The sequence below is a fragment of the Cervus elaphus genome, chromosome 26, assembly GCF_910594005.1.
Source record: "Cervus elaphus chromosome 26, mCerEla1.1, whole genome shotgun sequence".
Lineage (NCBI taxonomy): Eukaryota > Metazoa > Chordata > Mammalia > Artiodactyla > Cervidae > Cervus > Cervus elaphus.
In genome coordinates, this window is record NC_057840.1 from 49,786,181 (window position 1) to 49,929,185 (window position 143,005).

Here is a 143,005-nt window from a genome sequence, read left to right on the forward strand (position 1 = left end):
GATGTCAACAGAAGCACAGCCTGTACGTCCCACATCCGAGGCCCCAGCTCAGCCCAAGTGCCAATCCCACTCTTCTTGATGTTTCTATAGACACCCAGCTGCCCTTTAGGAAAAACACTTAACTTCCCTATAGGTTTTCTATAAAATTCATACCCTGAGAAATTGCTAAATGCATATGGCTTTGTTTGCTGGATACCAAGCAAATATCCTCATAGCACATTTGTGTCTAGGTGACCATTTATTTATATAAAAACAAAGGAATATAGTCTCCCCCCAGATAATATCTATGTTTGGCTTCATGCTGTGGTCCCAAAGTACCAGTGACAGTAGGAGTAAAACCTCTGTCATGACCAGTCCTCACAAACTCAGACACACTTCCCTCCCGTGCAGGTGAGTGTGCACACACGCGACAGCACTCGCTCAAGCTCCAGGGTGGGCCTGGAGGCAGTGGGAGCCCTGGCTGGTCCCAGGGACACACACCGTCCACAATCACTGCTCACACACCTCAGCTGCAGGCCAGCTGGAGGGCAGCGCTGGGCCAGCCCAGGTGCCTTGGCGGACAGCCCGGTTGGGTTCTCGCTGCCCACAGGCTCTGCCAGCTCGAGGGCCAAGAGGGCCCGCAAGTGGTAGGTGGCGGTGGAGGCTTGGGACTGGGCAGGGGTGGGGGGTGGTGCAGAGCCACGTCCAGCCGCCGGAGTGGCCAGAGCTGCGAGCTGAATGGACCGTGGGGAGGACAATACAAAGGGAGGCAGAAAGACCTTCAGGAGCTGGGTCACACTGAGACGACAGACCAAGGTAGGTCTGTGCAGATTATGCTAAAAGCAGCCGGAAGACATTAGCTGGTTTTAGTAGGAGCGACACTCTTGGTCTGTGCTTTGGGAGCCTCCAGAGGTGCATGGAAAGCAGGGTCCTGCAGAACTGCCCGAGGAAGAGCATCACTGTTCAGCAGTGCAGGCTGTCTCCGAGCCCAGCCAGTGAGGGCAGAGCCTGGATCCAGCCCGAAAGCCCTGAGCAAACCCGTTGCATCTCTATCTGTTGGATTCGATCGTTTGGTCTCACAAGGCTTCTTGTCAGAGACAGAAAGACTCCCTGAAGACCACTGTGTGGTGCACGCACTTCTACAAGAGACAGCGTTGCACACACACCAGTAAGCGTGTCATTGTAACGCTTCCCTTATGGTAAGTTTCTGCCCGTGCATAGGAGGAGAGGACGGTGCAGCCCCACACGCACCCCACTCCGCTCCGCTGCTGCCAGCTGCCGGGCTTCTCGTTTCACGGGCTCCCCACCCATTGCCAGCAACCTTTCTCGTTGTCTTTAAGCAAATCCCAGACACAGTATTGTTTCATTCATAATATTTCAGAGTTTTCTCTAAAAGTTAAGTACCCTTCTCTGTTCAATGTAGCAGTAATTTACAAGTGCTATTTAATATCATTAAAACGCCTTATCAGCATTTACATTCATCCAGGTGGCTTGTGAAATTTTTAAACTGTTTTTTAACCAAGTTGCTTCTAATCTGTGGGTTCCCTGGTCCTTCTCCTTTTGCCAAGTAGATCCTAGTGATGTCCTGACTGTGTCCTCAGGCCCCTGAACTCCTTTAAACTGGTAACTAGATCAAGACATCTGGTCAGATTCAAGTTCAGTTTTCTTGACAAAATACTTCCTCCATGGTGTTGAAAAAGACCTATACAAAAAAGGTCTTAATGACCCGGATAACCATGGTCACTCATCTAGAGCCAGACATCCTGGAATTCAAAGTCAAGTGGGCCTTAGGAAGCATCACTATGAACAAAGCTAGTGGAAGTGATGGAATTCCAGCTGAGCTAATTCAAATCCTAAAAGATGATGCTGTGAAAGTGTTGCACTCAATATGCCAGCAAATTTGGAAAACTCAGCAGTGGCTACAGGACTGGAAAGGTTCAGTTTTCATCCCAATCTCAAAGGAGGGCAATGCAAAGAATGTTCAAACTAGCACATAGTTGGGCTCATTTCACATGCTGGCAAAATAATGCTCAAAATCCTTCAAGCTAGGTTTCAACAGTACATGAACTAAGAACTTCCAGGTGTACAAGCTGGGTTTAGAAAAGGCAGAGGAACCAGAGATCAAATTGCCAACATCCATTTGGTTATAAATAAAGCAAGGGAATTAAAAAAAAAATCTACCACTACTTCATTGGCTACACTAAAGCCTTTGACTCTGTGGATCACAACAAAATATGGAAATTCTTAAAGCAATGGGAATACCAGACTGTCTTACCTGTCTCCTGAGAAACCTGTATGCAGGTCAAGAAGCAACAGTTAGAACCGGACATGGAATGATGGACTGATTAAAAATTGGGAAAGGAGTACGTCAAGGCTGTATATTGTCACCCTGCTTATTTAAATTTTACGCAGAGTACATCATGCAAAATGCCAGGCTAGATGAAGCACAAGCTGGAATCAAGATTTTAGGGAGAAATATCAATAACCTCAAGTATGCAGATGATGCCACCCTTATGGCAGAAAGTGAAGAAGAGCTAAAGAGCCTCTTGAGGAAGGTGAAAGAGGAGAGGGAAAAAGCTGGCTTAAAACTCAACATTCAAAAAACTTAAGATCATGACATCTGGTCCCATCATTTCATGGGAAATAGAAGGAGAAAAAGTAGAAACATGGCAGATTTTATATTCTTGGGCTCCCAAATCACTGCAGATGGTGACCACAGCCACAAAATTAAAAGACACTTGCTCCTTGGAAGAAAAGCTATGACAAACCCAGACAATGTATTAAAAAGCAGAGACATCACTTTGCCAACAAAAGTCCTTATAGTCAAAGCTATGGTTTTTCCAATGGTCACGTACAGATGTGAAAGCTGAACCATAAAGAATGCTGAGCATTGAAGAATTGATGCTTCTGAACTATGCAGCTGGAGAAGAGTTTTGAGAGTACCTTGACAGTAAGGAGATCAAACCAGTCAATCCTAAAGGAAATCAAACCTGAATATTCACTGGAAGAAAGGACTGATGCTGAAGCTGTAGCTCTAATACTTTGGTCACCTGATACAAAGAACCAACTCATTGGAGAAGATCCTGATGCTGGGAAAGATTGAGGGCAAGAGGAGAAGAAGAAGGGGGTGGCAGAGGATGAGATGGTTAGATGGCATCACCGACTCAGGGGACATGAACTTGAGCAAACTCCGGGAGATAGTGAAGGACAGGGAAGCCTGGCGTGCTGCTGTTCATGGGGTCACAAAGAATCTGACACAACTGAGTGACTGAACAACAAGGGTGTTGTTGGCTGACTGCTCAACGACATAGAGCAGGTGTGTGGGTTTTGATCTCTCCTGGGCCTGTTTGGGGTTTGAGCACAGGTCATACTGTTTACATCTCAGCCACTGACTGCTTTCAGGTTCACAAACACGCAAATGAGAAACCAGGGTTACTGAGAGGAGCTGGTTCCAGGGCCGAGCCAGGAGGGTCTGTGAGCCTGAAAGTAAGACACACCCGGGAACGTGGGTTCAGCTGAGGAGCCGGCAGGAACGGGAACCACCCCACCCTGGGCAGCAACGGCCCATGAGCCTCTGAATAAGAATAACAGCAGTTATTCTCCCTACACTGAGGATAGGAAGGGCCCACTCGTCACTGCAGAGGCCGACCAGGTAGGATGGAAGGAGGATGGATGTGACAACCATCGTCATAATGAGAACTCTCTGCACTACACTCACAACATTTCCGTAAGTCCAAAAGTATGTCCATATGAAAAGTTAAAGGAAAAGGCCTAAGGAAAAGGATGTGAGCCTCACCTTACTTACTGGTCTCACTACAGCCCCAGAAGGTGGCATGTGGAACATGGGGTTGAGGTCTGCAGGCGGGCCCCTGGGCGGGGGTCACCCACGCTCGGGTGCTCCTCAGAACTCGAGGGCCAGGTCCAGCACCAGCTTCACCCCTGCCGCAGGGACCCGCCTTTTCACCTCCTCGTCTCAGTCATCACTGCTCCTGCCTGCCTGGTTCCCAGCGGACTCCTTGGAGGACATGCCCCAAGGCTGATCATGCTGGGCGTCTCTTGTGTGGTAGATCACAGCTGGTCGATAAATACCCATGTGTTTATATGGATGTTTTTCATCAGTGTACCTAAATTTCCCATTGCAAATGACATAAACCCTGAAAGCTGAGGGACCATCTGGTTAAATGTCAAATTAAAACGTCAGTCTCAGAAGGGACCTTGGGAAGCACGTGCCCAGACAGCTGGCAATTCCAAAGCTGCATCTTTAAGTCTCCAGTTCGCTCTCAGTCAGGTTACTTGTTTGCCCAGATGAAAGATGAATTTATTCCCTGATTTTACTAGAAGGTGGGGAAGATGAAAGTGAGATTATTTTTAAGTACATGGAGGTTCTTTCATTGAATGGACTTCACAAGAATCCCAGAAAATTCCATATTCTTGAAAATAGATATGCATTTATTATCCAAGTCAGGACACTTCTGAAGGTGAGAGGAAGCTATGAATGACTCCAGGTTAACAAGAGTCAACAGGACTGAGTTTATCCCACTTTTTCACCAGATCCTGTAGACTGTTGAAAGAAACCTCACTTACTCCAGAATATGCTGCTACCCCTTAGAGGAAGCAGGGGGCAGTTCGAAGGCAGAAGAGGTTTCGAAGCCTCAGTCTTCCCTGGCCACACTCGGGCCTGATGCTGATAGCTCTCCATGGATGAAGTCACTCTGCTGGAGTCCCTCCCTGAGCAGTTATTCCACAACAGCCAGCCAGAGCGACGGGATGGATGGGGTTGTGTCTCGGAGGCAGGAGCCCCAGCCAGGGGGCTTCTGGGTACTGTCTGGCCTGATGTAGCTTCCTGGTCTCCATCCTCTATGCACACGCGGGTGGGCTTGAAGACTGACCATCCTCCACAGGAAGAGTCCAGAAATAAATTCATCATGGTCACTGGGCAAAGGCAACCTCTTTCCTCTGACCGTTCCCTCCAACCCCAGAAATAAACCACTTCACCCCAACACTAACTTGTCTTAGAGAGCTGACCATCCACACAGATCCTTCAGAACCACCAAACTGCTCCAGCGGTGGGGGTCTGTTAACTCCCATCTCATTCTCAACAAGAAGCTGCGTTTGTGACAAACAATGATGGCACTCGGATCTGGAGCCAGATGCCCAGATCTGAACCGACTTCGCCCCTGACCAGCCCCGAGTAACTCCACACCCCAAGCCTCCGTCTCCTCGGCCATACAAGGAAGCCACAACGGAGCTCTTGGGGATCCATGAGACAATTCAGGAGGAGCAGGCACCTGGCAGGTAGTGACCAACCACTCAGGAAGACAGGATTTCTGTCCTTGCTGTTTGTCCTGTGGCTGAATTCGCTACAAATAAACCCACAAACAAATGGATGGATAAGTAGTATTCTAGGACCAAAAGCTTTTGCCATGGCAACACTGAAGTGCTTCACAGATATTTAATCCAAAATGAGGCTTGTTCCAATCCTGATGAAAGTAAGGCTCAGAGGAAGGTGACCAGCTCCAGGGTTCTCGGCTCCGACCAGACAGGAGGCGCAGGGGCTCGGGCCTCGTGTTGCCCTGGAGTCCAGGGGCTGCTTAGGAGTAAGACAGTCCACAGCAAGGCACCTGCCCCTTCTTCATCCTGATGGCAACTCCCGGAGGGCTCTTTGAGGGGCAGAGGAGCAAGGGAAGTTGCTCGTCATCAATTCAATGAAACTACGCAAACAGCAGAGGCCGAGTCTGTCCTCAGGGTCTTAGGTGAGTGTACTCGGAGGAGGGGTGAGTAAGCACACCTCTGGATGTTATTCATAATATTTATTTTGGAAAAATATTTTAAAAAGGAATTTCTTCATTAACAAAACAGTAAAAAACTCAAATAACATTTGCACAATATTCCATAAATACATTTATATACAAAAAATATAGTCACATTGACCCGAAGTGCCTTTGTACATATTTACCAAAAATTTAAATTATAAAAAAATGAACATCACAAAATACTCAAGCTTTACAGATATCATGAAAAATATTTTTACAAGTCCAAAAAATAACGCACATTTTTTCCACCTAGAAAAACACATTTTAGTATCAAAAAGGACAATAAAGGCAGTGTTTGTGATTCTAATTCAAGAGAAGACTGGCTCATAAGAATCCAAAATATACACTTCAGGCAGTGCGTGCTTCTTACGTAGTGATCAAGTCCATTCATTTAAATATATATTTTATAAAAGCAACTGTCCATAGTGCAATGGAAACGTCCTAGAGGCAGAGCAGCAGCCGCAGGAGCGCCCGCCACCCTGGCAGGAAGAGGACCTGGCTTCCAGCAGCAGTCAGGAGCATGCCCGCTCCTCCCAGCAGCATCGTCGGGGCCGACACCTTGTTCTGCAGAAACGGAACTTGCCCCGTCACCTCCACGTCACACCTAGAGGGCCCAGGAGACAGGGGTGGTTAGCGCAGGCCGGAGGCTCCGTTCTGGCTCCCTGGCTGCAGGCGGGCCCCGCAAGCCCTCTCTGACCTCAGTGGCGATGACACACTCGTCCTGCTCCTCGGATATGACATACACTGACTGGTACTTTGTGTCTTTTGAAGCAGAGTACACAGAGTCCGGCCTTTTTCTTTCAGATGCTTCTCCACTAGAGGGAAAATGAAAGTCAATACACAAAAACATTTTTGAACAGGAAAATGACCAGAGCTTGAAGGAACACACCCAGCTGGCCCCCCTGCCCAGCCTATCCTGCACATTCCTTGAGTGTCGGGGTGCCCTCTTCAGCTGGCTCTCCTGCCCAGGCTTTCCTGCCCATCCCTCGGGTTTCACGGTGTCCTCCCCGGCTGGCCCCCCTGCCCAGCCTGTCCTGCACACCCCTCGGGTGTCGGGGCACCCTCTCCAGCTGGCCCCCTGCCCAGCCTGTCCTGCACACCCCTCGGGTGTCGGGGCACCCTCTCCAGCTGGCCCCCTGCCCAGCTGGCCTCCCCATGTGCCCCCTCCAGACCGAAGCACTCACCCTCTGAGTGTCGGGGTGCCCTTCTCCTCCCCCACAGAGCCCTGGGGCTGGCACTTGGCATCACGCTTGCCGTGGGGGTCCGCCGTGGCTGCAGCACCCTTGAGGCCCTGCAGCAGGTTGTAGCCCACGGCGGGGTCTCGAGCCTTGAGGCCGTTTTTCTCCGCGCCGGGCTCGGCGTGAAAGTCTGCCTTTTTGTTGGTGTTCTTGATCTGTGTGGCCCCGATGACACTAACAGAGATGTCCTTCTCCCGCTGGCGGTTGGCCAGGTTGTTCATGGTCTCTGTCTCCCCCCGGCAGGGGTCTGCGGGGGGCCGGCGCTTCTGCAGCCTCAGCCGCACGCACACCACCGTGGCGGCACAGCCCAGCAGCAGCGTGAGGACCAGCACCACACCCGCCCCGACGGCCACCCAGGGGAACGGGCCGGCCTGGCCCTCCACGTACTTCTCCGTGAGGTCCACCACCACGGGGCCCGGGGGCGGCTCGGGGAGCAGGAACTGGCAGTTGGGGCCCCCGTAGCCCCGGGCGCACTCACACAGGTAGCGGAAGGCCCGCTCGTGACAGGTGGCCCCGTTGTGGCAGGGTGCGTGCTCACACCTGCTGACGGGGGCACTGCAGTTCCTGCCCGTGTACCCGGGGGGGCAGGTGCAGGAGTACTCGTTCACGCCGTCCCGGCAGGTGCCCCCGTGGGCACACGGGGAGGAGGCACAGTCATCCACGTTGTCGTCACAGTGCCTCCCGGAGAAGCCGGCCTGGCAGCGGCAGATGTATGTGTCGCCGAGGTCCACGCACTGCGCACCTGGGACATAGACAGGGTGGCGGCTTGTCACCTGGGAAACGTCCTGGGGCAGCTGCTGCCTCTGCCACCGGGCCGCACACCAGAGCAGAGAGAGGTGGGCCAGACAGAGGCCAGCACTGAGACAACACGCGTCACATGCCAGCCCATGGCAGGGGTGGGCAGGAGGCAGGGTTCTGGCCCAAAACCGCAAATTACATAAAAAATACAGGCTGACACCTCCTGACATGCCCCAAGCAAAGCGCTTCGCCTGCACTGCTGAATTCATCTTCACAGCAAGCCAGCAGAGGACCCAGTTCACAGATGAGGAAACCGAGGCTTAAAGAGGACGATGCGCTTGCTGTGGTTTCAGTTAGTGAAGAGCAAGAATTGAAACAGAAAGAAAGAGAAAAGAAGAAAGGAAGGGAGGGGGCTAGGGATGGGTCTTTGTCCTTCCAGAGCCAAGTCTGCTAACCCTCCTTATTTTGCCTCTCTAAAGATTAAGCATCCAATGCTCTATTGGTTCAATGGCTGGAAACAAACCGGAGAAAGAGCTTGACCCCAGGGCTGCCTGTAGAGCACATGGAGAGCAAAGCAAGGTGATTCCTCTCTTGTCCACGATCATGTTCAGTGCGGAAGCACCCAAGACGGTCTGGACTGTCTGGGCCCAGCTGCCCCTGCCCGTGGGTTTCCGTGGGGCATCCCGCCCACTCGTGGAGACCACGCAGTCTCACCAGCCGGCTCTGCTTGCTGACCAAGCGGAGTTGGGCTGGCCCCTAAACATGCAGCGGCTGGGCTGTTGCGAGGGTGGACCCACCGACACTGGGGTCTCGAGCCCCTGAGGGGCCGCAGGACTGCAAGCGAGTCACTGCATCTCCGCCCGAGCCGGTCCTGCAGGGAAGGGACGCTCCTGCCTGCCTTTCTAGCTCCCTGGGCGTTTCCAGACTCAAGGATAAGACTTCTCTGAAGTTTCTCATTGTTCAGACAAAAAGGCTTCTGAGACTCAAGGCAGCTCACAGTGATGAACTCAGCTTGAAACTAAACCCACATGCTTCTCATCAATGTGGACCCCCAGACAAAGTCTCAGGTGGGTCAGGCGGCCCCCTTACCATTGGAACAAGGCAAGGAACTGCAGGAATCCATCTTCTTCTCACAATTAAAGCCGGAGAAGCCCGCAGGGCAGCGGCAGGTGTACCCTCCCTCGGGGTTGTCGGAGCACCGGCCCCCATTGAAGCAGGGGCCATCGGCACACACCATGGCACTCAGCTCGCAGACCCTGCCGTAGAAGCCGGGTGGGCAGGTGCAGGAGTAGCTGTTCTCAAGGTCCTGAGTAATGGAGAAGACAAAGAAAGCTTTCCTAGTCGCTCCCAAGGACCCACACGATCTGCCTCAAACCAGGGCTCCCGGCTCACACAGTCTGTCTCAAACCAGGGCTCCCAGCTCGACGGGAGAGCCGGCGGTGGCTGGACTCACCGTGCAGCTCCCTCCGTTCCTGCAAGGCCCGGCGCTGCACTCGTCCACCTCCGTCTCACAGTTGGCCCCCGTGTACCCAGGCCGGCAAGAGCACGTGTAGCTCCCTTGGCCCGTGTTGGTGCAGGTGGCCCCGTTCCTGCAGGGCTTGTGGTGCGTGCAGTAGTTGAGGTCTGCAAGGGTGGAGACGGGGAGAGGAGGAGAGATGCGGGAGACGTCCTCGCCTGTGACCGAGCCCAGGCAGGAAGGCTGCGGGGGCAGAAGCTTACCCTGGTTGCAGAAAAGGCCCCCCCAGCCTTCCTGGCAGTTGCATTGCCAGGGCTGCTGGCAGGTGCCGTGGAGACAGCCTGGGTACCGAATGCACTGGTCGCAGTACCGGCCTTGCCAGCCCACTCTGCACCTTAGGAGAGAGGACAGTCAGTGGACGCTGCTGCTGGGTTCACAGCAACACCTTCCCTGAGCACAAGACGTCACCTCCAACAGCACCAGCACTGCTGGTCCTCATGAGGCTTGGGTGGTCCTCAGGATCTTTAAACCCCAAGGACAGCTCAGTCCTGCCTCAGAGGGTCTGATTCGGCATGAGGGTCAACCAGGGCAGCATCTCTAGGTGATTCTAACCTACTAAACACTCTCTTTTTCTCTGCCAATTCTTTTAAAATCTCATCTGTAAGTTCCACAGCCACTGAGTAGCTTAGGTGAATGACTACCTTGATTCAACAACTGTCCAGGTATGTATTAAGTAGAAACACCAGAACAAAAAGCTCCCCCACCCCGCAAACAGCTAATCTTACCTGAGTTTTTCAAAGGATCATCTAGAAACACTTTGCTAATACACTAGGTGTAAAAGGACAAGAAGAAAAAGAAAGAAGCAACTTTTGCAAACTTACTTGCATTCCCCTGGCTTGTCACAAAACCCATGCTGCTCATCGCACCCTGGCAAACAGATGGCTGCAAGAGGAAAGGCACGGGGTCAAGCCCACCAGAGCGCTCCAGTACGAGGGAGCTGTGAGCCGTGCCCAGCGGGCCAGCGAGCCCCCGGCCCTGGCATCGGACTTTACTCAGCGAGAGGAGCATTCTTCTTAACACAGCAGCTCAAGGACAAAAGAGCGCGGAAGCCCCCACCCCCACAGGCCCCTTTTCTTCTAAGAGAGGGTCAGAAGTCCTTCCCCCTCCTCCTCCCCCACTTCCCAATTCTATGCACAAAGCTCCACCTCTTAATACCCAGAAAGTGTGTGTGTAGATAAGGGTGGACAGCTGGTATGCAGAGTACCAGGGCAAGACAGCTGCTCTATTGTCTGTTCTCTCCCAGCAGCTGCCCCAGTGCAACAATACCGGCCTCCCCCTCACACCCCAAGCCCCCACCCCTCACACACACACCCCTAGCATGTACACACACACACACACACACACACACATGCACGTGCACCCTTTCCGCCAATGGGAACAGGCGTGCGTCCCAGCCGCCTATCCCCGGAGAGATCTAATCGATGGCACGCGCGAGCTGGGGGCAGGGAGAGACTCCAGTGTTTGAATAAGAAGAAAAAAGTTTAAGTTTATGGCTACCCCACGGCGAAGGAGAGGGTGGGTAGCCAGGAGGGAGGCAGCAGGCAAGCCTGAGGTCCCGGGGGGGGGGGGGGGGGGGGGGGGGGGGGCGGGGGGAGGGGGCCGTGCTGGAGGCTGAGGCTCTGGGCTGGCTTCCTTCTCCTGGCGAGGAGACTCATTAACGAGCCGCCCCACAAGTTTTCAGGACAACAGAGCCAGCTCGGGCCAAGGCAAGCTCAAAGGAGCCGAAAGTTGAGCGGGCTGAGCAACCATGACGCTGGAGGCAGGACCAAATCAGAACTGAGAAAGTGCCCCTCCCAGTGAGGGGTTCTACCCTACAGGAGAAGGTTCCTGGGCTCTGGGCAGGAGGAGGTGCCCTGGCGTTTCTGGGGGAAGCTCCCCACCTGACTCTGGGGAGACCTGGAGTGAGGCGGGGGGCAGTGAGGCACCTGGGGTCCAGCTGAACTAGGCCCAGGAGCCACCCGGGTCCCGCAGCCTGCACCTGTGAGAACACAGAGCTGCGGGCAGGCAGGGCCAGAGTCACTCCTGTGAAGGTATTTCCTTCCCGGGTAGGGTGCTGTGAGCACCCCACAACAGGGCAAGCGAGCCCCTCCCCAGGCAGAGCTGGCAGACTCACGTCCCCCACAAGTGAAACTGTCACAAACAGTGAGATGTTTTTAAATACACTGGCTCTGCAGAGAGGCCGAGCACACCAACTCTGGAGAGAATGAAGCTCTCTTCAATGAGACGCTGTCTCGCAAAGAGAACTCCTTTGGTAAAAGCATGCCCTGCACACAGCCTCCTCTCTGTTCCTCCCTTCCTTCCTCCCTCCCTTCCCTTTGGCTTACTTCCTGACCCCTGGCCCTGTGTCCAAAATCCTCCCTGATTAAGAAAGGCAGCTTCCCATTGCGGAAGTTACAACGTCTGAGTCGACCCCAACCCGCCTCTGGCTGACTATGAGGTCTCAACTAATCTCTCTGGCTCCCTGGCCCAGTTTCCACCCCCCAGAACGTCTCCCTGGGGCTAAAATCACAGGATCCCAGCAGCCCCGAGAATATGCCCCCCTGCTCAGGAGTGCAGGCCTGGGGGAACAAGCTGAGGGCGGTGGCCTCCCTCCCTGGGACTCACGCTCTGTGCAGTACTGGCCCTTCCAGCCAGGGTTGCAGACTTTCTCCCCTCTCTCCCCGCAGGTGAAGTGGCCGAAGGCGTCATCTCTGGGGCGGCAGAAGACGGAGCAGCCTTCCCCGAAGTAGTGCTCATCACACACAAAGCGATAGGAGTACTTGAGGTCTGTGCGGCCGCTGCTGTGCAGGTCCTGAGACCACTCCTCGCCGACCGTCAGGTGCCTCTGCGTGGCCAGGCGGCTGATAAGTCTTTCTGGGTTCTCTGTAGAAAGAGGATGCCCCGTTGGTTCTGACTGAGAACCCCGAAGCTTGGGGAATTGGGGAGAAGGAAAGGATGCCAGGTAGGGAGGCTTAACCCTTCTCCTGGACCTCCCAGAAGAACTGGCAGAATGAAAGGCGTAGACACTTGTTTCCAGGAAGATTTGAAGTCAAATACATACTAACTAGGGAAGCAGTTCACATAGTTTGGGAGTTTGGGGGGGATTGTTTGTACCTGTTGCAAGGTCATCAGGAGAATCTGTGTGGAGAGCTTCAATGATCAGAGAGAAGGTTCCCTGGAGGAAGGACAGAAAGACAGAAGACAAACCAGAACTGTTTACAAAAGAATCAAAGGATCCCGGGCAACCGAGTGGCTGCAGATCCGTGCGCAGCGTGTCCTGGGGAGGGTCTGTGTACCTCTCTTGCCTGATTTCACTTTCCTTAAGGATATGGAACAACTTTCAAGAGTGGTTTCCTGACATGTTTTTTCAGCCTGTTAATACAGGATATCGCGTTTGAAAGAAAGAAAGAAGACCGCGGAGCAGGCGGGGCTGGAGGGGCTTGTGTGCAGTCTTCTGGGGAAGGAGCCAGGGAGAGGCGCTGGGGGCGGCCAGGCTGCGAGGGCGACTGACAACCGGCCGGTCCAGGAGCTGCGGAACTGGGATTCTCCCACGTGAAGGGGTCCTTTCAACTCCGCGGCTCGGCGCAGACCGGACACGGAAATGTCCCAGGACCTCGGCCTCTCCGCCTCACTCTACCCTGGCTGTCACCCCGCGCACCACCCCCTCGCCGCTGCCACCGCCTGTAAGTCACCCGGGCGTGGAGGCGGTGCCCCAGGGCCCCGCAGAGCGTGGCGCCCACCGGCCCGGGCACCCCCCCCAGCCGCGCCGCGGCCTCCCCGTCCTCCCCGCCCGCCCCGCGCCCTCAGATGCGGCGCTCACCGGCCAGGTGAAGCCAAAGGGGAAGCGGATGGGGTTGCTGAAGGCGGGGTCCGCGCCCGCGCCGTCTGGGAGGCTGAAGGAGTCGATGCCCAGCACCGGGGTGACGGCGCTGCCGTAGGTGCAGGGCGGCTCGGGGGACACGCTGGCCTGGTAGTGCTTGAGGCACACGCGGAAGAAGGTCCTGCAGGCGCAAGGCGGCGGCCCCGCGCCCCCGCGGCAGCAGTTGCGGTTCCCCAGCAGCCCCTTCTTGTTGACGAACTCCTGCAGCTTCAGCTCGAACACCCCGGAGCTCCAGACCTGCGGGCGAGCCGAACGCGTGGAGCGCCTGGCGCGGGGATCCCGCCCGGCCGCGTCCTTCCCTGGGCGCTGCCCCCGGCGCGGCCCGCTCCCCGGGGTCCCCCCCCCCCCCCGACGCCACAGGCCGCCGGGGCGCCCAGCTGACTGCCCACCCGACGGCGCGGCCCCGGGGCCCCGCGCGGCAGCTGACCTGGCACAGCAGAGCCGAGAGAACGGCGAGGGCCAGGGCGCACCGCCCGCCCATGGTGCACCGCCCGCGGCGCCGGCCCCCCTGGCGTCCCCCCGCCTTGTCTTCCGAAGTCGTCAGGGGACGCTGGAGCAGGAAGGTGTCCCCGGGAGCTCGGGCAGGAGAGCGCCGCCGCTCTGCCTCGGGCCGAGATAATCCGGACTTCTCTCCTGAAGGGTCCGGCTCCGGCTCTTTCGGAGGCCGAGGTTCCTTAGGTCCTCCTTGAGGAGGCGACAGCGGCCCCGGGGATGCGCGAGAGAAAAAGGGGAGTCTCTCCGGAAAGACAGCTCCTGGCGCGGCAACTTTCGGTTTTCCCCTCTTTCTTCCAAAGAGCGAGTAGGTAGGGGTCGTCTGCTTCCTGGTTTTGTCTCAAGCTTGTTGGCAGGGGGAAGAAAAAAAAGAAAGAAAGAGGGGAGAGAAAGCGTCCAGATATTCAGCCCGATTCCCAACGAGCTGCAGAGCTCCTCGCGAGTCCGTTTATCGAGCTGCGGTCTGGAAATCCCACGCGCGAGGCAGTAATCCGGGGCAGTGGAGCGGGAGCGGCCCGGCCGGCTCACTCGGGGGCGGCGGTCCTGGGAGCGCCCTGGACCCGAGGCTTTCCCAGGGACCCAGCCAATGCCATCCAGGTCAACGCCCGGGGTCCCGGACCGGGTCGAGGCGGAAGCTGCGCGCCTGGCTGTGCGTCCAGTGCGGCGCCGGCCGGGGTTCCGCGGGCGCGAAGGGGCTCGGGCTCTCCCGGCGCCGCCGCCTTATATCCCGCTGGCCGCCCGCATGGCTAATGAGATGCAAATGAGCAGCCCCCCAATCTGGCGAGAGCTGTCACAAAGGAGCCACTTTTCCAAACCCTCCTCTCAATGGATCGCCAAATGGTCAGTGAGCTGTAAAATGTGCAACCCTCCTCCCCGCCCCCACCCTCCCCGCCCCCGGTCCTCCCCTGCCCCCGCCCCCAGCCCCCGCCGCCCGAAACGCACTCATTTACATTCCTGCAAAACGTTCACCGCAAGAATCCCCTCTGCGCCCGAGGCGGGTGCCGCCGCCCGGGCTCCTTGGCGCTGCCCTCCGGCCGCAGGCCCGCAGAGGCCCGGGACGCGCGGGGGCGGCGCTGTGCCCTGGCCCGGCCGAGAGCCGCCGGGCGGGTGAGGCCGCGTCCGGCCTTGGGAACGCTCCGGTCGCCGCGGCGCCCGCCTCCGTCCCCTCTCTGGCCGCTGCCGGGTCCTGGGGTGTGGGGGGAGGGGGGTAAGTCGGAAGCCCAGTCCCCAGTGGGCCGCCCCTCCGCTCGGGCAGCCTCTTCCTAAGGAGGAGTCTCTGGGGCGGGGGACGGGGGCGCAGGGAGGGGAGGGTGTGAGCAGTGGGCAGACGGTGGCCAAAGGGCAGCGGCAGTTTCGGGAAGTTTGGAAAGCTCTGACACCCAGACGCCTCCCGGACAGCGACTCTGCGTCTGGAAACGCAGCGGTGAGCGCGGCGCCCTCGGGGACCCCGTTTCCTCGAGCTCGGGGTGTCCTCGCACGGGTCGGCCACCGCTGGGGGCGGGGTCCGGGTAGCGCCGGGGATCCTGACGTCTCCAACCGCCGCCCCCCCTCCGCCCCCAACACACACACACACACACCCTTCTGGGCGCGATTCGCAGCCTCCGCCACCTTTCCTGGGTCTCTCTCCTGGGTATTCCCCCCTCGGCCTCCCTCTGCTTGGTAAAAAGTGAGTTTGGTGTGTGTCGTTCGCGTGGCTGTCATTAAGGCAGTCTGTTATTGTGCGCGGCTGAATCAGTGGCTCTTTGTGCGCTCAGCTGTATGGTAATGCAGACCGCACCTGCTCCCCGCACAATGCAGAGAGAAAGAGCTCCCCTCCGCGCGCGCGGCGGCCTCTGCAACAATGTCCGGCACATGTTCTAAAGCCTCTCCAGCATGGCCCCCCCCAGCCCGCCACCTTCGCACAACCATCACCTTATTAGGTTTTTACGCGTCCATCAGACACTAGAACTTTTCTTTCTTTTTTTTTTAAGGGAAATGAGTTTATTGGGAGGGCCAAGAACGCACGTTATCTTACAATGCGCTATCTAAGTTGCTTTCAAGCTTGCGGGCACAGTGCAGAATTAAGGTGGGGCAGGGACTCCCACTCTGGCATCCAGCCTCGCGCAGGGCTCACGTTGAGGTCTCTATCGCACCCCTATCTGCTCCTCCTTCCGTCTCCCCAACCCCCAACACCCGCGCAGCGTCATCCAGGGTGAAAGGTGTGAGCGTGGAGTAAAGGTCAAGTTGATGAGCAATACTGCGCAGGGCCCCCGGTCACTACGGCCTCGCCAGAGGTGTGCTGCAGCCGGCTTATTGGTAGGGACTGCACTGTCCTGGCAAAATGTGGCTTTCATTGAGGCAGATGTTGAGATCACATAACGCCCGGGGAGAGGGAAAATCCTCAAAGACCAAGCTGAAGTCCTCCATGGTCATCCCTCCAGCTGTTAGGCAACAGGCTCCCAAATACCTATCAAGTTTCAGGACAGATTTTAGGTTTTTCACTGTTGCCAGAGAAGCAAAGAATTAATCAAAAGTAATGTAATCCAAGGCTGAGGTGAGAAAGGCAGGCTTGGACCCCACCAGAACCCCCTACAGTTTGGCTCAGAACAAATGGAGACTTCAAACCTTCTTGTGGCCCCATGATGGTGGCAACCCCAGTGTGGCCGCCCGCTGGGGATTTTTTGAGGACTCACTGCATCACCACTGGGCTGGACCAGCGCGAATCCTAATTTAATCTTGCCACCTAGTGTCAGCATCCTTTTTTCACTACATTCATGTTTCCTCTGAAAGCTAATTTCTCAGAACTCTGCTCCCTAATGCATGGAAGCTGGTGTGTTTACGCGAGAGAGAGAGGGAAAGAGAGGAGAGGGAGAGGGAGAGAGGTGGGTGGGGAGAGCTGAGAGGGTTCCAGGAGCAGGAGGGGGCCAAGGAAAGGAACATGAGATCTAAGTCCTCTGTGCTTCCAGACTGAGAGTAGATTTCAGTAAGAAATGAAATATCAGGAACCTTTTAATTAGAAAATGGAAGTGAGAAACAGGTTCATTTGAATAACTGTTTAGAAAACTGGAAATAAAAAGTTCCACGCGCAAGGGCTTAAACCTTGGGGTGGGGGGAAGACTTGCCCCAAATCTTTAACAAACCCCCCTCAGTATCAAGTATTTGTTAAATTGACATGGCACAGATTTCTCGATTACAGCGGCAAAGCGGAACTGAAAGGCATCGTAAAATCCATCAGAATCCTGCCCAAAGCGTTCATTCTTTTCCAGCTTAATTTATGCCACGCGATTCTGTATTGGGGAAATCAAGCAGAAAGCCCTTTTCTTGTCCTTTCTCTTCTTCTTGCTCTTCTTTCCTCCACTTTCTTCCTCCCGTTCTCTCTCTATCTTCTTCTCCTTCTCTCCCCCCTCCCACGTTGGTCACTCTCCCCCTCTTCCTTTCAAAGCGGAGCTAACGGGAGACTGTTTAACTTCAGTGTTTCTATAGGAGTCTGTTGTAGTTTAACTCCTGCACACCAGTAGCTGAGATGAACAAAAGAGAGACTCGAGGTCCAACTATTCACCCTTTCTTTGCTCTTTAATTTTCATTGATTAGGAAGACAAGGGGAGCCCTTAGGGATTCAGGCTGAAGGGGGATGACACGCCTTTAGACGCCATCAGCCCCCTAGCCAGCCATCTGCTCCGAACCAAATGGCGTTTTTTCACTCCCTAACTGCATGTCTGTATACTCCCGCAACTAAGTGCTCTGAACCCCCTAAATGCAGGAGGGAGCTTAAGCTTGACTATGTTAAATAGATTTGCCCCGTGTTGGCTGTAGCAGCCAGATTCCCTCCTCCCCCACACTCCATAAATCCTCACCTAGCTCATTAGGAAAAAGCAGAAAACTTTCTTTTAAATACTTTTTGATGTCTCAGCAAATTTACTGTACAAAGTGAGGCTCATTAGGGCTTAGAAGGCATCCAATATATCAGACACAGGAGTGGAGAGAGGGATTTGCCGCCTGGTGTTGGTGTTTTATTTTTGCCAGGCATGCATAGCTTGTAGCCTGAATGACCCCAGTGACCAGGGTAGGTTCAGTTGTATAATCAGAACCACGGCTACAACAACTGCAACAACTGAGTTATCTATTTGTTGGAAACCCTGATTATTTTACCCACCATTTACTAGGCCTCATGGGAATAAAAGCTTATGACCATCATTTTATCAAATTAAATATGCCACTCTCAGCAGTGTGTGAGCTGACACTGTGGTCACCCAATCCTGTTTCCATCTCCTTTGCCCAAAGAAAGGTTCTGTTCCTGCGGAACATGTGTGGTGGAGGATGTGGCTGGGGGAGGAGGGTCTGGGCAGATTGCAGTGAACAATGCCCAGAATAGGCTCCAGACTCTAAGCCAGACCCAGGTTCAGTTTTCTGTGTAAACAAGTCTGGAGACTTGAGGGGGTTTGTGTTTTCTTAGGCCAACTGAATACTGTATACCCAACAGACAAGTTCTGTTATTCCTAAGAAGAATTAGGGTCCTTGTTCAGAACAAGAAAATGAAAAACTTCCAGGCAGCAAATCTGGTGTTGATCAAACATGCCAGCTTACTTGAAAAAGAAGAAGATGATGAAGGGAACCTAAAGAAAGTTTATTAATTGGTATTAGTATCACATCTCCACCAACACGCCCTCTGCCCAGTCTCCATCAGTCACAGGTTTGGAATCGTCCAGCCCTTAGGGAACAGAGAACTGGCCTGCTTGCTGGGCGTCCAGGGAGCTCTTACAGATATCTGTGTGTAAAACCTCACCCGTGCCGGGTAGCTGTTAGGGATATTTCCTTACCTCTTAAGGACTGAACCCCAGAGGCGCATGGACATTTACAAGACACACTGACTCGAATGTAGCACGGCGTTCGCACCTGATCACTCCGTTGCGTCTGGATCACTCTACAGAAGATACACGGTAACCCGAGCCGTCCATTGGTCCACAGCGGAAAAGAGGGGCCGATCTAGTTTATACTTAGGCTCCCAGGCTTCCCTCTCGCTGAGGATAAAAATGTACACAGCACACCCAGGGAGGCCCCGCAGCTCGGCCTCCCCTGCCCTCGCAGGAGCATGTCCCTCGGAGGAGGGGCGGCCCGCAGACACCCAGGACCATGACCTGTGGTCAGCAGGTTGGCGCGGGGCAGAGGCCACGAGGACAGGAGGACAGAGCCCAGGGAAAACCCAGTGGACTTGAGGCCTCCCCACCCCCCTCCCTTCCACCCGCGGCGAGTGTGGAAGGATGGCTCGGCCACGTGGTCCGGAGCGGGGACCCCCATGCCCAGGGGCGCAGCGCGGGCCGGGGTTGCGGAGGCATGCGCTGGTTTGCATGAGAAAGGCGGTCGCGTGGCTCAGCTGGCGGCGCGGAGGCCGCTCCTCCGACCCCGGGATCATCTGCCCGGCGGTCCGCGCTCATCTCCATGACAAAGCGCTGTTTACCTGGCGCGGCTCCGGGCGCCTTTGTCCGGATCAGATGACCGCGCAGCTGCTCCGCGCTCCCGCCCGAGCGGCCCCCGACTGAACGCGCCGGGCCAGGCGCTCCGGAGGACTGCCTGGAGGGGGTGCGGCGCCGGTGGGCACTCCAGAGAGCGGCTTGGAGTGGGTGGCGGCGGCAGGGCGGGCACCCGCCGCAGGGGCACGCGCGCGGGCTGGGAGGGCGAGGTCGACGGGCCAGCCCTGGTCCCCGGGCGCGCGGCACGGGGGCGCACGCGGTCACCTGCACCGAGGCGCGGCCCCACCTTGGAGTCGCCGGCCCGAGGCCGCGACAGACAATGCGGGTGGGAAAGGAAGGGCGGCGAGAGCGACCCGGGCCCGCCCGGGGTCTCGCTCCGGGACACGCCCCGCCCGGAGGTCGCGGGCACCTGTCGCCGGTCCCGGCGCCCGTCAATCACCGGCCCGCGGGGCGGGGCGCAGGCTGGGCCGGAACCGCCCGGACTCCGCCCCGCCCGCGTGTCCCCGCCGGACCCGAGCGGCTCCGCGCGGCTGCGCCGTCCTGCCCGGCCTCCCACCTCCTTTCTGCGAGCATCTGCCCGCAAAGGAACAGATGTGGGCACCTGCGGTGACAGGCCGCATATGTTCCATCCTATTCACAGGCATTCAGACGTGGCCACAATGAGGGGCCTTTGTGCGCACAGTCACTAAATATATTAATCTGCACTCCCCAGAGCACCGGGCTGTTTAATTTTTCACTAGCAATAACATCTGATCTAATCCTTAAATCGGCTCCCAAAAGCCTGCTCTCCCGCCCTCCTTTTTCTCCTCTTTCTCCCCACCTCCTCCCGAAAAACGTGTGAAGCTATTCAACCTTCCACCTGTTGCCTGCTGAACTGGGCGTGGGTTCCTGCAACGTCTGATGTCGGTCCGGGCTGGGGGTGGCGGTGGGGGTGGGAGCTGGCGGGGGCGACTGTGCGAGACACGATGCTGGGCGACATGGGCACCGCCAGGGCACGAGTATTAGAAGGAAAATAAACACAGCGTGCGAGGGTGGCTCACGAATGTTGTGCAAACAAAGACCAATGATTATTAAACAGCCTTCAGCATATTCATCCTCTCTGTGGAAGCAACTTAAAAATGTACAAGTTCCCGTTTACCTTTTTGTTTATTAAACTCTAATGGTTATTATAAACACCGGCCAATAGGCCACATAGCCAAAAGCGAACATAAATCTCAGATGTATGACTTAGATTCCTTTTAGCAAGATTGTTGTATGACTCTTTTATTTCAGCATCTCGTATTCTGTTTTGGTTTGTTTTCGGTCACAATGATTCCCTTAGTGCCATTGTGGGTGTCACAATGCAGAGGGACATCAGGCTGTGAATGAAGACAGAGGCAGTTTAAACAAACGGAGCTCTTTCTTTCCTCTCCCGTCCATTGTACTGTGAACGGGCCTTCTGCACTCTGCTGCTAGGAAACAGCTTTGCAAAGCCCTACTCCAGTAAACGGGCTGGAGAGAAAGGGACCCCAATAAACAGCCTAAGTATTGGAGAAAAAAGGGGGACAAATTTAGGCAAATGTTCCTTCACCTTCACATCAGCACATTTCCTAATCTCCAAATGTAAGACACACTTTCAAGCTTTTCAACAGTTTCCTTCCTGCTTGTCATTTTAATCCTTGCTCCCTCCCCTCCCCCACCTCACAGGAAACACAGAGTGGGGACAGCACTGGCCCACCATCAAGAGCTGTTTTCAAAATTCTGTTTTGTGTAGGAAAATAGGGTGGGGCCCAGGGCTGTTTCTCAATTATCATCACTGTGATTGTCAACTGCTCTCCAAAGGGGTGCACGGAGGTGTTGTCAGGTACGAAGCGGTATGGTTGGTGAGTCTCAATACTTAAGGAACAATCATAAACTATAAATTGTTCTTGTGTAGTTGAAACTGTTCCTATTAACATAGGTAGGTTAATTGAAGCAAGAAATGTAGCTGTTTTCAGGTCAAATAACAGCTTGAATACGTTAGGGAATGACCCACCACCACCACCTGCATTTCTCATGGGTTTAAACAAAGTCATAGGTCACCACTGAACCAAAGACAGTCAAGGCACATGGGAAACCACGACTGGCTTATCTCAATCACCCTTCACAGCTGGGGCTACTCTCAGACCCAAAGCACATGGCAATGAGAAGGCCAATTTAGTCATTTATTCATTCACCCACTCACCGCTCAAGGGACTGGAGGTCTAAAGTGAAATCAGACCTGCTTTCTGCCACTAGATGAATGGTACAAGGAAAGAAATGTTCCCTGGTCTTTGATTTTCAGAAAGTTTGTGTAGGATTAACATCTTCAATGTTTGAATAGAATTCACCAGTTGAGACCACCAAGGTCTGGAATTTTCTTTGTTGGAATATTTTTACTTACAAATTCAACTCAATAAATATAGGGTTTAAGAGACAGAGATACAAAGTTACCCAGATTTTCTATTTGTTCTTTTGTCAGGTTTGGTAATTCGTTTGGTTCAAGGAATTTCTTCATCTCATCTAAAGGTATGCAGATAGCCTCCTTTTAACCTCTTCAGTGTTAGTAAATCTGTGATACCATCTCCCATCCTTATTATGGGTAACCCATGTCTCCTTTCTATCATGATCAATTTAGCTAAAGGTTTATCAGTTTAATCGATCTTATCAAAGACCAGTCTTCAAGAATCTTCATCCTTCACTTCCTATTGCCTAGTGTCTGAAAATAGTAATTTCATATATTTTTATCTAGTTTTCTGTTTAGAGTGGAAGGAGCAGTTCTGTCGGATTTATTCCTTCATGGACAGAGCTGGAACAGTTAACAGTACTTTGGGCTGCAGGGAAGAGAAAACTCTAATTCAATATTCTTAACTGTAAGGAAAAGACTTCATCTCATAGGATAAGGAGGTAGAGTGGTCTGCGTTAAAGTTTGGCTCAACCACATCATCAAGGCACAGAGTACCCCCGTCTGTCTGCTCCACCTTTCCTGTCTTGCTGGCTTCCAACATGGATGAGCTCTCTTTTGTGACCGCATGAAGCCTTTAGGGATCCAAGCAGTCATAAACAGACATGAGGATAGCCGGTAGTGGAAGTGACACTCTTTTTCAGCGGTAAAGCAATTCTATATTTAACATCGATCACCTATGTAGAATTGTTTTCAAGGTTGTGGCCTTTTTTCTTGCCCAAATTTTTGGAAACATTATACTCTCCCTTAACTTCTCCCTATTTTCAACCTGCAGTTTTTTCCTTCCTTTTTCTCCTGTTTTTCTGTTTTATGTAAATCCTTCATCCTCTGTTTTTAGATTCTCCCCAAACTGATAAACCTGATGTGTACAATAGGGCACAGGAAAGTGTTTATAGGTGGTATGACGCAGAAGGCGGGGAAAAGGATGCGAACAGTCACATGTAAATGTTTGTGCTCCTTTTACAACTGATTTCTATGTACAATTTTTCTTTCAATATCCCAGGAAAGAGACATGGAAATAATCTTTGGCTTCTCCTCCCCTTCACTGTAATGTATTACAGCCATAAAAAATTTTAAGAAACTTTTAGAATTTAGACAGATTTGAGTAATAATTGTGCAACTTACTATCACTGTACATGCAACTTACTTTTTAAAACAGTGTAATTTCCTTTTAATTATATATTTCCTTTTAATATGCCTATGGATTTTAAAATTCAAATAGTACTTCTAGATTTACAACAAAAACATAGGAATTTCCCACACCATGCATTCCCACTCTCAATTTTTTCCTTTCTGTTTACCTCATAGCTATTTTGTTTGAAATTTACTCATATTTCTTTAAAAGAAATTTTCTAATGCTGTATCTTTTTCAGTTGTGTACAGTCTATAAACTTCCAATTCTAGAAACTGAAGGTTTAACACTTCCACAGGATTTCCTAGACACACACAGTTATGAATCCATAGGTGATCGCCTCTCATTTTTTCAAAAAGTTACAGCACCCTTTTCATTAGGTTACCATTACTTACCTCATTAAAATTATGGAATCATTATTCACAGCTGAGGCATATGCTATGATTACATTTTCTTCTTTGTACAATTTGTCTTTACTGGAGTCAACAATTGCCTAATTTGCTTATTGACTTTTCTATGTATCTATTACATATTGTCACCAAACTCTGTAGATCTCCTCTTAAAATACTCAAACACCCCAAGCATTCTATGGACTGACTTTTCCTGGAGATGTGTGTCTAGATTTTGACCTGAGGTTTCCCACCTCTCTTCAGTTGGATTCCTTACTGTCTGGATCCTAAATATTCCTTTTTCTTGGCCTCTTAAAATTTTGGAGAGTATCCTCCAGCAGGTATCTGAGATAAAGTATTTGGTAGATAATATTTTCGAACTGTATATATGAAAAAATCTTTACCCCCACACTTATAACTAATATTCTGATTTTGAGTAGAATTCCATGTTTTATTTTCTTCAGAATTTCGAAACTTAGTGCTCCACTGAATTTCAGTTTCCTGGAATTCCGTTGAGACTTTCTATGCCATCCTGGTTTCCAATCCCTAAACGTATCCTGTTTTTCCTTATGGAAACTCTTTAAGGCCCTTTGTCCCTGGTGTCCTGACATTTAGTGATACTGTGCCATCCTGTGAATCTTCATAGGTTTGTTGTGCTGGGCATTGCTGGGTCTCCTTCTTATGTTTTCCTCTTTCTCTATCTCTTTTTCCTTTTGTTCTATTATCCAAGAGTCATCATCAAATCTATCTTCTCTTTAATCAATTTTTAACATTTAACTTATTGCTTTTTAAAAAAATTCTCAAGAGCTCTTATTTTCTGAATGCTCTTTGATATACCTTTTCTTTTTCTTTCACTGATAAATTATCTCCAAAAGCACAGATAGTAAAGTTTTTAATATTTTTTCCTCTTCCAAATTTGTTTTTTCCTTTTTCCTTCCCGTCTTTCTCAAATGTCTGTTGACCCTTGATCATCTGTATTAGGAGGGAGACAGAGGTGTTTATTTGAAGTTCTGTGGGGTAGAACCAAGTGCTGCTAAGTCGTAAGGACTGACACAGGGCAATGGGAGGGAGCTTTGGTCAGCTTGCTGCCTCGGCCTCCATAATCTGGCCCCGTGTCTGCACTATGTGTGTTTCCTGCTCCTAAAGTCTGGGATGCCTGGCTGCTCCCTCACAACACCTGAATCCCTACCTCCATCTCTTTCCTAGGTTTGCTCTTTCTGCCTCTAAGTCCTTCCTCTTCTCATCCAGCCTCAGATCCTACCCTCCCTTCCAGGTTCAATTCTCACATTGTCTCCTCCCTGCCTTCTTCATCCACATGCTATAAAACCCACTCTGTTTTGCTTGTTCTGATATTTGAAGTGTTTGTCTCCTCAGCTACACATGCACTCATGACTAGAGACCATCTCACATACTGTTTGTCTGACCCTATGGCACCCAACCGGTATAAGGTGCTGAGTACTGTTTGACTTTAGAAAAAAATATCAACAAAAATCAAAGTCTTGTAGACGGAATGGAGAGCCCTTCCTGAATTGTTTAATACATACATATGGTGTTACTTCAATTTGGTAATTTTTTTTTTTTTTTTTTTGGCCATGCCACAGCATTTGGGATCTTAGTTCCCTGACCAAGGATCCAACCTGTGCCCCCTGCAGTAGAAGCAGAGGACGAACCACTGGATCACGAAGGAAGTCCCATTAATTTGTTAATGTTTTTTGACTGCTTGATCTGCAAGAGACTCTGCAGGAACAATATCTGACCATCTTACTTTCCACAGGAAAAGTAAGCTCTCTGGGGCTTGCAGCAGCCCTCCTGAGATATGTCATGTGTAAAGATAGGTTTTGAAATGCACCTTAAAAAACTTGATATTATTAATTGAAGTTTGGCAAGTATTTAAAAATAAATTAGATTGGTTTCAAAGTTATTCTGTCATCACACTTGGCTACCAAAATGTTCTCTTGGTTGTAAATAAAAGACTGGCTTTGTGACTAGAGGAATGGGAATTGTGTATAATCTGAAGGCTGCTTATCTCCCAACCCAGGGAAGCATGTCCTTAACATGAACCTTACTGGCCTCAAAGCAGCTGCCAAAACAATGTCGAGATGGCGGCTTCTTTCCAATGAACATTCAGGGTTGATTTCCTTTAGGATTGACTGGTTTGACTTTCATGCAGTCCAAAGGATTCTCAAGAGTCTTTTCCAGCACCGCAATTCAAAAGCATCAGTTCTTCAGCACTCAGCCTTCTTTAAGGAATGATGCTGAAGCTCTAATCCTCTGGCCACTGGCTCCGGAAGAGCCATCTCATTGGGAAAGACCCTGATGCTGGAAGAGACTGCGGGCAAGAGGAGTCCCAGCTGGGGAGACAGAGGGTGAGATGGTTGGATGGCATCACTGACTCAATGGCCATGAGTTTGAGCAAACTCCCAGGACACGGTGAAGGACACGGAAGCCGGGCCTGCTGCAGTTCATGGGGTCACAAAGAGTCGGACTAAACAACATGGCTTCCAGAGCCCAAATTCCTTGACGTGAGACGCATCCTCACTTCCTCCCCTGCCCTGGCGGCCGCCCTGGGCTCTCGCCCCATTCCAGACCGCAGGTCTGCCTACGAAGAACCGTAGGCTCCAGAATAGTTCGGGGGGCAGTCGCCGTCACAGCCATGTTAGCGTGGCTCCTTGGCTCCTCTCTACCTAGGGCTTGCTGTGCTCCACCGTGTCCTTGCTCAGCCCCAGCTGGGAAGCGCCGGCCTCCTCCCAATAGGACAGATGGCAAGGCGGACAGAGCGCCAAGCCTGAAAGTCCACCCGTTCAGGACCTGCTCCTCCGGGCCCGGGGCTCAGGTCCAGCCTGCCGTCTCCCGGCAGCTCACCCCACCCTCTCAGGGCGCTCATGCAAAACTGCGGCGTAGGACCCCAACCTAGCGTACCACAGCCCCGCCGCCCACAGCACCAACGGGTACGCCTGCGGAAGCCGAGCGAGTCGTGACCCCGACCTCGGAAGCACAGCGCGGTTTCCGAGGCAACGGGCGCAGACCCGGCGCCGCCACGCGCTCTCAGGCGCCTGCGCGTGGCGCTCCCGTCGCCTCCCGGCCGCGCAGGCCCCGCCCCCGTGCGGGCGGGGCGGTCTCGCGACGGGAAACGGAAGTGCGGACCGCTGCTGAGGGCCGAGGGCTGCGCGGGCGCGTCTCCGGTGTCCTGGCGCATCTCTAGGTAGGGCTGGGCATGCGGGGCTGTCGCCTTGGCGCTGAGGGTGCACTCGCGATTCGGCGCCGTCGCGGTCCCTGAGCCGCGTCTCTCTGACCGCTCGATCCCACAGCTGTGCGCCCTGCCTGCTTCCCCCGGCGCCACCCTGGCCCGACCCCTCTCAGGAACAAGGCGTGTCGTTACGTGTCCCCGGTGACCCTGTCCGCCGTCTCTCGGGGAGGCGTCCTCTGACCTCTGCACATGCGCCTCCGAACTTGGGCGCCTCTCCCCAGTCACCCTTCAGTCCTGAGCTTGGGCTCCAGCACCCAGCAAGCACCATGCCCTCGGGGGAAGAAAGGCCGGCGGGATGACGCTTAGGTGGCTGAGAACATGGTTTATCCTAGACGGCCAATGAGGGGACAGAAGTCTCTGTACTGGAGGGGGGATTCCAGCTGAGCTTCGAATAAGTAGAAGTTGAGAGGTGCTGTGGGCAAGAAGCCATTCATTACTGCAGCAGAAACGGTGCTTACCACATGCAGGTTTGAGACTGTCGGACATAGTCTGGAAAATATTTGCTTAGAGTTGGGGCTGGCAGGAAGCTTGAAAGAACTGTGTTCACTCATCCTTGTCTGACTGCTACTTTATGGACTATGGCCTGCCAGGTTCCTCTGTCCATGGGATATTCCCGGCAGCCAGGCTCCTCTAGCCATGGGATTTCTCCCACAAGAAGACTGGAGTGGGTTGCTATTTTCTCCTCCAGTGGATCTTCCCAACCCAGGGATCAAACCCATGTCTCTTGAGTCTCCTGCGTTGCAGGCGGATTCTTTTTCACTAAGCCACCAGGGAAGCCCCTTTGGGAGAACTAGGAACAACAACAGATGTGATCAAATAAGTGATTAGATCTTGGTATTAAAAGAGTCATCTGGCAGGTGTACTGATGGTGGTCTGGGATGTCTACGGATGATAAGATGGCATTAGCAGTCATTTACGGAAGAGAAGTTTTAGGACTGAAAATTTGGAAATGGTATTGGGGAGAACTTGGAAGTGAGTTTGATGCGGGGAAAAGTGAGGTGGTATTTCAAGTGACTTCCACATTTTTGACTTGAGCACTTGAGGTAATTCAGAGAATGGGAGGCAGGTCTGCAGCATCAGGCTCCTCACCTCTCATCTCCCAAAGGTATTGCGCTCTGTGAGTCCTTGGCGTCTAGTGTGATCCTTGTGCTTTGTTGCTGTTGTTTCTGAACCATGGCCTCCCAGCATCATGTGCTGTTAGACCTGCGTGTGTTTGGACCTTGCTGTTGGGAGCTACCCCCTGCCCCACCGCAGCTCCACACAGTCTTTGTGTATTGATTTCCCCAGCATCTGCCATCTCTCCGCTCACTGGAGTGGCTTTCTCCCAACCTGGCCATTCCTCACTCAGAAATCTAGCAGAGTCTTCCTTAGTGTGTTGTGTTCGTGGAAAGCAGTGAGAACTCCTTGGTTGTGTCACACTGCTCACCTCCACACGTTCCTTCTGACCACCTTACCTCCCAGTTTCTTTGTGTAACTTCTAACCACTCAGCCTTCCAGACACAAAAATATCTAATCACTTCTGGCCGATGGATTTCTCACCTGAGAAATGAGAAGACTGAAGTAGGTGATGGCTGAGGTCACCTTCAGTTGTTATTATTCTGAGGTTCTGCCTACTCCCCAAGCCTGAATCAGTGGCATTTGTGGGGCAGATTTTACTGTAAAGCTAATAAAGTTCAGACTTCAGCATTCTCACTTTCACAGGCCCCTTCCAAGGCACTGGGAAGGGCCTCAGTGGTCTTTAGTTAATAATTGTGTGTGTGTGTGTGTGTGTGTGTGTGTGTGTGTGTGTGTGTTTTAAAGAAGGGCCTCAAATTATTAAGTTTGAGCCCCCCACAGTGCTTGGATTCCCTTAGTTACCTCCTATTGTCTTGGTTTTGTGTTCCTGTCCTTTACTTTCCCTTCCCCACCTCCCATTCCTCCTTGTGTGCTTCTTATTGAGGCTTAGAGAGAAGCCACTGGTCATAGCAAACACCCTTTTCCAGCAACACAAGAGACGACTCTACACATGGACATCACCAAATGGTCGATTACAAAATTGGATTATATTCTTTGCACCCAAATATGGAGAAACTCTATACAGTCAGCAAAAATAAGACCTGAAACTGACTGTGACTCAGATCATGAGCTCCTTATTGCAAAATTCAGGCTTAAATTGAAGAAAGTAGGGAAAACCACTAGGCTACTCAGGTATGACCTAAATCAAATCACTTGTGATTATACAGTGGAAGTGACGAATTGATTCAAGGGATTAAATCTGGTAGACAGAGTGCCTGAAGAACTATGGATGGAACATCATAATACTATACACGAAGCAGTGACCAAAACCACCCCCAGAAAAAGAAATGCAAGAAGGCAAAGCAGTTATGTGAGGAGGCCTTACAAATAGCTGAGGAAAGATGAGAAGAGAAAGGGAAAGATACACCCAACTAAATGCAGAGTTCCAGAGAATAGCCAGGAGGGATAAGAAGACTTTCTTAGATGAACAATGCAAAGAAATGGAGGAAAACAAAAGAAAATACGAAAAACTAGAGGTCTCTTCAAGAAATTTGAAGATGTCAGGGGAACGTGTTACTCAAGGATGGGCATGATAAAGGACAGGAACACTAAGGACCTAACAGAAGTAGAAGAGATTAAGAAGAGGTGGCAAGATTACACAGAAGACTGAAACAAGAAAAGTATTATGACCCGGATAGCCATGATAGTGTGGTCACTCACCTAGAGCCAGACATCCTAGAGAATGAAGTCAAGTGGACCTCAGGAAGCATTACTACAAATAAAGCTAGTGGAGGTGATTAAATTCCAGCTGAGCTCTTTACTAGTAAAATCCTGAAGGAGGGTACTGTTAAAGTGCTGCATCATTATATCAGCAAATTTGGAAAACAGCATTGGTCACAGAACTGGAAAAGGTCAGCTTTCATTCCAGTCCCAAAGAAGGGCAATGCCAAATAATGTTTCAAGTACTGTTCAGTTGCACTCATTTTGCATGCTAGTAAGGCTAGGATCACCTAGAGCCAGACATCCTGGAATGTGAAGTCAAATGGGCCTTAGAAAGCATTACTACAAACGAAGCTAGTGGATGTGATGGAATTCCAGTTGAGCTATTTCAAAACCTGAAAGATGATGCTGTGAAAGTGCTGCACTCAATATGCCAGCAAATTTGGAAAACTCAGCAGTGGCCACAGGACCAGAAAAGGTCAGTTTTCATTCCAATCCCTAAGAGAGGCAATCCCAAAGAATGCTCAAAACTACCCCACAATTGCACTCATTTCACACGCTAGTAAAGTAATACTCAAAATTCTCCAAGCCAGGCTTCAGCAATACGTGAACTGTGAACTTCCGGATGTTCAAGCTGGTTTTAGAAAAGGCAGAGGAACCAGAGATCAAATTGCCAATACCTGCTGGATCATCGAGAAAGCAAGAGAGTTCCAGAAAAACATCTATTTCTGCTTCATTGACTACGCCAAAGCCTTCGACTGTGTGGATCACAATAAACTGGAAAATTCTGAAAAAGATGGGAATATCAGACCACCTGACCTGCCTCTTGAGAAACCTGTATGCAGGTCAGGAAGCAACAGTTAAAACTGAACATGGAACAACAGACTAGTTCCAAATAGGAAAAGGAGTACGTCAAGGCTGTATATTGTCACCCTGCTTATTTAACTTATATGCAGAGTACATCATGAGAAACAGTGGGGTGGATGAAGCACAAGCTGGAATCAACATTGCCAGGAGAAATATCACTAACCTCAGATATGCAGATGACACCACTCTTATGGCAGAAAGTGAAGAGGAACTAAAAAGCCTCTTGATGAAAGTAAAAGATGAGAGTGAAAAAGTTGGCTTAAAGCTCAACATTCAGAAAACTAAGATCATGGCATCTGGTCCCATCACCTCATGGGAAATAGATGGGGAAACAGTGGAAACAGTGTCAGACTTTATTTGGGGGGGTTCCAAGATCACTGCAGATGGTGACTGCAGCCATGAAATTAAAAGATGCTTACTCCTTGGAAAAAAAGTTATGACCAACCTAGATAGCATATTAAAAAGCAGAGACATTACTTTGCCAACAAAGGTCTGTCTGGTCAAGGCTATGGTTTTTCCAGTGGTCATGTATGGATGTGAGAGTTGGACTGTGAAGAAAGCTGAACGCCGAAAAATTGATGCTTTTGAACTGTGGTGTTGGAGAAGACTCTTGAGAGTCCCTTGGACTGCAAGGAGATCCAACCAGTCCATCCTAAAGGAAATCAGTCCTGGGTGTTCATTGGAAGGACTGATGTTGAAGCTGGAACTCCAGTACTTTGGCCACCTCATGCGAAGAGTTGACTCATTGGAAAAGACCCTGATGCTGGGAGGGGTTGGGGGCAGGAGGAGAAGGGGACAACAGAGGATGAGATGGCTGGATGGCATCACCGACTTGATGGGCATGGGTTTGGGTAGACTCCGGGAGTTGGTGATGGACAGGGAGGCCTGGTGTGCTGCAATTCATGGGGTTGCAAAGAGTCGGACACGACTGAGCGACTGAACTGACTGAAGTCTATGATCAAAATCCTTCAAGCTAGGCCTCATCAGTATGTGAACTGAGAGCTTCCAGATATACAAGCTGGGTTTAGAAAAGGCAGAGGAACCGGAAATTGCCAACATTCCTTGGAATATGGAGAAAGCAAGGGAATTCCAGAAAATCATCTATTTCTGCTTCATTGGGGGCTTCCTTAGTGGCTCAGATACTCTCAAGATAGCAGAGTAGAAAGATGTGCACTCATCTTCTGTGAGAACTCCGAAATTGCCACTAGCTGCTGAACAGCCATCGACAAGAGAATGTTGGATCCCACCAAAAAAAAAAAAAAATACCCTATATCCAAGGGCAAAGGAGAAGCCTCAACAAGATGATAGGAGGGGCAAAATCACATTTAGAATCAAACTGCATACCCACCAGAGATACTCAAAGGGCTCAAACAAAACCTTGTGAGCCACACAAGACTGAGCCAGTCCTGCCTTTGAGTGTTTGAGTGTCTCCTGTGAAGGCACAGATCAGCAAGCTTTCCACAGGGACAGGGGCTCTGGCTGCAGCAGACCTGGGCGGTGCAGCTTGTGACTTAAGTCCTCTTGGAGGAGGTCACCATTAGCCCCACCACAGAGCCACTGGGCAGACGACCCACAACCTGGAGAACAATTATACCAAAGAAGTTCTTGCACTGTTGCCAAAGTTCTAGGGACCACAGCAGATTTCCCAAGCTGGGGATCCTGCAAAGGGACTGAGAGCCCCCAGGGAATTTGACTTTAAAGGCCAGTGGGATTTGATTACAGAACTTCCACAGAACTCAGGAAGCAGACTCTTGGCGGGCACAAACAAAACCTTGTGCACATGAGGACCCAGGAGAAAGGAGCAGTGACCCCACAAGAGACTAAGCCAGACTTGCCTGTGGGTGTCCAGGAGTCTCCGGCAGAGGTGTGGGTGGACAGTGGCCTGCTGCAGTGTCAGGGGCACTGAATACAATAGTCCTGGGAGTCCTGGCATGCTGACATAGGTCCTTTTGAAGGAGGTTGCCATTACCCCTACCATAGTTTGGCCTCAGGACAAACTACAGGGAGAGACACAGCCCCACCTGTCAACAGAAATTGGGTTAAGATTTACTGAGCATGGCCCTGCCCATCAGAGCAAGTCCAAGATTCCCCCACAGCCAGTCCCTCCCATCAGGGAGCATCACAAGACTCTTATCCTTATCCATCAGAGGATAGACAGACTGAAAACCACAATCACAGAAAGCTAACCAAACTGATCACATGGATCACAGCCTTGTCTAACTCAGTGAAACTATGAGCTGTGCTGTATAGGGCCACCCAGGAAAGATGGGTCATGGTGGAGAGTTCTGACTAAATGTGGTCTACTGGAGTAGGGAATGGCACACCACTTCAGTGTTCTTGCCTTGAGAACCCCATGAATAGAATGAAAGGCAAAAAGATACGACACTAAAATGTGAACTCACCTGGTCGGTAGGTGCCCAATATGCAACTGGAGAAGAGTGGAGAAATAAATCCAGAAAGAATGAAGAGGCTGAGCCAAAGCAAAAACAGCCCAGTTGTGGATGGATGTGGCTGGTGATGGAAGTAAAGTCCGATGCTGTAAAGAACAGTATTGCATAGGAACCTGGAATGTTAGGTCCGTGAATGAAGGTAAATTGGAAGTGGTCAGGAGATGGCAAGAGTGAACATCAACATTTTAGGAATAGGTGAACTAAAATGGACCAAAATGGGCGAATTTCATTCAGATGGCCATTATATCTACTACTGTGGGCAAGAATCCCTTAGAAGAAATGGAATGGCTCTCATAGTCAAAAGAATCCAAAATGCAGTACTTGGGTGCAATCTCAAAAATGACGGTATGCTCTCTGTTCAGTTCCCAAGGCACATCAGTCAATATCACAGTAATCCAAGTCTATGCCCCAACCACTAATGCTGAAGAAGCTGAACGGTTCTGTGAAGACCTACAAGACCTTCTAGAACTAACACCAAAAAAAAAAAAAAGATGCCCTTTTCATCATAGGGGACTGGAATGCAAAAGTAGGAAGTCAAGAGATCCCCAGAATAACAGGCAAGTTTGGCCTTGGGGTACAGAATGAAGCAGGGCAAAGGCTAACACAGTTTTGCCAAGAGAATGCACTGGTCAGAGCAAACATCCTCTTCTAACAACACAAGCTACAACTCTACACATGGACATAACAAGATAGTCAGTACCAAAATCAGATTGATTTTATTCTTTGCAGCTGAAGAGGGAGAAGCTCTATACAGTCAGCAAAAACAAGAATGGGAGCTGACTGTGGCTCAGATCATGAGCTCCTTATTGCAAAATTCAGGCTTAAATTAAAGTAGGGAAAACTACTAGGCCATTCAGGTTATGACCTAAATCAAATTCCTTACGATTATACAGTGGAAGTAACAAGTAGATTCAAGGGATTAAATCTGATAGAGTGCATGAAGAACAATGTATGGAGGTTTGTAACATTGTACACGAGGCAGTGATCAAACCATCCCCAAGAAACAAAAATGCAAAAAGGCAAAATGGTTGTCTGAGGAGGCCTTACATGTAGCTGAGAAAAGAAGTGAAAGGCGAAGGAGAAAAGGAAAGATATATTAATCTGAATGCAGAGTTCCAAAGAATAGGGAGGACAGATAAAGTGTTCCTAAGTGATCAGTGTAAAGAAATAGAGGAAAACAACAGAATGGAAAAGGCTAGAGATCTCTTCAAGAAACCTAGAGATACAAGGGAGCATTTCATGCAAAGATGGGCACAATAAAGGACAAAAATAATATGGACCAAACAAAACCAAAAGATATTAAGAAAAGTTGGCAAGAATACACAGAAGACCTACACAAAAAAGATCTTAATGACCCAAATAACCATAATGGTGTGATCAGTCACCTAGAGCCAGACATCCTGGAGTGCGAAGTCAAGTGGGCCTTAGGAAACATCACTACAAACAAATGTGGAGGTGATGGAATTCTAACTGAACTATTTCAAATCCTAAAAGATGATGCTGTGAAAGGGCTACACTCAATTATGCCAGGAAATTTGGAAAACTCAGCAGTGGTCACAGGACTGGAAAAGGTCAGTTTTCATTCCAGTCCCAAAGAAGTGAATGAAACTCACTCAGTCATGTCTTACTCTTTGTGACCCCATAGACTGTACAGTCCATTGAATTCTCCAGGCCAGAATACTGGAGTGGGTAACATTTCCCTTCTCTAGTGTATCTTCCTAACCCAGGGATCAAAACCAGGTCTCCTGCATTGCAGGTGGATTCTTTACCAGCTGAGCCTCAAGGGAAGCCCCAAAGAAAGGCAATGCCAAAGAATGTTCAGACTACCGCACAATTGCACTCATCTCACATGCTAGCAAAGTAATGCTCAAAATTCTCCAAGCTAGGCTTCATCAGTACATGAACCAAGAACTTCCAGATGTTCAAGCTGGATTTAGAAAAGGCAGAGGAACCAGAAATCTAATTGCCAACATTTGTTGGATTGTAGAAAAAGCAAGAGAATTCCAGAAAAAACATCCACTTCATTGACTATGCTAAAACATTTGATGGTGTGGATCACCAAAAACTTGAAAATTCTTAGAGACATGGAAATACCAGACCACCTTACCTGCCTCTTAGGAAACGTGTATGCAGGTCAAGAAGCAACCGTTAGAACTGGACATGAAACAGCAGACTGGTTCCAAATTGGGCAAGGAGTATGTCAAGGCTGTAATTGTCACCTTGCTTATTTAACTTATATACAGAGTACATCATACAAAATGCCATGCTGGATGAAGCACAAGCTGGAATCAAGATTTCCGGGAGAAATACCAATAACCTCAGATATGTAGGTGACACCACCCTTATGGCAGAAAGTGAAAGAGGAGAGTGAAAAAGCTGGTTTAAAACTCAACACTCAAAAAACTAAGATCATGTCATCCAGTCCCGTCACGTCCTGGCAAATATATGGGGAAACAATGGAAACAGTGGTAGATTTTATTTTCTTGGGCTTCCAAATCACTGCAGATGGTGACTGCAGCCATGAAATTAAAAAATGCTTGCTCCTTTGAAGGAAAGGTATTACAAGCCTAGACGGTGTATTAAAAAGCAGAGACATTGCCAAAGAAGCCTGTATAGTCAAAGCTATGGTTTTTCTAGCAGTCGTGTATGGATATGAAAGTTGGACTATAAAGAAAGCTGAGCACCTTCTTTGAAGAATTGATGTTTTCAAACTGTGGTGTGTGCCAAGAGTCTTGATAGTCCTTTGTATTGCATGGAGATCAAGCCATTCAAGCCTGAAGGAAATCAGTTCTGAATATTTATTGGAAGGACTGAAGCTGAAGCTCCAATACTTTGGCTACCTGATGTAAAGAGCAAAATCATTGGAAAAGACCCTGATGCCTGGAAAGATTTAAAGCAAAAGAAGGGGGAGGCAGAGGGTGAGGTGGATTGATAGCATCACTGACTCAGTGAACATGAATTTGAGCAAACTCCAGAAAATAGTGAAGGACAGTGTGCTACAGTCCATGGGGTGGCAAAGAGTCAGACGTGACTTAGCAACTGAATGATGCCAAAAAGAAAATATGAATGAGTGGGGCTGGTCACACTGCTGTTGTCACATGGCTTTAGTTTTCTCTTGCGTCAGGAAGAACGAGGTCAGAGATTGACAGCTGAGCTCAGGGGGCAGAACGTTTTTTCATTTGCTTTTATAAGTAAATTTCTATTTCTTTGTAAGATGTTCTGTTGGAAAAGTTTTCAGAGAATTAAAACATGTTATTTAAGGTTTAAATTATGTTTATACATATAATAATATAAACTACTAAAGGATTTTGTAGTACTAGTTTAAAATCTGCCAAATTGAGAGGTAAACCATTGTCTTATTTGTGCAAATAAAGAAGTCAGTGGTATACAAAGAGTCAGAGATTTCTCTTCAGTCAGCAAGTAAGTCAGGGCCATTACTAGCCAAAAAGCCAGGTCCTCTGCACCCTTTTCCTTATAAACAAGTGTTACTCAAGGAGTCCATTGATGTCAGCTCTTACTGTAGAACACCTGCTCTCAACACACACCTGTCCAGCTGCATGCCCGCGTGCACGCTGGGCTCTGGAAGGTACACGGCAGCGATGGATGCTCTCCATATCAGTGCTTTAGCTCAGATCATTAACCCAGTATAGATTCCTGTAAGTTACTTTAAGTTACTTAAGTTACTTTAAGTGTTTGGTAAAGTGGTCGACCATCTGGACAAGGGGCTAGTAGCTCTGAATGGCAGAGTTTTCTGGATAATTTAATTTTCGGTTTTTGCCCATTAAGCAGAAAAATCTCACATTTAGGATGGAAATCTTTCTAAAGTAGAGGATTTGCCTGCTTTCTTTTAAAAAAAAATTTTTTTCTTTTTTACCACACTATGTAGCTTATGGGATTTTAGTTCCCGAAACAGAGACTGAACCTGGGTCCCCTGCATTGGAATTGCAGGTGCATCCCCTTCCTCAGGTGGCATCCCCTTCCTCAAGTGGCACACCCTTCCTCAGGTGGCATCCCCTTCCTCAGGTGGCGTCCCCTTCCCCAGGTGGTGTCCCTTTCCTCACGTGGCATCCCCTTCCCCAGGTGGTGTCCCCTTCCTCAGATGGCACGCCCTTCCCCAGGTGGCGTCCCCTTCCTCAGGTGGCATCCCCTTCCTCAGGTGGCATCCCCTTCCTCAGGTGGCACGCCCTTCCTCAGGTGGCCCTTGTGGATCCCAGGATGGGTTGAGTCTTCCTGCTGACCATCCCGCACACTGTCTGCTTTATCTGCTCTGAAGTGATGCCCCAGTGACGACTGCTTGTTGGGGGTTTTCCTGCTGGAGTGTAAGCTGCTGAGGGCAGGGCCCCATCTGTCTTGGTCTGTCTCAGTCAGTCACGTCCGCTGGAGTGGTCACAGGGCCGCTGGCTTGGCCGGGAGTGCCGTGCCCTCTGTGGGGCCTCGGACTCGGGGACCCACCTGGGAGCTGCCTCCCGGGGCTGCCCTGGGCCCGCCCACTCCCCTGAGGCTGCACTGCTGAATTCCGGTGAAAGCTGAGCAGTTGCCGTGTCTTGTGCTGGCCTGGGACACATTTTCATCTCTGAATTTTCAGTCCTTTTTCTCAAACCCTGCTGTGTAGTAAGGGTCCCTATAAGTTCCTCTTTTTAGCTGGGGCTCGCGGGGAGAAGAGGAGAGAGTGGACCTCAGATCCTGCACTTCAAGCTCTCGGGGCCCAGGTGGCAGGCTCCTGCTGAGAGCAGTTACTCAAGACTCAGACACGAAGCCAAGGCAAAGGAGGACTGTGCATCCTTCCCTGAATCCTAGCCCATTTCCAAGAGTTACACCCGAGATAATTCAGTTTTCTAAGAGAATGTCCATCTCTGTTTTAATTTGCTGTTTACTCTTGATGCAGCCCAAATATCATGATGCTGCTGCTAAGTCACTTCAGTTGTGTCTGACTCTGTGCGACCCCATAGACAGAAGCCCACCAGGCTCCCCCGTCACTGGGATTCTCCAGGCAAGAACACTGGAGTGGGTTGCCATTTCCTTCTCCAATGCATGAAAGTGAAAAGTGAAAGTGAAGTCGCTCAGTCGTGTCCGACTCTTCGCCATCCCATGGACTGCAGCCTACCAGGCTCCTCTGTCCATGGGATTTTCCGGGCACGAGTACTGGAGTGGGGTGCCATTGCCTTCTCCGTCTTATCTTTCTACACCAAGCTAATTACTGATAGATTTAAATAAATGCATAATGCTTATAAAAAATCAGGCTGCTTCCTTAAAGCCAGTGTTTACTAAATGTTAGCATATCATAGGGCAAAAAACATTGCCATATTAAAGCAATATACTTAAAATTTGCAAAAACAGCCTATGAGAAATAGCGCTTCTTAAACAAGTTAGGTATAAAAATGACCAAAAACATTAACTACAGTCACAACCACAGTCTTTGGAGTAGTACACAGAAAGTCGTTTTTTTCTTCTTTTAAGTGAATAAATACTTAGCAAACTTTTATTTTCATCAAGTTTATCCTCCCTTGTTACAACACAAAAAAAATTCCTGGTTTAGGACGTCAGTTTAAGAAACAAACATGTGGAGTGCTATTCCTAAGTGTAGCTTCAGAAAAATTTAATTGAAGGAAATGCAGTGATTGCAATTAGGCAAAACTGCAGTAAATATGAAGTCACCATCACAACTATAATTTAGTCCAAAAGGAGTGAACCATCCTCTACCTGAAGTCTAACAGTAAATGGGGTGGAATAATAACCTGTTTTATCTTGTTTTTAATATAGGATTTATGCTGCACTCTTTAGATTATCCACATTAAATATGCTTGATATTTTGACAAACCCATGCAATATTCCTTAGGTTAACCTTTACTAATCACTGTACTGCTAGAGTTAAATGAACTAAATATCAGTTTATGTAGTGTTGCTCAAAAGATCTACAGACAGCAAGGCTGATGCTTACCTTAAAAAAGAGCACTTTTAAAATAAAGGAAGAAAGCAATAATGTTCCAGATGAATGGCACTGGACAAAATACATATAACCAGTAACATATTTAGACTGAGCATATCAGGTGCCCACTGGTTTCTCTCATATTCATAATATGCTTGAGAAGATCTTGAAAATACCATCCTTCCCTCTAAACTTTCAGCTTCTAAGTAGTGTCAGATGTTATCATTAGTATGAAAGAAAAATGCTTTCAGGCAAAAGTAAAAACCCATGTACAAAGTAAAATAACAAAATCTGCACTTTCTATAAAAGCACTCTTCTCGGGTGGTAACATCCTTTAGTACATATCCAGGATAGACTAAACTGAAAGAGAATATTTTGATACAGTAGCAATCCTTTCATATACTCTTACTAAATATTATAAAATTCCAAAAATACATAAATATTCCTTGTACCATGTATTATGCACCAGTTTGGGCCTGACTGAAGGGGTCATGGTTACTATTTTATTTATTTTTTTAATTTTTTTACAGTTACTATTTTAACAGTTGAACAGTGCACCTCAAAAGTTCTGTCATCGATACACAGTGAATGGACTCCAGTGTTGAAGGCTCAAGAGAGATGGCAAACTATCTTTAAAGTGAAAGTTTGTGATGGAGTGTCTCCAAATTAGAGGAGAGGAGGATACGGGCTAGGGGATATAGGCAGGGTAAAGGAATTTTAAAATAATACTGCTTAGGAGTATATTTATTTCAAGACAGCTACTATACCTTGTCTATCCTTTATCCTAATCTGGAATAACTGCATGTTTGTACCAAATAAAGTTTCTACTTTCTAGGAAGAGGAGCAGTCTGTTAGGAAAAGTATGTTATTATTAGGGGAAGATGTAAAGACATTTCTCTCGTAAGTGCTCTTTTACTTATTAAGTCTTTTGGCTACGTCACTGTATGCTATTTCAACCTCCTTATCGCTGGGCAGGTGTTGGTGAACTCATCCCTACTGTAGGCATTAGTTAGGTATCTTCAGATGCTAGTCATTCCCTTTGGAATATCAAAGTTGTGGTATTTTTTCACCACCACCTTAATATCATGATGTTACATGTTAATTTGTAGATTTTTGTATTGTAGAGACATTATTTTTGTCTGATATAGATCTATCGAGAGGTTATGGTTTTATTTCTGTGCCCTGGACTGTCCGTGGTCCATGGGGAGTGTGCCTGGGGCTGTCTGTGGTCCGTGGGGGTGTGCCCGGAGCTGTCCGTGGTCCGTGGGGAGTGTGCCCAGGGCTGTCGTGGGCCCACTGTCCTGTGCTCTGAGTGACCCTCCGTATGTCACCTTTGATCTCTCAGTAGCAGGTAGGGGTGTATGTGTTGTTTGGTGAGGCCTGCCTCTCCATTTTTCCTACGTGTTGTCAGTAGAAAGATGGTAAATAAAGGAGTTTCTGGGTTTCTCGCCTCTTCTCTCCAGGCCTCAGTTACTCGTCACCCAGGACTTTGGGACTGAGCTGGATGTGAGCAGAAGAAGGCGTCCCCCTGGTCCCCCTTTGCGGCCCCCACCCCGCTCCGCTTGTGCACCGCGTGGCTCCTTCCTGAACTCTCCTGCCCTGACTCCTTCTCTCCAAGTCAGACTCTGGTTTGCAGTCTTTCTTTGCCCACAGCTGGAGTCTGTAAACTTGCTGGTTCCTGGTTTCTCTTTATATACCTGCCCTGTGATGCCTTCATCTGTCTGTTTCCTCACAGATGCTTGCCAGGCCTCATGTACCTGCGTCTGCTGGGTGTTAGGAATAATGGGGTGACACCTGCCCCGAGGCCTGCACTGATGGGCGGGATCCCCAGATTCTCCTCTGGGCAGTAAGACTCCTCCCCGATGAGACTAACTTTTGTTTTCTTTCCAAACAGTAGTTACCTAGGTAATGGCAGTTTCCTGTATACTTTGCAGGTAGAATAAGTAAAACTTTATATATGTGTATGTGTGTATATAGATGTAATTTTGCAATGTGTATTTTATATATTTATTTGCAGCCATCTTAAAAACTACCTTTAAAGAATGTAAATCCTTAAGAAGAAAGTTATTTAACAAGGTAATATTCACAGATTCTCTTTTTAAGCATTTCTTTTCACACCACACACTGCATTGATGGCAGGTTAACACTGCAGTCACGCTTAGGAGACCTGAAATGCCAGAAGGCATCCTCCAATGTCCCAAGTTCCCAAATCTTTGCCTATCCAAAATTTTCTTTGTAAAGACCTTAGAAGAGCTCATTCCTGAGGTAATTTGTGATTCAAACTGTGAGAAATTGGCAGTGTAAAATACAGGAAAAACCAGTACCTGTTTAAAAAAATAGTGAGCTTTTTACTACTGGGGTAAGCGAGGAGGAAAATCATTTGAATGAAATCAAAGCAGAGGCTGAGCCGGACTTCTTGCAAAATAAAGAGGAGAGTGTTTCAAGAAACTCAGTGTTGTCACTTGCAGTTTTAGTAGAAAAATGCTTGAAACAAAATAGTCTTTCTATTAGTGAGGGAAGGCAGCCAAGGCAAACGAGACAGGGCTGCGGACAAACGGGCTGCATCTGTGGGTGGGAGAGGAGAGCGTCTCCTTGCGGGCTTGGTGGGAGGGTCCCCAGACCCCACACGGGCCAAGGAAGAAGCAGATCTCCATTCACAGTAGAGGAAGAGTCAAACTCCCGCTGGGTAAGGTCTGCCTTGGGTCCTCTCATCTTCCACAAACCTTTCCTTTTTTAAAAAAAATTCCAGTTTGGTTTTTGTCCAGTCTGACAGCCCTTCTTTATGTTCTGAATCATATCCGCTTCCCCCCCAGGCCCAGGGCCCTGCCTGGGGAACTGCCTTGTGGTTGAGGTGGTTGTTCTGTGAAGTCCATCTTCTGCATCAGAAACACACACACCTTCCCAGGCCAGCCCAGTGCCATCAGGAGGTCTGCAGTGGTTTGGGATATGTGGGCCCATCATGTCTGACAGCTTACTGAGATGGCCTCACTCAGTTTCAGCTTAAATGTGCTATTTGTGTCCACTTGGTTTTTAGATATTCTTTATCATTGTTGTGTAGTCACTAAGTCATGTCCGACTTGTGACCCCGTGGACTATAGCCTGCCAGTCTCGTCTGTCTATGGGATTTTCCAGACAAGAATACTGGAGTGGGTTGTCATTTCCATCTCTAGGGTATCTTCCTGACCCAGGGTTTGAACCCGTGTCTCCTGCATTGGCAGGCAGATTCTTTACTGCTGAGCCACCAGGGAAAAGTGGAAGTGTTAGTCGCTCAGTCACGGCCGACTCTTTGCGACCCTGTGGACTGTAGCCCACCATGCTGCTCTGCCCATGGAATTCTCCAGGCAAGGCAAGAATACTGGAGTGGGTAGCCATTCCCCTCTACAGAGGATCTTCCCAACCCAAGGATTGAACCCACGTCTTCTATATTGCAGGTGGGTTCTTTACTGTCTGAGCCACCAGGGAAGCCCTGTGTTTATTATATTATTAGCAGCAGTTACGTCGATAGCTTTAAATTCTGTCAGAGGCCACTGTCCATTAACAGGTGTACCTTCTCAGCAGGGAATCCACAAGGGGGCCTTTTCCCAGCCTAGTAATTTGCTTATAATTTCTTCATTTGCGAAATAGGGCTTATAATTTTTACCCACCAGAGTGGTTTTGAAGAGTAGAGACGTGTGTTTTGAGTGCCCAGTGCTGTCTGGCAGGCGGTGGGCAGGAGCTGGTTCTGCTGTGTGGAGGCAGCTGGGGCGGTTGCCCTCAGCCCCTGGCCTGGGAGAGGGCCGTTTCCTCTCTGCTGCTCTTTGCATGATAAGGATTCTTTTGTTTTTATCAGAGGACAGGAAGCCTTGATGAGAAGAATAAGCTGTTAAGATTAAGGATGTCTGACCAAGATGGGTGTCTTTTATTATGTGCAAGGACATCGTACTCATATAAAGGACTCTGCTTAATTTTTTTTTTCCAGATTGTGAATTCTAACTCTTTGAACTATTTTGTTGTGTGTTTTTACATTTTAGAACAGATAGTTTTTCATCTAACGTCAGTCAGTCATCATCTCAAATGTTGCAGATATTTGGCCTAGAGAATTTTCACGTAGTCTTTTTAACGGCTTTATTGAGGTATATTGATGTGCGGGAAACTTCAAGCCTGTGTTCACCTGTGAGACTGCCCCACAGCCAAGGTAGTGAACATGTCTATACTTTGCCTCCGCGGTGCCTGTACCCCCTCCTGCCCCACCGCAGACGACCCCAGGGCTCTGGCCCCTGCGACAGCTCGGCGCTCGGGCGGCTAAGGCGCTGACAGCAGCGTGTGCGCCTTGGTCCAGCTTCCTTCACTCAGCAAAATTATTTTAAGAAACATCAGCGTTGCATGTACCAGTTTTACATTTTAAGTTTTCAAAATTAACTTCTATTTGCAGTCCTAGATGCGAAGCATTGCTTCTTTGAAACTATTAACCTGTTTTCAAACTTTGTTGAGAAATCTCTTGAATAATAGTCATAGTGAAAATCGTAAGAGAGCCCTGCCCTGCACTGTCCTGGTAGAAGTCCGAGTCAGCGCCTCACTCAGGCCCAGTCCTGCGGGTATGTGCGAGGAGGGCTTTCGGGCTCCTGAGAGCATGACATGCCCTATGTTATGATGAGAACAGAGGGAATGTGAAACTTTGACTGTGTTTGCTTTGAAAGGTGCCATGTGTCTGATGATGACACCATATTCACTCATTTCTTTTCCTTTTTAGATCCTTCCCAGGAGTTCCATTATGGGTGTGAGAGGTTTGCATGGGTTTGTGGCAAGTAGCTGCCCACATGTATGTACGGTAGTAAATTTCAAGGAGCTGGCGGAACGCCACCGAAGCCAGCACCCTGGAGGGACCCCTACCGTCGTGGTCGATGCCATGTGCTGCCTCAGGTACTGGTACACGCCGGAGTCTTGGATCTGCGGTGGACAGTGGAGGGAATACTATTCTTCTTTGCGAGAATTCGTGAGAACTTTTACCGCTGTTGGCATCAAGCTGATCTTCTTCTTTGATGGCATGGTGGAGCAGTCCAAGAGAGACGAGTGGGTGAAACGCAGACTCAAAAACAATAGGGAGATAGCCAAGATCTTCCACTACATCAAGTCCCACAGGGAGCAGCCGGGCAGAAACATGTTCTTCATCCCCTCGGGGCTGGCCATATTTACGAGGTTTGCTTTGAAGGCCCTGGGTCAGGAAACTCTGTGCTCGTTACAGGAGGCTGACTACGAGGTGGCCTCCTATGGCTTCCAGAACAACTGTCTTGGGATTCTTGGAGAAGACACTGACTACTTAATCTATGACACCTGTCCCTACTTCTCCATCAGTGAGCTCTCCCTGGACAGCCTGGACACCGTCATGCTCTGCCGGGAGAAGCTCTGTCAGAGCCTCGGGCTCAGCCTGGCCGACTTGCCCCTGCTGGCCTGCCTGCTTGGCAATGACGTCGTCCCCGAAGGCATGTTTGAGAGCTTTCGGTACAAGTGCTTGACGTCCTATACCTCTGTGAAAGAGAACTGTGATAGAAGAGGTAACATTATCTTAGCTGTAGCAGACCACATATCTAAGGTTCTTCGGTTGCATCAAGGTGAGAAAAAGCTGGAAGAGATGCTACCTTTGGGACCAAACAAAGCTCTTTTTTATAAAGGAGTAACATCGTATCTTTTGCCAGGACAGAAATCTCCATGGTTTATCCAAAAACCTAAAGATGTAGTAACTTTGGACAAGCAGATACTGTCCATGAGTTCAGATCCTGAATCTAAGCAGGAAGTTCCCATGTGTATGGACCCTGAATCCAAGCAGAAATTACCTGTAGGTACAGACCCTGAATTTAACCTAGAAGCACCCATGTGTACAAACACTGAAGTTAAACACGAAGACCCTGTAAATACGGGGCCTGAAGCCAAGCATCAAGTAACTATGGTTACAGATCCTGAAATCTTAAAGGTAGGTGCACATGCCCACTCAAATCTAATATGTCATGATCGAAAATGTACCCAGTGATGGATTTGTCAGTGAATATTTATTGACTGCCTGCAGTGGTTAAGACACAGTGGGGGCCACAGAGCCAAACCCTTGAGTTTAGCTAGGAGCTTCACAATATATGTGAAAACCTACATTGTGAACTCCATCTCGTGTTGTTCCATGGCTGTTACAGAGTGCTAGGGACTTGAAAGAGTATGATCACTGTGGGTTAAAGACAGAGAGAAGTCCCCAGAGGAGTAGTTACAACTGGAGCCAGGCCTTCCTACTCCCGAGGTTTGCTGTGAACAGGCAGAGATGGGACCTGTGCCCTCAGCAGAGCCCTGGGACAAGTAGCTGAGGCCTGGGGTGTGAAGGGCTAAGTAAGAAGAAGATAACTGGGAAGCACAGATGCAGCCAGATGGTGGATGTTCCTGCATGCCACCCTAGGGATTTGAAGGTCATCCTGAAAGTGATACAGAGCCTTGATAGTTTTTGAAGGAGGGCCACTGTTCATGAACTGCCTGCTCTGTGTAAGTTCTGTCTACTTGCAGTGTATCTGTTATCTTATTGAAACCTCTCGTTATCCTTAGGTTACAGAGAAAGTGCGTGTGGACACTAATGCCCTGAGGCTTCTCAGCAAGTGCAGAGCCAAATAGGACTTTACTTACAGCTTTTCATTGTTGTTGCATTGAGGGTCGCCATCTTTCACAAGTTAAAAACCTGGGAACATCTCTCCCATTTTCATAACCAGTCTCTCAAGGCTTGTTACTTTGATCTCTTCAGTGGCTCTTACCACCCTGGGCTCTCACCGCCCTGCGTGGACGACTGTAGACATCTGAGAACCCTTCCTAAACAGACTTTGGCCCTTGCAGCCCCTTTGTCATGCTGCACACAGAAGCAAAGCCTTGATTAGTATCTCCTAGCTCTTCAGAGGGAAGTGGTGACCTGCACAGAGCTGGCCTATCCCCAGCTGCTCCAGCCGTACCTGCCCCTCTCCTGGACGGCCCTCCGGCCCCTCCGCTGGTCAGTGCCTGCTGGGCTTTGCCGTCACACACCCAGAGAGGCTGCCCACCCTGTGTGAGTGGCTGATGTTTGCCGCAGGTGCCCCGGAATGTCCTCTCTGGTTCAGGTCTTTCCTTCCAGACCGGGCGGTTCTGTGAGGGCCTGGCCTTGTCTGTTTTTGTCGCTCCAAGCTCGTGGCCTGCCCTGCCACGTCTCAGGGAGTGTCCTCTGCCTCTTGTGCTTCTGTGCTCTCTCTCAGGGACGTCTCCCCTCCCTCCTGTACAGCTGCAAGCATTGGTCCCCGCTCTCTGTCACCTGCCTTGTAACAGACAGGGTAGCTTCTCATCACAGGAAATTACAGTGAGAGGTAGAATGTGATGCATGTTTCAAGAGAGTTATACGTGAAAAAGTATTAAGTTAAGAAATTTATTCTACCTGGAACATTCTTAACTGCCTTTTAGAGGGAAAAGAATGTGAGTGAACACTCAGGGAAGGTTGGCGGTGGACCCGCATGCGGAGGTCCCGACAAGCAGTGGGCGGTGGGACGTGACGGCCTGGAGACAGGAGGGCCTCAGCACAGCCCGCGGAGAAGGGAGAGGAAGGCGTTCGGCTTCGGTGTTCAGTTTGGTTACGCCGCTGGCTCTCCAGTGACACACCTCTGCATAGCTGTTCCTGGTTCTCGGGCCGTTCCTCACTGTCTCCACTAACACAGCTCTGTTGCTGGACACCCTGGTCTCCTGCTCACGTGAGGCCGTGGGTGTGCCAAGGCTAAATGACATGCCTGCAGTGATCACACAGCTAATTCTTATAGACCCCGAGTTTGAGCCCAAGCCTTCCACGCTTCACAAGATCGAACCCACCTTCCCTGGGGCCTGAAAGTCCATCGGCACTGGGAGAGGGACGCGTCGTGGTCAGAAGTTGGGAAGCGGGAGAACAGAAGAGTCTGAAAGGGAGCCGCCCTGCTCAGAGTCTTACTTAAGACTTGGGTGGTATCTGCTTTTTGTCCAGCCCAGGACTCAGAGAACTCCCATGCCACACCTCCAGCACCACTCCAGGCTCGCTTCTGTTTTGCTCTGGTTCCTGCCGGTCCCCAGATCTCACTTCCGTCTGTGTGCCTCGCACCTGTCCCTTCTGGGCTCTGCCTCACGCACCCTGACTGCATTCCCTGTGCTTGCCCCATACCCACTGGGCATCCACTGTGTTCACGGGCAGCCTGGCGTCTCACCCAGTTTCCTCCAAGGGAAGTCCAGAAAAGTTAGGTCCAGCCACAGAGGGCAAGCATGTGTGTGCTGAGGGAGTTTGGGACTTAGTTCTTATCCTTTTTTAGGAGGCATGGGATAGCAAGTGGAGGTTCTGAAACACAGCAGAGAATGGACCGGTGTGGCTATGAGCTGGAATTAGGGAAATGGAACTGGAGTAAAAGAAGCAACTCAGGCAGTGTTTCAGAAGAGAACCCTGCTGTGCGGGTGAAGCTCCTGTGCTCAGGCCGTTGGGGTGGGGCTTGGCCTGAGCTGAACAGAAGGCAGGCCTCACAGGGACCCTGTGAGGCGTAAGATGTGTGCTGTGCGTGTAGTGGAGACCCTCCAGGTAGAAGCAGTGATGCCCGAGGGGTGAAGGGTGTCCGAGGGGGAGGAGAGCAAGGTGAGAGTAACCTGACAAGGGCCCAGGGAGGCAGGTTCATGGGTGAGAAGGGAGGCGGGTCTGCCCGCTGCCGCAGCGGCCATGAACCAGTCTCAGAGGTTGTCAGGATTGGCACTTGGGAGGATTGGGGGGCCTACAGAGCTGTGGTCACCATGGGCTTGGTGGAGGTCAGTTTACAGGAATTTGGTGGCAATTTGGAGGCAAAAAAGGCAGAAGCTGGGGATGGGGTTGCTCTTTCTGGAAGTCTGGTGGAAAAAGCCCAGCAGAGTCTCCTGGGCCTGTGAGCAGGGAGTGGGGGGGGGGGCGGCGGGGGTGGGGGGAGGACAGAGTGTGTCCTGTATCAGTGATACCCGGACTTCTTGAGCTTAGAGGTCGCTTCGAAAATAACTTGGAAGTTTCTTATATTCCCCTTAAAAATTCCTTAAAAATTTTTTTGCAGTGGCATCTTCCAGCACTGACAATAGATAACCAGAATTCAAATGTGCATTTTGGCCACATGTGGTTACCCTAGAAGTCCTTCCCTGCCAAGTAGCTGAATGTAGCAATTACATGGGTGCATGCACACAACCATTGCTGTTTCCTCCAGCAATTGGATAAACTGAATTCTTGCTTTAGAATTTTCAGATTGGGTGAATATGTTAAAATTTTTCCAAGTGTGGAATGCTATATAATATCTGCAGTAAGGGCAGAGATAAAAGATGCTGAGGTGATGAGCTAGTTAATGAATTAATATTATAATTGTAGAAAACTTCTCTGAAAACCCTGTGTACACCCAGAAAAGAATGTTACATCTCAACTCTGTATAGTTGCCAAAATTGAAAGTTTTTCGATACAGTGAATATATAATTTGTTATAACTTTATAGATAAATTTGTCAAAATTCTAACTCTTTTGAAATAAAAAAAGAGTAAGAAATGTAAGAAGGTATAGGAAAATACATTAGAGGGTCTTGTACCTTAAAAGAATCATGAAATATCTAACTATATTGTTTCTGATAGATTCTGTATCAAAAGAGGCATTACAGAGAAATATGTTAATTCTAATGATCTTTGATTGGTTAGAGCATCAAGTAATAACTCTTTTGGGATCCTTGCTGACTTTAAAGCTGCTGGCTTCTCTGCCATCCTGATTTAAAGAAGCATTTAGCCATGAAATAGACCCTGGAGTATGTCCAGCCAGAGAGCAGTCGTGGCCACCTGTTGGCCATGCACTATTTGCCAGCCTCTGTATTGGCTCATTTAATCCTCATGGATAGTTCTGTGAAGACAGCACCTTTGTTAAACCTATTTTACATGTGAAGGAGGCAGGCGCTGAAGGTATTAAGACTCAAGTCACCAGAGTGAATGGGCGTGACCGAGCGGGTCACCTGCGTTAGTAGCAGGACACTGATGTGCAGAGTTTTTGATGCTCCAGGCTGTTGTCATAGCGCATTTTACATGCCATCAGGGGTAGGGTAGATTTAAATTATGAAGGGTAATCCTGCAGGTTGTCAGAGCACATTTTACATGCAATCAGGTGTAGGCTGGATTTAAATTATGAAGAGTTATCCTGCAGTGGTAAGAGTGTTCTTTGCAGAAACATGAAACCTGTATGTCGGTTATTACAGATCATCTGATCTCAACTCCTCATTGAATGGGAGCGTGGCATCCATTTACATCATCCATCTCGTCACCTCCCAGTGCTGACACTGCACTGCATTCAGAGCAGAAAGAAGCGAGTGCTCGGGCACAGTTTCTGCTCAGTAAAACAGTACTGAACAGGTGAATGAAGGTGATGCGGTTTCTAATCCCAGGGAATTTATGGTTTAATAGAGATGAGGCAAGGTAACGAGTGGACGGTAAATGTGAGTTGAGCCCCTCAGGTCAGGGAGGTGAGTTCTTGTTCAAAGAGGATGACAGGGTTCTGGAGAGATGACACTTCAGGGGAACCTCAGGGGGCAGAGACTGGGAAGTCGCTTTTGGGAAGGGCTGAAAGAGGTCAGTTTCCATCATGGAGGTTGGGCCCCAGAGTGTCCACAAGGGGTGCACAGGAGGAGATGGAGGTCTTCATGGGGCTTCTTCAACTCAGGCTGAAGAGTCTGGTAGCTGGCCTGAGTGCAGTGATTGGGCCTCTGTTTCCAGGAAGACAGTGTCGCTGGGGTGAAGGGTGGGTTGGAGAGCCTGGAGCGGGGCGGCTGGAACGCTGGGCAGCCTCTGTCCCTGTCAGGTGGACAGGATGCTGAGTGACGGCAGAGGTTAGTCACAAGTCTGGTTGGGGGGTGGAAATTGGAGGAGGAAAACGGTACTAGAAAGTTCTGAGCTGCAAACACAGAGGCCAGCTTGACGTCCTGAGTTTGAGTGACATTTACTCTACCTCTGAGCCCTAGAAGGCCTTGGATTTCCTGCTGAAGGTCATGGTATTGTTTCAAGGAGAAACCAGTTGCATTTAACCGTTGGGCAGGTCGCCAGAGCACAGCACGTCCAGGCGGAGAGCTACCTGGTGTACGGCGTGATGAGCAGCGGTGAGGTGGAGTGCAGCAACAGCCTGGAGGACGCCACGGACCAGGCCCTGCCCAGCCAGGCCTTTGTCTACCGGCCCGTGCGGCAGCGCGTCTACTCCCTCCTGCTGGGGGGCGGCGCAGGTGAGTCGTGGTCTCCAGGGGCCGTGCGGCTGGAGCTGATTCTAAGAACTGGCCAGATGGAATGAGTGCCTGCTTTCAGGACTCAGGATTTGTTTCTCTGTAAAGTCTGAAATGGAAAATGCCACTCACGCCTGTGTGGGATTAAGGGTGAACACATGGGATGTCTATATATCTGGTTAGCAAGCAGTTGACCAGAGTTCATTGAAAGAGAAGTGCATTGTTTCTGTTGTAAAGTGTTGTATTTTTATTCCTTAAAAGGATTTGTGCTTTTTAAAAAATTTGGAAACCCTTTCCTCCTGTAGAAGTGTAATGTAGGGTGTGTCTGTTATTAGAAGACAGTTTATTATGATTATGGTATATCTTTCTATGTTACTTTTAAACTATTTCTTAATATTTGAAGCATTTCTCTTTTAAGCAGCATGTCAGTCTTTCAGTCTCTGTCTTTTAGTTCGATTGTCTGGGCTCTTTACATTTACTGTGCTGACTGACATGACTGGGTTTAATAAGTCTTCATTGTGTTCTTTGCTCTGTCCTCTTTTCCCTATTTTCCCCTTTTCTGACTTCTTTTGGAATAGTTGACTAATTATTAGTATTTTGCTTTATATCGGCTTACTATTGGACTTGAATTATTAGGGTTACTTGTTTCTGTGTGTTTGCTTGTTTTTTAGCACATTTTACTCTAGGGTTTATAATGTGTGTCTTTAACTTGTCAGAATTTGGCTTCAGTATTATACCATGTTAAGGCGTACTGTAAAAAGCTTACAACAGTATACTTCCATTCTCCCCATCATTTTTGCTATTCAGTATATTTTAAATATTTAATTTTGAAATAATTATATAGTCAAGGGAGTTGCAAAAAATAGCATATAAGATTTCATTTACCCTTTATAAGATGACATTGTATATAATAAAGTATAATATCAAAGCCAGGAACTTGACATTAGTACAATACTGTGAAGCAGACTATAGATGTTACTCACTTTTCAGGATTTTTTATACCCATTCGTTTGTGTATGTGTATAATTCTGTGCAGTATTATCCATACAAGATACAGGCGTGGATGTACAGATACCCATGTACAGATATGGATGTATTATCCATACAAGATACAGGTGTGGATGTACAGATGTCCATGTACAGATATGGATGTATTACCCATCCCAGATCCAGGCGTGGATGTAGATACCCACGTACAGATATGGATGTATTACCCGTACCAGATACAGGTGTGTATATACAGATATCTATGTACAGATATGGATGTATTACCCATATCAGATCCAGGCGTGGATATACAGATATCCACGTACAGATATGGATGTATTACCCGTACCAGATCCAGGCGTGGATGTACAGATATCCATGTACAGATATGGATGTATTATCCATACAAGATCCAGGCGTGGATGTACGGATATCCATGTACAGATGTGGATGTATTATCCATACAAGATCCAGGCGTGGATGTACAGATATCCATGTACAGATATGGATGTATTACCCGTACCAGATCCAGGCGTGGATGTACAGATATCCATGTACAGATATGGATGTATTATCCATACAAGATCCAGGCGTGGATGTACAGATATCCATGTACAGATATGGATGTATTATCCATACAAGATCCAGGCGTGGATGTACAGATATCCATGTACAGATGTGGATGTATTGTCCATACAAGATCCAGGCGTGGATGTACGGATATCCATGTACAGATGTGGATGTATTGTCCATACAAGATCCAGGCGTGGATGTACGGATATCCATGTACAGATGTGGATGTATTATCCATACAAGATCCAGGCGTGGATGTACAGATATCCATGTACAGATATGGATGTATTACCCGTACCAGATCCAGGCGTGGATGTACAGATATCCATGTACAGATATGGATGTATTATCCATACAAGATCCAGGCGTGGATGTACAGATATCCATGTACAGATGTGGATGTATTATCCATACAAGATCCAGGCGTGGATGTACAGATATCCATGTACAGATATGGATGTATTACCCGTACCAGATCCAGGCGTGGATGTACAGATACCCATGTACAGATATGGATGTATTATCCATACAAGATCCAGGCGTGGATGTACGGATACCCATGTACAGATATGGATGTATTATCCATACAAGATCCAGGCGTGGATGTACAGATATCCATGTACAGATATGGATGTATTATCCATACAAGATCCAGGCGTGGATGTACAGATATCCACGTACAGATATGGATGTATTACCCGTACCAGATACAGGTGTGTATATACAGATATCCATGTACAGATATGGATGTATTATCCATACAAGATCCAGGCGTGGATGTACAGATATCCATGTACAGATGTGGATGTATTATCCATACAAGATCCAGGCGTGGATGTACAGATATCCATGTACAGATGTGGATGTATTGTCCATACAAGATCCAGGCGTGGATGTACCGATGTCCATGTACAGATGTGGATGTATTATCCATACCAGATCCAGGCGTGGATGTACAGATATCCATGTACAGATATGGATGTATTATCCATACAAGATCCAGGCGTGGATGTACGGATACCCATGTACAGATATGGATGTATTATCCATACCAGATCCAGGCGTGGATGTACAGATATCCATGTACAGATATGGATGTATTATCCATACCAGATCCAGGCGTGGATGTACAGATATCCATGTACAGATATGGATGTATTATCCATACCAGATCCAGGCGTGGATGTACAGATATCCATGTACAGATGTGGATGTATTATCCATACAAGATCCAGGCGTGGATGTACAGATATCCATGTACAGATGTGGATGTATTGTCCATACAAGATCCAGGCGTGGATGTACCGATGTCCATGTACAGATATGGATGTATTATCCATACCAGATCCAGGCGTGGATGTACAGATACCCATGTACAGATATGGATGTATTATCCATACAAGATCCAGGCGTGGATGTACAGATATCCATGTACAGATGTGGATGTATTATCCATACAAGATCCAGGCGTGGATGTACAGATATCCACGTACAGATGTGGATGTATTATCCATACAAGATCCAGGCGTGGATGTACGGATACCCACGTACAGATATGGATGTATTATCCATACAAGATCCAGGCGTGGATGTACGGATACCCACGTACAGATATGGATGTATTATCCATACAAGATCCAGGCGTGGATGTACGGATACCCACGTACAGATATGGATGTATTATCCATACAAGATCCAGGCGTGGATGTACAGATATCCACGTACAGATATGGATGTATTATCCATACAAGATCCAGGCGTGGATGTACAGATACCCACGTACAGATATGGATGTATTATCCATACAAGATCCAGGCGTGGATGTACAGATACCCACGTACAGATATGGATGTATTATCCATACAAGATCCAGGCGTGGATGTACAGATATCCACGTACAGATGTGGATGTATTATCCATACAAGATCCAGGCGTGGATGTACGGATATCCATGTACAGATATGGATGTATTATCCATACAAGATCCAGGCGTGGATGTACAGATATCCACGTACAGATATGGATGTATTACCCGTACCAGATCCAGGCGTGGATGTACAGATATCCATGTACAGATATGGATGTATTATCCATACAAGATCCAGGCGTGGATGTACAGATATCCACGTACAGATATGGATGTATTACCCGTACCAGATCCAGGCGTGGATGTACAGATATCCATGTACAGATATGGATGTATTACCCATACAAGATCCAGGCGTGGATGTACAGATATCCATGTACAGATATGGATGTATTACCCATACAAGATCCAGGCGTGGATGTACAGATACCCACGTACAGATATGGATGTATTACCCGTACCAGATCCAGGCGTGGATGTACGGATATCCATGTACAGATATGGATGTATTATCCATACAAGATCCAGGCGTGGATGTACGGATATCCATGTACAGATATGGATGTATTATCCATACAAGATCCAGGCGTGGATGTACAGATATCCATGTACAGATATGGATGTATTACCCGTACCAGATCCAGGCGTGGATGTACGGATACCCATGTACAGATATGGATGTATTACCCATACAAGATCCAGGCGTGGATGTACAGATATCCATGTACAGATATGGATGTATTACCCGTACCAGATCCAGGCGTGGATGTACAGATATCCATGTACAGATATGGATGTATTACCCGTACCAGATCCAGGCGTGGATGTACAGATATCCATGTACAGATATGGATGTATTATCCATACAAGATCCAGGCGTGGATGTACGGATACCCATGTACAGATATGGATGTATTATCCATACAAGATCCAGGCGTGGATGTACGGATACCCATGTACAGATGTGGATGTACTACCCATCCCAGATCCAGGTGTGTTCCGTGGCCGCAGGGGCTCTCCCTCTGCTGCCTCTTGGTGCCCCCCTTCTGTCCCTGTCCCCTGGCTGAACACTGGTCCGTCCTCCAGCACAACCCCTCGGTCATTTTGAGAGTGTCACATAAATGGGAACATAGTAGGTAACCTTTGAGATTCATGCGTATGTTTTAAGTATAAATATGTGATTCTTGTTTTTACTTTAAGCTGTTGGCAAAAATTTTTGTGAAGGACCAGATGATAAATATTTTAGGCTTTGAGGGCCCCACAGTCAGTAACAGCTAATGAGCTCTGCTGAGGCGGTGCCCTAGACGCAGATCCAGAAGGGCATGGTTGTGCCACTGAAGCTCTGTCTAGTCTTCCCATGTCGCAGAGTTTGAATTGTATGTCATTGGTCTGTGTCAGAATATTCTTCTTTCATTAATTTTCTAATCATTTAAAGCAATATGAAAAGTATTATTAGCTTTCAGACTGAATAAAAGCAAGCCAGCCAGATTTGGCCTGTGAGCTATGCTTTTGGTTGTTTTGGAAAGGAGTTAATCGGTGAGTTGATTGCTGTGTGTGCCGTTTCTGGTGCTCTTTATTGTAGAAATGTAATTCTGCTGGCGGCAGAATTTTAGATGCTTTTGTCTGGCACTTTGAGGGTGTCATTCTGTTGTCTCTAGCTTGTGTTTCTCCTGAGATGACCGTGGTCCTTCTGACTGTTGGGTCCACAGGTTGTGAGTGTGTGTTTCTCTGGCTGTCCTTAGGGTTTTTTGCTGATTGCTGGTTTTCAGCCCCTATTTAAGCTGAACTTTGGAGTCATTTCCTCCATGTTTATTCTGCTTGCAGCTGTTGAGCTGCTTGGGTCTGTGAGTTTCTATTCCCTGTTGACTTTGAGAGAGCACCATTTCATTGAACACTTTTCTGTGTCTCTCTGTCGCTCTAGGCCCCTATCACATACCTGGTTCACACCTCACAGTGCCCCTCAGGCACCAAAGCTCATTTTTAAGCCTCTTCTCTCTGTGATTCAATTTGGATCCCTCTTGTTGCTCTGATTTCACATTTACAGAGCCTTTCTTCTGCAGTGTCTAGTCTGCTACTAGCCTATCCAGTGAAATGGTCATTTCAGTTATTGTGTTTTTAGCATGTAAAAAAGTCTTCCATTTCTTTCTTCCCTGTCTTCATGTTTTCCTTTAAATCCTTGTTTAAAGTTTCCTTTAAAAACTTGTGTGCAGTACCTGTTTTCAAGTCCTTGTCTACTAATCCCATCATCCTGTCATTGCTGGGCCTGTTTCTTGTCTTTTCTCCTTCTGGTGGGTCCACGTGTTTCTGCTTATTCTAGTGTCCAGTATTTTACTCTTTTGAAAAGGTTTTGGATCTGTGAAGGGTCTTGCCTTTTGTCCTCTAGGGGTCATTTACCTGATCCTTGCAGGGTTTGCCTGAAGTCTCCTTAGGTGGTCTGGGGAACCTCAGGAGATAGAGGGGCCCTGTTCCTGAGGCTGGGGCTTCCTGGGCTGTCACCGAGTGCTGGCGTCTGACGCAGCCCAGCCCCTGCACGTGTGGCCTCAGGGTCGCACAGCCAATGGCCGTCTGCCTGGCCTCGTTCAGCCTTGCCCTGGACCTGCCGCGCTCCATCCCTCAGGGCCTCAGGGTGCTCCTCTGCATGGCGCGGGCTCTGGTTCTGTGTGCAGCCCTGCCGCTGGGACAGCCTGTCCTCTCCGAGCCCTGCTTTGCCCTGCTCTGCTCCCCTCTCCGCTCCGCTCCGCTCTCCTCCCCGCTCCGCTCCTCTCTCCTCTCTTGCTCTGCTGGGCTCTCACAGCCTTGGCTGCCTTCTGCATGGCGCCCTGGGGTAGAACTGTCCGCTTGAGGGTGCCAGGGCTTCTCCGCAGTCCCTGTCTCGGCCACACCCACCCTCCTCTCCTGTTGTAGGTGCCGGTGGAGGTGAGTGCTGGTGTTGTGCTTGTACCTTTTTTGTGGCTTTTCTTTGCCCTTGGAGAGTTCTGTCCTGCATGTTGGTACATATTTCTCCCATCCATATGTCTATTGTCCGTTGTTGGAGCTTCTCAGAGATGATGCTGGACCTCCTGGGCTGATGTTTTGTTTCTTCATCCTTACTTCCTGGTTTGATTTTCCTGCATTTGGGGAACATTTCACCACTTCATTCTCAGCTCTTTGAGAGGTTTCCCTCTCTCCTTCCTGTCTCATTTCTCTCTCCTTTGAGACCTCACTCGTCTTCCTGACACTTCTCCAGTGAAGTGGAATTCCTGCTGGAAGCCTTGAACCTCGCTGGTGGGAGGCTGGCAGAGCTGGGTTTGCTCCCTTTCTGCCCATGTGCTTTCTTTCACTTGCATTGCTTTAAGAATCAAATCCATGTTGGCAGATACAAAATGTATTTTCCAACTCAAGCCATCCTTCTGATCAGTTCTCTTTATTCCTCAGGCCCTTAAACACTAACTCCCCTGGATTCCTCCCTTCTTCCCTCATCAAAAGTGATTTCCTGTCACTCACAGGGACCATCTTGCATGTGGGAGAGGGGTGGTTGGGTGGGGAAGCGGGGGAGGAAGGGGTGCCCCAGAGGGCCACTGACCCAGTGTCTCCTCTCCCTCCCTGGAAAGAAGTAATTTCCTCTCTATGGGCACCATGCACTCTTCATTCTTCAGCGCATTACTGTTTGTACTTGCCTGTGCGCGTCATCTGTGGCCACCTCCCCACCGGGCTGAGCAGGGCCTGGTCAGGGGCGTCCTGCTGCACCTGGCAGATGTCTCAGCGTGAGTTAGTGACCGATATGTGTGTGTTTAAAATACTGCCTCTTCAGAAGTGCTTGCATTTAGCAAGGCATTCCTTGGAAAAGGGTTACTCTGATGGTTGAATTTCAGACACCGAGGGAGAGCGATGGTCCCTCAAACACTGCTACACGAGCAGCTGTCTCTAAACCCTGTCTGACGGGCAGGCAGGGAGCTACTTGTTTGGAGTGAGGTCTAGAATCAAAGGTGCCTTTAGCTCCGCAGTCCCTGACTCTCTGCACCAGAGCTCCTGCAGGTGTGCAGCTGTGGACACTGGAGGTCTGAGCCAAAGCATGGCACCAAATTGATGACTTCATCCCTCAAAGTCCCTAATTAGGGGCAGGATTTGGATAACAGATCTGTTGGATGCTCTAGTTCATCTGGAATGTTGGAGGGTGCCTCTTCAGGGAGTGCTTGGTCACTGCGCTCCTCCCCATATTTATATAGAGGAGCATATGGTGTTTAGACAGCTCAGTGGCATCATGGCCAAAACAGGGGAGAAACCCTAAAGTCACTCAATCCTCAGCCCGTCCTTGGCTTCATGCCTATTCTTACCACTGATTTTAACACTGTCTGTTTTTTAGTCTCCCTAGTGATAAGATTAGATAAAATCATCAGGAAGCTTGATGCATTTTAAGAAATAAACTCAAAAAGGTGCAAGAAGGCAGACTCTGTCTGTTTTCCCCCTCCCATCTCACTGGTTCACAGCTCAGAATAGCCCACGCCTGTGGCCCCCTTTAACAGTTAATATTAACTGTCCTTTTTCCTTGTCACTTTCCCCTCATTTTCACCATGCAGACATTCCAGGAATCCAATGGGAATTGCAGGAGGCTGATAAGACTTGTGACGGGCACCTTTGCAAAGCGCCTGCAGGGCATTAGCTCCTCCGAGTCCGAGAGGTTGACCTGAAAAGTAATCCTTTTTTCCCAAATATATATACAAAAAAGAAAGTTTGGGGGAATTTTCTATTTTTTAAGCACTAATGCCACACATAATTATATATTAATCCAGCAATATAAAAAATGTAGGATCATAAAGACAAATATATACTTTTTTATTTTTTTTATTATTATTTTTTAAATATGTACTTTTTAAAGCCTGGAGAGTTGTTATCAAACTTGAAAATCCCTGTGATTGAGAGGTTATAGTTGACATTGCTTCTGCTCATTCTCTTCCCTTCCCAGTGCTCACAGACCTGCCAGATCGTGTGAGAGGAGTGGGCACTTTTGAGGCTTTGTGTGTTGGAATAATCAGGAGTTTTTAATGGGAGAAAGGTTGGACATGTAGACAGACCCACATTTTTGCTCCCAGGGTAACATTTCTTGGTTATACACAGAAGCTTTTATAAATGGTATAATGTGGAAATAGCAGAAGAACAACTTTGATTGTTATTTTTTTGTTTTTCATATAAAATGTTATAGTGTGAATAGAGAGTAAAACTAACAAAGAACTTTCACTTGAGTTTTACTTTGCTCCTTGAACTCGGAAACCAGCAAATCGAAAGTTCAAATGAGAAAATCAAGTTTTCCTTTTAGGAATTATCAAACTCAATCCCCTCTTCTCTTTTTCTTCATATGTAGGCATCTAAGAAGATGATTTTATTTTAATTCAGACAAACTAGATTATTGCAAACATTTCTGCTATTTCAAAATACATGCCAGATTAAACCTCTGAAAATATGTGGTACCTCAGAGAAAACTCAGCAGTGGCTACAGGACTGGAAAAGGTCAATTTTCATTTCATTTCCAAAGAAGGGCATTGCCAGGGAATGTTCCAGCTACTGTACAGTTGGAGTCGTTTCACATACTAGCAAGTACCATGCTCAAAATCCTTCAAGTTAGGCTTTCGCAGTACATGAACCGAGAACTTCCAGATGTATAAGCTGGGTTTAGAAAAGGCAGAGGAACCAGAGATCAAATTGCTAATATTTGTTGGGTCATGGAGAAAGCAAGGGAGGACTGGAAAAACATCTACTTCTGCCTCGTTGTCTGTTCATACTCTTCATAGGATCCTCAAGGCAAGAATGCTGAAGTCGTTTGCCATTCCCTTCTCCCGTGGACTCCGGGAGATAGTGAAGGACAGGGAAGCCTGGCATGCTGTAGTCCATGAGGTCACAAAATTCAGAAACGACTGAGTGACTGAAAAACATCAACTGCTTCATTGACTACACTAAAGCCTTTGACTGTGTAGATCACTACAAACTGGAAAATCCGTCATTAAAGAGAAGGGAATGCCAGACCACCTGACCTGCCTCCTGAGAAACCTGTATGCAGGTCAAGAAGCCACAGTTAGAACTGGACATGGAGCAACTGACTGGTCAAAATGGGGAAAGGAGTACAAAGTGACAAGGTTGTATACTATCACCCTACTTATTTAACTTCCCTGCAGAATACTTCATGCTAAATACCGGGCTAGATGAATCATAAGCTAGAATCAAGATTGCTGGAAGAAATAGCAACAACCTCAGATATGTAGATAATACCACTCTAATGGCAGAAAACAAAGAGGAACTAAAGAGCCTCTTGATGAGGGTGAAAAAGGAGAGTGAAAAAGCTAGGCTGAAACTCTACATTCAGAAAACTAAGATCATGGCATCTGGTCCCATCCCTTCGTGGCAAATAGAAGGGGAATAAGTGGAAGCAGTGACAGATTTTCTTTTTTGGGGCTCCCCCAAAAAATGACTGTAGCCATGAAATTAAAAGACACTTGCTCCTTGGAAAGAAAGGTATGACCAACCTAGACACCATATTAAAAAGCAGAGACATCACTTTGCCAGCAACGGTCCATAGAGTCAAAGCTGTGGTTCCTCCAGCAGTCATGTACAGATGTGAGGGTTGGACCATAAAGAAGGATGAGTGCCAAAGAATTGATGCTTTTGAATTGTGGTGCCAAAGAAGACTCTTGAGAGTCCCTTGGACTGCAAGATCAAACCAGTCGATCCTAAAGGAAATCAACTTTGAATATTCACTGGAAAGACTGATGCAAAAGCTGAAGCTCCAATACTTTGGCCACTTGATCTGAAGAGCCGACTCATTGAACCCTGATGCTGGGAAAGTTTGAAGGCAGAAGGAGAAGGTGGCAGCAGAGGATGAGATGGATAGATGGCATCACCGACTCAGTGGAAAAGAGCTTGAGCAAACTCCTGGTGGGCGCTTGGTGTGCTGCAGTCCAAGGGGTTGCAAGAGTCAGACTTGACTTAGTGACTGAACAACAGCAACCAGAGAATGGGCTAATTTTCCAGCAAAATGCATTTATTTTAAGATGATTTCAGGTAATACTTTGCATCTAGTCGTGGCTTTTGGAAGCAGCAGGGAGCTGTAACTGTGTCTATGGTAGGGATAATCTGAATTAACAGAGAAAATGCTTCCAAGTGAATGTCTTGGTTTGGACAGAGACCTCATTCAGACTAAAGACTTATTCTTTGCATGTTGATAGGCTTTTCTGGCCACTGTGCGCTGCCCTTTACCCTCTTCTGGCAGAAGGAGGAAACAGGAATCCTGAGGGTCCCTGTCACCTGCCTGCTCACCAGGGGAGTGGCAGGACGCAGAAGAGCCTGCAGACACCTGGCCTCCACTTCAGAGAAGATGCTCATTTGTGTCTCTTTTCCTGTATCCTTCCCCACAGTTTCTGATAAAATTTTGTTTAGGGAATGAAAATTAAGATTAGCAGTTCCAATTGAACTTTCATCTTCTGGCTAGCTAATTTTATTTGAAAGATAAGAGTTTCCTATTCAAGGCTCTGTAAGTAAATAGCTGTAAGTGCTACAGTTTATGCAGCAAAGTTCACTCGTGTTCTGGTCAGTTAAACTCATCAGGTGTTCAGTTAATCATTTTAAAAAGCAAAAGCTTTTCTTAGTTTGTTAATTAAGAAATACTTTGGAATTAATATGCACTTAACCCCCAGTTCAGTTCAGTCACTCAGTTGTATTTGACTCTTTGCGACCCCATAGACTGTAGCATGCCAGGCCTCCTTGGCCATCACCAGCTCCTGGAGCTTTCTCAAACTCATGTCCATCAAGTCGGTGATGCCATCCAACCATCTCATCCTCTGTCATCCCCTTCTCCTCCTGCCTTCAATCTTTCCCAGCATCAAGATCTTTTCTAGTCAATGTATGCAAAGCCAATACAATACTGTAAAGTAAAATAAAACAAAAAAAAAGATCTTTTCTAATGAGTCAGTTCTTCTCATCAGGTGGCCAGAGTATTGGAGTTTCACCTTCAGCATCAGTCCTTCCAATGAATATTCAGGACTGATCTCCTTTAGGATGGACTGGTTGGATCTCCTTGCAGTCCAAGGGACTCTCAAGAGTCTTTTTCAACACCACAGTTCAAAAGCATCAATTCTTCCATACTCAACTTCCTTTATGGTCCAACTCTCACACCCATGCATGACCACTGGAAAAACCATAGCTTTGACTAGACAGACCTTTGTTGGCAAAGTAATGTCTCTGCTTTTTAATATGCTGTCTAGGTTGGTCATAACTTTCCTTCCAAGGAGCAAATGTCTTTTAATTTCATGACTGCAGTCACCATCTGCAGTGATTTTGGAGCCCAAGAAAATAAACCCTCTGTTGTCCAAGTTATGGAGAAAAGAGGGAGTTTGGCGTCAGTGCTGGTCTGCATGGTGAGGAAAGAGGGGATCGGGTTTATGTGCTGGTCTAAATTTTGAGAGAAGAGCTCCTGGTGTTGGTGCTGGTCTTGAGCCTATTTTCTCTGCTAGGCCTGCCGCTCCTATTGGACTCACCTCCATGGGCAGTGCCGTCCTCCTGGATTGTAGCTGGGCAGATAATGCTGAGGTGCCTTGCCTAACTCAGTGGAACTATGAGCCATGCCATGTAGGGCCACCCAAGATGGATGGGTCATGGTGGAGAGTTCTCAGTAAACATAGTCCACCAGAGAAGGGAATGGCAAACCACTTCAGTATTCTTGCCTTGAGAACCCCATGAAAAGGCAAAAAGATTTGACACTGAAAGATGAACTCCACTGGTCAGTAGGTGCCCGATATGCAACTGGAGAAGAGTGGAGAAATAAATCCGGAAAGAATGAAGAGGCTGAGCCAAAGCAAAAACAATGCCCAGTTGTGGATGTGACTGGTGATAGAAGTACCAACTCCAAAGTTGTAGAGAACAATACTTCATAGGAACCTGGAATGTTAGGTCTGTGAATCAAGGTAAATTGGAAGTGGTCAAACAGGAGATGGCCAGAGTGAACATCAACATTTTAGGAATCGGTGAACTAAAATGGACCGGAATGGGCGAGTTTCATTCAGATGACCATTATATCTACTACTGTGGGCAAGAATCCCTTAGAAGAAATGGAGTAGCCCTCATAGTCAACAAGAGTCCAAAACTCCGTGCTTAGGGGCAGTCTCAAAAATGACAGAATGATCTCTGTTCGTTTCCAAGGCAAATCATTCAATATCACAGTAATCCAAGTCTATGCCCCAATCACTAATGTCAAAGAAGCTGAAGTTGAATGGTTCTGTGAAGACCTACAAGACCTCTAGAACTAACACCAAAAAAAGATGTCCTTTTCATCATAGGGGACTGGAATGCAAAAGTAGGGAGTCAAGAGATACCTGGAGTAATGGGCAAGTTTGGCCTTGGGGTACAAAATGAAGCAGGGCAAAGGCTAACAGAGTTTTGCCAAGAGAACGCACTGGTCAGAGCAAACACCCTCTTCCAACAACACAAGATACAACTCTACACATGGACATAACAAGACTGTCAACACTGAAATCTGATTGTTTATGTTCTTTGCAGACGAAGATGGAGACGCTCTGTACAGTCAGCAAAAACAAGACCAGGAGCTGACTGTGGCTCAGAGCATGAGCTCCTTATTGCAAAATTCAGGCTTAAGTTGAAGAAAGTAGGGAAAACCACTAGACCATTTCAAGTATGACCTAAATCAAATCCCTTATGATTATACAGAGGAAGTAGCAAATAGATTCAAGGTATTAGGTCTGATAGATAGAGTGTCTGAAGAACTATAGACAGAGGTTTGTAACATTGTACATGAGATGGTGATCAAAACCATCCCCAAGAAGAAAAAATGCAAAAAGGCAAAATGGTTGTATGTGGAGGCCTTACAGATAGCTAAGAAAAGAAGAGAAGTGAAAGGCAAAGGAGAAATGGGAAAGATAAATCCATCTGAATGCTGAGTTCCAAAGAATAGCAAGGAGAGATAAGAAAGCCTTCCTAAGTGGTCAATGCAAAGAAATAGAGAAAAACAATAGAATGGGAAAGACTAGAGATCTCGTCAAGAAAATTAGAGATACCAAGGGAACATTTCATGCAAAGATGGGCACAATAAAGGACAGAAATGGTATGGACCTAACAGAAGCAGAAGATATTAAGAAGAGGTGGCAAGAATACACAGAACTATACAAAAACAGATCTTAATCACCCGGATAACCACGATGGTGTGATCACTCACCTCGAGCCACACATCCTGGAGTGTGAAGTCAAGTGGGCCTTAGGAAACATCACTACAAACAAAGGTAGTGGAGGTGATGGAATTCCAACTGAGCTATTTCAAGTCCTAAAAGATGATTCTGTGAAAGGGCTGCACTCAATATGCCAGCAAATTTGGAAAACTCAGCAGTGGCCACAGGACTGGAAAAGGTCAGTTTTCATTCCTATCCCAAATGCCAAAGGACACTCAAACTACCACACAGTTATCTCACATGCTAGCAAAGTAATGCTCAAAATTCTCCAAGCAAGGCTTCAATATTATGTTAACCGAGAACTTCCAGATGTTCAAGCTGGATTTAGAAATGGCAGAGGAACCAGAGATCAAATTGCCAGCATCCATTGGATCATAGAAAAAGCAAGAAAATTCCAGAAAGACATCTACCTCTTCTTCATTGACTGTGCTAAAACCTTTAGCTGTTTGGATCACAACAACCTGTGCAAAATTGTTAGAGAGATGGGAATACCGTACCACCTTACCTGCCTCCTGAGAAGTCTGTATGCAGGTCAAGAAGCAACTGTTAGAACTGGGCATGGAACAAAGGGCTGATTCAAAATTGGGAAAGGAGTCATGGTTTTATATTGTCACCTTGCTTATTTAACTTATATGCAGAATACATCATGAGAAATGCTGGACTGGATGAAGCACAAGCTGGAATCAGATTGCTAGAAGAAATATCAATAACCTCAGGTGTACATATGACACCACCCTTGTCACAGAAAGTGAAGAGGAACTAAAGAGCTTCTTGATGAAAGTGAAAGAGGGGAGTGAAAAAGCTGGCTTAAAACTCAGCATTCAAAAAATGAAAATCATGGCATCCAGTCCCATCACTTCCTGGCAAATAGATGGGGAAACAATGGAAACAGTGACAGACTTTATTTTCTTTTGCTCCAAAATCACTTTAGATGCTGACTGCAGCCATGAAATGAAAAACACTTTTTTATTGGAAGAAAAGCTATGACCAACCTAGACAGCATAATAAAAAGCAGAGACATTACTTAGCTGACAAAGATCTGTCTAGTCAAAACTATGGTTTTTGTAGTAGTCATGTATTGATGTGAGAGTTGGACCATACAGGAAGCTGAGCGCTGAAGAATTGATGCTTTTGAACTGTGGTGTTGGAAAAGACTCTTGAGGGTTCCTTGGACTTCAAGGAGATCAAACCAGTTAATCCTAAAGGAAATCAGTCCTGAATATTCATTGGGAGTACTGATGCTGAAGCTGAAGCTCTAATAATCTCACCACCTGATGCGAAGAACTGACTCATTGGAAAAGACCCTGATGCTGGGAAAGATTGAGGGCAGAAGGAGAAGGGGACGACAGAGGATGAGATGGTTGGATGGCATCATGGACTCAATGGACATGAGTTTGAGCGAGCTTTGGGAATTGGTGATGGACAGGGAGGCCTGGGGTGCTGTAGTCCATGGGGTCGCAAGGAGTCAGACATGACTGAGCGACTGAATTGAACTGAGATGATGCTGTGTGCCTCTTGGAATATTGGTCCAAAGACTGCTTCCCTCAGCCCTGACAGCGGAGAGCTAGGAGGCCTGTCGGGTGTGTTTAGGCTCAGGTGCCCACCTGAGCCTCTCTGTCTTTGTGTGTCACTTAGAGTTAAAACTCTGAGACATGGCCTCTGAACCTCTGTGCTGTGAACAGTCTTAGATAGAAGGTGGTCACTTCCACGCAATATCAGATGTGGTTTTGTGAATGTTTTAGTGATTCCCAAGGAGTCACTTGGCAGGCTAGGTCCCTTAATAGCAGTGGTTGAGTAGGAGTACAGAACCTAGTAACGTTTGTCTCTTGGCATGAGCAGGGCAGCATTCACTCAGTTGGCTATTTTTTAATGCAATGAAAACCTTGGCCAAGAGGATTACATAGAAATTGGGTTGTTTTATTTTTAACAACATTAAGAATACTCAGATCTTCTTTCTTTTTTTAAATTTTTTCTGTGTGTATGAAATTTAGGCTAAGATGAACTTGCTCCTAAACCTGCAGTTAATGAGCATTTGCTCTGGGCCTTGTGTTTTACAGAGAATGGTTTTTGCTCTAGGGAGCTCAGTTTTTTGGGACTCTAGCCAGAGTGCTGACTGAGTGAGCTGCAGTGTTTGGGGAGCATGGGAGGCTCAGCTGAGAGGGAGGGAAGGGGGCTCGCCAAGTGTGGGCACAGGAGGTGGGCGTCTGCGGTGGGCTGGGGGAGTGGTGGAGGGGAGTGGGAGCAGAGCAGAGCGTGGCCAAACACAGAGGTGAGGAGGGGCACGGTGATTGTGCGGCTGAGTGGAGCACTGCAGCTGACTGGGCCACCTGAACTTCCATAGCAGTTAGTAATCTAGCAACAGACAGAAGTGCCTTTATTCTAGACTGTTCCTACCAGCTTTCTGATTTGTCTGACTTAACACTAGTCTTAATAGTTGTGTAAAGTAGTGAATTTAAAAGCAGAAAGGACTGTCATATTCCTGCTCCTTAAATGTTCTCTGGAACGGCATGAGGGTGGTGGGGAAGGAAAGCAGGATTCTACAGGAGCCGTCTCGGTGGTGACCGAGAGGTCACCTCTGCCCTCAGTGATCACCTACCCAGGTTGTCCTGCCACCCCCCACCCAAGGTCATCGTTCTGGTGGGAATGGATGGATGACCATCCGATCAGAGGGTAGGAGACCCACTGCTGGATGCCCGAGGCCCCTCGGTGACCTTTGATGTGAGAACTCACTGGGCTCTCCAGCATGGAATCGGTCCGGCCAAGGGGCTCTCGTGCAGTGTCGGTGATGGATTGGTACGCACGTCCACTGATGCAGCTGTCTTCACTCAGGTGGTTTCAGCACCAGCCCCGCTGTCAAGGAGTGGTTTGTGTACTCCGGGAACCCACTGAGGCAGCCGGACCTCGTCAGGCCTCTGCAGATGAACATTCCAGGTACAGACTGCCTTGATTAAATGTCAGAGTTGTTCACCACATGATGCAATAATGATCTCTGTGGAAACATACTTTTCCAGAACTGCACACACACTGATTTTCATTTCTACCATGGGTCCAAGAGCAGTGTACCTAATGAAGTTCTAATACAACAGAGGAAAGGGCATTATACAGACCTCCCCAGGCCCAGTCTGCTGAATCACCCTGCCTCACTTCCCTGCCTACTGCCCAAGGTCATGCCAGGGGGAGAAGGAAACCTGGATCCCTGAGTAAGCAGCTGCGAATTAACACAGTTGGATTCTTGCTGCTCTGCTTGGGTCGATTCTTGTCTTGCTTCCATGATTGAAAGTGGGCTTGATGAACTGGGAAGAGGAGGTGAAGGAAAGTGTTTAACTGTAAAAATAAGTTTTTTTCAAGGGCCATATCTTAAAACACATAGTGGGAGGGGAGAAAACAGAGTTCTCCTAAAAATTAGTTGAAGTAAATTCTTCCTGTGAGTTCTTAGTATCTGAAGAAGGCAAGCATGTTTGACTGTAGGAGACAGTGTTCTGCACACAGACACTTGAAGAGAGGACAGTTTAGGGTTTATTTTAGTGGCCTTTCTTATTGTTTCACAAAAGAAATACTTCTCCAAAATATTTATATTCCATTTTTATATGCTTCAAATTCTCTCAAGTCACTATTGTGTTCTGTCACTCAAGCCTATAATTTACCAAATAAGAAACATTGTGAAACATGTTTCTTATAAGTGGAATTGTACAAGGATAGAAGTTGAGGGAGTATTTCCTTATTCGCTCAGTTGGTAAGTGATATACTTAAACCTAAATATTAGTATTTTAGTATTTCAAACCTAAAGGTACTTAACACAAAAACAATTTAAGATGAATTGACACATTTTACAGCAAGAAGTACTTTTAAAGAATACCCAAAATCATTTTCCAGAAGTGTTTATATGTAATTTTCATTTTATAGGATTGTTCCAGAAATAATGTAGAAAGGGAATATTTGGCCTTTCATTATTATATCATGAGTTAATTTTAGAGGCCACTCGATATAAGGTTTTAATAAACTCTGAAGTTCACTCAGTTGTTGGAGAGGCTGCTTCTGAGGCTTGTGACACGGGCTGCTGGCACTGCTGAGCTCTGCACACGGGGCCTATGCTTCTAGAAGCAGCTGGAGCCCCACCCACTGGCAGAGGGCGGGCACGCGTCTGCCATCACTAGGACCTTGGAAGTGGGGTCTTGAACTTGTGTTACAGGTGATTCAGATGAATGGCTCTGTTCACACTTATGTTAATAACGATAGAAAATGATAGGATTTTTATATATAAATCATCTCTATGTCCATGAGGGAAAATGCCGGGTAGTTTTTAGACTCATTTGGAAGCTGGATCATCCAGGTGCCTATCTCATGGTTTTCCATCACCCTGATAACGTGTATGTTAAGAGCAGTGGACTCCTGCTGCTTGATCCTTGCCTTCTGCAGGCCTTCGGAAGGGTGTACCTTGAAATTTAGCTTCCTTTCCCCCGACCTGCCCCTTTACAGGGTCCCTGCATCTGTGCGTCATCCTCAGCTGCCTCCCTTACTAACATGCTGCGTTTTGTGCTGCAAGTCTCGGACCACACAGCAGGCAAGCGTCTGACATAGCTTTTTATCTCCAAAACTGGAGATTCTTCTTTAGGCAACATGTAGTTGATTTTTTCTGTCTTCGCAGAGCCTCTTTTTGGTCATTTTAAGCATATCCTTATTTTATAAACCTAGGAAAGCTGATTGCACACATCTAACTGGTAGTTTGTCCATCTGGAATGATTTTTAAAGCATTCAAGAATCTGAGAGTAAGCTTAGTATTTCTTCACTGTATAAAGACGTGACTCACCAGCACCTTGCAGATCCTCTTAGACGATTGTTTTATAAAATGAAACAAGTTGTCATTCACAGAAATTACCTCCTTCCCTGTTTCTCTGGGCAGCACTCTGGAGCTTGCTCATTTCTGAGAAGCTCTGAGACTTTCCTGTCCGTGAATTCACACAGAAGCCTTTGCCAAGTGACATAATTTGACTTTTGAAGCTGTTATGTTTCAGGAACAATGCATTTGGGACCTATAGACGAAATCTCAGCTGCCCACGGGACTCTGGGTCAAGTGTGGGGGCCACCCTTGATCCTTTCTGGCAGAGTCATGCAATTTTCTCATACTGTGAAATGTTTTCATTTTGCTGTTTTTGACTATTTCAAAATGTGAAAATCATTCATTCATAATTTCTGCATATAAAACCCAGGAAAATGTATCTTACACAATTTTGGCAGCTGTTTCTTTTGCACAGTGTACTCTGAAAACCATTAGTCCAGGAAAATAAGAGAGCCAACTACCTGAGTAGACCAGTGGTGTTTTCGCCAAGCACCCCATCACAGCTGTGTCTCACTCCCTCGGACAGCACAGCTGAGCACAGCAGGAGAAAACCCTCCCTTTCCTGCACAGTATAGCAGTTTAAAGAAAGAGGAATGTTTTCAATGAAATACATATATGCTGACCTTTTAGGATTTCTGCTTGTTTAAACCAGGAAGTTCTGTTAATGTTTACTTTCCAGTTGCTTTAAGTGTAAAAGCCCAAGGAAGTCAGCAAGGAAAGAGGTCAGTGCCCCTTATTTCTTTACTTTGTTTCTGAGAAGCGTGTTATAACTTGTTAGTACAAAGAATAATGGTAAATGGACTTTTTTTTTTTAAACTAGGGGGAACGCCTAATTTGAGACAACTGTGGCTGAGCCAAGAGCCAGGAATCCAGGCCCAGCGCTTGGACACACTCCTGGCCTGCTTTGACCTTTCATCCTCGCGAGAAGAACTGCAGGCAGTTGAGAGCCCCTTTCAAGCACTGTGCTGCCTCCTGGTCTACCTGTTTGTGCAGGTAACCTCACTCCTGGCTGTTGCTGCTGCAGTCACCCCTTGCTCCTGGCCCTCACCTTTTGGGGGATGTGGTGGTCTGGGGTGAGGTGTGAGGGTTGGTCCCCTGCCCCATCTCTGCCCAGTGTCTGTTTCATAAAAAGTGAGGGTTCTGTGTGGCTGTACATTTGAGGAGCCCTGTCGGCTGCCAGCGTAGAAGTGGGCTCTACACCTACCTGTGATAGAAGCTTGAGGTGTCTGACAGGTCCAGGCCCTGGTGCACTTTCTCACGATAGCCCAGCTTTGTAGAGCGTGGACTGTCCTGTGTCCCTGTTTGGATGGTGGCTACCACAAACATGGTGTAGTTAAGCCACCCTTAGTGAGTTTTAATTTTACTGTCTCCTCACTGGTTTCACATGCACCAGGACGAACTTTTGTTTTGAGTAGAACTTTTCCTTTATTTGCACCAGACTCAGCAAAGTATAAATCAGTATGGTAGCAGGATTAATTAATGTTTAAATGAAAAATACATTTCTTTTGCTACTTTTACTAAATGTGCATGCATGTATTATCAGTTAATGCTTTCTTTCCCTTGTTTATGAATCTGCAGGCGGCTAAGATGGACATATTGGGAGTTGGGAGCTGGTCGATGACCAGCAGCTGAGTTTTCTCCTCTAGGAGAATAAGCGGTTTTCTTCTCAGGACTGTGTGTGAATATAGGGATATGGATAGATCCTTGAAGAGCCTTGTGTTAGCACTCTTAGGACTACATCTTGCATTTCTTTTTCCAGCGGGAGAGAGAGGTCCTTGAGCCCATTCGTCGTCACTTGACACAGCTCTGCTTTCGTGCAAGTGACCGTTGGCTATGAAAGTCCACTTCCAGCAGGAAAATATCCCAAATCACAGAATAGTCACTTTACATCTCACGTATTTATATAAACCTGAGGCTAGACAAGTATCAGAAGGAAAATGTCCACTTTTACCTTCTTACTACTAGTAAATACCTTTAAAATGAAATCTTTTTAGTATAAGTCAGCATGAGATAGACTCATTGTTGGTTGACTTTAAAGGATACATTCAAATTGGAACTTTTAAAATAGAAAACAAGTCAATGCATCAGTGTTATCCCTTAGATTAAAAGGTACTGTACTGTGTTGTTATTCATAAGGATAACTATTCTCTCTTTAGATTAATAAGCTAAAATAGTATACTTTTGTATAGTTAAGCTTAAATTAGGTGCCACACAGGATTAATGTATACTGTTTAGTGTACAAAGCATACAAAGAAACAAAACCCTCATTTGTTAACTTTTGAGTCTTAACTTGGTTAACTCATTTTTCACTTGGAGTCCAACCTCCAAGTTAACATTTTTTATTAGAGGCTTATTTGAGAAACTTTTCTGGAAGGGTAATTTTGCATCATAGAAAGTTTGCATATTTTTTATAATTATGGTAGAGCAAATACTTTATCACAATAATCTCCACTATGTGAAGTTTTTAAAAATTGGTATTACTAAGAATCTTGTCTCCTCTGTTATCAGTTCAGTTCAGTTCAGTTGTTCAGTCGTGTCCAACTCTTTGCGACCCCATGGACTGCAGCACATCAGGCCTCCCTGTCCATCACCAACTTCTGGAGTTTACCCAAACTCATGTCCATTGAGTTGGTGATGCCATCCAACAATCTCACCCTCTGTCACCCCCTTCTCCTCTTGCCTTCAATCATTCCCAGCATCAGGGTCTTTCCAAATGAGTCAGCTCTTCACATCAGGTGGCCAAAGTTTTGGAGTTTCAGATTCAACATCAGTCCTTCCAATGAACACTCAGGACTGATCTCCTTTAGGATGGACTGGTTGGATCTCCCTGCTGTCCAGCGGACTCTCAGGAGTCTTCTCCAACACCACAGTTCCAAAGCATCAGTCCTTCGACACTCAACTTTCTCTATAGTCCAATTCTCACATCCATACATGACTACTGGAAAAACCATAGCTTTGACTAGATGGACCTTTGTTGGCAAAGTAATGTCTCTGCCTTTTAATATGCTGTCTAGGTTGGTCATAACTTTCCTGCCAAGGAGTCAGTGTATATTTGCTAATTACAAAGGTGGTGGCAGAGTATGAAATCGATAAACTGAAAAAGTATGATGAAATGTTGTTTTTTCTTATTTTATTTTTTGGCTGCATTGTTGGCATGCAGGATCTTAGTTCCCTGACCAGGGATCAAACCCATGTCCCCTGCAGTGGTAGCACAGAGTCTTAACCAGTGGATCACCAGGGAAGTCCAATAGTGATTCTTTTTTGTAGGCTGGTTTTTTAAAATCAGCTTTCTGCAAAAGATGCTAATGGCAAGAAGTAGAACTAACTATATGCCAACAAACCTGTCTAAGAGAGAGGTGAGGGCTTATGAGTTTAAAACAAAATATTCTCTGCTTGGTCTTGCTTTTGTAGGTTGAGATCTTTTTTCTTGGTCATGAGTGCTGCGCATTTGTAGATTTCTTGCTTTTTCTGCAACATAATTATAGCTTCATTTATACAAAGGCAACAACTACTTTGGAATAAAGGTGGAGATGGATGGTGATGGGACCAGTGCAGCATTTGGTGGCTGAGCCCCGACCCTGTGAGGAGGGCGTGGAGGTGCTTCTGGGACCCGGCGTCACCCACCTAGGCTCTGTCTCTCTGTGTCTCTGTCTCTCCTTGCTTCTCACTCACACTTTGGTTGGACTTTCTGATTCCACAAAGGATGGGAGGAGATGCATATTTGGGGAATCCTGGTTTCTTTTAAATGGGGATCCAAAGACACGGTTGGCTTGCAAGGGTGGGTGTTTGTCCCAGCTCTGATCACCCTAGCTCAGGCTAGCTGTGGGTGCTTTCTGTCTGCAAACCCCACAATTGTCGTCTCTGGAAATTTGTGTTAACACTTGACCTGCGTTGCTCCACGGCTCAGATTTGACCATAGCTCAGGCTTCCCACAGGCGTTCTGGAGCGTTCTGCCTTGCTCATGAGCACCAGGTTCTGCTTCCCAGCCTGGCTCTGGTTGACATGAAGATTTATACACCAGGGACTGCGGATGGGGGGAGAAAAGACCCCGCCTACCTTCAGGGATGTCTCTTCTGCCCTGGGTGTGAGTGTGTGTATATGAGAGTGTGTGTCCTCTGCTGCCCCAGGCATGTGTGTGTGTGTGTGTGTGCTCTGCTGTCCCGGGTGTGTGTGTGTGTGTGTGTGAGAGAGAGTGTGTGTGCTTTACTGTCCTGGATGTGTGTGTGTGTGTGTATGGTCATGTGTGTGTTCTCCTGCCCCAGATGTGTGTGTGTGTATACACACATATGTTCAGTGCACTCTGCTGTGCCTGTGTGTGTGCTTTGCTGCCCCGAGCATGTATGTGCTTTGCCTCCCCCATCGTGTGTGTGTGTGTGTGTGTGTGTGTGCTCGGCTGCTTATGTGAGAGTGTGTGTGTGCCTTGCTGCCCCAGGGAGGTGTGTTTGCTTTGCTGCTCTGAGCATGTGTACACGTATGTGTGTGCACCCATGTGCTGTCCAGAGCCTGTGTGTGTGCTTTGCCACCCCGAGTGTGCATGTTTGTGTGCACGTGGGTACATGCTGTACTGTGTGTGTATATGTGTGCACTTTACTGCCTTCAGCATGTGCACATGTGCATGTATCTGTGTGTGTATATATGTGTGTGTGTGTGTACATGCGCTGTCCTGTGTATGTGTGTATTTTGCTGCCATTACCGTGCATGCACATGTGTGTGTGTATTTTGTGTGTGTGTACGTGTGCATGCACTGCCCTCTATTTGCACTTTGTTGCCCTGAGAATGCACACATCGTATGGGTGCACATGCATGTGTGTGTGTTTGTATGTGTGCATGTGTGTGTTTGTTTGCATGTGCATGCACATGTGTGTATGTGTACGTGCACACATGCTGTCCTGTGTGTGTGTGCACTTTGCTGCCCTGAGCATGCATATATGTATGTGTATGTGTGCATGGATATGTGTGTGTGTTTGTACGTGTGCACATGCTGTACTGTGTGCACATTGCTACCCTGAGCGTGCACACATGTATGTGTTTGTGTGTACATGTGCATGCACTGTCCTCTGTGTGAGCTGCCCTGGGTGTATGTGTGTGTGTGTGTGTGTGTGTGTGCATGTGCACACATTGGTGTGTGTGCTTTGCTGCTCTGAGCATGTATACACGTGTGTGTGTGTGTGCATTTGTACATGTGCACATGCAGCCCTGGTATGTGTGTGCACTTTGCTGCCAAGCGTGCGTGCACGTATGTGTATGTGCCTGTGTTCTCCCAGGGCTGATGCTGACTCTCTCTCCATGCAGGTGGACACTCTCTGTCTGGAGGATTTGCATGCCTTCATTGCGCAGGCCCTGTGCCTCCAAGGAAAGCCCACCGTGGAGCTTGCAGACTTGCAGGTACTGACTGTCAACACCCTGGGGACGGCTCGCCTGACCACAGGGGCGGCATACTTGCCAGCATTCTGTAAATTTGGTTGTTGTTTCACAGGAAAGGTTCCATGATTCACTCACTTTGTAACTGGAAAGTTTGCCTTCTGATCCCCTTGACCCATTTGGCCCACCTCCTACCCCTCCCTCTGGCAACCACCACTCTCTTCTTTGTATCTGTGAGTTTGTGTTTTTTTGTTTGTTTTTTGTTTTGTTTTCAAATTCCACGTAGAAGTGAAAGTGTGTCATTTGTCTTTCTCTGACTTATTTCCCGTAGCATCATGCCCTCTATTCATGTAGTCACGAATAACAAGGTTTCATTTTTTTATGGCCGAGTAATATTCTATCGTGTGTGTGTGTGTGCGCATGTGTGCACATGCACACACCTGTGTACATGCACATGCTAATTTCTTTATCCATTGCACTCATTGATGGACACTTAGGTTTTCCTCCTTGTCTTGGCTATTGTAAATAGTGCTGCAGTGAACATGGGAATGCATATCTCCTTGAGGTAGTATTTTCATTTTTTGCAGATAAATCCCAGGAGTGGAATTACTGGATCATATAGTATTTCTGATTTTAATTTTTAAGAGCCTCCATACTGTTTTCCACGGTGACCTCACCAATTTATATTCCCACCTACAGTGCATAAGGCTTCCCTTTTCTCCACATTCTCTCCAACATTTGTTATTTCTTGTCGTTTTGATGATGGTGATTCTAACAGATCTGAGGTAATAGCTCACTGTGGTTTTGATCTGCATTTCTCTGATGATTAGCAGCTTTGAACATCTTTTCATTTGCTTGTTGACCATCTATATGTTTTCTTTGGAACAAGGTCTATTCAGGTCTTCTGCTCTATTTAAATCAGATTGTTCGGTTTTTTGGTTGTTGAGTTGTATGAGTTATTTATGTATTTTGAGTATTTACCCCTTGATAAGGACCAATGTTTTGCAAATAATTTCTCCCATTCAGTGCATTTTCTTCTCATTTTGTTGATGGTTTCCTTTGCTGTGCAGAAGCCTTTTTTTCCTTTTCTCCTTTCCATTTTTATGAGGTATAGTTGATGTACAATATTATGTAAGTTACAAGTATACACCACAGTGATTCACAGTTTTAAAGGTTATACTCCATTTATAGCTTTTATAGTTACTGTAAAATATTGGCTTTATTCCCTGTGTTGTACAATATATCCTTGTAGCCTATTTATTTTTGTACATAGTAGTTCGTATCTTTTTTTTTTTTTTTGTATCTTTTAATCTGCAGGAGCATTTTAGCTTGAGGTATCCTCACTTGTTTCTTTTACAAACAGTCTCCCATAGGTTGTGGTATGTGTCCTGGGTTGGGCGGCTGGGCATCCCAAGACTCCATCCCCTACTCGCTGTGCTTGGGGGAGCCTGTTGCCCAGCCCCAGCCCCTGTGGAATGCCCGCTCCCAGGCCAACTGGGCAGCAAAGCCCACGTGCAGAGCCTCTTCTCAGCTCCAGGGCTGGAGGCAGAGCTCGCTGGCTTCCTGGTCTTGCTGTTCTGAGCTCGGAGCTCCATGTGCTCTTGCCCCTGCCTTTTGCTCAGACTCTTCACACCTGGGGCAGGTCTGAGGTATCTCAGGTTCTCCCAGCGGTGAGGCTTTTGAAACTCAGAGGTCAGAACTTGACGGTTTTACCTTCTCCTGTCCCCATGTGTTTATTGATAGGGACCAAGTCTTAGGTGACTACAGAGAGGGGAGAAGGGTGGGATTATGGTTAGTGGTTCAGGTTTGATCTTACTATGTTTCTTGTAAAGATTTGCCTTTTGCCATCCTTTGAATCCTGGATCCTTTCTGCAACTCTCTACTTGTAAACCTAATGGTAGATCTCATGGTGGTCATGGCCCTAGGTCACCCTTCCTTCTGACAGGGGCATGTGAGGCTGGAAGAGCTGCCTGGGATGAGGTGATGGAGAAGGTGAGTCCTGCTCTGAAGCCCTAGGACGCTGTGTGTTCAGGTGACTGAGTCAGAGGTGGGCTGAGGAGATGGTTAGAAGGGCAGGCTTCACGCTGCAGGACATGCATGGGCTTTGCTGCTCCCGAGTTGTTTCCTCTTTCATGTCGTTTTTCACGAGGAAGACATTCGACTCAGGCCAAGCTGCACGCTCTCTTCTTTCCTGTGTTCCTGGGTTCTTTCTGTAAGCTGGCAGACACTCCAGTAGAAGTTGTTTTTCTTGTTTATTATCCAGGGTCCTCCATTCTGAACCTCTGATGTGGGTCAGGACTAAGTTGGAAGTCATGTGTGTTCAGAAGCTGCCTCCTCAGTGTCCTGCACCATCAGGCTGCAGATAAGACAGTTACGGTTGGGAGGCCTGTCAGTCCTGGTAGACCCAGCTCGCCTGAGACAGCCACTGACTTTGGCTGGGGGGAGATGTTGTTGCTGCATATGGTGAGTTCAGAAAACTTGCAGTTGTTTCCGCTGGGATTGTGGTATTTTAGTGATCTTTCAGGGTGCAGCAGCCAGCCCAGTGTTATGACAGGCAGCCCTTGCCAGTGTGTCTCTTACTTCATTTTACCCTCTCCTCTTGTTCCTTGCAAGTATCCATTTAAATTCTAGAAGTGTATCTCAACACAGTTTGCGTTTACCTGGGTTAAAGGTGAAGCATAAAAGTGACCTTGGATGGGAACGGACCGCGCAGAGGAGAGCTGGTTTTTATTTTGCTCTCTGGGGGCAGGAGCCGCGTAACAGGCGCTTGCCCGCCCAGGCCTCAGCGTTCTCATGGCAGCGCCTGTCCTTCATGGAGGCGCCATGTTCACCACACCCAGCCCTACCTCGGTGCCTTGTGAGGAAGAAGAGATTTCTGGATGCGCTCCTGCTGGGTTCTTTGCTAAGCCAAACCTCAATCTGATTTCTTTTTCCCTCAGAGACAGAATCAGACAGGGTTTCCCCACACAGCCTTCACGTGTCACTTACTTACATCTGAACCCAACAGCTATTTTTAAAGTACCCACTGTGTGGGCACTCCTCCTGCAGTGACCTGGCTGACACGTTTGCCCCGCTGTGTTCTCAGAGGCTTGTGTGTCAGACAGACGTGGGCGAGTTACTCTCCACTCACAGTTACATGGCTATCCTGGGCCCACCACATCATGTCCAGGTCCTCGGCACAGACACGGGCTCTGCTCCGATGGTTCCTGTCTTCCTCCCCTACACACTCATCACGTGTCACGCAGATGAGCCTGTCTCCTGCATGTTCACACACCTGCCTGTTGGCCCACAGCTCTCCCCGTCCTGAGGATGCGTGCTAGGCCATGGCTGTGTGACTGGATCTCAGACACCTGCCACTGGCCCCGCGGCTTCCAGGCCGCCTCCTCCCGCTGTGCACGCTGCTTTCTCACCGTGTCACATCCCGTTTCCTGGCAGGGGGTGGCCCCGGACAGGGATGGGAGGTTTGAAAGTCTAAGTTAGGGAGCTGCTGGGCTCCAGGAGAATACCAGTCTTTGATTCAAGCCAGCAGTATTTTCTAGCCCGTGTGCCCGCTGTTGAAGACAAGAGTGTCTGAGGGTCTGAGTGTGACTCACATAGGTGGGCACATGCCAGACAGTGTCCTTCAGCAAATAAAAGCTTTCTTTGGGGAATGAAAAGTATAAGGAGAAGGAACAGGTACAACATGGGAAACCTCCAGGGGAGGAGCTCGGTGGATGGGTGGCTTCTGCCCTCAGAAGCTGTGGGACCCTGTCCAGTCCAGAGGGCTGGAAGCAGCGGCTGCTCCTTGTGAGCCTGCCTGGTGAAGTTCAGGCCTCCTCGGGCTTGTGTGGGACGGTCGTGCCCAACCACAGCCACAGAGAACTTCGGTGTAGAACCTCCAAAGTCTAGCCGGCCTTTCAGACCAGGAAAACTCAAGAGTTTGCTCTTGTTTGGTTTTCTGGTGAGTGGTCCAATGTCTGCAGTACTCTCCTCTCCCTGCTGGGTTTCCACCTGCTTTTAAGATGCTTTTAAGATGCTCTGGTGAAGCAATGCCTGAAACGGCTGACTTAGGGGCTTCAGCTTCAGTGTATACAAAATGAGCCCCAGTTGTGATAAACACCAGACAGTGGAGTGTTTACTGTTCAGTATTCACCCTGAGGCTTTGCAGCAGTAGAACTGGCTTTTCTGGTTTCTATGTCCATCACCTCAGCAGGAAGTGCTCAGGAATCAGCTCCTCCCTGTCTTCATTCCAAATCATGAAGACATGCTTAACTCCTATTTCCAAAAGGTGGGTCACATCCTCTTACCATTTTATTGGTGAAGCCTTACCTTAGCCACATGGAATTAGCCATGCTTACCAGCGACTCTGACTCAGGATTGAGGGCCAGCCTTATGCCACACTGACTTGTCCCCAAATCCCGGTTCTTCTGGGAAGAAGAGCTGCTGTGTGACTCTCCCAGTTGCTGGAAGAGGCCCTCAAGCCTCATATTTTCATTCTGCTCTTTTGACACCATCAAGTGTTTATTTTTCAAATACAGGCTTAGTTTAACATTTGAAAACCAGTGATTGCCTTCATTAGCACCATGCATGTTGTAGAGAAAGTATTGGTTGAATTCAGTTATTGTTTGTGGTGAACAGTCTCAGCAGACTAGGACTAGAAGAGAGTTTTCTTAATCTAAGAAGGAGTGTCTACAACAGAAATCAGACTTCATAGTAAAATAGTGGAAGTTTTTCCACTATGGTGTGCGTGAGTCAGGGGTGCCTTCTTTCACCAATTTCCCTTACACTGAAAGAATAGAATAAAACTATCATTATTGATAGGTGGTGTGATTGTGTTTATGGGAATCCAAATTTACAGAGCAACAATTAGACTCACTACACAGATTTATCAGGGGATGGTGCAGAGTCAACATGCATAATTCAAGTATATTCTACAAAAACAGAAACAAGTAAAGCTAACCACCACATTTGCTGCGTTTACACTTAACATACAAGGAAAAATGCGAAACATTTAGGAAAAGCAGCAGTTGGACAGAATCCCCTCTGAGAGCCATAAAGCTGTGTTGATAGAATGCACTTCTGTGTGAGAACAGGCTGCCTGTTGAAAGGTGCTACTGTCTCCAGAGTGATTACACGCTAAGAGTGCCCCAGCCAGCACTGCATGCAGCGGGATATAACAGCGCTGAGGGTGAACAGTATAGAAACCCCAGCCCTGCACACAGTGGTGTATAACAGCACAGAAGGTGAACAGTGTAGAAACCCCAGCCCTGCATACAGTGGCGTATAACAGCGCTGAGGGTGAACAACCAGAGAAACCCCAGCCCTGCACACAGTGGTGTATAACAGCACTGAGGGTGAACAACCAGAGAAACCCCAGCCCTGCATACACTGGTGTATAACAGCACAGTGGGTGAACAGTGTAGAAACCCCAGCACTGCATACAGTGGCATATAACAGCATGGAGGGTGAACAGTGTAGAAACCCCAGCCCTGCACACAATGGCGTATAACAGCGTGGAGGGTGAACAACCAGAGAAACCCCAGCACTGCATACAGAGGTGTATAACAGTGCAGAGGGTGAACAGTGTAGAAACCCCAGCACTGCATACAGTGGTGGGTAACAGCGCAGAGGGTGAGCAGTGTAGAAACCCCAGCACTGCATACAGTGGCATATAACAGCGTGGAGGGTGAGCAGTGTAGAAACCCCAGCACTGCATACAGTGGCGTATAACAGCGTGGAGGGTGAACAGTGTAGAAACCCCAGCACTGCATACAGTGGTGGGTAACAGCGCAGAGGGTGAGCAGTGTAGAAACCCCAGCACTGCATGCAGTGCTGGGTAACAGCGCAGAGGGTGAACAGCCAGAGAAACCCCGGTTTCAGCCCAGAGAAGCCCGAGCCTGCGTGTGCTGCAGTTCGTTCGTCACTCGCTGGTGAGCAGGCCTGTCCACACTTGAGTAGGCTGTGGCACCACCTTCAGGCTGTGGGGATACTGGGGGCTTCTGCGGTGCTGATGACACTTGCTTTGTGGCCCAGGTGCTTGTCACCTGGTTTGTTTGAAAATTCAGATGGTCTGCAGAGGATATCTGCTTTGGGAGGTGGTTTACTTCTATTAAAATTTACTTTAAAAGTGACAGAGAAGTGTATAAGAAATGAAGAAATTGACTCTCTTACAGGAAAGCCTACTTCATGGGAGAATTGCCCCCAGCCCTCAGTAAGTACGTAACGTCTGCATCGGTTCAGCGGACCTTGAGCAGCCTTGGTGGGTGCGCTGACCTGGGGCCCATGGTGCCGCCTCAGGGCTGGGCACTGCAGGGCCTGAAGGCAGTGGAGAGAGAGGGGCGCAAGACCACAGCCGTCCCTCAGGGTCAGGCAGGCCTCTGAACACTTGAAATGGCTGGGGCATCTGAGAAACGGTGCAGTTAACCTTACTGCACTTAAATTCAAGCCCCACCTGGGGCCCTACTACTGGCCTGGGCAGTGCCTTTCGAGCTGGACAGTGCCGTGTGTGGGCACTCAGGGCGGGGCCCCTTGGTTGGAAGTAGGTGGTGGGGGCAGAGTGCTGATGACAGCGAGGGCTTGGTAGCCTGGTGCAACCCCAATCCAACGTCGCAACCACGTTTCTTTCAATAGGGAAATGAAACACGACTTAGAAAAGGGATGAAACGTCGGTCCTTTTCCTGGTTTATTTCAGTTTTGTGAGCTATGTGATGTTGAAAATCACTGCTATTTATTTTGCGCAACATAGATCCACCTGATACTGACAGACTGAGTGGAACTTCCTGTATTAACAAAACCCTGTGGACACTTGCTTGTGGTCAGTTCACTGTTTATGGTCAGCACAGGCCACAAATGCCAAAAACACAAGCGACTGAGGCGAAAGATGTCTCTGCAGCTTCCTACCATATGGAGCCCCCACAGTGTCCAAGAACAGGAAGGAGGTTTGACAACAAAATAAAAATTTTGTATGGGTGTGATATTAATTTGTAAGAAGTACCAGCCCATCTTTGCCAACAAAGATCCATCTAGTCAAAGCTGTGGTTTTCCCAGTATTCATGTATGTTTATGAGAGTTGGACTATAAAGAAAGCTGGGCACTGAAGAATTGATGCTTTTGAACTGTGGTGTTGGAGAAGACTCTTGAGAGTCCCTTGGGCTGCAAGGAGATCCAACCAGTCCATCCTAAAGGAGATCAGTCTTGAATATTGATTGGAAGAACTGATGCTGAAGCTGAAACTCCAGTACTTTGGCCACCTGATGCAAAGAACTGACTCATTAGAAAAGACCCTGATGTTGGGAAGGATTGAAGGCAAGAGGAGAAGGGGACGACAGAGGATGAGATTGTTGGATGGCATCACTGTCTCAATGGACGTGAGTTTGAGTAAACTCCGGGAATTGGTGATGGACAGGGAGGCCTGGCGTGCTGCAGTCCATGGGGCTGCAAAGTCGGACGCGACTGAGTGACTGAAATGAACCAGCCCATCAACCCTGTGCAATAATAAGCCATTTTGTTCTTAAATGACAGACATTTATGTGAAATTTTTATAGTAATGCTCATGGTTAGAACTCTGACTCATCAGTGTCCAGAATGACTCTGTCTTGGCCTCTCCGCCTTTCCTGTTTTTTATTTTCCCCTTGCAAAGTTTGCTATCTTTTTGTGTTTATTTTTGGCAGTGCCGGGTCTTCATTGCTGTGCACAGGTTTTCTTCATTCATGGTGAGGGGCTCGGGCTGAGTTGTTCTGCAGCATGTGGACTCTCCTTGACCAGGAATTGAACCCACGTTCCCTGCATTGGCAGGCGGCCTCTGTACCACCAGGGAAGTTCCTGCCTTTGCTTTTAAAGAAATTTTCCCGGTGGGCCTAAGGCTGCGATCCCGTCACCTTCCTGGCAGGATGGAGCTTTGCTGCCCCGAGGGCGTCTGTGTGGAGAGGTGGTCCTGACCTTGTGGGCGCAGTGCCTGAGCCACCAGCCATGCTGGGGGGAGCTCTGGTTCCCCGTGCGAGGGCTGCCTCCTCACCTTCTCCCTGCGTCTTGCCTCTGCAGCTTGACCACATTGACCCCAGAGCTGTGCAGCTGGCCACCCTCCTGGTGCGTGGTCTCACCACCTTGGTGTTGGTCAACGGTGCCTGTGGCTCCCCCTGGGAGATGGCTGACTTCATGCCCTGGCACCTGTTCGATGGGAAGCTGTTTCATCAGAAGTACCTGCAGTCCGAGAAAGGGTACACCGCGGAGGTGCTCGTGGAGCAGAACGTGAGTCCACAGTCTTCTTCACATTAGAGAAGTTAGTAGGTTTGAAGTCACTTGTTAAAATGCATCATGAAAACTCAGGGTCCTTGGCTGGAGGTCACAGGGGTCAGCAGCACTGTCTGTCCTCACAGTCACTCCTTCAGGGGCAGACCCCAGAAACCCGCACTGAGGAGTTCTGAAACTGACCCAGAAATCAGCGAGGCTGCTGGCGGCCACCCAAGTCCGGCTGTGCCCCCAGCATTGCGAGCTCCCCCGAGCTTTTGTGGAGGCAGGCCACAGCATCCCACTGTCTTATACATTCTATATTTCCTAGCGCCTTTTTTCCTTTTCCCCATTTGGGTGAAGAGCATGCACTCCCTGCAGACCCGCTCTGCAGGTGTCAGGCTGATTCAGTCGGCGTGGTGGTGATGTGTTCCTTGAATCATTTCCTGAAGGCCGGCAGTTTAGTGGGGCTGGTCGCCACCACCCTGGCTCTGTAAGTACAGTTGCTGCATGGTTCCTGGAAGATTTCCAAGTCAGGCTACAGCCTGGCTCATTTGGAACAAGTGTCAGTACCCACGGGACCCTGTGATGGGTGAGAGCTGACTGGTCAGTGACGGGGTGGCACTCCACGCCTTACACGTCAGACAGAAAATGTTTATGTGTTGGCATCACTGTTTCACACACAGAGACAATTCAGGGTGTCACAGGAGTGTAGTGTTCAGAATTTAGAAGCAGCCAAAATTAGGTAGTCAGCAAAAGCAGAGTACTGGCGAGAGTGTCCCACGACCGTGGCTTTAGTACTGAGTCAGTGAGAGGTAACCATAGGCCGGGCTCATGCCACTGCCTGCACGTCACCCCCGCAGACCCGCCTCATGTCTGGAGCCAGTGCAGACGGTCAGGGGCTACACTTACTACTCCACGACAGGCGCCGACAGGCGGAGCGAGCACCCAGCCGTCCAGAGGCAGCTAGGAAGGTCGCCCGTCCCTGCACTGTCGGCGGCATCTCTCTGTCTGCCTGCTGTCTTGGAGCTGGCTGGGACTGAAGTGACGACGTCACCAGCAGGGGTGTCCTCGGTGCAGTCGGTGGTAGGGCGTAGACGCCGCTGCAGACCTGAGGCCCCTCTGCAGACACTTGTCTCACTGCAGACACAGAGGTGCCGCCACTGTCACCGTCAGGTCGTGCAGGCGAGGACCAGCTTCTGGGACTCCTGCCGGCTGCGGTGTGCGGGCAGGCGCAGTCTCACTCCCCACGGCCCTGTGGCCCCAGACTGCTGCCCTCCCCGTCACTGTGTCTCCTGAGCGCCTGCTGTGTCTGACGCTGCTCTGCCGTCGCGTCTGTCTGCAGAGGTCCCACGTCACCAGATTCCACACCCTGAAGTCAGTCGTGTGCAAAGCCTGTGGGAAGGAGAGCAGACCGATCGTCAGCAGGCGGCACTGGCGTCCACACCACGCAGGTGGGTCCTGGCCCCTCTACCCTGCGTGCAGCTTCAGGGAGGCTGGCGCAGCGGGAAGAAGCAGCGGAACTGAGGTGCTCGTGCACTGCTGAGCGGTTAGGTTCTGGCCCCACAGGAGAGAGTCTGCAGAGGGTGCAGGCTGAGGGCCCTGCCCTGGGGCTTCACTGGCTCTCCAGGAGGCCCTAGAGTGTGCGCCACTGGGTTGATGGGTCTTTATTTGACAAAGGTTTGGGTTTATTTTTTCTCATGATATGAGGAGGACTCAGAATACAAAGAACATAACTAAAAAGGTTTGTTTTAATTATATTGAAACTGAAACCTTTAAACCTGTCCCTGAAGGTAACAGATGTTTGCTGTTGACAGCGTCTCTCTGTGTTTGTCTCACTGCGAGTGTACTCGGTGTGTGTCCTCTGCTCCAGGGCACTCGCTTTCCAGCATGTAGTCACGGTGCTCAGGCTCCCCTTAACAGAATGCCCACCTCTGCACGTGTTGTGTTCGCCTAATAGCTTCCCCGCCTCAAGCTTCTGGTTTTCTCTTTTTACGCATGATGGTTTTGTATGTGTGTTTCCTTAGAGTAGAGTTCCATCGTTCACAGAACTGCAGATCCAGACATAATCGGGTTTTAGATTCACGTTGCCAACTTGTTTTCTAAAAGCACATGGTCACTTCACACCTTCACCAGCAGGATTAAGAGTGTCCATTGGGTGCATCCTTGACATCACTTACATTTGCTTTTCTCACTAATTTGATAGATGAAAAAGCCTATCTCCTTCACTGGATGCTTCTTTGTCTATCAGTGAAGTCAGGCATCTTGGTCAGTAACTTGTGTTAATGAGTTCAGTTTAATCATGTTCCCATCTTCTCATTTGGGTAGGATCTGTAACTGTCACTGTAGCAGTCCTGGTGCTGTAGTGATGGAATTAGAGAATTACCCCAAATTCCTTCCCCCCAGATTGTCCTGGTTCTCACACCAGCCTTGCACGTTTCTCTCCGAGAGATGTTGTGCCCTGAGGTCAGTAAGGAAGGCCTACTAGGGTCGAGTCCTGCTCCTGCCGGTCAGCGCCGTGGGCAGCAGCTTCAGCCCCTCCTGGCTCCTGTGGGACAGACCCCCCTGGCCTCACCCTCTCGCCGTCAGTGACCTTTGTCCTGCTGCTTGGAGCAAAGCAGAAGTTTTTTCCTTGCAAAATAAATAGGCAGCGTTCTCTCTGCATCACCTGTTCCCTGCATCTCTTGGCAGCATCACTCAGAGCAGGTGCCCTGCGAGCCCTGGCCCTGGATTCCCGTCAGTGGTGCAGTTGTCCACAGAGCAGGGATGGGCTGGCTACAGACATGCAGACGGCAGGGTGCAGCCTGCTTCAGCCACGGTGGTCACTGGGAGGCGAACTCCTGAAGCTCTTTCTGCATGTCAGAGTCGGGTGCTCAGGCCCAGGAGGACCACATGTGGGACAGGTTTTGTTTAAGGCCCTAAGACAGCCTGTGGTCTCTCAGATGTCAGGTGTGTTAAAGCTGCCATCCAGTGTCTCCTGGTAGGAATAGGAAACTGTGACTGATCTCTGGTGAAGTGTCTGTACAGATGGCAGATCAGGGCGGGCCTGTCTTGTTATCCCCAGTTATGGAGGAAACTGTTAACAGCCTGAGGTTCTTTGCTTCAGTCCCCTGGGCCCCAGTGACCTACCAACACCATGTAGGTTCTTGGTGGCAGAACTCAGCCCCCTGAGCCCAGCCCAGCATCCTTGGTCACCTCTACCAAATGCTGCCTCCTCCTCCTGGACAGGGCTGTGCCAGTGACACTGGTCCTGGCACCTTCCAGGCAGTGCCCGGGTCAGAGTGTGTGTGGAGGGCAGGGGTCACAGTGCTGGGCCAGCGAGGGGCTGCCTGCCTGTGTCCACCAAGTGCTGGTTCACCCTGGGGCCAGTACTGGGCAGGCTCGGCCTCCTTTCTTTATAGAGCAGCAGGAAGCACCAAGATGCTGTTTAAAATCACATTTAAATTTGTACCTAGACTTGCTAGTGCTGCGTTCCGATAGAGACAAACAGAGGGCATCAGGGTTTAGGACTTTGGGAGAGGAAGTGAGAGTGAGTGGGTACGCGCTGATGAAGTTCGTGAAGCACTGGGAGAGGGCGGCCTGGTCAGGCCTGCCTACTATGTCCCAGAGCTGCGTGCTGGTGGCCAGCGGTGTGGGCCTGGGCTTCTGGCTCCGGGCACAGCAGTGTCTGGTCCACTGCCCAGGGCAGCTGACCGAGGAGGCCCTGCTTGGAGGCACCTAACAGAACACCCTGCTCGGCACCAACACAGACTCTCCTGGGCATAGGTTTAAAGCTGGCCCCAGAGCCTGTGTTTTTCATGGGCTTTCCCTCTGATGGAAGGGATGCCAGGTGTTTGAAAGCTACCAGCCAGGGCCACCTTGCTCACTCCTAAGAACAGCTGCCACCTGGAATCAGGCGCATGTAGCTGCTGACATGCCGTCACGTGTCCCCACAGGACGGTGGGGCCGACCAGGATCCAGCTCCCACGGGACAAGCTCCGGGTGCAGCCGGGCTGGCCACAGACAGCACTGGAGGGACCAGGGGCCAGGTAAGAGGCCCGCGGCGTTCTGGGCCTGCCTCGTGGCTACTTGGGAGTAGGTTTTATGTTTGCGAGCAAGTGAGCAGGAAAATACACAGGTCTGGGAGCCCCGCCTGCTCAAGTGCAGAGGCAGTCGCTGTGCTGGGCGCTAACCTGCCGCCTGATTCATCTTCTGTCAATTCGTTCAGCTGCCCAAGACCCAGTTTCGTAATTTACTGAGAAGAAAGCTCCTGTGAAGGTTACATACACATGTGCCTGCGTGCGTGCCAAGTCATTGCAGTCGTGTCCGACTCTTTGTGACCCCATGGACTGTAGCCCGCCAGGCTCCTCTGTCCATGGGACTCTCCAGCAGGAATACTGGAGTGGACTGCCGTGTCCTCCTCCCGGGGATCTTCCTGGCTCAGGGATGGAACCCGAGTCTCCTGCATTGGCAGATGGGTTCTCTACCACTAGCACTACCTGGGAAACCCCTATATACATGTACATCCTTCTAGTGAAATAACGCACAAAGTAGCATTCTGCCAGTATCAGCATTTCCCTACGTCCTGTGAGGAACCCAGGAGCCTCAGAATGTGACCTGGGAAGCATGGTGAGTCTTTTCCTGCATGTGTGATACCGACGCCTGGTTTAAAACATGAGGATGAATTTTGTATATAATAATTTATACTTTAAATACACCAAAAACCTCATACCAGTATTTAAATTCAGATTCTCTGCAGTTTTGAGAGCCAAAGTGCATAGACTTTTGAATTACCTAAGATTTCTAATTTTACCTTTCCAAATGCAAACACCTGTAGTTTTCCTGTTACTTTTGCAACCTGTGAGATGCGTGCCCTGCACCGGCTTCTCATTGCTGTGCGTGACTGCTGCGGCCATCATGGCGGCGTGACCCAGGACTCCGGTGTGACCTTGGTCCCACGGGTGGCCTGTGAGGCTGTGTTCCTCTGCTGGTTCTTGAGGGACCTGCACACTTAGCAGATACTTGGGGTCCACAGTAGGGCTCCGTGAGGCCCCAGCCCTGGAGGAGAGAGACGCCCCCACAGTTAGTCACAGAAGCTGCAGCTGTTCCTTTGACCCCACTTCCCCTGCAGCCTCTGCTCCCCAGTCACGCCTCCCAGTGCCCCCGGGGCCTCCAGGCAGCTGGCTGAGCAGTCGGTGGCGCCCACACCTGAGGAGCCCCTGCCGGGGCAAGTGTGGATTCCCTCCCCCGGCGCCAGCCGAGTAGTCTGAGCAGTCAGGTGGTGCAGTGTCACCGGGAGTTGGGAAATACCAGCTTTCCCCTGGTTCCAAGTGTGTCTGAGGGGATTTCCAGCTGAGAAGGGTCTGAGGTTAACTGGACTAAGCCACAGACAGGGCCCCCACATGTAGGCAGGTCTGTGTCCACCCTGGAATCAGAGGGGCCCCGGTGCTGTGGACTCACAGTTGAGGGCAAGTCCCTCAGACATGGGGGTGGGGGCGAAAGGGGGTCACTGTCCGTCTGTCAGACCCGCACGTGTGTAGGGACGTGGCCCCAGTTGGGCGGTGGTGCGTGGAGAATCTCAGCTGGTAACTCTAAAGACTGACAGCCCTCCTCAGGGAAGACAGGGCAAGGTGTTTTTCATTTTGGTTTTGAATTTTATTTATCTATCTTTGCCTCCATTAGGTCACCGTCGCTGAGAGAGGGCTTTCTCTAGTTGCGGCAAGCTACGTGGCTCCCCCTCTTGATGGGGAGCGCGGGCTCCAGGGCACAGGCTCAGGAGTCGCGGCTCACGGGGTCTTCCCAGACTAGGGGTCGAACCTGCGTCCCTGGATCAGGGGGCAGATTCTTAACTGCTGGACCAGCAAGGAAGTCTGGGGAAGGTGTTTCTGAGAGAAAGAGGGACCTGGAGACGTGTAGGCCCGGAAGGAGAAAGGCGGGGCTCACACTGGCCTCCTCCAGCACCTTACGAGGCTCTGAGGAGACGGGCGGGGGCGGGGACACGGCTGCTGTGGGGCCCAGGCAGACGTGGCAGAGGCGGTGATCTGTCACGCCTAGAGCCTGCAGTGCAGCGCGCGGAGACGCGGTCATCTGCTGCCCGGCCCGATGTGGCCGGCTCGGCCCTTCTCCAGAGCCCGCACCCCCGCATCCCAGGCAAAGGGAAGGCCCCCCAGAGCGCCTGCCTGGCCGTCTCCCCGTAGTGGGCAGGAGTGGGTGAGAACAGCCACCTTCCTTGCTCCTTGGCTCCGGCTTCCAGAAAGCCCCGTGGGGAGGCTGCAGGCCGAGACGGGCACAGATGGGCAAGGCTGTGACTGCGGGGGGCATGCACCCCCGTGACCCGCAGTGCCTGTGGGCGCGCGTGGCCGACCCCAGCAGCCCACTGTCGGGCCTCCCCTCAGCCCGCTCCTGTGCCGCCCTGGGTCTCCTCACGGGCGTCAGCCTGGTGCCCTGGGGTCCTTCTGCTCCGAGCCCCAAGGTCTCCGCTGCTGCTCTTCTGCAGCTGGATGGCGGGCCTGCAGGGTGAGTGTGGGGGGCAGGCCGTGTCCTGGGGACACGCTGTCAGGAGCAGGCCTTGTGCTGCCTGTGCCGGTAGACTTGGACCCGGTGGGCCTTGAATTTGAAGCCTGTAGAACAGTACATGCTACAGGCTTTCTCTTCTTACTTCACTGGAGTCCAGAGAAGTAGATGCTGCCTCCGATCCCGCAAAGGCAGCCCCCCGCCCCCCCAACTCTCCCTGACCTCTGACATGGAGGGAAGAGACTGATATCCTGGGCCCACAGGTCACCATCGTCCCTTTTTGATCTTACTCTTCTCCTGCATTGATTCTAGAATTTCTCTTAATATTCTTACATTGACCTGTCCTATTAAGAGTTTTTCCTGTTAAAAAGCAAAGTCAGAGGGAGGAGCCAAGATGGCGGAGGAGTAGGACGGGGAGACCACTTTCTCTCCTACAAATTCATCAAAAGAATAAGTGAATGCAGAGCAAACTTCGCAAAACAACTTCTGATCGCTAGTTGAGGTCATCAGACGCCCAGAAAAGAAGCCCATTGTCTTCGAAAGGAGGTAGGACAAAATATAAAAGATTAAAAGTGAGACAAAAGAGCTAAGGACGGAGATCCGTCCCGGGAAGGGAATCTTAGGCGGCATTGCTTGGAGTAGGGTCCGGGCCTGAGTGCCCTGAGGACAATCGGAGGGAGCTTCTGTGAGTTGCCAACTTGAACTGTGGGAGACCAAAGGAGAGAGAGTAAATTAAACGGCCCGAACACACTGCCGGCCGTTCGCAGAACAAAGAGACCGAGAAAATCCAGAGAAGAGCTCGCAGGCTGCGGACCGGCCCAGCCCCGCCGGAGGCAGGAGGCAGGGGGGAGGGGAAGGTCGCGGCGAGACACAGGGCGCAGGCACCCGACCGGCGCGGGCGGGGACTGGGGCTGGGGACGCGGAGGGCGGAAGGCGCTCGCGCCTGACTGGCGCCAGCGGAAACTGAGTCTGGGTCCGCGGAAGGGAGTGGGTGCGCCACACCTGGGGAGAGTGCACCCATCAAGCCCCTGGCTGCCTGGACCGCTCTGACGGGGAAGGCACAGAGAGCAGGCGCAGCTTTTCCTTCCGCGCTTTTGTGGAACACCCGAGGGCTGGAACCTCGCGCAGCGCAGGCCGCGCTCCATATAGAGCAGCCGGGAGCCTGAGCAGCGCAGACGGAGAAAGCAGCGTCAGCCCCTCCCGGCAGCGCCAGCCCGTCCCCGCGGCGCAAGCCCCACCCTGCAGCGCCAGCCCCTCCCCGCAGAGCGACGGAACTAGCTACCTGAATAAGAGTCCACCTCCGCCCGCCTGTGTCAGGGCGGAAATGAGGCTCTGAAGACACCGGCAAACAGAAGCCAAATAAACAAAGGGAACCGCCTCAGAAGGGACTGGTGCAACAGATTAAAATCCCTCTAGAAAACACCGACTACACCGGAAGGGGCCTGTAGGTATCGAGAAGTGTAAGCTGGAACGAGGAACTATCTGAAACTGAGCCGAACCCACACTGACCGCAACAGCTCCAGAGAAACTCCTAGATATAATTTTACTTTTTTCTCTTTTTTTCCTTTTTTTATTTTTTCTTTTTTATTATTTTTTCTTTTTTATTTTTTCTCTTTTATTTTCCTTTAAAATCCCCTATTACTCCCCCATTACTCCTTAACTTTCATTTCCATAGATTTTTACGATTTTTTTAATTAGGGGAAAAAAATTTTTTTTTCTTTCTTTTTTTCTTTTTTTTTTCTTTCCTTTTTCTCTTCTATTTTCTATTTTTCTTTTTCTATTATTTCTTTTAAAGTCCTCTAGTACTCCTCTACTACTCCTTAATTTTCATTTTCAATACACTATAACCTTACAAAAAATTAAAAAAGAAGAGAAGCCCTATTTTTAAACCGAAGATTATTCTCTCCCAATCTTGACTCTCTGTTTTCTACCTCAGAACACCCTTATTTCCTCCTTTCCCCTTCTCTTCCCGATCCAATTCTGTGAATCTTTGTAGGTGACTGGGCTACGGAGAACACTCTGGGAACAGACAGCTGTGTAGATCTGTCTCTCTCCTCTTGAGTCCCCCTTTTTCTCCTCCTGCTCATCTCTATCTCCCTCCTCCCTCTCCTCTTCTTCATGTAACTCTGTGAACCTCTCTGGGTGTCACTAACAGGGAAGAATCTTTTCGCCATTAACCTAGAAGTTTTCTTATCAGTGCTGTATAGTTGGAGAAGTCCTGAGACTACAGGAAGAATAAAACTGAAATCCAGAGGCAGGAGACTTAAGCCCAAAACCTGAGAACACCAGAAAACTCCTGACTACATGGAACTTTAAGTAATAAGTGACTGTCCAAAAGCCTCCATACCTACACTGAAACCAACCACCACCCAAGAGCCAATAAGTTTTAGAGCAAGACATACCACGCAAATTCTCCAGCAACGCAGGAACATAGCCGTGAACATCAACATACAGGCTGCCCAAGGACACACCTAACACATAGACCCATCTCAAAACTCATTACTGGGCACTCCATTGCTCTCCAAAGAGAAGAAATCAAATTGCACGCACCAGTACACTGACGCAAGCTTCCCTAACCAGGAAACCTTGACAAGCCAATCATCTAACCCCACCCACGGGGTAAATCCTCCACAATAAAAAGGAACCACAGACCTCCAGAATACAGAAAGCCCACTCCAGACACAGCAATCTAAACAAGATGAAAAGGCAAAGAAATACCCAACAGGTAAAGGAACATGAAAAATGCTCACCAAGTCAAACAAAAGAGGAGGAGATAGGGAATCTACCTGAAAAAGAATTTAGAATAATGATAATAAAAATGATCCAAAATCTTGAAAACAAAATGGAGTTACAGATAAATAGCCTGGAGACAAAGATTGAAAAGATACAAGAAATGTTTAATAAAGACCTAGAAGAAATACAAAAGAGTCAATTAAAAATGAATAATGCAATGAATGAGATCAAATACACTTTGGAGGGAACCAAGAGTAGACTAACGGAAGCAGAAGATAGGATAAGTGAGATAGAAGATAAAATGGTGGAAATAAATGAAGCAGAGAGGAAAAAAGAAAAAAGGATCAAAAGAAATGAGGACAACCTCAGGGACCTCTGGGACAATGTGAAACGCCCCAACATTCGAATCATAGGAGTTCCAGAAGAAGAAGACAAAAAGAAAGGCCATGAGAAAATACTCGAGGAGATAATAGCTGAAAACTTCCCTAAAATGGGGAAGGAAATAGCCACCCAAGTCCAAGAAACCCAGAGAGTCCCAAACAGGATAAACCCAAGGTGAAACACCCCAAGACACATATTAATCAAATTAACAAAGATCAAACACAAAGAACAAATATTAAAAGCAACAAGGGAGAAACAACAAATAACACACAAAGGGATCCCCATAAGGATAACAGCTGATCTATCAATAGAAACCCTCCAGGCCAGAAGGGAATGGCAGGACGTACTGAAAGTAATGAAAGAGAATAACCTACAACCTAGATTACTGTATCCAGCAAGGATCTCATTCAGATATGAAGGAGAATTCAAAAGCTTTACAGATAAGCAAAAGCTGAGAGAATTCAGCACCACCAAACCAGCTCTTCAACAAATGCTAAAGGATCTTCTCTAGACAGGAAATGCAGAAAGGTTGTATAAACGTGAACCCAAAACAACAAAGTAAATGGCAACGGGACCACACCTATCAATAATTACCCTAAATGTAAATGGGTTGAATGCCCCAACCAAAAGAAAAAGATTGGCTGAATGGATACAAAAACAAGACCCCTATATATGCTGTCTACAAGAGACCCACCTCAAAGCAAGAGACACATACAGACTAAAAGTGAAGGGCTGGAAAAAAATATTTCATGCAAACGGAGACCAAAAGAAAGCAGGAGTCGCAATACTCATATCAGATAAAATAGACTTTCAAATAAAGGATGTGAAAAGAGACAAAGAAGGACACTATATAATGATCAAAGGATCAATCCAAGAAGAAGATATAACAATTATAAATATATATGCACCCAACATAGGAGCACCGCAATATGTACGGCAAACACTAACGAGTATGAAAGAGGAAATTAATAGTAACACAATAATAGTGGGAGACTTTAATACCCCACTCACAACTATGGATAGATCAACTAAACAGAAAATTAACAAGGAAACACAAACCTTAAATGACACAATGGACCAGCTAGACCTAATTGATATCTATAGGACATTTCACCCCAAAACAATCAACTTCACCTTTTTCTCAAGTGCACATGGAACCTTCTCCAGAATAGATCACATCCTGGGCCATAAATCTGGTCTTGGAAAATTCAAAAAAATTGAAATCATTCCAGTCATCTTTTCTGACCACAGTGCAGTAAGATTAGATCTCAATTACAGGAAAAAAATTGTTAAAAATTCAAACATATGGAGGCTAAGTAACACGCTTCTGAATAACCAACAAATCATAGAAGAAATCAAAAAAGAAATTAAAATATGTATAGAAATGAATGAAAATGAAAACACAACAACCCAAAACCTATGGGACACTGTAAAAGCAGTGCTAAGGGGAAGGTTCATAGCATTACAGGCTTACATCAAGAAACAAGAAAAAAACCAAATAAATAACCTAACTCTACACCTAAAGCAACTAGAGAAGGAAGAAATGAAGAACCCCAGGGTTAGCAGAAGGAAAGAAATCTTAAAAATCAGGGCAGAAATAAATGCAAAAGAAACTAAAGAGACCATAGCAAAAATCAACAAAGCTAAAAGCTGGTTTTTTGAAAAAAATAAACAAAATTGACAAGCCATTAGCAAGACTCATTAAGAAACAAAGAGAGAAGAACCAAATTAACAAAATTAGAAATGAAAATGGAGAGATCACAACAGACAACACTGAAATACAAAGGATCATAAGAGACTACTACCAGCAGCTCTATGCCAATAAAATGGACAACTTGGATGAAATGGACAAATTCTTAGAAAAGTATAACTTTCCAAAACTGAACCAGGAAGAAATAGAAGATCTTAACAGACCCATCACAAGCAAGGAAATCGAAACTGTAATCAAAAATCTTCCAGCAAACAAAAGCCCAGGACCAGATGGCTTCACAGCTGAATTCTACCAAAAATTTAGAGAAGAGCTAACACCTATCTTACTCAAACTCTTCCAGAAAATTGCAGATGAAGGTAAGCTTCCAAACTCATTCTATGAGGCCACCATCACCCTAATTCCAAAACCAGACAAAGATGCCACAAAAAAAGAAAACTACAGGCCAATATCACTGATGAACATAGATGCAAAAATCCTTAACAAAATTCTAGCAAACAGAATCCAACAACATATTAAAAAAATCATACACCATGACCAAGTGGGCTTTATCCCAGGAATGCAAGGATTCTTTAATATCTGCAAATCAATCAATTTAATACACCACATTAACAAATTGAAAGATAAAAATCATATGATTATCTCAATAGATGCAGAGAAAGCCTTTGACAAAATTCAACACTCATTTATGATTAAAACTCTCCAAAAAGCAGGAATAGAAGGAACACACCTCAACATAATAAAAGCTATATATGACAAACCCACAGCAAGCATCACCCTCAATGGTGAAAAATTGAAAGCATTTCCCCTGAAATCAGGAACAAGACAAGGGCGCCCACTCTCACCACTACTATTCAACATAGTGTTGGAAGTTTTGGCCACAGCAATCAGAGCAGAAAAAGAAGTAAAAGGAATCCAGATAGGAAAAGAAGAAGTGAAACTCTCACTGTTTGCAGATGACATGATCCTCTACATAGAAAACCCTAAAGACTCTACCAGAAAATTACTAGAGCTAATCAATGAATATAGTAAAGTTGCAGGATATAAAATTAACACACAGAAATCCCTTGCATTCCTATATACTAACAATGAAAAAACAGAAAGAGAAATTAAAGAAACAATACCATTCACCATTGCAACAAAAAGAATAAAATACCTAGGAGTATATCTACCTAAAGAAACAAAAGACCTATACATAGAAAACTATAAAACACTGATGAAAGAAATCAAAGAGGACACAAACAGATGGAGAAACATACCGTGTTCATGGATTGGAAGAATCAATATTGTCAAAATGGCTATTCTACCTAAAGCAATCTATAGATTCAATGCAATCCCTATCAAGTTACCAACGGTATTTTTCACAGAACTAGACCAAAGAATTTCACAATTTGTATGGAAATACAAAAAACCTCGAATAGCCAAAGTAATCTTGAGAAAGAAGAATGGAACTGGAGGAATCAACCTGCCTGACTTCAGACTCTACTACAAAGCCACAGTCATCAAGACGTATGGTACTGGCACAAAGACAGAAATATAGATCAATGGAACAGAATAGAAAGCCCAGAGATAAATCCGCGGACCTATGGACACCTTATCTTTGACAAAGGAGGCAAGGATATACAATGGAAAAAAGACAACCTCTTTAACAAGTGGTGCAGGGATAACTGGTCAACCACTTGTAAAAGAATGAAACTAGAACACTTTCTAACACCATACACAAAAATAAACTCAAAATGGATTAAAGATCTAAATGTAAGACCAGAAACTATAAAACTCCTAGAGGAGAACATAGGCAAAACACTCTCCGACATAAATCACAGCAAGATCCTCTATGACCCACCTCCCAGAATATTGGAAATAAAAGCAAAACTAAACAAATGGGACCTAATGAAACTTAAAAGCTTTTGCACTACAAAGGAAACTATAAGTAAGGTGAAAAGACAGCCCTCAGATTGGGAGAAAATAATAGCAAATGAAGAAACAGACAGAGGATTAATCTCAAAAATACACAAGCAACTCCTGCAGCTCAATTCCAGAAAAATAAATGACCCAATCAAAAAATGGGCCAAAGAACTAAACAGACATTTCTCCAAAGAAGACATACAGATGGCTAACAAACACATGAAAAGATGCTCAACATCACTCATTATTGGAGAAATGCAAATCAAAACCACAATGAGGTACCATTACACGCCAGTCAGGATGGCTGCTATCCAAAAGTCTACAAGCAATAAATGCTGGAGAGGGTGTGGAGAAAAGGGAACCCTCTTACACTGTTGGTGGGAATGCAAACTAGTACAGCCACTATGGAAAACAGTGTGGAGATTTCTTAAAAAACTGGAAATAGAACTGCCATATGACCCAGCAATCCCACTTCTGGGCATACACACTGAGGAAACCAGATCTGAAAGAGACACGTGCACCCCAATGTTCATCGCAGCACTGTTTATAATAGCCAGGACATGGAAGCAACCTAGATGCCCATCAGCAGATGAATGGATAAGGAAGCTGTGGTACATATACACCATGGAATATTACTCAGCCGTTAAAAAGAATTCATTTGAATCAGTCCTAATGAGATGGATGAAACTGGAGCCCCTTATACAGAGTGAAGTAAGCCAGAAAGATAAAGAACATTACAGCATACTAACACATATATATGGAATTTAGAAAGATGGTAACGATAACCCTATATGCAAAACGGAAAAAGAGACACAGAAATACAGAACAGACTTTTGAACTCTGTGGGAGAATGTGAGGGTGGGATATTTCAAAAGAACAGCATGTATACTATTTATGGTGAAACAGATCACCAGCCCAGGTGGGATGCACGAGACAAGTGCTCGGGCCTGGTGCACTGGGAAGACCCAGAGGAATCGGGTGGAGAGGGAGGTGGGAGGGGGGATCGGGATGGGGAATACGTGTAAATCTATGGCTGATTCATATCAATGTATGACAAAAAAATAATAAAAAAAAAATATGATTTAAATGGAAAAAAAAAAAAAGCAAAGTCAATTATACCTCAGTGAAAGCTGTTTTTTAATCATAAAGTAAAGCAAGGAAACAGAGCACACTGACTGCAGGCTTGGCCTGTGTGGTTTCGGCCGTCACTGAGCACGCGACCAGAAGCCATGGCTTCAACACCAAGCCCTCCCCAGGCCCTTGTCCTCAGCCTGGCCAGAGTTTCCTCTGGTCACTGGCCAAGGAAGAAGAGGCGTGAATATTGGCTTCCGCCTTACTTCCCTGTGATGGCAGAGCTGTCAGGGGCATGTTAACATCAAAGGAGGAACTGTTTTCCTTGGATCTACAGTGAACAGTCTCTTCAGATTCTGTTGGCAGACGGTGGTGTCTAGGAAATCTCTCCTCATGCGAATTAGAAAACAGAGACTTCTTAGGGTTGAAGAGCAGACCCTCACGTCAGCCCTGGCTCCCTGGGCAGGGGTCTTCTCTTGAGAGCCCTCATAACTAGATGGCGGGGGTCTTCTCTCGGAGCCCTCATAACTAGGCAGCAGGGGTCTTATCTTGGAGCCCTCGTAACTAGATGGCCGGCCCCTTGGGGAACAGCTGGCCATGCAGAGCCCCAGGGTCTGCCCATGTACCGTGTCCTGCGTGTATGGCCGAGGCCCCGGGGAGGCTGAGGTCAGGTGAGTGCTGTCAGTGATGCAAGTCAGAGTGAGCAGGTCGCGCTGAGGGCCTGGTGTCCCCCTGGGCCTGGACCAGAGGACAAGCACGCAGCTGGTGCCTGGTGATCTCCCTGTCAGTCTGGCAGGGTCTGAGGTTCTGGGAAGGGGTAGGTCTGGGAGGCAAGGGAAGGAGGTGTCACCTGCAGGAGCATAAGGCCAGGGCCGCCACCACTTCGGTCTGACGAGAGGGTTTGAGGACTCATGCCAGCAAGGCCTGTGTGTCTGGTGAGTTGTCCAGCCCACTCACGGGCATTGAGCACGTTGGCAGAGCAGAGGTCCTGGGGGGAATGTGCTGTCTCCCTGGTCCTTCCACGCCGCTGGTGACCTGAGCTCTGGGCCCCACGGGTCCTGCTGCCAAACCTCCTGAGGGACCATCAGCTCGGCGAGCGAGGCCAGACGTCAGGTGCCGGTGGCTCCCGAGCTGGTCGCCACCCTGGGGTGCTTTCCCTGCAGGCTCAGGGCAGACAGTTGCTAGGCGGTCTCTGAGGAAATCCCTGCTCTGTGGGGGCTGCAGGAGCCCCTCCAAAGTCCAGGGGTGCTGGTGCCAGAGGGTTTGGAGCTGAAACACTTCTCTGGGGGCCTCAGGTTTGAGGCAGAGTGAGGTGGTGAGTGCTACGTTGGTGTTGGACTTGGGAATTCAGGAGTTGGGATGGGCGAGAAACTGGAAGGTCTGACAGTACACATATAAGCGAGCAGACTGTGTGTCCTTGCATGTTGCCTGATACGGAAGGTGCTCAAAAAATGTTTGCAGTGCACGTATGTTTCCACACAGAATATGTTTTAAACATGCACGCATGTGTACATTAAGTCTTTTGTTAGAACAGGAACATGTTTTTTCAGGTCAGGTAATCCATTTTTTATCTCCTCTCTGTGGTTGAATTATGTCATCTTTACTTAGCCAGCACATTTTTTGCTGTGTTTTACCTACTTTTGAGCCCCTGTTATAGTGTTTTTTGGAGATACTCAAGCGGTCCAAGCAAAATGTTGTCACTATTTTCAGGACAGAGTTAACAAGCAGGTTTCCCATGGCCGCCCCCAGGCCCCCTGACCTGATGAGAGGTGAGCCGCTCCATTTGGGCTGGGAGCCTTTCTGGGCTGGGAGCCAATGAGACAGGGGTGGGGACCTGGGACCAGCAGAGGTGTGAACCTCTATTCACCAAGGGGTGAACATCAAAGCTTTCGGAACTTTTAAAATGCTAGCCAGCAGCTAAAGTGAGAATGTTTAACCTCTATGTGCTGTTGGTGAGAAATGATGTGTTAAATTCCACAGTTAGTAGCTACAAATTTGCCTGTGATTTCTTCAGATTTTCACTTCTCGGTGATTCCTAGGAGGCCTGGGCTGTTGTAAAGCTGCCTCTGATCATCTGTGATAACAAGGATGCTGCCTGGAAACCTCATTCTGGCCACTGCTGTGACCCTCTCTTGTCACCCTCCTGGGGGGTGCAGGTGACAAGGCTGCCCATCCCTTTTGCTGGAGAAGTGTTACATTTTAAATGTGAAAAGCCATCACCTGTTTTACTTGTAGAATGGTTCTTTTCTGACCCTAGAGATGCCAGAAAGTGGGCAGCAGTCCCGAGGGCGGGGATGGGGAAGCCTTGGGCTCTGCTGCAGAGGGAGCCACCCTCACGCTTTCCTGCTCTTGGCAGAACATCCCAGGCGCCATCTGCACAGGAAGGGCCATTTGCAAACATCCCTGGCAGCAGTGGCCATGTAGACGCCGTGCAGACGGTGGCCCTGGAGTTGAGGGGAGCAGTTCTGACAGTGCTTCCTTCCACCAACAGGACTGCCTCTTAATTAATTGCTTCCTACTTTAATGAATAATTATGGAACAAAATTTTAATGACAGGTGGCCACAGCTAAAAAGAGAATAAAGTTCTGGCCCAAATACAGCTCAGATGTTGTTTTTGTACGTACTTAAAAATGTGTCTTTTTTTGCTGTTTTATTTTTAGAGAAATTTAATTCTTATTTTTTGTTTTGTTATGTTTGGTGCAGGAAGTAGACAGTATGAGCCTGACCAGTGGAGAAGATATTAGTCATCTTCTGGTAAGTCCACCACTTAACATCTTCAGTATAAATCAGTTCTATAAAGATCGAAGTAAAACATCTGTCTTTATAACATAAATCTTTCATATCAAGTACCAAAGTTTTAAAAGAATTCAGATGTTAAAACCTCCCAACTTGGTTTCAAGGTAAGTTTGCTTCCTCCAGAAACAGTGTGCACAGAAGCAGAAGCCGCAGAGCCTGGCTGTCAAACCAGAGTGAAGCCTCTGGACCCTCTGGACCATCCTTCAGAGTTACGTCATCTGAGGAGAGGCTCTCTGGGGGTTCCAGACCCAGACTCACATCAAGAGGAAAAGTGTCTGTTTCAGCCTTCTTCCAAAATGCCTTTGTTGGCTTACTTGTAGATGTCATCCTGACTCCACGTCCCCAAACAGCCATGGTTAACATCTTCACGCCAGTCTGCATCTGTTGATTCTTTTAATGAATTGGAATCTTATTATGTCCCACTTTCTTTAACTTTAATACTAGATTGTGAGGGCATTTCCCAGATGATCTTATCTTTCAAGACATGATGTCTAATAAGCTATATCATTTTCCAGGAATTATTTACTAATTATAAATTATAACCAGAAGTAAAGTTTCCAACTGGGTCTTCACAGAGAAAGATGTACTAGCTTCCTTCTCACCCTCTTGGTGGGAGAGGTGGCTGCATGTTCTTGACATTGCATGTGACGCATGGGTCACCCTTTCATTTAGAATTTGCTCCAGCCCAGAGCCTGTGCCTGTGAAGACACACCTGGATTCAGCACATGTTAGGCATCAGACAGGAAGCCTGCAAACTGTAGAGAGAGGCAGTAGTTGAGTGTCAGGAAGCCTAATTTATGATGCCGCTAACAAGTAGGACATCTGTTGCTCTTTATCTGTAAGCCCTGAATGGCTCTTGTTGTTAAAAAATATTCTAAATGAATCCAACTTCAGAGACATTCTTTTCATGAAAGAATTTTCACATAATCTAAGAATTGAAATTTTAAGCCCCAAATTGTCCTGACCTCAGCCCCTGGTTATTTTGATAATTGAAAATAATCTAGATTAGGGATTAGGTTAGCAGCTGTCTCCTTTTGGCCTGGAGCTGCTGTGACTGCCAATCCACCTTCCAGGCTGCACCCATACCCAGGAGAGCCTCTTGAGTCGTGCTTGCTGGCACTCACAAGACATGTCCTTCAGCTGATGTCATTAAAACAAAATAAACCCTAAACGAATTGCAGTGCAGTTTGTATCTTTGCACTTGATGCTTTAGCCTGACTGACAGCTCTGTGTGCAGGCTCCTTACTTTGTTTTAGAATCCCGTTTGGTAATATGTACCAAAAAGAAATAGAGTCTCCCATTCACTTCCTACAGGTCCTTCTTCAGGACATCTGCATGTCTAGTCACTTTTCATACAATCATGTAGGACCTATAGCCTTATTTCCCAGTTTTGGAAATAGGTTTTTTTTTATATGTAGGTTTCCTGTCTAAATTTTTAACATTCTGTTCATTTTGTTTTTGCTAATTTGAGACCACTACTGCTTCTAGAAGTTTCATTTCTTTATTGCTTATTTGCATAACTTTAAAATAAATCTCTCATTCCTTAGACTAGAAGAGTAGACTTCCATGAATATCATTTCCCCCCGTCATAAGTAAATTCTAACTTGTCAGTAAAATGTTTATGTTAATAAAAAAATGTTTATGTTCATTTAGCAAGCTTAAGTAAAGCCATTGAGTTGATAAAATCTTTACTACATTTGCAAAACCAGTGTGATTTTTTTTCTAATTTTGGTGTTATATTATCTCTGCAATTAAGTCTTCTGATGAAGTTTCCACATACCAGTTTTAAAATGAAAATAAAAGTATTATTATTCATAAGGAAATGTAATTCACTTTTAAAAATTATTTGGAAGGCATTTTACCATCCAACATATTGGGATCTTTGTGAAGAAAAAGGATGTTAAATTTTGTCAGATGCTTTTTCTGCATCTATTGAGATAATCATATAATTTTTCATTTTCATTTTGTTAATGTGGTATATCATGTTGATTGATTTGGGAATGTTGAACCATCCCTGCATCCCTGGGGTAAGTTCCAGGTGCCCAAGGTGTATAGTCTTTTTAACGTACTGTTGAGTTCAGTTTGCTAATATTAGGTTGATGGAAAAAGTAACTGTGGTTTTGGACCGTGAATTTTAAATCATTATAACTAGGCTCAAACACATCTTTATTAATCAAAATAGGAGCCATTACAATCAATACATTTCTACCAGTGAGAAGTAAGCTTATTTCTGTAGCATAAAATTCCATGCTTTGGGATTTGACACTCTTGGAATGCATTTTCTGCCTCCTACTGGCTGTGGAAGTGTTCCGCCTGCAAAACATTGTTGAGATGCTTAAAGAAGTGGTAGTTGGTTGGTTGATATTCACCTGCTATGAACATGGCAGGTAAGGCAAAACTTCATAACCCAGTTCTTTCAACTTTTGAAGTGTTGATTGTGCAACATGCAGTCGGGCAATGTTGTGGAGAAGAATTGGGCCCTTTGTGTTGACTGGTGTGTGCTGCAGGCATTGCAGTTTTTGGTGCATCTCTTCAATTTGCTGAGCATACTTCTCAGACGTAATAGTTTCAGCAGGATTCAGAAAGCTGTAGTGGATCAGACCAGCAGCAGACCACTATGGTAAATGCTGACCACAGTTACCATGACCTTTTTTTGGTGCAAGTTTGGCTTTGGGAAGCACATCACCAGTTGTGGTATAAAATCTACTTTTCATCGCACATCACAATCCAACCAAGAAATGGTTCATTGTTGTGCAGAATAAGAGAAGATGACACTTCAAAATGACGATTTTTAAATTTTCGGTCAGCTCATGAGGCACCCATTTATCGTGTTTTTCACCATCCTGATTTGCTTAATGCCAAATGACTGTAGAATGGTCGATGTTGAGTTCTTCAGCAACTGCTTGTGTAGTTGTAAGAAGGTCAGCTTCAGTGGTGGCTCTCAGTTGGTCATGGTCAACTCCCAATGGCCGGCCCCTGCGCTCCTCATCTTCAGGGCTCTCATCTCCTTTGCAGACTTCTTGCATCACTGCTGCACTGTCCATTCCTTATCAGTTCCTGGGCCAAATGTGTTGCTGTGGCGAGTTCTCTGCCCTGCTTTGTGAGCCATTTTGAACTAAAAATTGCTCAAATTTGCTTTTTGTCTAGCATCATTTCTATAGTCTAAAATAAGTATAAAATACTTTACAATATTGTAGTGGTTTTTGCCATAAACAGCAAGTAATAAGTCATTAGCAAAAAATATGAAGTGAGAAATGCACATTAAAATGATGTATAACATAACCACATTTATTTAAAGAACGTATTCCGGTATCAAATGGCAAAGTTCAACCATGCAAAACCATGATTACTTTAGCACCAACATAATAACTTTGTTGAGGACTTCCCAGGTGGCACAGTGGTAAAGAATCCCCCTGCCAATACTTCCCCTGGTCGGGAAGATCCCCTGGAGTAAGAAATGGCAACCCACGCCAGTATTCTTGCCTGGAGAACTCCACAGACAGGAGCCTGGCGGGCTATAGTCCATAGGGTCACAAAGAGTTGGACACGTTTGTGAAACTGAGCACACACATGTTTTGTTGAGAATTTTTGCATCAGTAGTCATCAGGGATATTGGCCTGTGATTTTCTTTTCTTGTGGTGTCCTTGGCTGTTTTCAGTATCAGGGTGATGCTGTCCTTGTAAAATGAGATTGGAAGTGTTTCTTTCCCTTCAGTTTTTTTAAAGAGTCTGAGAAGGATTAGCATTAATTTTTTAAAAAATGTTTAGTAGAATTCACTAGTGGAGCCATCTGGTCCTGAGCTTTTGTTGGAATGTTTTTAGTTACTGACTCATTGGTCTGTTCTGATTGCCTGTCTCATTGTAATTCAGTCTTGATAAGTTGGGGCTTCCCAGGTGGTGCTAGCATTAAAGAACCAGCCTGCCAATGCAGGAGACATAAGAGACGTGGATTCGATCCCTGGGTCTGGAAGATCCCCTGGAGAAGCGCATGGCAACCCACTCTGGCACTCTTGCCTGGAGAATCCCGTGGACGGAGGAGCCTGGCGGGCTACAGTCCATGGGGTTGCACAGAGTCGGACACGACTGAAACAATGCGCACACACATGCTCTGCTGTCTTTGGACTTAGTAGGTTCTTTTCCTCGTTCCTTCAAGTGTAACATTACATGGTTTGAGATCTTTCTTTTTAAATATAGGGATTTATTGCTATAAACTTCAGTCTTAGAACTGCTTTTATTGTGTTGTTTTTATATGTTGTATTTCCATTTTTGCTTGCCTGAAGATACATTTTGATTTTCCTTTTGATTTCTTCCTTGACTTATTGCTTGGTCAAGAATGTGTTAATTTCCACAGATTTGTGAATTTTCCAGTTTTCCTCCTCTTACTGATTTCTAGTTTCATACCATTGTTTTCCTTGGGCAAATTCCAGGAGATGGTGAGGGATAAGGAAGCCTGGTGTGCTGCAGTCCATGGAATTATGAAGAGTCGGACATGACTTAGTGACTGAGCAACAACAACCATTGTTATCAGAAAATACACTTGATGTAACATTAGCCTTAAATTTTTAAGATTTGTTTTGTGGACTAACATATCTGTCCTAGTGAATATTATATTGTTTTTACCTAAGAAGACTGTATATTCTGCTATTGGATGAAAATGTTCTACATATGTCTGTTAAGCCCACTTGATATAAAACAGTTCAAGTTCAGTGTTTATTGGTGTTCTTTCTGGATGATTCTACTACCCATTGTTAAAAGCAATTGTTATTGTCAATACTAATATTATGCTATTATTACATTGCTATCTGTCTCTCTCTTTAGTTTTGTTAATATTTTCCTTATATATTTACATTTATATTTATTTATATATGTCCATTTTAACATCCTTTCATGATAAAAACTTTCAACAAATTAAGTATAAAAGGAGTGTACCTCAATATAATAAAGGCCACATATGACAAACCCACAGCTAGCATCATACATAATGGTGACTGGTTGAAGGCTTTTCCTCTAAGACCAGGAACGTGACAAGGGTGCCCACTGCCACTATTTCTATGCAACATAGTACTAGAAATTCTAGCCAGAGTAATTAGGCAAGAAAAAGAAATAAAAGACATCTACATTGGAAAGGAGGAAGTAAAGCCTGTTTGCATATGTCATGATGTCATATATAGAAAACCTTAAAGACTCCACCAAAGAAACTGGAGCCCCATTATACAGAGTGAAGTAAGCCAGAGAGATAAAGACCAATACAGTATACTAACGCATATATATGGAATTTAAAAAGATGGTAACGATAACCCTATATGCAAAGCAGAAAAAGCAACACAGATGTATAGAACAGACTTTGGGACTCTGTGGGAGAAGACGAGGGTGGGGTGTTCTGAGAGAACAGCATTGAAACAAGTATACTATCAAGGGTGAAACAGATCACCAGCCCAGGTTGGATGCATGAGACAAGTGCTCAGCGCTGGAGCACTGGGAAGACCCAGAGGGATCGGATGGGGAGGGAGGCGGGAGGGGGGAATGGGATGGGGAACACATGTAAATCCATGGCCGATTCATGTCAATGTATGGCAAAAACCACTACAATATTGTAAAGTAATTAGCCTCCAACTAATAGAAATAAATGAAAAAAAAAAAATCCCCCCCCCGAAGAAATAAAATAAAAAGAAGTGTTAGAACTAGTAGAACTAGTAAATGATTGTAGGATATAAAATCAGCATACAAAAAAAGTTGCTTTTCTGTACACTGACAACAGAATGGGACTGTAAAGAACGTCGAGTGCCAAGTAATTGATGCTTTCAAATTGTGGTGCTGGAGAAGACTCTAGAGAGTCTTTTGGGCTACATGGAGATCAAACCAGTAAATCCTAAAGGAAATCACCCCTGAATATTCATTGGAAGGACTGATGTTGAAGCTGAAGCTCCAATACTTTGGCCACCTGTTGTGAAGAGCTGACACTCGTTGGGAAAGACCCATGATTATGGAAAAGATTGAAGACAAAAGGAGAAAGGGGGCAGCAGAGAATGAAATGGTTGGATAGCATCACTGACTCAATGGGCATGAATTTGAGCAAACTCTGGGAGATAGTGAAGGAGGAGAGAGGAACCTGGTGTGCTGCAGTCCATGGGGTTACAAAGAGTCAGACACAACTTATCAACGGAACAACAACAGCAGAGTATCAAAAAAAGAAGTTAAGAAAATGATTCTATTTATAATAGCATCAAAAAGAATGAAGTACTTAGAAGTAAGTTTAACCAAGAGGTAGCAGATCTGTTTACTGAAAATTGTAAAACAGGGATGAAAGAAATTGAAGAGGACACAAATAAATGGAAAGATAGCCCATGTTCATGGATTATAAGAATTAATATTGTTAAAATGTCCATTCTACCCAGAGTGATTTACAGATTCAATGCAGTCTCTACCAAAATTCCAATGGCATTTTACAGAAATAGAACAAACAATCCTAAAATTTGCATGGGACCACAAAATACCCCAAATAGTCAAAGCAATATTGAGAAATGAGAATAAAGCTTGGAGGGTCACATTTCCTGATTTCAAACTATATTACAGAGCTAAAGTAACCAAAACTACAGTTTTGGTATAAAAGCTGACATATAGATCAGTAGAACAAAATAAAAAGCCCCCAAATAAACCCTCATACATGATCAACTAATCTCCACAAGGTCTCCAAGAAGTCTCATCAATAAATGATGTTGGGAAAACTGGATAGTCACGTAACAAAACAATGAAATTGAACCCTTACACCATACACAAAAATCAATTCAAAAATGGATTAAAGACTTAAATAGCCTAAAATTTTGAAATTCTTAGAAGAAAATGTAGGTAATAACTTTGACATTCATCTTGACATATTTTTTTTTCTTTTGGATATGACACCAAAAAGCACAGGCAGCAAAAGTAAAAATAAACAAGTGGAAGTACATCAAACAAAAGCAGAAGGAATAATGAGGAAAATGAAAACCCATCCTACAGAATGGTTTCGAGTATTTGCAAGCCATACCTAGTAAGGAGGTAATATCCAAAATATATAAGGAACTCTTACAACTCATTAGCAAGAAAGCAAATAATTGAAAAAATGGACAAAGGAATTGAATAGACATTTATCAAAAGAAGACATACAAATGGACAACAGGTATATGAAAAGATGTTCAGTATTATTAATCATCAGGAAAATGCAGATCAAATCCACAAGGAGATACAACCTTACAACTGTGAGAATGGCTGTCATCAAAAAGACAAGACAACAGATGTCAGTGAAGATGTAGAGAAGGGAATCTTGTACACTGTTGTGGATGTAAAATGGTACAGCTACTATAGAAAACAGTATAGAGGTTCCCTCAAAAAATTAAAAATAGAACTACCATATGACCCAGAAGTCACAATTCTGCTGTACATATCCAAAGGAAACTAAATCAGTATTGCAAAGAGACATCTCCATTCCAACGTTCATTTCCACACTATTCACAAGAACCAAGTTATGGAAACATAACTAAGCGTCCTTTATTCATTCATTTTGTGAATGAATGAATAAATTATGGTGTGTACATATGAAAGGAATATTATCCAGCTTTTTTAAAAAAAGGAAATTCTGTTATTTGTGGCAGTGTCGATAAACTCTTAGGTCATTATGCTAAGTGAAATAAGCCAAACAAAAAGACAAATACTGCATGATAGCACTTACATGTAGAATCTAAAAAAGTTGAGCTTGTAAAGAGAATAGAATGGTGGTTGCCAGGGTCTGGAGGGTTGGGAAAATGGGAAGATATACGTCAAAATGAACAACTTTCTGTTATGAGATGAATGAGTTCCTGGGATGTGATGTGTAGCACGGCAACCGTGTTGATAATAATATATACTTGAAATTTGCTAGTAGAGTGTTCTCACTCCCCCTACACACACACAAATGATAACTATGTGAAGTGATGGTTCAGCACACGCACAGACATGTGCAGCACACAGACACATGCACAGCACACAGGCAGACATGTGCAGCAAGACACGTGCAGCATACATGCAGACACATGTGCAGCACACACGCAGACACATGCAGCATACAGGCAGACACATGTGCAGCACACAGGCAGACACATACAGCACACAGACCCATGCGCAGCACACAGGTAGACATGTGCAGCAAGACACGTGCAGCATACATGCAGACACATGTGCAACACACATGCAGACACATGCAGCATACAGACACGTGCACAGCACACAGGCAGATGTGCAGCACACATGCAGCCCACAGACCTGCAGACACATGCAGCACACATGCAGACATGTGCACAAGCAGGCTTGTTTGGGCTTCTTCCCAGCATGGCAACTGGATACCAAGGTAAGTGCCCCATGAGCTAAAGAACCAGGCAGAAGCCACATCACCTTTTATAACCTAGTAAGTCATGCTCTTCTGCCATATTCTGTCCAATAAAGTAGCCAGAAAGGCATCCAGCTTCAGGTGGAGATGAAGTAGACTTTCAGTGAGAAAGGAGTGGGCTTCTGGAAGAGCATAGGAGACAGGAGTATTGCTGTGACCATTTGTGGAAACCGTCTCCTGAACAGAGCACCCCCGACCCCCCCAAAAAAAACAATGAACTTGAGCTCTCATGCCTTCTACCCCACCACCACGCTTCCTGTTGTCCTTCAGATTCTCCAGATATGGGCTCCTGGCTCAGTCTTCCCAGTGTGACCCTTGGGATGATTTGAGCAGCCTTGACTCGATAGTCTGTCCAGCAGCCTAATGTTAGTCCCTCGCGCTCCCTTTCCGTGGCCTTTGCCAGCCCTACCATACACTCAGTGCTCACCGGCCTCAAGGAATTTGGCCCTGGGCCCCACCAGCCACATGGTCTCCCGGGCCTCTCTGCTTAGCTCCCCATGCTCCCTGATCCCAGGCACAGGTGACAGCTCTGCTTGCTGTACATTCTGTACACACACGCCCTCTTTGAAGGGCAAGTACATTTTTATTGAGGAAATAAAAAGCAAACTGACTTTTAGAAATGATGAAAGTACTACATTTCACAATTCATGGGAGGAGAGTGATGTCAGGGAAGATGTGGAGTAGGAGGGTGTGGGCATGCGTCTGTCCACCTGGACATGCAGACACGTGCACAGCATATGCACAGACGTGTGTAGCACACACACATGTGCATAGCACACACAGAGACACACAGCACATGCAGACGTGCAACATACATGCAAACACAGCACACGTACAGACACATGCAGCACACATGGAGACATGCACAGCACATGCATGCGTGCAGCACACACACATGCATAGCACACACTGACATGTAGCACATGCAGACACGTGCACAGCACATGCACAGACACATGAAGCACAGACATGCAGCACATATGCAGACATGCAGCACATGCGCAGATGTGCACAGTACACACAGACACATGCAGCACATGTGCAGACACGTGGATCGCACCCTCGAGTGTGATGCTCCCCGAGGAGGAGCTGCAGCTTACTCACCCTCCTGTCCCTCCTGTCCCGCCCACCCCCTACACGCCCAGGCCCTCCCACTTAGGAAGCCATCAGGTCCTGGCAGGAAGGGCCGGCAGCCCCAGAAGATGCAGGTGCCAGGGAGACTCACTTCGCTTGTGTTCCAGGTGGTCTGGTCAACACCTGCCTCTTCTGTCACCTTTGGAGAGAATTGTAAGTCACGTGTTCTTCCTTAAGCGGGAAAAAGTGATTCCTGTGCCAATTTATTGTTCTAACATTATTTGAATACTTGCAGACACACATTAGACTCTCTAGGTTCAGCAGCTCTTCCCTCACACAGCTTTCTGTCTAAGACATCCTATGTGTGGAAGGGAACTACAAAGCAGACAGTGTCACAACCCCAGCAGCTCCCCGTGGGCCATACTCGGAGGAGGGCTTTTATGGAACGGCATGGTCAGCTTCGTGCAGGGGCCACATGGGCAGCACTGGGGGGTCAGGGCCTTGCAGGGAGCAAGGCTCAGCCGTGGTGCCGGGACGGGGGCTGGGTTGACCTTGCCCAGCGGCCGTGCTCCCTACAGCTGGGGTGCTGGGCCGTCCTCACTTTGTCCCCTCAGCACCTAGACTGCGGCCTTGCTGCTTCTTCCTTGAACTGGAGAGCTTGGGGCCCGGGTTTCAGGAGGGCTCCTCCCGGAGCCGTGCGGCGAAAGCCTCTGCAGCAGGTGCATGTGGAACCTGAGGGGCAGGGATGCTGTGTCCATCTCAGTTAAAGTGTGTATTTCTAAAGTACTCATCGGGGTGGTGTCCCTCAGTCATGTCTTGATTCTTTGTGACCCCATGTAGCCTGCCAAGCTCCCCTGTCTATGGGATTCTCCAGGCAAGAATACTGGAGTGGGTTGCCATTTCCTCCTCCAGGGAATCTTCCTGACCCCAACCACGTCTCTTCACCTCCTGCATTGCAGGTGGGTTCTTTTACTGCTGAGCCACCAGAGAAGCCCAAAGTACTCATTATTTGGATTTATTAATCTGATTTCAGGTTTCAGAACCCAAACTTGGTTATGTTCATTTTTTTCCCATTCTTTGAACTTCTTGTTTAAAGTTTAAAGCTCTTCCAGGCCTCTGTCACTACTTAAGAAGAAAAATAAGTAGGAACCAATATTTCCTGGTTCACCAAAAAAAAAAAAAAAAGTTGCAAAAGGAAAACAAAGCACATGTGAGGCGAGTCTGTGTTTTGTCTGTAGTGCCGAAGCTTTAGCAGGGAACACGCAGGTGGCCAGACATCCTCACCAGGTCCTCAGTGTCTGCGTGGCTTGGTGCCCGGTGGATTCCTCACCCCACCCATCCCGCCGGCTTGGAGCAGGCTCAAGGCCGTGCAGACCGTGATGTCAGACAAGCAGCTGCATTCCTGGGAAAGCTGCAGCTCCGTGTGGGCAGAGCGGACCCAGCCTGCCCGCCAGGTGTGTTCGGGGGCCCGGCGGTGACCTCCTCCTGTTTGATGCCAACATGACTGACAGCCAAGCTGGCTGCCTCCCTGTTACTTTAGCAAAAGCTGACTCATGTCTCTTCTTCCATGGCTTCATCTCCCAAACATTCTGGGAGCCCTTTGGGAAGTGTTAAGGCCTGGAGGCTGGCTCTGCAGAGTTAGTGTGAAGTCCCATCACACGAAACTGACAGAGCCTACAGTTGGCAAACATTCCCTCGCATAAGCCACGTGCACAAGGAGGTCCTGTGTTGTTAGAAAGGTGATTCACAGTCTCTGATGACACCCCAGACGGTGATTCGTGCCTTGTCCCCAGGACCCTCACTGTCCCCAGGGCCCAGGCCAGGCCAAGCAGCCTCCAGCTAAGCCTGCCTCCTGAGGAAATAGCCCTGGTCTGCAGGACGTGTGTAGTTCTCAGTGAGAAAGCAGATAGTGAGAGCCGGCTTTATTAGAGGTTAGAGAAACATAGTGAACGCCGGCTTCATTAGAGGTTAGAGAAAGCAGATCATGAACGCCAGCTTCATTAGAGGTTAGATGGGAAACTACCCTGAGCCTTCTCTGTTGGGTAAGGCATCTGTTCTAAAAAGAAGGAGAAGCAGCCACCTCTGCAAACCAGATTGGTCTCCCTGTCCATGGTTCCTGGAAAGCCTCTCCTGGAGATCTAGATCAGAGGCCCACCAGGCACGGGGTGGTCATGAAGGGTCCACGTGCCGGTGCTGACCACTGGCCTCCACAGACAGCAGCTTGGAGCCCACCTCTGCCTGGAGATGGGAGCTGGAGGCAAGGGGGTGCGAGGGGAAGGGGGCGGGCCCCATGGCTGCAGCCTCAAACGTGGGCCCTGGTCTCCACTAGAGCCGCTGAATTCAGTAAAACTCATAGTCCAGGGCAGGTTTGATGGGCTTTATCACTGGCTGTTTCTACCGTCTTGTCTTCTAAACCTGTGTTCTTTGAGGCACGTCTAACATCGAGAGTGAAACACTGTCCAAGACCTGTTTCTTGGTTTGAATCATCCTGTCAGCCCTCTGTGTTAGCAGCTGACTCATAAGTTTGTGTAAAATGGCATGAGATATACTCTCCTTTTCTGATCTGTGTAGTTGTTGAAATACAAGAAAAGCAGATAATTTGATTAATTTAGGCCACCAATCTGTCTGTTGAATCAAGCCACAGCCCTTAACTTCAGATCCAAATGAAGATAAAAGCCTTTCGATTGTGACGAGATATTGAGACAGTCTGAGCCGCTGACCTGCATCTGGTGTGACCTCAACCTTCTTGTCCCAGGCGCAGCATGGTGGCAGGTCACGTGTGCCCAGGGGAGGGGGGTGCACGTTCGTCTCCAAAGAAGGGACTTCTTCAGAAGCTTTGGTGTTAGCCCCGAGACAAGCTGCCTCTGAGAAGACAGTGCTGCAGTGGCTGAAGGGGCTGTGACTCAGCAGTATTTTTTACGTCCTAAAGGACAATCACCAACTTAAGGTTATAGAATTTTATTTCATTCTGAAAAGGCTTCCACAAAGAGTCATACCCTTTTTTCCCCCTCAGAAATCCTTCTCTTCTTTGCTCTTTTCTGATATTCTAGGTTTCAGCATAATTCCTTCTAAAAATTGGACCTTTCGAAGTCTTAAAGCTGATTTAAAGTTGTTTTTATCCAGGCTGATGTGTAGTGAGGTTCAGTCTTTGACTCTCATGAACGTGCTCACAGCACATTATAAAGAGCTGGCTGTCAGACGGTATTTCTGAGCTTGTGTGGACAGGTGTCAGGAGAGTTGCCTTATGTTCGGATACTGACAGCTTTCTCATTCACAGAGTAGCAGCTGTCATCACGGTGGGCTCCCAGGTTCGCTGGACCCCAGCAAGTGCATGGAGATCATGGAAAACATGCCCCTCATCCCCTTAGGGGCAGTTCTTCTTGCTGGTCTTAGACCCCTTTACATCTGGAAACTGGAGAACTCTCGGTTAACGTATTAGAAATTTAAAATGATAAAAACTTTAAATGTGTATTTATTAATTCATTTAAAAGTAACAATACACCAACTACATGAGAACATGTTTTATTCCCAGTGGAACCCCTGTGTTGCCCCCCAAGATTAGAAGAGCGGCAGTTGCTCTTCTGCAGACGCACTTAGTGTCTGGGTTTAGGAAAGACGGCCGCCGGTCTGCAGGAGTGTGCTGCTCTCTGAGGGGAGGGCCAGCCGCACACCTGTCGCTCAAGGGCAGGTGGCCCTCGTGGCCTATTCAGAGACGTGTCGACAGTCTTCCTGGAAACTGCCCCAAACGCTGCAGGCGGGAGTTCTCTGGAGGCAACTGCCATGGAACCCAAACCCCCTAAGGACCTTGGCGAGTGCGTGTGACAGCCGCTGGTCTGCCCTGCCCTTTGGGCACACAGGTGTGTGACCTGCTTGGTCACGTGGAAAACATGGATCGCTGAGTCCCGCGGCTCCAAACGCCAGTGTGCTACCTCACAAGTCACACTGGCCGCGTTGTCGGCAGCCCCATCTGAGGTCTCTTCCATGTATACAGCCTCCGGCAGCTGTGGCTCTCACAAGAACTCCAAACTCTGATTTTTGCTTGAAATCTCAAATTCCATTGTTGGCAACAAAACTGTTTTTGTATTGCTTTCCTGAAATGACAACTTTAGCACCTCTAGAGATGGAACGTGGGAAGAGTTACAGGGTATAAATTGTAACAGAAGGTCCAAAAGCTAATGCAGGGCAGCCTGGAGGAGGCTGCATGGAGGGGTCGGAGCCCCAGGGCGCAGGACCACGGCGGGCCACGTGCGTGGTGCAGCTGTTCTGTGGGCAGCCGCGCCGCCGTGACACTTGTGTGGGAGACCCTGTCCCCAGGGTCCAGGTAAGAATTGACTCTCCTCCTGCCTGTGCAAAGCTGCTTCTGAGCCAGGTAGCCCGAGAGAAGGGAGTGTCCGACCTGGGGCTCAGGACGTGTTCAGAGTAACTGGAACAGAGGAATGTGTGGCGTGTTCTGCTTCCAGGGCGCCGTTGGAAGGGTGGCTGCTGACGCCTGACCTTGGAGCCCTGATGCCTGAGACCTGGGCTCCCAGCTGTCTAGAGTTTCTCAGGAGAGTTGAATCTTAGAAACACTATCTGAGCAGCAAAGGTGTCGGAGCCCCTTGAGGTGGGGCTGCTGGGGTCAGGTTTTATCTCCACTCGCCCTGCAGGTGCTGGGGCCACTAGGAGTTTCCAGGGGACTTGCCTCTGAGCCTGGCCTGGGGCCTCACGTCCCCTCTGCACTCGAGGCCCGTCAGCCGCCGGGCAGACTCGGCAGGGCCTGTTAGAAGTCGGTGACTGCCGGGGGCCATGTCCGCAGAGGCCACGTGCTGCCGCAGGGCTGCTGTGAGGGGTCGGCTCTTTCCCTTCGGCCCTGACAGCCCACAGCACGTGAGGCTGTTCCGTGGCTTCTGTGGTCAGAAAGCATCAGAACTGAGGGCAAGGGAGGGGCAAGCAGTTCACTGCAGAGAAGGAGACAAAAGGCATCCCCAAAACCTCGCCAGCAGCGACCTCAACCACAGGAGCTGAGGAAGGAAGTGGGACACGAGCTCTGGTCTGTTCTCAGAAGGTGATCGTCCTGTGCAGCGGCTTCCTCTGTCTTCTGGTCACGTCGAGTTGGAGTAAATGCAGCTCAAGCTCGGGGACCTTTGATGGGCTGTGAAATGGGTCAGGTTACATGAGAGATCCAGGGCAACTGATTCAGAACCACCTATGACTTCAGACTTTTATGCAGGTAAGTTTGTTGCTAAAAAAGCACATCAACCATGACAGCCCAGCCCTTAGATCCATCTGGTTTTGCTGCCCTGCTCGGCCCTCACTTCTGCTTGGAGAGCTCGCCCTGGGGCAGCTATTCTGTCTGGTTGTGGAGGGCCATGCACTCCTCCACATAGGCCCCGCGGCAACTGGGAAATAGTCCGCCTTCCACCCCAGTGCCAGCCACACCAAGATTGCTTCCTCCCGCATGCTGCTGAGTTCAAAGCATTTTATTTGCATCATTTTTACTAGGGATGAATATTAGTAAAATTTTGTGGGTTCTTTTTTTTTTGTTTGCAAAGCCTAATAACCATTTAAAACGAACCAGTAAGAAAGCAACACATGCTTTTCTTTTTCCTAATTTAAGTGTAGTTGATTCACAATGATGTTAGTTTCTGGTATACAGCAAAGTGACTGTTACATGTTTATATGAATTTGTTTTCACATTCTCCATAATGCTTTACCACAGGATATTGAATATAGTTCACTGTGCTATACAGTAGGATCTTGTTTATCATCCAATATATAGTAGTTTATAGCATGCTTTTAAAGTCAAGCTTTAGTAAGTGTGATGGAGTTTACTGAGATCACTGACACGGAGGCGTATTACAAGCACGTGTTGATGGACGCTCCCTGATTGCCTGGTGGGTGTTCAGCTCCCTCCTGTCTCCTGTCTCTCTGTCTCTTTGTGTGAGCCTCCCTCCGCGGGGACCACACATGCCTCCTCTTTATGTGGAATAAATGTTATCGTTTATTTTTCTAGCCTGCAGCGCTCAGGCCTTCTGATGGCTGCTCTTCCCCTGCCTCTGGCCCACGCAGGGTTCTAGTCCCAGTGGGTTCACAGCAGTGGCTGGGATGCCTGAGTTATGTCTGCTTTCCACAACTTTTACTTCAGTCATAGCACGTCTCTCTTGGTGATCGTCGTTTCCAATTCAGTATCATCTGCACAAATTTTACCTGAAGCATAGCTCTAGGAACCCTGAGGATGGTCACTTGTTCATTCAGTCATAATGCCTGCCACTGTAGGAGACACAGGTTTGATCCCTGGAGAAGGAAATAGCAGCCCACTCCAGTGTTCTTGCCGGGCGAATCCCATGGACAGAAGAACCTGACAGGCTACAGTCTGTGGGGTCGCAGGGTCAGACTTAAACAACAACAGATGAGCAGCTACTGTGCACCCCATGCTGGGGCTGCAGGAGATGAGACCCGGGGCCAGGTGACAGTGTGACTGCTGCCCAGGCCTGGTGGAGGGGGCCCCAGGGAGCTGTCCAGGAGGACGTGCCCCGTAACCCTAAGCCCTGGGGCCCACATGGCCATCCCAGCTTCTCCTCTGCCTCAGGTGGCCCAAGGCATCTCCAGTGTCTGGGTGTAGCCAGTACGCCCTGAAGAGCAATTGCTGTAACGCTATTGGTCGTCACCAGCCATTCTGAGGCCCTTTCTCCCCCGCACAGGGGTATTCTGTAGGCCAGGGTGGAGGCTGATACTTAAACCTCCCAGAAAGGAGGTTTAATAACCAAATGCAGTGAATGTTTACAAACAGCAGAAGACACAGAATCTCAGGGTCACGCACTAGCTAGTGGCCAAGTGGCTGGCCACGTGCTTCCCAACCTTGAGTTTAAAAAGTCCCCACAAGCACCTGTCTGCCCCACCCCCGCCCTGGAAATGCTTCAGGAGTTGTTTAGTCTGTCCCCCCACCCCATCTCGAAAGGTCGCAGGAACCAGCCCAGGAGGGGCAGGACTGTTAACTCAGCTCCCGGCCCTGGCCGTCCAGCGTCCTGGCTCTGCTAGCTGAGGCCCAACTGCACACACGGCGCTAATCCCCGTGACGGGGAGCAGAGGAGGAAACGTCAGGTTACCGAGGAGTGCCCCCCCAGCCTCCATCTGTGCCGTGGCCGGGCTTGCGGAGCATATGCTGCCTGTTGCTCACTGACCATCTGTTCGAGTTGCCGAAGTGTCCCTGTTACCATGACGACAGAGGCCTTGATTGGCGGTGGCAACACAAACACTCCCGGCTCAGGTTTCACTTTTATCTGTGCTCTGGAATGGGGCTGGGAGGGGTCAGGCCTCCTCCCGGTCCCGGCCCCCTCCCTCAGTGCTCCCCCTGTCCCACCCCGTGCGGAGCAGCTACAGTTGGGAGTTAACGAATCAGAGCTGGGTGGCAGCGTGTTTTTGTTCACCTGGCACCTGGCAGGTGACTCCAGAGTGGACCGTTGCCCAGATTTCAGGCTGGTGTCTGAGGGTGCGTCTTTGCCTGCAGGGAGAGCGCCAACTGCCAGGACACTGCCCCTCGGCCAGGGAACGTCTGCCACCCGCTCAGTTCAGGGAGCTGGTTTAATGAAACAAATGGGTGGGCTTCATCAGCCATTAGAAGGACCATTTCATAGGCCCTGTCGTGGGGCCACATCCCTCCAGAGGAGGTTCCCTGGGGGCACAGCTGCGGTCCTCCTGAGAGAGTTGGTGCTTTCAGGTGGAACTGAGACGCTGCTGAAGGGAGTGAGGGGGTCCCAGCCCCCACAGGAGGCACGGCCCTCCTCCGGGTGTTGGTGCCGGGACAAGAGCCCCCAGCGGGAAGGAGGGGTCTGAAGCAAAACCAGACCTCTGTTAAGTCCCCCAAACTGGGTTCCTTTCCTGGTGAGCATTGTGCCAGAAAATAAGGAAGGATTTATTACTCGCACCAAGTCAGGAAAACACCAGGGATCCTTCCCAAAGCAGCAGAATCGGGGAGCTTTGAGCCAAGTGCCCATGCACCTTTGTGACGCAGCTGGAGCAGAGGAGAGTCCAGCACAGCACTGGGACAAAGGTGGACAGAGGCCGGGCTTCGGCTGACTGAGGTCGGGAGGGTCAGCATCATCCCTCAGTGCTCCGGGGCGGGGGCCTCGGTTCCTGCAGAGCAGTTCAAAGCCTGTTTCGGGTTGTCCCTTATATCCCACAGGAGGAATGGACTGTTTTATCTGAACTGTTGCTTCTTGGCTGCTTTCCCTTTGTTTCTGTGTTCCCCACCTTCATGAAGATCATTAAATACTGAGACCTGTTCGAAGGCAGGCACTGTGTCCAGACTCAGATCACAAAAGACTTGGGCCAAAAATGGCTTCTTATGTTAGAAAGCCATGCCTGGTTCTTTCTCCTGGGATCCCTGCCTTATCTGCTTGTGCGTGCATGCTAAATCACTTCAGTCGTGTCTGACTCTTAGTGACCCTATGGACTGTAGCCCACCAGACTTCTCTGTCCATGGGGTTCTCCAGGCAAGAATACTGGAGTGGGTTGCCATTTCCTTCTCCAGGGGATCTTCCCGATCCACGGATTGAACCCTCATCTCTTACATCTGCCTGCATTGGCAAGAGGGTTCTTTACCAGCAGTGCCACCTGGGAAGCCCACCCTGTCTGCTTACAGTTACTTTCTTCTTTGAGCCCTAAGAACTGAGGGACACTGAGTTGCTTGTTTTTCCCACTGGTTCTCTTTGGAGATACCAGCTCTGGCCTCGGGCTGCTTGTGTCCATCAGGACGGGCATGTGTGTCCAAGGTGCTGCCACTGGCCCTGCTCAGACCTGCACGTGGAGCCCCCCCCAACCCAGGTTTATCAGAAAAGGGCAGAGCGTGGCAGCCCCTCCCTCATATTCTCTGTGTTGGTGGAACCACTCAGAGCCGGGACCAGGCAGAAGGGCTGCATGAGGTCCACGCTGGGATTTCTGGGGCCCTTCAGTGCTTTGTGTGGGCAGATGTGGATGCCCAGGCAAGCCCTGGGGCATCTCGTGAGTCACTGGGAAGTCAGGGCCCCCAAGAGAGTCCACACAGACTAAGGAGAAGCCATCTCTGGGATGAGTGATCTCCTCTTGGCCAGAGTCATCCCCAAGCCCCTCCCGAAGTGCCTGCCCAGCCTCAAGCCCTGGGCTGCCTGGTGTGCACCAGGAGCTGGGGGCAGGGCCCCCAGAGTTTCACAGAATCTGCTGTAAATGTTCACTTGTGGCTCTAGGATGTTTCATCCTCTGAGACCCAGGGGCTTGGTGTCACTGCGGGTTCTCAGTCCCACGGTTGTTTCATCAGCCTGGCCTCCCCATCACACGGCCCACCAGGGCTCACTGGCCGCACTTTGACTCGGCCCCCAGCTGTCTCCTTCCCGCCTCCCTTCAACCTCCGATCACCCGACTTCTCCAAAGCCCACAACACATGCACTACCCGGTGCTCGACAGCAGGCAAGTCCTACAGCTTTCTGGACACAGGGAAGCGGATGCTTGGCTGCTTATAAATTACATTTTCTTGGCCATTCACCATTGCAGCTTGAGAGCATAGTGTTATTTAAATAAAATTAAAATCTGGCCTTCAGCTTCCAAATTAATCAACAAATATTGCTGGATACCAAATGGCCTTATGAGCAAGTCAAACTTGGAATTTTACCAAAAGCAAAACTCCTATTTAGACTTTATTATCTCACCTGCTTTTAAAAATAGAAATTTCTTTGTCATAGTTTGTGTACCTACTGATGTCCAAAAGCTGCACATAGAAGACCCGTTTCCAGGTTACTTGGGTACAGGGTGGAAAAGGCTAACTCCCACCGTGCCACTTGCCCGTCTGTTCCAACAGTGTTTAAGCCATCGCAGACATAGGAAGAAAGCAAACATAGTATTGACACCAAAGAGATCAACAAAAGGAAAGCTGTCAGCTAATGTATAAGTAGCAGTGTGAAAATCCTAAATAAATAATCAAAGAACAGAATCCAGCAGTGTGTTAAGAGGATTATATACTAGTGAGCGACTAAGTGTTTTTTCCCAATGAAGTAGCAATGGGTCAATACTAGGTCTTTAGATATAAATCACCATTTAGTGGAGCAAAAGATAAAAATAACGTCTCTGTAGATGCTGACAAACGTTGAATGAAATTCAACACACACACTCTGTGCTTTTAAAATGCTCCTAATAAAATAGAGGTTGATGAGCGTATCTTTAGTGTCATCAATGCTGTCTCAGCTTGAAAGCTTGTACCCTGGGGACCCTGGAAACAGCACCCGCCCAACATCGGAGAAAAGGCAGGCCACACAATGCAATGGCCACCCTCACTCTGTTGTGGTGGCTCCAGCTCGTGCAGTTTAGTCAAAAGAAAGAAACAAAGTACCACAACGGGAAAGGCTGAGATAAAGTGATTTCTTATATATTATTTCATTGTATATCTAGAAAACCATAGAGAAGCAGCTGGAAAAAATGTACAAAATAAAAGAGAATTTGACAAAGTAGTTAATCAGCAGCCTCCCTGTCTGGAAACCACTAGGAACTATGATAGAAAAAAAAAAAAAAAAGGCTTCATTTATCACAGCATTAAAAAAAAAAAGAAGATAAACTATCTGATGCTGTGGTTAGGGAGAGATGAGAAACAGGGACAGAGAGCAGCGCCTGTGCACTCAGGCTGGAGCCCGTGTCGTGGAGGAGCCAGTTGCTGCAAGTTCATCTGTACACATCATGCACTCCCAACTGAAGTGTTGACCCTTTTTAACTAGACAGGTTAAGTCTAAATTTGTATGAAAAAATAGGCAGGATAAACCTAAAAGAAAAAACAAATAATGGAGGAATTAGTCCCATCAGATGTTAAAACACATTGTGAAGTTACATTTTAAGCTTCTGTTACTGGCAAATGGATAATTGGGAAGTCCAAAAACAGACCCATATATGTGTAATTTATGATAAAAGTGTTTGAATCATTGGGCAACATGATTTTCCTGTAATGATGTCATGTGGGCAAACATCATGGAAAACTAAAAAGTTATCTCTATACCTCATCAAAGTAAATTCCGGAAAGATCAAGAGTCTAAATGCAAAAGAGAAACAGACATGTACAGAAAGAAACCACAGGAGGATGTTTTTCTGTTGAAATATGGAAGGCCTCCCCTTCATGGGTCACAGCCTTGTGGCAAAGGGGCTTATGTAACTCAGTGAAGCTCTGAGTCATGCCTTGCAGGGCCATTTAAGACAGATAGGTCATAGTGAAGAGTTCTGACAAAACTTGGTCCACTGAAGGAGGAAATGGCAGCAGCACACTCCAGGATTCTTGCCTTGAGAACCCTATGAACAATATGAAAAGGCAAAAAAGCATGCCACTGGAAGATGAGCCCCTCAGGTTGGAAAGGGTCCTGTATGCTACTGGGGAAGAGCAGAGGGCACTTACTAATAGCTCCAGAAAGAAGGCAATGACAGCATCTAAACAGAAACAATGCTTAATTATGTCTGTACCTGGTGGTGAAAGCAAAATCCGATGCAGTAAAGAACAACATTGCGTAGGAACCTGGAATGTTAGGTCCATGAATCAAGGTAAATTGAATGTGATCAAGCAGAAGATGGCAGAGAAGGAAATGGCAACCCACTCCAGTATTCTTGCCTATGGAATCCCGTGGACAGAGGAGCCTGGTGGGCTGCCGTCTATGGGGTAGCACAGAGATGGACATGACTGAAGGGACTTAGCAGCAGCAGCAAGCAGAAGATGGCAAGATTGAACATCGACATTTTAGGAATCAGTGAACTAAATGGACAGGAATGGGCAGATTTAATTCAGATACCATTATATCCACTACTGTGGATAAGAATTCCTTAGAAGAAATGGAATAGGCCTCATAATCAACGAAAGAGTCTGAAATGTGGTACTCAGGTGCAATCTCAAAAACAACAGAATGGTTCTCTCAGATCATTTCCAGGGCAAACCATTCAACATCACAGTAATCCAAGTCTATGCCCCAACTGCTGATGCTGAAGAATCTGAAGTTAAACAGTTCTATGAAGACCTATAACACCTAGAATTGACACACACACAAACACACACAAAGATGCCCCTTTCATCATAAGGGATTGAAATGCAAAAGTAGGAAGTCAAGAGATACCCCCCAAAACAGGCAAGTTTGGCCCTGGAGTGCAAAATAAAGCAAGGCAAAGGCTAACAGAGTTTTGTCAAGAGAACATGCTAGTCATAGCAAACACCCTTTTCCAAACCCAAGAGACAATTCTACACATGGACATCACTAGTTGGTCAATACTGAGATCAGATTGATTATGTTCTTTGCAGCTGAAGATGGAGAAGCTCTATATAGTCAGCAAAAACAAGACTGGAAGCTGACTGTGGCTCAGATCATGAGCTCCTTATTACAAAACTCAGGCTTAAATTGAAGAACATAGGGAAAACCACTAGACCATTCAGGTATGACCTAAATCAAATCCTTAATGATTATACCAGGGCTTCCCTGGTGGCTCAGATAGTAAAGCATCTGCCTGCAATGTGGGAGACCCAGTTTCGATCCCTGGGTCAGGAAGATCCCCTGCAGAAGGAAATGGCAACCCACTCCAGTACCCTTGCCTGGAAAATTCCATGGATGGAGGAGCCTGGTAGGCTGTAGCCCATGGGGTCGCAAAGAGTCGGACATGACTGGTAGACTTCCCTTTCCTTTCTAATGATTATACAGTGGAGATGATTAATCAATTTAAGGGATTAGATCTGGAAGACAGAGTGCCTGAAGGACTATAGGTGGAGGTTGATAACACTGTACAGGAGGCAGTGACCAAAACCATCCCAAAGAAAAGAAATGCCAGAAAGCAAAGTGATTGTCTGAGGAAGCTTTACAAATAGCTGAGAAAAGAAGAGAAGTGAAAGGCAATGGAGAAAGGAAAAGATATGCTCAACTGAATGCAGAGTTCCAGAGAACAGCAAGGAGAGATAAGAAAGGCTTCTTAAGGGTACAATGAAAAGAAATAGAGGAAAACAATAGAATGGGAAAGACTACAGATCTCTTCAAGAAAATTGGAGATATCAAGGGAGAATTTCATGCAAAGATGGGCATGATAAAGGACAGAAAAGGTATGGACCTATCAGAAACAGAAGATATTAAGAAGAGGTGGCAAGAATACACAGAACTGTACAAAAAAGGTCTTAATGACCTGGGTGACCATGATGGTGCAATCACTCACCTAGAGTCAGACACCTGGAGTGTGAAGTCAAGTGGGCCTTAGGAAACATCACCGTGAACAAAGCTAGTGGAGGTGATAGAATTCTAGCTGAGCTATTTCAAATCCTAAAAGATGATGTTGTGAAAGTGCTCCACTCAGTATGTCATCAAATTTAGAAAACTCAGCAGTAGCCACAGGACTGGAAAAAGTCAGTTTTCATTCCAATCCCAAAGAAGGGCAATGCCAAGGAATGTTCCAGCTACTATACAATTGCACTCATGCCACATGCTAGCAAGGTTATGCTCAAAACCCTTCAAGCTAGGTTTCAGCAGTACACAAAATGCGAACTTCCAGATGTACAAGCTGGATTTTGAAGAGGCAGAGGAACCAGAGATCGAATTGCCAACATCAGTTGGATCGTAGAAAAAGCAAGGGAATTTCAGGAAAATGTTTATTTCTTCACTGACTACACTAAAGTCTTTGACGGTGTGAACACAACAAACTGGAAAATTCTTAAAGAGATAGGAATACCAGACCACCTTACCTGCCTCCTGAGAAACCTGTATGCAGGTCAAGAAGCAACAGTTAGAACCAGCCATGGAGCAATGGATTGGTTCAAATTTGGGAAAGGAGTATGACAAGGCTGTACTTGTCACTCTGTTCATCACTCTGCTTATTTAACTTCTATGCAGAGTACATCATATGAAATGCCAGGCTGGATGAATCACAAACTGGAATTTAAATTGCCAGGAGAAATATCAGCAACCTCATATATGCAGATGATACCACCCTAATGGCAGAGAGTGAAGAGGAACACAAGACCCTCTTGATGAGGGTGAAAGAGGAGAGTGAGAAAACTGACTTGAAGCTCAATATTCAAAAAAACTAAGATCATGACATCAGGTCCAGTCACTTTATGGCAAAGAGAAAGGGAAAAGTGGATGCAGTAACATATTTTCTTTTCTTGGGCTCCCAAATCACAATGACTGCAGCCATGAAATTAAAAGACTCTTGCTCCTTGGAAGAAAAGCTCTGATAAACCTAGACAGCATATGAAAAAGCAGAGATGTCACTTTGCTGACAAAGATCTGTATAGTCAAAGCTATGGTTTTTCCAGTAGTCATGTATGGATGTGAGAGTTGGACCATAAAGAAGGCTAAGCACCAAAGAATTGATGCTCTTGAACTGTGGTGTTGGAGAAGACTCTTGAGAGTCCCTTGGACTGCAAGATCAAACCAGTCAGTCCTAAAGGAAATCAATCTTGAACATTCATTGGAAGGACTGAAGCTGAAGCTGAAGCTCCAATACCTTGGCCACATGATGTGAAGAGCTGACTCATTGGAAAAAGACCCTGATGCTGGGAAAGACTGAAGGCAAATGGAGAAGTGGGCAGCAGAGGGTGAGATGGTTAGATAGCATCACCTACTCAATAGACATGAATTTGAGCAAACTCTGGAAGATAGTGGAGGAGAGAGGAGCCTGGCATGCTGCAGTCCATGCGGTCACAAAGAACTGGACACCATTTAGCAACTGAACAACAATGGAAGGCCTAAATATAACACAAAATACAGAAGCCGTAATGTTAGGGAAAAAAAAGAGATTACTTAAGAATAATAAAGATGCTGCATTAATCAAAATCATCACCATAAGCCAATCAGAAGATAATGATAAGTGGTTAAAAAATATTTATAACTCATATCAGAAATAAAGAATAGTTTCTCTGTTGTATAAATCAATAAAAAAGAGACTAGTAGGTCAATAAGGAAAAGGAGGCAAAGAGCTCACCTGAGCTAGAGATGGGTGTCACCCTTAAATACGAGAAGATGCCCAGCTTTTCTCATAAAACTTCCTGAGTGACCGTGTTCCCATCGGTTATGCTGAGGGCAGGGTGCTCACTTGTGCCTTTGGTGCCAGTGCAGAATCCATCCATTCTGAAGGGAAGAAAATTTGGTCATGTCCTTCAGAATTCTGTTTCTGTGGGTGTATTCCACAGGTACGGTCACACAGTGTGGTTGCTTGTGGCCGTGTTGCCCATGAGGCCGCCCTCACTCACACATACGGGTGCGGTCACCTGCCCACCAAACAGTCCTGCTGAGCGGAGCGTGGAGCCCAGAGTGTGGCCACCAGAGTCTGCACCTGAGACTCAGACCTGTGGGCACAGGTGTGAGGGGCCGGCTTGGGGCGGCTCTGACCCCAGAGTGCTCGGTGGTTCTGTGCGCCCCCGTCACGGGCCCAGACCCTCTGGTCACAGGCCATCAGGGAGGGCCTTTCCCTCCAGAGACCCTGCGCTTCACGCCGGTCGCCTCACTGTCGTGGGGACCTGACCCGGGCCCGGGGCAGTCTGGGCTCAGGGGGCCCCATCCACAGGGGCTGAACCCGCTGGGTGGTCACTGAGAATGATCATGAGGTGTGTCCACATCTCCTCCGAGTTTATGTCTCAGGCAGCCCGGTGGCTGTCCGTGTATGTGTGCTCCCATGGCCCTGGCATAGAGCAGCACCTGTAGCAGCCCCTGAGAAATGCTGCATTATTTTCTAAGAAAAACCACACATAATATGACATGCAAAATGTCACCACTAGTAACGGAACTTCCTCTCTCTCTGCCGCTAAACTGTCCCTTGGCTGCCTGCAACTGGGAGCTGTTGGAGTCGACCTGGGAGCCTGACACAGGAGGTGGGGTACCCTGCCCATAAACAGAGGGGGCCCCCACCCAGTCGGCCAGGGCCTCTGAAGAGAAGGGCTGAAGGGGAATGGTGTGGGAGAAAGAGACCAGCCCCCAGAAATGTTCCTTAGGTTCACAGTGGCTTCCCTGGCCCCGTGGGGACAGTATCACAGCACCTGTGAGCGGGTCCCCTCAATGTGCCCTGAAGAGAGGCAGATGCTGGTGTCGTAGCTGGACTGGGAGGAGGGCTCGGGGAGAAGGGGCTGGGGCAGGTACCTCCCCCGTGCCCCACATTCTTATAGAAGTGGAGCCAAGAATCATCCTGGGAGCTACTATCAAAACAGTAAGAGATAGCAAGTGCTGGAGAGGGTGTGGAGAGAAGGGAGCCCTCCTACACTGTTGGTGGGAATGTAAATTGGTACAGCTACTATGGAAAACAGTATGAAAGTCCCTCAAAAATACTAAGAACAGAGCTACCATATATTCTAGACATTCTGGTCCTGGGTATTTATCTGAAGAAAACAAAAACAGTAAATCAAAAATTTATATGTACCCTTGTGTTCATCACACCTCTGTTTACAAGTGTCTTTATAGTCAAGACATAGAAGCAACCTAAGTGTCCATCAATAGATGAGTGGATAAAGATGGTGTGGTACGTACATAAAATGGAATAATACCACTCAGCCATAAAAAAGAAATTTGCGACACGGATGGACCTTGAACGTATTATGCTAAGTGAAATAAGTCAGATGGGGAAAGACATATTGTGTGATTTTACTCATATGTGGAATCTGAAAAGTAAAACAAAAACAAGCTCATAGGTACTCATCTGTATCATGCCAGCTGCAAACGGTACTTGAGGTGGTGAGCACGCTGTAGTGTGTACAGATATCAAATTATATCGCTCTACAGGCGAAACTTGTATTAAAAACAAAACCAGGATCAGCCAAGGGGCTGCCTTTTCGGGCAACGTGCTCACAGAGGGAGGTAAGGGCAGACAGCAGTGTCCACACCACAGAGGACCCTCAGCGGGCCTCTGGGGACAAGGCTTCAGGGCAGGAGGGAAGGGGCCCTCGCCACTGTGCGTGCTTTCTTTTTAAACCTGCAAGAGGCAAGCAGATATTCTCGATGGCTTTGCTTATAGGCCTGAAGTTGTCACCAGGGCCTAAAGCCTGGGTGTGTTGGTCACCAGCACAGGTCTGCAGAGAGGGGCCAGCAGGAGCCTAAAGCCTCCACCCCACCCGCACGGCAGGGCTGGCCACCAAGCGGGGCTGCCCCTCCACAGACTGTCCCTGATGCTCCCATGTGTGGTCCCTCCTGAAGCAGAGGGCTGGATCGAATGAGCTTCTGAGGTTGCTTCCCTCACAAGCCCCTAAAGTCTGTGCACTGAAGCCAGAGAAAGGTTCGAAACAGGAGGCAGCTCTGGGTATGAAGGTGTCAAATGGAAGCTTCGGCCTTCGCCTGCCTCCGCTTGTGAGAGCCAAGACCAGGGCCTGGCTGCTCTCAGCTTCTGGGACTGCTCCTGCCGCACCTCTGGGAACTAAGCCATCAACATCAGACTAAGAAGTGAGGTAGCCCCATCTCAGTGCACAAATGACCCTGAAGAGGGTCTGAGATCAGAGGAGCCACCCGCAGATGGGAATTCACAGCTGTCTGGGGCTGGCCCCATGGCAGGGAGGCACCACCGAAAAGGTGCACGAGTTTGAATTTTCAAAAGTGGCCTCCAGGAGCCACTCCCAGGATGAGATGAAAGGGGGACTTTTCTGCACAGAAGGTTTTTGTGGGGTCTGCCCTGCAGTGGGCCTGCCTCACAGGTGCTCAGCTTGAGGCTTCTGATCCTTTCCACACACTGTGCCCCTCTGGCCACCCTCCCCAGCCAGGCAGAGGGCTGACTGATGAGACTGCCAGAAGGAGCCAGGACTTGAAGGATAAAGAGAGAGAGGAGGACCCATTGGGAGGGAGTGCTGTGGATGCCTCAGCTGCATGGATGCGTGAAAACTCAATCTAGTAGCTGGAGTAGATGCACCTGGACTTGTTTACGTGGCCAAGCTCCCTAAATGTTTCTCATTGAGTTGGGAAACCAAGAACCGGCCATGGAGTGTGTTGCTGCAGCCCTGGAGACATGAGCAGTCACTCAAAACCACCTCTCAGACGGTGCCCAGAGCATGGGGCTCGGGGCTGCCTGTTCCTGCAGGGGGACTGCCCTCTTAGTATCGCTTGCACACACTTGGTGCTCAATAAATGTTCCTTGAATGCATGATTTGATGCTTGACCTTCCTGGGGATTAGCCTCTGTCATGGAATAGTAATTTACCAGAAACTCTCCAAATGATATATGTTAGTTGTTTCTGCTCATTTCCATCACTGTTTTGCAGTGTCACCTGAGTAGCTGGGTTCTTTGCCCCCACAGCTGTTTGAGCAGTTTTCCCAGAAGCAGCAAACAGCAGGCAACTGTAGTTAACCTGAGCCCTGTGGCCCAAATCCTGCAAAAATACTATTTCAGAAAGAACTTGATTTTTGTCTACGAGAAGTGTCTCAACATTGGCTGCTACACACCATGAACTAGTGAGATAGTTGTCAACAGAAAACCCTTCCTAGAACAGACAATTTTCTATTCAAAATTTGCCAACCTGAAAAATACCTACACAAGATTACTTGTTTCTGACATTTTTTCTAAAGCCTGACTCATAGCTACACCATTTACACTTGAACTTTGCTTGTCAAAGGCGGTCTTAGTGATTTGAAAACCAAGTGGACAGAGTTCCAAACAAGCCCTCCTTTAGCAGTGGACAAGTGACTGTCCATCTGAGCTGTTCCCTCGGGGCCCTGGGCCAAGTCCCCCTCCAGACAAGCCACAGGCCGCACGCTCTCGCCTCTGCCCCGGGGAGGCAGCTTCTTTCTGGCCGGTGCTCACTACGGCTCCTCTGACTCAGGAACAGAACTGACACGTGTGGGCTGGCAGCCCTGCACCCTGGCCCTCGGCCACTTCTCCCAGCAGAGGTACCAGCTAATGGTGGCACCAGACACAGCTGCCCCTCCACCCCAAGTGGGACCACCCCTCAGCAAGTAGCTGTCGGACTGGCTGGCCAGATTCCAACAGGTGGTCTGTACAGGTTCAAAGCTCCCTATCCTGTTATTGGTTCCCAGCACTATCTGATTCACTCTTCCTTCTTCTGTGACAACTCGGTTATGAGTAGAAACTTGAATCTGAAGGTGCGTCCTCTGTCCTTCCCTCCCGGCCAGGAGGACTGCAGGCCGCGTGAGTGGACCAGAGCCCGTGGGGCCAAGGCCCTTCCTGCCAGTGGAGGTTGGTCTGAGCTGCCCGGCTAGACACCAGGGCTCCTTGGTGATTCAGGCCAAGATGTGGGTAGGGGCTCAGGGATTCCCTTCACAGCCCACCAGGCAGGAGACAGGACTGAGATGAGGGCTCGGGTGACCCCAGAGGCCCTTGTCCCCGACATTCTCCCACCCTCTTGGGCTCGCAATCCTGCTCGCACTCCGGCCCTTCCTGGGGCAGGGGCAAGGGGAAGGCAGAGGAGTGCAAGGGGCTCTGTGTGAGCCGGCACCGGCTGTGTGCCCTTGGACAAACTCTTTAGTCTCCCTGCCCTTTGGAGTCCTCTTCCAACACAGGGATGCGGCTCCTCCCTCTCAGGGAGCCCCTGCCAGTGCTGCAGCTGACACCCCAGCTCTCACCCTGGGGGTCACCTCACACCTGCACCCCCAGCCACGTCCCTACCTCTCTTCACTGTCTGCACCATATTTCTGTAAGAATTCATGGTCTCCCCAGATGTGCTGAAGTTCCTTAAAGCAACCTTGACAAATTATGAATCCCCTCAGTTTCCTCATTTTAAAAAGCTGAATGGTACATTCAGCAACCTTTGCTGCAAACATTACCATGGAATCAAATGGAAAGGTATGTGAAAGTCTTTGAACGGATTAAACAGGACATGGACTTTAATAATGGTAATGACACACTCACCATGGCAACTCGTTCAGTGTGGCACTTCAAATATTAAATAATTTGCCACAAGTGCTCATAATTCAGAGACGTTCCCTTGGTTTTTCAAAACATGGTAGGGAAATGACCTTTATTTGACAACCTGAGAGAACGAAAAGTAGAAAATTGACTCTGGTGTTTTTTCTTTTACCTTTTAATTGTTTTGGCTTATTCATTTTGTCTTGTTTTGTTTTTCTTTTCTTGTCTCAAGTGACCATGCCTGAATATGCACTGTGATCTTCAGTAATGGGAGCTTCGGGCCAGTTTCAGGGATGTCAACCCCTCTCTCATCTCCCCAGCCAGCCAGGCCTGCCTGGGAGGCAGCTGTCCTGCTGGTCAGTTACCAGTTGCTGGGTCAGCAAAAAGGGAAGAGGACCATTTGCTCTGGCCTCTTATCCCACTCAGAAATGTTCAGAGGAGTCTGTGTGGTGACCTGGCAAGGTGAGGCATTACAGGCAACCCCAGAGAGTGAGGAAGGGAAGTCAGGAATTGCAGACTCACCCCCACCCACCCTGCTGGCAGGTGAGGTCTCACTGGTTAGCCTCAAACTTCAGCTGAAGCCCGAAACACAGTCAGTGGTGCATGGGAAGAAAGGTTGAGCGAGAGCCCACCTTGGCCACCTGGCGGAGTGTGTCCCAGGGATGTGAGTGGAAGAGATGACCCCGGCACTCAGGAAACCGTGGGGCGGGAGGAGGAAGGCAGTCTTGACACACTCAGCAAAACGTGGGTCATCTACACCCCATTGGTGTGGTGTTGTAGTCAGTTCCTCCCCAATGAAAGGTCCTCCCAAGTCCCACTGGAAAAGTCAGTGAGTCCTACACAAGTCATGTCCATTTGGCCTTTGAGTTTACCGTGTCCTTTGTGCTCACAGGAGCCCTGTGGCAGAGCCCTACATCCGTGAGCCCGAGCACAGTTCTCAACAAGATGCATTTTGTCTTCTCACAGAGGGTGGCGCTGGTGTAGCTGGAGCTGCACACAGCCCATGATGGCCCAGGACCCAGGGGGGTGTCTCATCCTGGTTGAACCAGATGCAGAAGAGGGCTCCTTGTCAGGGGTCTTTTGGAGACCCCAACAGCATCTCCCAGTCTCTGGGAAATTCCCAGACTCCTGTTCAGGTGGCCTGGTGCCATGTTGAACTGGCAGACACTGCTTCCCAAGTGAGTAGACGGAGGTCTGCGAAACTGGTCCTTTGACCAAAATGACACAGCTAACAAGTGGTGGGTTAGGGTTCCAAGCCATAATCCAAACCCAGGTCTGTGCTCCAGTGTGCATGCGCATGAACACACCACGCATGTGCTCATGACTGAGGGCAGCTCAGGAGGCTGCCCAGGCATGAAGACCTTCACGTAGGCACAGTGGCCACAGAGCGAGTGTCCAGGGTCAGACTTGCGGTTTCTGGTCCCATCATGCAGACTCTGCCACTGTCACTTAACAGAGGAGCCCTGAGTCCCCAGAGTCACTCTTCTTTGTTTAAAGAACAAGGAGGGTGGGGCCTGGAGAGCCCTGGAGGCAGGCCTTGTCCAGAAGCCTGGAACCACCAGCGCCCTCTCCTGAGGTCTGTGTGCCCACTGTCATGTGATGCTTCTAAATTCTAATCCTGAAGCCAGGCGTGGCTGGGCCACTGCTGGAAGCAGAAGCACCAGCTGTCTCACCAGGCCCATCCTGAAGCGTGAGGTAGGAGCTGTTTTGGAAACGCAACTTAGAGCCTGCTCTCTGCTTGTGTCGACTATTCTGGAAGTACCATCCCCTGAGTTAAGTCTTCTTAAACCGGCTCAAGTTGATCCAGGTATCTGTAGCTCAACTCCAGCACGAAAATCCCCAAACCCCCTGGGTTGGGAAAAAGAAATGCAAAAAGGCAAAATGGTTGTCTGAGGAGGCCTTACAAATAGCTGAGAAAAGAAGAGAAGCAAAAGGCAAAGGAGAAAAGGCAAGATATACCCATTTTAATGCAGAGTTCCAAAGAGTAGCAAGGAGAGATAAGAAAGCCTTCCTCAGTGATCAGTGCAAAGAAAGAGAAGGAAAACAATAGAATGGGAAAGACCAGAGATCTCTTCAAGAAAATTAGAGATACCAAGGGAACATTTCACGCAAAGATGGGCACAATAAAGGACAGAAATGGTATGGACCTAACAAAATCAGAAGATATTAAGAAAAGGTGGCAAGAATACACAGAAGAGCTATACAGAAAGATCTATATGACCCAGATAACCACGATGGTGTGATCACTCATCTAGAGCCAGACATCCTGGAATGCAAAGTCAAGTGGGCCTTAGGAAGCATCACTTCAAACAAAGCTAGTGGGGGTGGTGGAATTCCAGTTGAGCTATTTCAGATCCTAAAAGATAGTACTGTTAAAGTGCTTCACTTAATATGACAGCAAATTTGGAAAACTCAGCAGTGGCCACAGGACTGGAAAAGGTCAGTTTTCATTCCAATCCCAAAGAAAGGCAATGCCAGAGAATGTTCAAACAGCCATATAATTGAACTCATCTCACATGCTAGCAAAGTAATGCTTAAAATTCTCCAAACCAGACTTCAACAGTACGTAAATCAGGAATCTCCAGATGTTCAAGCTGGGTTTAGAAAAGGCAGAAGAACCAGAGATCAAATTGCCAATATCCGTTGGATCATAGAATCAGCAAGAGAGTTCCAGAAAAACATCTACTTCTGCTTTATTGACTACACTAAAAGCTTTTGACTGTGTGAATCACGACAAACTGTGGAAAATTCTGAAAGAGATGGGAATACCAGACCACCTGACTCGACTCCTGAGAAATCTGTATGCAGGTCAAGAAGCAACAGTTAGAACTGGACATGGAACAACAGACTGGTTCCAAATAGGGAAAGGAGTACATCAAGGCTATATATTGTCACCCTGCTTATTTAACTTATGTGCAGAGTACATCATGAAAAATGCCAGACTGGATGAAGCACAAACTGGAATCAAGATTGCCAGGAGAAATACCAATAACCTCAGATATGCAGATGATACCACCCTTATGGCAGAACGCGAAGAAGAACTAAAGAGCCTCTTGATGAAGTAAAAGAGGAGAGTGAAAAAGTTGGCTTAAAGCTCAACATTCAGAAAACTAAGATCATGGTATCTGGTCCCATCACTTCATGGCAAATAGATGGGGTAACAGTGGAAACAGGAACAGACTTTATTTTTTGGTGCTCCAAAATCACTGCAGATGGTGACTGAAGCCATGAATTTAAAAGATGCTTATTCCTTGGAAGAAAAGCCATGACCAACTTAGACAGCATATTAAAAAGCAGAGACATTACCTTGCCAACAAAGGTCCGTCTAGCCAAAGCTATGCTTTTTCCAATAGTCATGTATGGATGTGAGAGTTGAACTATAAAGAAAGCTGAGCACCAAAGAATTGATGCTTTCGAACTGTGGTGTTGGAGAAGACTCTTGAGAGTCCCTTGCACTGCAAGGAGATCATACTGGTCAATCCTAAAGGAAATCAGTCCTGAATATTCATTGGAAGGACTGATGCTGAAACTCCAATACTTTGGCCACCTGATGCGAAGAACTGACTTATTGGAAAAGACCCTGAAGCTGGGAAAGATTGAGGGCAGGAGGAGAAGGGGACAACAGAGGATGAGATGGTTGGATGGCATCACTGACTCAATGGACGAGTTTGAGCAAGTTCTGGAAGTTGGTGAAGGACAGGGAGGCCTGGCCTGCTGCAGTCCATGGGGTCTCAAGGAGTCGGACACGACTAAGTGACTGAACTGACTGACTGGGCTCTTGGCCCAATCTCACTGAAGGTGAAGATGAACAAGTCCATCCTCGATCCTTGTTTTGTCTTAGCTATAAAACAAGCTGGTCGACTGAGTTATTGCTCAGCAAATCCTCACCCCCAACCCTCCCCTTCACAGGAGGATCAGTGTGGACCTGGCACCCTGGACCAGGCCTTGAGAGCTCCCCAGGGAACCTGCAGCCTTCTGCCCACAGCCCAGAGTGGGGCTGCCTTTGCAGCCTGCACACTCTGTGTGAAGAAGGGCACTTACTGTCCAAACCAGCTGGCGCTGAGTGACTTGGTACACAGCGTTGTCATGGCAGGAGCTGCTTACTACATCTAAGGCTGGTTTTGAGAATGGAACGAGAGATCACACCCTTCCGTGTGTCTCACACACGAGCACTACCATCGAGACACAGTTACCTGACTGTCTCCCCCGTCTTCCAAGCTGTTTGCTGGGAATACCCTCCTGAGGGTTCCTCTCTACCCTCCACTTGTCTCATCCCTGTCTCAGGTACTGTGCTCCTTGGTCGATTCCCTAGCATTGCTCTCTGCCCTCTGGTGGGGTGGGGCACCCCCAGGACGCGGGCCCCGGAGGGAGGGGGATCCTGGAGCCCCAAGAAGCCTTCCTGGGCCACCATCTGTGCCCTCCTCCGCAGCTGCCCCTAGGCGGGCCCTGTGTGTCTGCTCAGCTCTGCAGCTGTGTTCCCAGCCAGGCCCCGTGAAATGCGCTCGGAATCTCCTGCAGTGCCCCCTGCTCCAGACCCCACTGTGGGATTTAATAACACAGACACCACCACCTTCCCCGCCCCGGCCCCCGCAGGGAACTCCCCATCATGGCCTCACAGGCGCCTGCACTGCTGACTGACCTGGGGACACACAGCCCCTCGGTCAGACAGCGGGCACTTCCCTTCACATTCTGCAAACTGCACTCAGGCCCAACACAAATGTAGTAAGCTTGAGCTCTCAATTTCCTACTTTTGAATTTCCTCCATCACTTCCCAGAGAATAAGGAGACTCAGAGGGCTGGGACCAGACACACTGAGCAAACCCAGCTGCCCCTGAATCTCCCTGCACCCCAGTCTCCTCATTATAAACTGGGAGGCTTCCCTTCCAGGAGGTTGTGTGGGATCAGAGGGACTCCAGCAGGTGCCAACGCCTCTCCTCCCCGCTCCCTCCCTGTGTGCATCTCTCCCTCTGTGCCCCTTCTCCCTCCATGTGTCTGTGTCTCTGTCTCCCTCTGTGTGTCTGTCTGTCTGTCTCTCTGTCCCTCTCTCTGTTTCTGTCAGGCTCTCTCTCTGCTCCCCCCCAACAGTCACGCTCCGGCTACCTGGCCTCACGGCTTGGCGCTGGCCATCCAGGAGACACACACGGGAGTTCCAGCAGTGCTCACCGCCCTTCCTAAGTCATTCCTAGCTCAAAGATAGCATTTGAACCTGCCTCTGGCCTGAGAGGCAGAAGGCCCATGGGGAACCGAGGGCACGGCCAGCTTCTCTGCAGGAGGTGGAGACGGACAGGCGACCGGAGGTGAGCGGCTGGGACCAGAGCCGAGACACAGGGACCAGGTGGAGGGTGGGGTCGGAGGGGCACGGGGTCCAGGTGAGGGGGAGAGGGTCCAGGTGTGAGGAGAGAGGGTCCAGGTGAGGGGGAGGGTCCAGTGAGGGGGAGGGTCCCGCTGTGAGGGGAGAGGGTCCAGGTGAGGGGGAGGGTCCAGTGAGGGGGAGGGTCCTGGTGTGAGGAGAGAGGGTCCAGGTGAGGGGGAGGGTCCAGGTGAGGGGAGAGGGTCCAGGTGAGGGGGAGGGTCCAGTGAGGGGGAGGGTCCAGGTGAGGGGGAGGATCCAGGTGAGGGGGAGGGTCCCGGTGTGAGGGGAGAGGGTCTAGGTGAGGGGAAAGGGTCCAGGTGTGAGGAGAGAGGGCCCAGGTGTGAGGGGAGGGGGTCCAGGCGAGGGGGAGGGTCCAGGTGAGGGGCTGCCCCGGAGGGGCCGCAGGTTCCCGCCCGCCCTCCTGAGGAGCGGCGTCCTCAGGGACCATCCTCCTCTGAACTCCCAGGGTCTGAAAGTTGCCCGGCCCCTCATCTGCAGGAGCCCCGGTGCCCAGGTGAGCATCAGGTGAGCCTCTTCCAGGCCTTCAAAGCGCTCAGCTTCAGGCTGACCTACTGAGTCTCCACCCCTCGGCCTCCCCTGTCCTTGGCTTTCCTGGGTGGTCCTGGGAAAGGACCCACTGGTCCTTTTCACTTCTTCAAAGTGGCTGCACAAATTAGCTTGATGAGTTAATCTCCAAACTTGAGAGAAACGAGGTGCTGCTGGAAACAGTGACGGCTGTGACCCTGCTGCTGCCTCGCTCTCCTCTGCCCAGAGGCTGGTAAGCGGGAACCCCGGACTGGCACAGGTGACTGGCACTGACTACTGAGCACCTTCCCCTCACCGATTTTTCATCTGGAACAGAGTCTGAGGAGACCCGGGAAAAGCAGGTTTTATCCTGATTGCATTAATAGCTTTGAATATGACAATAGTGCCAGCTGACACTTATTGGTCCCTGGTTACATATCAGGTAGTTTTCAGTTTAATTCCCGTGGCCCCATGCACAGACGCTATCACCATCCCCATCGTTTCACAGATGTGGAAACTGAGGCACAGACAGGCATCTCCCCTGGATCCTCACCCCAGAGCCAGAGCTCCCAACAACTAGCCTCTGGGGGCCCTTGTCCCCTTGGACACCACTCTCCTGCCTTTACACCGTCCAGTGTTGGACCCACTCGTTCACCAAAAGTACTTGCTGAGCACCCTGAGTGCCAGGCACACACCTAAGCAAGCAAGACAGGTGAAGCTTTACCTTTTGGCTACAGTCAGTAAGGGGGCAAGATTATAACCCACAGACACTGCAAAGGCACCATGGCAGGAAACAAGGGCAGAAAGAGACAGGGGACCCTGTTTTCCAAGCCAGCAGCACACATAGGGCATCACACAGCTTCCAGCCTGCTTGCAGGAACCTGGCTCCCCACTCCCCCAGCTTGGTGAGTCCGAAGCCTACCCTGTATTTTTGACCCAGGCTCTTTGAGTGCCTGCTGTTTACGAAAGAGCAGGAGAAGGATCAGGCTCCTCCCAGAACGGGGACCGGGGCCTGGAGTCTGGCAGGTGCTCTGGACAGAACGCTCAGTGGGAAAGATGATATCTGGGGCGGTCCTCTAATCTACACGCCACAGAGAGTAAGTGTGTCAGTTTCCAGAAATGTCTTCCGAGAGCTTCCCTTGTGGCCCCTGGGGAGACACAGGGGCCCCCAGGAAAGGGAGAGAGCAGTAACCCCCCTTATCTTCAAGTTTTTTTGTGCCTTTCATCACTATCACTGCCACATTTGTGAATATCTAGATTCCGGAAAAACATGTCACTGCCTTAGATCTCTAGTAGCTGTGTTCTCAGGCACACTTTTCTTCCCTCTAAAAGAGCTAAGTCTTGGGCTTCTCTGGTGGTCCAATGGTTAAGAAACCACCTTGCCATGCCGGGGACACTGGTTTGATACCTGGTCTGGGAATATTCCACATGCCTTGGGGGATGGGCCAGCTAGGCCCATGTGTGACCACTACTGAGCTCTGAGTGCTCCAGAGCCTGTGCACCCCAACGGCGAGCAGTCCCCACTCACCGCAGCTAGAGAAGCCTGTGAACAGCAACAGAAGCCCAGCACGGCCAAAAATAAACAAATAAAAACAGGACTGTTAAAGAATATAAAAAACAACAAAAAGTTCTGGACACATGAACTGTTGAAGCTAAAAGAAATTAAGGTTTCTTCATGTGGAAAGGCTTTGGGGCTCTCCACTGTGGGAAATCTTAATGACCCACGATGGTGTGATCACTCACCTAGAGCCCAACATCTTGGAGTGTGAAGTTAGGTGGGCCTTAGGAAGCATCACTGCAAACAAAGCTAGTGGAGGTGATGCAATTCTAACTAGGCTATTTCAAATCCTAAAAGATGATGCTGTTAAAGTGCTGCATTCAACATACTAGCAAATTTGGAAAACCCAGCACTGGCCACAGGACTGGAAAAGGTGTTTTCATTCAAAGAAAAGCAATGCCAAAGAATGCTCAAGTTCAGTTCAGTTCAGTCAGTCGCTCAGCCGTGTCCGACTCTTTGTGACCCCATGAATTGCAGTACGCCATCACCAACTTCCAGAGTTTACTCAAACTCATGTCCATCAAGTTGCTGATGCCATCCAGTCATCTCATCCTCTGTTGTCCCCTTCTCCTCCTGCCTCCAATCCCTCCCAGCATCAGGGTCTTTTCCAATGAGTTAACTCTTCGCATGAGGTGGCAAAAGTATTGGAGTTTGAGCTTCAGCATCAGTCCTTCCAATGAACACCCAGGACCGATCTCCTTTAGGATGGACTGGTTGGATCTCCTTGCAGTCCAAGGGACTCTCAAGAGTCTTTTCTAACACCACAAACTACCACACAACTACTCATCTAACATGTTAGCAAAGTAATGCTCAAAATTCTCCAACCTAGGTTTCAACAGTACGTGAACTGAGAACTTCCAGATGTTCAAGCTGGTTTTAGAAAAGGCAGAGGAACCAGAGATCATATTGGCAACATCCGTTGGATCATAGAAACAGCAAGAGAGTTCCAGAAAAACATCTGCTTCTGCTTCATTGACTACGTTAAAGCCTTTGATTGTGTAGACCACAACAAACTGTGGAAAATTCTTCAAGAGATGGGAATACCAGATCATTTTACCTACCTCCTGAGAAACCTGTATGCAGGTCAAGAAGCAACAGTTAGAACCGGACATGGAACAATGGACTGGTTCAAACTTGGGAAAGGAGTAGGTCAAGGATGTATATTGTCACTCTGCTTATTTCAGCTATATGTAGAGTACATCATACGAAATGCTGGGCTGGTTGAAGTGTAAGCTGGAATCAAGATTGCTGGGAGAAATATCAGTAAACTCAGATATGCAAATGACACCACCTTTATGGAAGAAAGCAAAAAGAAACTAAAGCGTCTCTTGATGGAAGTGAAAGAGGAGAATGAAAAAGCTGGCTTAAAACTCAATATTCAAAAACCAAAGATCATGGCATCTGGTCCTATCACTTAATGGCAAATAGATGGGGAAACAATGGAAACAGTGACAGTCTTTATGTTATGGGCTTCAAAAATCACTGCAGATGGTGACTTAAGCCATGAAATTAAAAGATGCTTACTCCTTTGAAGAAAAGCTATGACCAACCTAGACAGCATATTAAAAAGCAGAGATATTACTTTGCCAACAAAGTCCATCTAACCAAAGCTATGGTTTTTCCATACTCATGTATGGATGTGAGAGTTGGACTATAAAGGCTGAGCATCGAAGAATTGATGCTTTTGATATGTGGTGTTGGAGAAGATTCTTGAGAGTCCCTTGGATTGCCAGGAGATCAAACCAGTTAATCCTAAAGGAAATCAGTCCTGAATATTCATTAGAAGAACTGATCCTGAAGCTGAAGCTCCAATACTTTGGCCATTTGATGCAAAGAGCCAACTCATTAGAAAAGACCCTGATTCTGGGAAAGATTGAAGGCAGGAGAAGGGGACAACAGAGGATGAGATGGTTGGATGGCATCACCAACTCAATGGACGTGAGTTTGAGCAAGCTCTGGGAGTTGGTGAAGGACAGGGAGGCCTGGTGTGCTGCAGTCCATAAGGTTGCAAAGAGTCGGACACGACTGAGTGACTGAACAACAACCACCATGGGAAATAGAGCACAGTAGTGCTCATACGCCGGCGTTTCAGGTGTTGATGAGAGCTGTGTGGGTTTGTCGTGCTGTGTTGTGTTTTTCTCACTTGCCTTTGTCTCTGGGAGGTTGTGTATCTCTGATCTTCTCCTCCCTTGGAACTTTTTAGCAAGTGAACAAATTCTCAAGTACAAAATCCATGGGTAATGAGGGTGACTGCACACATATGTACATATGCCTGTGGTCTGGAGATGTACGTGTGGGATGGGCATCAAACACAGGCCGCACTGAAGTCAGTATGTTTTGTGCTGCTTCTGTGTACCCTGTGCGCTCCAGGCACTGGGACTGAAGCACTGGAAGGCTCACGGTTGCTGCCTCCAGAGGGTTTGTTCTGACAGTAAAGAGTGAGTAAGACTGCCCTCTTAGAGAGGTCAATAGACAATTGCAGGCTATGCCAGTTACTAGGAACAAATTAATCAGTTTGCTCTGAAAAAGAATAAATACTCAGACAGGGTAGATGACACAAATGACAGCAAACTCCCAAACAGCTGAGGGAAGCTCTCTTCCTAACAACGTGAAGACATCTGTCTGGGGAGGGGGAAGGCTGAAGGGGCTGGCGGAGCCCCAGGCCTGGGACATGGTTAGTTATGGAGGAGAATGGGGCTGATGTGAGTACTCAATGGAATTTTGACTCTTTATGTAATTGTGGATTTTAAATTAAAAGATATATTCATGTGGCATAGTATAATCACAAAAATCTTAAATAAGAAAAGCACATCCAACTTTCTTCAAGAGTGGCCTCCAAGAGCCCTAAGAAACACCCACAGCCAGAACTTGGATAATGAGAAAGGATCCAGGGATCCAAGAGCCAACAAGCAGCTAATGAAATAGGAGAAATCTCTGGAGAACTCAGCATCACAAAGCACAGACAGGCAAAAGGAAGTGTTCCAAGCGAGGGATCTCTGTTAGATTTGGCCCAAGAGTATTTGTGGTGCTGTGACAGGAGCACTCGGGCGTGTTGCAGGAGGGTGCGTGCAGGGAAGGCTCAATCAGTGTTTGCAGAGCGTGCTTGGGGCGAGTTGGCCGTAAAGAAGCCCAGGATAATGGAACAGTGGCTGGATGGGAGGAGGAGGCCAGGGAGCTTCTCCTGTTTCTTTCCATGGGGACCCTGCAGCACAGCTGCTCAGCCATAAGGACAACCAAGCGCTACGTGATGATCAGTAGTTCAGGATGGAAGAGGCGTAATGGGAGGAGAGAAGCCCTGGACAGTGAGAGGCGATGGTAGAAATGCCTGTGAAATAACCGGCCTTTGTTAGGAGGGAAGACCTTCTCCAGCTCTATCTGGATGCAGTGGAGAGAGAAAGGTTCAGACGGGAGCACAGAGCTGGGAGGATGGACAGTGACCTTACAGTGTGCTTCCATTCCAGTGAGGCAGGCAGCACCCGCAGGGAAGGTGGGGCTGGAAACACAAGCAGGGTCATAGTGTCCAGAGATCTCTGTGTCGTTTCCTTCAACTACGTTGAGTCTATGATTACCTTAAAGTAAAAGGTTTAATTATAAAATAAGGCTACTATACTGTATGACTCCATTTATATTGTATTCTGGAAAAAGCAAAATTAAAGGAACCGAAAATAGATCAGTGACTGCCAAATTCACAGGGGATTTGGGGGGGGGGGGTGTTGAAACAGCTACTCTACACCTTGATTGTGGTGGTGGCAGTTACCAACTATGCACATTTGTCAAAATACATAGACTTGCACCTAAGAGATATAATTTTTTTGTTTGTCTTGTTTTGTTATTGAGGCCTAGTTGATTTATAATGTTGTATTAGTTTCAGGTATAGAGCAAAGTGATTCAGTTATATATAAATATATATATGTATGTATGTATTCTTTTTCAGATTCTTTTCCCTTTTAGGTTATTACAATATATTGATTACAGCTCCCTGTGCTATACAGTAGGTCCTAGTTCTTCACCTATTTTATATATAATACTGTGTATCTGTTAATCCCAAATTTATCTTCTAATTCATATCCCACAAGGGTTACTTTTATTTATTGACTATATTCTTAAAGTGAATAAAAAACAAAAAGCAATAAATAATTCTAAGGACGGAACTGGCATGGTCAGAACTGCATTATAGGAAGATTACGTCTGTAGTCTGTGGAGGGTGGAAAGGACCAGGAAGGACGTGGGGGCCCAGAGATTAGCGTGGAAACCCCAGGAGTCCTCCGGGTTCAAGACAAGCAGGAACTAGGAATTAAGTTTCAATGGATCTAGGGAAGAAAATGAAGTTTCAGTAAGCCTTATGATTATTTTAGGACTGAGAATAGAGAGATAGATGTGGTCTTTCCAAGAAAATAGATTTTTTTTTCCAGAGAAGAATGTGTGTGTGTGTGTGTGTGTGTGGTGTGTGAATTCTCCCATCCAGTCAATCAGAAAACAAAAAGCCATGTGCTTGAGAAAAATTGATTTTATGAGATGCAGAATAGGATTTTGTAATTTAAATACAAGGATATTAAATACCAATGAAAATAATTTTTTCATTAAAATCTTTAATTACAAGTTAACTGGTGGGGAACTTAAAATGGGTAAGAAATAATAGAAAGATGTGGAATATGGGAGGGACTCAGCCACTAAGATTAATATACTATGACTTCCACCACTCCATCTTTGCGAAAACTTAGCTAGAAATGTTTTATCCACTTTGGAATTGGGTCTAAGAGAGAGGACTTCCCCTGAGCTGTCTTGAAGCCAGAGCCCCCGTCTGCAACCTGGAGGAAGGTGCGGTGAAGTTAGCAGGGCCACACAGCAGCATCGCCCAAGCACCTTCCTCAGAGGGGTAGGGTCCTTCACACAGGCAAGCTCCTTTTTAGGGTGAAAATGCTACACAGTTCTCTCACAGAGCGAGTCTCGGCTGACTCTCAGGAGGGCCCATGAAGGACTCATGGGAGGACAGGGGCACTCACTGTCCAGTGTGGACTTGGGAATCTGAGCACTCGGGCAAGACCAGCTGGCACTGTGCATTCTGCACAGAGAACATCACAAGGGCTCCGAGAAAAGACATGGAGAAGAGTCAAGAGGCAAAAAACTGAAAAAACACCAGTGCTTTGCAATGTGGCTGCAGGTCCTGGTATCATCCAGAACTTACACTGCAGACACCGTTTAATAGCATCTATTTATTTTTCTTAATGTCTTTGCTTACTTATAAATTAGCACAGATTAGCAAAAAGGAGGGACTTCCCTAGTGGTCCAGTGGGTAAGAATCTGCCTTACAATGCAAGTAACACAGGTTTGATTCTGGTCAGGGAGCTATGATCTTACACGCCAGGGAGCAATTAACCTGTGCTGCTACTACTACTGAACACAGGCCAAACTATTGGGAGGGAACACAGCCCCACCCATCACCAGAAATTGGATTAAAGACTTACTGAGCGTGGCCTTGCCCACCAGAATAAGACCCAGTTTTACCCACAGCCAGTACCTCCCATCAGGAAGTTTGCACAAGACCCTTATCCTCATCCTTCAAAGGACAGACAGAATGAAAACCACAATCCCAGAAAACTAACTAAACTGATCACATGGATCACAGCCTTGTCTAACTCAATGAAACCACAAGCCATATTGTGTAGGGCCACCCCAGATAGACGGGTCATGCTGGAGAGAGTAGACAAAATGTGCTCCACTAGAGAAGGGAATGTTAAACCTCTTCATCATTCTTGGGAATCCTATGAACAGTATAAAAAGGCAAAAAGATATGACACTGAAAGATGAACCCCCCAGGTCAGAAGGTGTCCAAAATGCTACTGGAGAAGAGCAGAGAAATAGCTCCAGAAGGAATGAAGAGGTTGAGCTAAAGTGGAAACAACACCCATTTGTGGATGAGTCTGGTTATGAAAGTAAAGTCCAATGCTGTAAAGAATAATATTGCATAGTAACCTGGAATGCTAGGTCCATGAATCAAGGTAAATTGGAAATGGTCAAACAGGAGATGGCAAGAATGAACATCAACATTTTAGGAATAAAAAAAATTTTTTTTAGGAATCAGTGAACTAAAATGGACAGGAATGGGCAAATTTAATTCAGATGACCATTATATCTACTACTGTGGGCAAGAATCCCTTAGAAGAAATGGAGTAGCCCTCATAGTCAACCAAAGACTCCAAAATGCAGCTCTTGTGTGCACTCTTAAAGACAACTGAATGGTCTCTGTTAGTTTCCAAGGCAAACCATTCAGCATCACAGTAATCCAAGTCTATGCCCTGACCAGTAATGCCAAAGAAGCTGAAGTTCAACAGTTCTGTGAAGACCTATAAGACCTTCTAGAACTAACACCCAAAAAAGATGTCTTTTTCACCATAGGGGCCTGGAATGCAAAAGTAGGGAGTCAAGAGATACCTGGAGTAATGGGCAAGTTTGGCCTTGGAGTACAGAATGAAGCAGGGCAAAGTCTAACCGAAACTTCCAGATGTTCAAGCTGGATTTAGAAAGGCAGAAGAACCAGAGACCAAATTGCCAACATCCATTGGATCATTGAAAAAGCAAGAGAGTTCCAGAAAAACATCTGCTTCATTGACTACATTAAAGCCTTTGACTATGTAGACCGCAACAAACTGTGGAAAATTCTTCAAGAGATGGGAATACCAGACCACCCGACCTGCCTCCTGAGAAACCTGTATGCAGGTCAAGAAGCAACAGTTAGAACCAGACGTGGAACAACGGACTGGTTCAAACTTGGGAAAGGAGTACTTAAATTTTATGCAAAGTACATCATGCAAGATGCCAGGCTGGATGAAGTATAAGCTGGAATCAAAGTTGCCAAGAGAAATATCAATAACCTCAGATATGCAGATGATAACATCCTATTGGCAGAAACTGAAGAGGAGCTAAATAGCCCCTTGGTGAAAGGGAAAGAGGGGAGTGAAAAAGCTGGCTTAAAACTCAACATCAAAAAATGGAGATCATGGCATCTGGTCCCATCACTTCATGGCAAATAGATGGGGAAACAATGGGAACAGTGACAGACTTTATTTTCTTGGGCTCCCAAATAACTGCAGATGGTAACTGCAGCCATGAAATTAAAAGACACTTGCTCCTTGCAAGGAAAGCAATGACAAACCTAGACAGGGTAGTAAAAATCAGGGCATTTTTTTGCCAACAAAGGTCCATATAGTCAAAGCTATGGTTTTTCCAGTAGTCATTTACAGATGTGAGAGCTGGGCAATAAAAAAGTCTGAGTACCAAAGAACTGATGCCTTCAAACTATGGTGCTAGAGATGACTCTTGAGAATCCCTTGGCCAGCAAGGAGATTAAACCAGTCAATCCTAAAGGAAATCAGTCCTGAATAATCATTGGAAGGATTGATCCTGAAGCTGAAGTTCCAATACTTTGGCCACCTGATGAGAAGAGCTGACTCATTGCAAAAGACACAGATGCTGGGAAAGATTGAAGGCAGGAGAAGAAGGTGATGACAGAGAATGGGATGGTTGGATCGCCTCACCAACTCAATGAACATTAATTTGAGCAAGCTCTGGGAAATGGTTAAGGACAGGGAAGCCTGGAGTGCTACAGTCCATGGGGTCGCAAAGAGTTGGACATGACTAAGCAACAACAATGAGTTAAATGTAGAACCAATACAGAATATCCAAAATACAGGGCCCACAGATAAAATCAG

General features: G+C 47.9%; 3 protein-coding genes across 9 annotated transcripts; 1 reads left to right on the forward strand and 2 right to left on the reverse strand.

Annotated features, from left to right (window-relative positions):
• Window positions 1-5,774: 5,774 nt before the first annotated feature.
• Window positions 5,775-13,705, reverse strand: DLL1 (delta like canonical Notch ligand 1). The gene is made up of 11 exons (XM_043888415.1): window positions 13,571-13,705; window positions 13,084-13,380; window positions 12,378-12,438; window positions 11,889-12,146; window positions 10,106-10,166; window positions 9,488-9,618; window positions 9,222-9,391; window positions 8,858-9,074; window positions 6,977-7,772; window positions 6,490-6,607; window positions 5,775-6,396 (listed from the first exon to the last, which is right to left on the reverse strand). The coding sequence occupies exons 1-11, from the start codon at window positions 13,622-13,624 to the stop codon at window positions 6,391-6,393; spliced, it is 2,169 nt and encodes a 722-aa protein (XP_043744350.1). The 5' UTR covers window positions 13,625-13,705; the 3' UTR covers window positions 5,775-6,390.
• Window positions 13,706-15,971: 2,266 nt separating this feature from the next.
• LOC122684273 (basic proline-rich protein-like) lies at window positions 15,972-20,061 on the reverse strand. Its single transcript, XM_043888277.1, has 4 exons — window positions 19,935-20,061; window positions 19,070-19,712; window positions 18,432-18,535; window positions 15,972-16,081 (listed from the first exon to the last, which is right to left on the reverse strand). The coding sequence occupies exons 1-4, from the start codon at window positions 20,059-20,061 to the stop codon at window positions 16,059-16,061; spliced, it is 897 nt and encodes a 298-aa protein (XP_043744212.1). The 3' UTR covers window positions 15,972-16,058.
• Window positions 20,062-26,143: 6,082 nt separating this feature from the next.
• On the forward strand, window positions 26,144-103,409 carry FAM120B (family with sequence similarity 120B). Of its 7 annotated transcripts, none has more exons than XM_043888146.1 (11): window positions 26,144-26,266; window positions 42,999-44,216; window positions 49,316-49,496; window positions 65,952-66,053; window positions 68,780-68,952; window positions 73,252-73,344; window positions 81,340-81,546; window positions 82,871-82,979; window positions 85,461-85,553; window positions 98,519-98,569; window positions 103,038-103,409. In XM_043888146.1, the coding sequence occupies exons 2-10, from the start codon at window positions 43,020-43,022 to the stop codon at window positions 98,557-98,559; spliced, it is 2,196 nt and encodes a 731-aa protein (XP_043744081.1). In that variant the 5' UTR covers window positions 26,144-26,266; window positions 42,999-43,019; the 3' UTR covers window positions 98,560-98,569; window positions 103,038-103,409. The 7 variants fall into 7 exon arrangements, with proteins under 7 accessions (XP_043744081.1, XP_043744080.1, XP_043744085.1 ...); XM_043888145.1 differs by lacking the exon at window positions 103,038-103,409 and adding an exon at window positions 98,735-98,876; XM_043888147.1 differs by lacking the exons at window positions 26,144-26,266; window positions 103,038-103,409 and adding exons at window positions 41,653-41,700; window positions 98,735-98,876.
• Window positions 103,410-143,005: the final 39,596 nt, after the last annotated feature.

Excerpts from the sequence above, each read along its gene's own strand:
- LOC122684273 (XM_043888277.1), bottom strand. The coding sequence starts at position 20,061 with ATGTCGCCCAGCATCGTGTCTCGCACAGTCGCCCCCGCCAGCTCCCAC. Across the intron at positions 19,713-19,934 it reads CAGCAGGCAACAGGTGGAAG|GATGGAACATATGCGGCCTG; the intron begins GTTGAATAGCTT and ends GCCTGTGAATAG. Across the intron at positions 18,536-19,069 it reads GGCGCCCGGAGCCGCGCCAG|AGTGATCCAGACGCAACGGA; the intron begins GTAAACAGCGCT and ends TATCTTCTGTAG.
- FAM120B (XM_043888146.1), top strand. The coding sequence starts at position 43,020 with ATGGGTGTGAGAGGTTTGCATGGGTTTGTGGCAAGTAGCTGCCCACAT. Across the intron at positions 73,345-81,339 it reads TGGAGCTTGCAGACTTGCAG|CTTGACCACATTGACCCCAG; the intron begins GTACTGACTGTC and ends TTGCCTCTGCAG. Across the intron at positions 81,547-82,870 it reads AGGTGCTCGTGGAGCAGAAC|AGGTCCCACGTCACCAGATT; the intron begins GTGAGTCCACAG and ends GTCTGTCTGCAG.
- DLL1 (XM_043888415.1), bottom strand. The coding sequence starts at position 13,624 with ATGGGCGGGCGGTGCGCCCTGGCCCTCGCCGTTCTCTCGGCTCTGCTG. Across the intron at positions 9,075-9,221 it reads GGAACGGAGGGAGCTGCACG|GACCTTGAGAACAGCTACTC; the intron begins GTGAGTCCAGCC and ends TCCATTACTCAG. Across the intron at positions 7,773-8,857 it reads TTCCTTGCCTTGTTCCAATG|GTGCGCAGTGCGTGGACCTC; the intron begins GTAAGGGGGCCG and ends TCTATGTCCCAG.